Source organism: Vigna umbellata, chromosome 4 (assembly GCF_029865625.1).
Source record: "Vigna umbellata cultivar VRB3 chromosome 4, Vumbellata_1.0, whole genome shotgun sequence".
Classification (NCBI taxonomy): Eukaryota; Viridiplantae; Streptophyta; class Magnoliopsida; order Fabales; family Fabaceae; genus Vigna; species Vigna umbellata.
The window spans coordinates 40,184,941-40,329,119 of NC_142168.1; the positions used below are offsets into that span (position 1 = coordinate 40,184,941).

The 144,179-nt window shown below is 31.3% G+C and overlaps 9 protein-coding genes across 13 annotated transcripts in view; 6 read left to right on the forward strand and 3 right to left on the reverse strand.

Annotated features, from left to right (window-relative positions):
• The window catches only part of LOC124828790 (uncharacterized), a 12,845-nt gene extending 12,451 nt beyond the window's left edge, over positions 1-394 (reverse strand). The window contains exon 1 of the mRNA XM_088112496.1: positions 77-394. The gene's annotated coding sequence lies outside the window, so the exon portion shown is untranslated. The remainder of the gene's footprint in view (positions 1-76) is intronic.
• A 3,650-nt stretch (positions 395-4,044) lies between these two features.
• LOC124828794 (protein CHROMOSOME TRANSMISSION FIDELITY 7-like) lies at positions 4,045-8,987 on the reverse strand. 4 transcript variants are annotated; one of them, XM_088112499.1, is made up of 5 exons: positions 8,586-8,987; positions 6,598-6,652; positions 5,562-5,978; positions 4,939-5,441; positions 4,045-4,478 (listed from the first exon to the last, which is right to left on the reverse strand). In XM_088112499.1, exons 3-5 carry the CDS (start codon positions 5,901-5,903, stop codon positions 4,358-4,360), a joined length of 966 nt encoding a protein of 321 aa, XP_087968625.1. In that variant the 5' UTR covers positions 5,904-5,978; positions 6,598-6,652; positions 8,586-8,987; the 3' UTR covers positions 4,045-4,357. The 4 variants fall into 4 exon arrangements, with proteins under 4 accessions (XP_087968625.1, XP_047158129.2, XP_087968624.1 ...); XM_047302173.2 differs by having other exon boundaries at positions 5,562-6,006; XM_088112498.1 differs by lacking the exon at positions 8,586-8,987 and adding an exon at positions 6,773-7,424.
• A 16,561-nt stretch (positions 8,988-25,548) lies between these two features.
• Positions 25,549-29,902, forward strand: LOC124827360 (putative inactive ATP-dependent zinc metalloprotease FTSHI 3, chloroplastic). The gene is made up of 5 exons (XM_047300389.2): positions 25,549-25,699; positions 25,850-26,985; positions 28,536-28,859; positions 29,162-29,462; positions 29,536-29,902. The coding sequence occupies exons 2-5, from the start codon at positions 25,885-25,887 to the stop codon at positions 29,736-29,738; spliced, it is 1,929 nt and encodes a 642-aa protein (XP_047156345.2). The 5' UTR covers positions 25,549-25,699; positions 25,850-25,884; the 3' UTR covers positions 29,739-29,902.
• A 9,850-nt stretch (positions 29,903-39,752) lies between these two features.
• LOC148200173 (TMV resistance protein N-like) lies at positions 39,753-46,706 on the reverse strand. Of its 2 annotated transcripts, XM_088112494.1 has the most exons (6): positions 45,924-46,706; positions 45,522-45,815; positions 41,832-42,651; positions 41,418-41,708; positions 40,535-41,329; positions 39,753-40,434 (listed from the first exon to the last, which is right to left on the reverse strand). In XM_088112494.1, the coding sequence occupies exons 1-6, from the start codon at positions 46,391-46,393 to the stop codon at positions 39,829-39,831; spliced, it is 3,276 nt and encodes a 1,091-aa protein (XP_087968620.1). In that variant the 5' UTR covers positions 46,394-46,706; the 3' UTR covers positions 39,753-39,828. The 2 variants fall into 2 exon arrangements, with proteins under 2 accessions (XP_087968620.1, XP_087968619.1); XM_088112493.1 differs by lacking the exons at positions 45,522-45,815; positions 45,924-46,706 and having other exon boundaries at positions 39,753-40,437; positions 41,832-42,836.
• A 5,077-nt stretch (positions 46,707-51,783) lies between these two features.
• LOC148200174 (uncharacterized) lies at positions 51,784-52,240 on the forward strand. The gene is made up of 3 exons (XM_088112500.1): positions 51,784-51,837; positions 51,930-51,998; positions 52,166-52,240. Exons 1-3 carry the CDS (start codon positions 51,784-51,786, stop codon positions 52,238-52,240), a joined length of 198 nt encoding a protein of 65 aa, XP_087968626.1.
• A 3,936-nt stretch (positions 52,241-56,176) lies between these two features.
• LOC148200175 (uncharacterized) lies at positions 56,177-56,772 on the forward strand. Its single transcript, XM_088112501.1, has 3 exons — positions 56,177-56,230; positions 56,324-56,392; positions 56,559-56,772. Exons 1-3 carry the CDS (start codon positions 56,177-56,179, stop codon positions 56,631-56,633), a joined length of 198 nt encoding a protein of 65 aa, XP_087968627.1. The 3' UTR covers positions 56,634-56,772.
• Positions 56,773-85,574: 28,802 nt separating this feature from the next.
• Positions 85,575-90,156, forward strand: LOC124835357 (protein CLAVATA3 INSENSITIVE RECEPTOR KINASE 5-like). The gene is made up of 11 exons (XM_047310268.2): positions 85,575-85,951; positions 86,075-86,207; positions 86,364-86,435; positions 86,542-86,685; positions 86,785-86,856; positions 86,951-87,010; positions 87,123-87,220; positions 87,356-87,505; positions 87,658-87,999; positions 88,391-88,770; positions 89,559-90,156. The coding sequence occupies exons 1-11, from the start codon at positions 85,846-85,848 to the stop codon at positions 89,880-89,882; spliced, it is 1,881 nt and encodes a 626-aa protein (XP_047166224.1). The 5' UTR covers positions 85,575-85,845; the 3' UTR covers positions 89,883-90,156.
• A 2,410-nt stretch (positions 90,157-92,566) lies between these two features.
• LOC124835359 (large ribosomal subunit protein uL6) lies at positions 92,567-94,432 on the forward strand. The gene is made up of 3 exons (XM_047310270.2): positions 92,567-93,017; positions 93,937-94,059; positions 94,148-94,432. The coding sequence occupies exons 1-3, from the start codon at positions 92,646-92,648 to the stop codon at positions 94,232-94,234; spliced, it is 582 nt and encodes a 193-aa protein (XP_047166226.1). The 5' UTR covers positions 92,567-92,645; the 3' UTR covers positions 94,235-94,432.
• A 6,597-nt stretch (positions 94,433-101,029) lies between these two features.
• LOC124835358 (zinc finger protein CONSTANS-LIKE 2-like) lies at positions 101,030-103,401 on the forward strand. Its single transcript, XM_047310269.2, has 2 exons — positions 101,030-101,852; positions 102,845-103,401. The coding sequence occupies exons 1-2, from the start codon at positions 101,136-101,138 to the stop codon at positions 103,196-103,198; spliced, it is 1,071 nt and encodes a 356-aa protein (XP_047166225.2). The 5' UTR covers positions 101,030-101,135; the 3' UTR covers positions 103,199-103,401.
• The last annotated feature ends 40,778 nt before the right edge of the window (positions 103,402-144,179 follow it).

The following is a 144,179-nucleotide window of genomic DNA, read 5'->3' on the forward strand; positions in this document are numbered from 1 at the left end:
ATTTAAGAATTTAAACAACATTACTATGCCCAATACACACGACCAAATTACATTTTCCATATATCATTTTCCGTACCATCATTCCACTCGAACCCTATGCCCATTGCTTTCAATCTGAAGAAAACGCAGATTATTGGACCCAATGGTGAGATAAGAAACAGAAGGGGCACCCAAATTGAGAATCCCCCGATCAAACAAGAAAATGGGTGGAAATATCAAAGATCAAAGGTTGAATTGGTGAAAAGTGTTAAACGAAGGGAGGGTGTTATTGAAATTGTGGAATTTCGAAGGAACACAGAAACAAAAAATAGGAGGAATTGGGCTAGCCGGCAAAAGGGAATAACCTCGGAAGTGGGAAATGAGATTGAGATGGGCGTTTTCAACAAGAAGAAGAAATGGAAGAAAAATAGTCATTTTTATTTTTCAGTTTTCTTTTATTTTTCAGTTTTCTTTTATATTTCAGTTTCCAACAATTCTGTTATTTATTCATTCATTTATTTAGGAATTCGGGTAAGAAAAAAGTTTAAATAAAAGAGAAAACAAAAGCCAATCTCATGATAGCTACTGTTTAAAAGCAATTCTCTTTAATGTAAGGATAAGCATAGAAAAGAAATCATGACAAAAAAAAAATAATTAATGAAAATAAAATATCACATTGTCTATAATATATCGATTACACCGTCATACAAATTATTTATCCATTTATAATAAAAATGAATATGGGTGATATTGGTAAATGAAAAAGAAAATTATCATTATAAATAAAAGCAATAACATTGATCGAATAAGACAATATTTCTTGTCGTGTTGCAAAATTCAATATATAAATTAATCTATTATGTGGTTTTCATCAATTAATTTGAAGACAATTTAGAAAAAAATAATAATAATTTGAGGACAACTGAAAAAGAAATAATAATTTACTGAAATGTAAAAATAGTAATCACGTTCAAAAAATCTATACAGCCAAAAGTACAGAAATTATGGAATTAGTGGACTGAAGAAAGAAATTGATAATAAGTAAAGTGCTAAGAAAAAAAAGAAAATAAGTGAAAGAGATCCATAGACATAGATTATCATAGAAGGCAAACGTAGGGCCATGAAGACCATTAGGTCTTCATTAGCTTTACATACTCAATTATTTTAAGGTCTAATTTTTCATATCTTTAAAAAAAAATTATTAATCTACATTATTAAATTGTAATATTAATTAGTTGTTTAAACAAAATTTCATATTCAAATTTCGTAGATAAGAAAAATGTAATTACACGAAGAGAATCCGAAAAAGTTCATCGATAGAATATGAATGCTTTTTCATATTAAAGTTGGCTTTAATTAAAATTCGATTTAAATAACTGTTAAAATATGAAATTGAAAGGTCCGAAAAACTTCTAACTAACTGATTAAACGGGGAAAAGGAAAAAAAAATAAAGAATATAAATAATTTGCTATATACATAAATGTTAGTTGGAACCATATGTTAGTAAAAGCTATATAAAATGAATATTGGCATAATAATTAATAATTTTTCTAGTTTTGTTTCGTTTTTTATGTTCATATAGAATTTCATAGATTTGTATTAAGGAATATGTCAATAGTTTATATTATGTTATATATTATTATATATTAGAATAAATCAATTTAAAGATTATAATCTCAAAGCAATACAAGTTCGCATTTATATAAAAAATCCCATAAATCACCATTTGAATCAGGTACCAGTATTATTTCTCCAACTAGAGAACAAAAATGACAAACTATTATGAAATTACCTCTACCTAAGATATAGGATTATCAATTACATTCCAATGAATCAAAACTAATTTGTTATATTCCAATGTTTTTTTTTTCAAAGACTCAAGTATTTCTATTAAAAATTTATATATGTTTTTAGTGTATGAATTTTGATTCAGGAAATTTATTTTTGTCCAAAATTTTAATATATTTTAATTTTTAAATTTTAAAAATAAATTGATATAATTCATTTAATTTAATTATGTTAAAATTTATTTATTTATTTTACAATTTTCAATTGCCATTGAAGTTGAAATATATCAAACAGTATAAATAATTTAAATATTAATATGAAATGTATTTGACAATTTATTTAAAAGATTAAAAACCAAAAATATTAAAGTTTCATACATTAATGAATTCAAAATTTGTATCAAATTTAGTATATTAAAAACATATTTAATCTATATCAAAATTATCACATATAAAATCTAACATTGGAATCTTAAGTCAAAATAGATGTTTACATCAGATAAAAAAAAGTATTTATACAAAAGTCTCCTATAATTTTGCATCCCTGGTGTCTTATTTTTGTGATTAGATTTTCAATGAAATTAAGATATTTTCTTTTCATTAAGTTTCAAGTCTAATTCTACAAAATAGCATCCCAAAAATCATCCCATCATCACACACACAAATGGGCAACATATCCATAAAAGGCAACCAACATATCCATTAATAGCCATAATACCTTTCACACATACCATCACATATCACATAATAATTATACATTTATATTTATATATGTACACAACACCATCTTTACACTAATTTCAAAATATCATAGATTACATAATCATAATATACTTAGTCATTTAATAAAAACACAAACTCTTCGTACTCTTTGCCACATAAAATATATCATAGCTTATCGTCAATAAAACGCATCACATTTCACATTTTTTTCATCTATTACTTACATATATTTTTAGTGTGTATGAAATTAAAAACATGTCAATTTAATTATATAAAAGTCGTTTGACCAACAAAATCTCTTGTGAATAAAATCCAACAAAAGAAAAGAAAATTTGATTTTGTCAATATTTCTTACTTGGGCAAGAGTATTAGCTTGAGTAACATCGGTAAAAATGATTTTTTTCGTTTCAAGCCATTCTTGATGTCTACAAGTTTTCATGTTCTTAACTTCCCTTTCCTCTTTCTTAAGCTTCTCGAGAAAAATATTTCAAAAATAAGTTAAGGTAGGAACTGTCATGAAACTCGACACCAAAATATGATCAAATTAGATAATTTTAATATTTATTGTCTTCTACAAAATAACTTATGACTCGATAAAAGAAAAGAAATAAAGTAAAAAATTTAAAGGAAAAAAAGTGTGTGAGACCAGTCTCAAAATATTCCAATTGATGCATCGGTTCTAAATAATTATTGACAAAGTATATAACCGTTATAATGAAAATTTTTTTTGAACATTTCAATTATTCAAAACCAGTCTTAAATCACTTTATGTTAAAGATTAAATTAAATGAATTAATCATTTATTAAGAATGAAATATTAAGAGAATTTCCTTTGGTTTTGGCGACTACCTATCGCTTAATGATACATAATGGTTTAAATTAATGCATTAGTTAATCCACTACCAATATCCCATAGAAAGTTAGTTTTGAAATTAGAGTCCCCCTTCACTAGACATAACACAAACATAAATTTGAAAAATATATCTACATACCATACACTAACTAAAAAAAAGCATTGTAGTATTGAAAGATAACTATGATCTTTTGGCTTTACATAGATAGATAAGAAAAATATAGCATTACATATGCAAAACTTCGAAGCAAATAAAAATTATGGGTCAAAGTAATAAAGAAACATGTCCAATGTGTAATTTGACAGAAAATAAAAGATTATGAATCAATGAAATGAAAATAAGATACATATAATAAGATGTCCCTTTAGATGCAATTTTCTTATTTCAAATTAAAATTAAAAAATTTACCCAACAATTAAGACAAAAAAAAAGAACTATAGTTATCAAGGTGAAACGTTAGCTAAAAAAAATAAATAAATAAATATATATATATATATATATATATATATATATATATATTAAAAGGCTTATAAATTATTAAGAAAAGAGGCAAGCACACATAATGTAAGAAGCTTATTTTCCCATTAACTACGGGTTATGATAACTTAAGCTTGCTTGAACACAACCAAATAAGCTGTGTTTGGCTTGAAGTTACAAACCTGCAAACAGTCAAAAGAGAAAATAAAAAACAAAAAAAAGATACAATTTCTTGCTCCCTAATTTAGTACTTGGAAAGTGTGAACTTCAGTTTGCAGTTTCAAAATACATCTGTAAATATCAGTCACAGTTATAGTCTTCAAAAGGATGTTCTCCAATACATGCTAACTCTTGACTCTCAAGAACTAAATGGTAAAATCCACTCACAATGACAAATTTGTACCAACAAAAAACAATGAGATGACAGATTCATGGCTTATATGAGCTAAAAAAATGTTACACTTTACCAGAATAACTTACGCTTATACCTATTAACAGCCAAGATAAGTAAACACTAATAAACTGTTTTGTTGGCTCTAATATGCTAAGAATGAACCAGTGCCAGTATAACTAGCTGCTAATGCCTTTCCAGCAGAGGTAGGCTGGGAAAATGCTAACTGAGAACGTTCAAGCTCAAGACCGGGGCAGAAACTCTTCCTGCAACCAATTTAACACAGGAAATTCAAATCACTAGGCAAGCAAATGGTTGCAAAATAGTTAAGTGTACGTCTAGATGAGTGTTAAAAACAATAAATTTGACATAGGAAAAATATATTGAGATAAAATTATTTGTTTTATGTTTTTATTCTAAAAGTAACTTTGATATATCCTTTTTAATCCAACGCAGAACTATTTTGAATCACTTCTTGTTAAATTAGAAAATAACTGAGCGTGTATATATTTTCTAAAACCACATTTGAAATGAAGCAAAAACAATTATGATACTTCCTTTTGTAAAATCAAACACATTTTCCCAACCACTTAGCACCCATTCCATGTGGTTAGTATTAGGACTTGTAGATAAATAAGGTCTTCCATTACCTATGAACTTATTGATTTTATATAAAATACTTAAAGTTCCTCAGAGTCAATTAAAGCCAAATTTAATTTAAGCTACCTCATTGCTTCTAGCAACTGGGTGGCAATGCCTTTTCTTCTGTTGGAGGGAGTAACCCAAATGGCCCTAATGCCACCAGCAGCAGCGGTTGGTTCGCTGGCACAGAAGATTGCCCCTTCCATCTTTTCAGAATCACTCACATTAGCAACTTTTCTATGGACCTCCCTTTGGAAAATAACATTCCCAAATTGAAGAGTGGTAGAGCGTGTCGTTACTCCCCTTTTCTTCGCACTGTGAACAGATCCAGCAACAGAGCCAGACACAACTCTGAATGCCTTTTCAATTGGTTCCGCAACGAGACACCCAGCAACCCTGTTCAGAGAAACAAACAGATACACCTTACAGCGCTCGTGAAGTATCCACCCACTTCCAATCTCAATTTCCATCATCCTCACCACCTCTTCAACTTTCTTCCTGTGAGAAGACCGGTCGGTCTCCAAGAATAAAACGACTCGACCCGAATCCAAACTGGGTAGAGGAATAACATTTTCTTTGGTCCAACCCTGCAGAATACAGTAGGAAATAAGATAAAATTGGGAATAAAAAACCACAAAAGAGAGTGTAGGAAATAAGATTTAGGAATAAAAAACCGTAAAAGAAGAGAGTGTAGAATGAGAGCTAACTCTGAATAGGATTCCCTGCGTGTATGATTTGTGAAATTCATTGTGTGATTTCTCGTCCTGTGGATCACCGGGAGTGAACTTTATGCCGCATGTAGAACACGAGCGTAAGAGGAAATCGGATTGGCCAAAATCAAGATGAAACTGAGCGTAGCTTCTCTTCTTGTTTTTGGCGAGTGTTACCGGTTGGGGATCCGAAGTACCGGGCCTAGGATTTACGCGCCTTCGGGTGTAGGTGTTGATGATGTGATGTTGCTGATTCTCCCAGGTTGACAAATCATGGTCGTTGTTGGGAGAAGAGGAATCTTGGGTGGATGTGAAGAAAGCACTGATCTTGGACTGCATTTGTGATTCAGTAATGGACGTTTCTTTCTTCCTTATGTGACAGTGTTATTGATGGTCCTTTCATTTGCTGCCAAACTTTTCATTTTGTTCTTTAAATTTCCCGCTTAAACAAATCAATGTAAAAAGTATGAAAATTATTCAAAAATATAAATATTTACATAATATTTTAATGTAAAAATGATAAATACAATTTTTTATTGATAATTTTTTATAAAAGAAAAAGTATTATATGAAATTTTGTTTATAATAATTTATATTGCTAATAAATATGTATGGTTACAATTTAGTACTGATTTTATGTGGAGCTGAAGAAGCTCAAAACCCAATTATTCCATATATTACGATAGCTAATGATTTTATGAATTAGATTTAGCTGAAAATTAAAGATTATTGCTTCACTAATGAACCAAAATACCAAACTTACGTTTTTTTATATTTTGTATACAGAATTTTTCTTGTTCAAAAACTAGTACATAATGTTTGACATACATAAGAGATATATAAAGACCGGGACAACCGATGCTAAGTATAAAAATCATTTAAAGAGAGTGTGGGCTAACCAACGCTAATAACAACTACAAATAAACAGGACATCATATCTGGTTCTAATAACCCAAATTTCTCATAATCACCAGGTATTCTCGCTAAATATGCACCATATAAGCAAAGAATAGGGAGAAAGGTATTTATTTACCTGAACCAAAACAGAACAAACAATCCTGAAGTCACATCTATCTGAGTGCTCCTTCCTGAAATATTTCAAAAGGCATACTAAGCGATTGTTCCTTTCCCAACCAATGATATTATTCAAAATGATGAACATGACTAACACATATAGGAGCAAAGAAAGTTCATATGTCTATAATCACCTGACACAAAGCACTATGTGTTCATTCAAGTGTTCTAATAAATACTGCAACTGTTATAGGAATTAAGAACACACATTATATTTGAAGGAAAAAGTTACTAGAGATTTAGATGCACCTAATGCCTACACTACATGTATATAAATAGATTATGCTTTTCATCAAGTTGGTGCCCTGCAAATCAGAAGGATGTATATAAATTATATAAATTAATGATGTTTATTGTCAACTTTGCGAACTTCAAAATCAAAAGGAAATAACAAAATAACATACCATGTGGTGAATTTAATTGTTGCCATAAACATTACAATCTAATTATTTAAATTACAACTTGTTTGCTATATCATCATCAATAACCCAATCCCTTAAATGCAAATAAATTATATCAACGGCTTCCATAACAATAAATTTGTTCAAACTTCAAAATTAATATTGACAAAAATGTGTACATACAGAGCTGGAACTAAAATGACACAGACCATGTATATCGGACAAGTATATGCTTTGGCCAGTGCTCAGGGTCCCAGCATTGTTTACGAATTTCAGGGTGAATTTTAACAGATATAAAGAAAAAAACAGATTCAGTAAGTACAACCAAAAACTCAAGGCCATTCTAAATGAGTTATAACAGTAAAATTTAATTAATCATATTGCCCAATGTTTCTCTTCAATATACCAGACAAATGACATATAGGAATTCATCAAAGTGTAAGGTATATATTTACTATATTCTTTATGAAAGGCAATGTCTAAAGAATAAACAGGTTCCATAGAATCCATTCTCATCATCGATGATAAAAGTTTAACAACTCTAAGTCACAACCTTCAAGTTTCTCAACATTTTACAATAACAGATAATGATATGCCTTCAGACATTCGCAAGAAAAGAAGAGAAAAATGTGTTCACTAATAACGCTTGAATAATACCATCACTTGGAGTTAGAGCAGAATCTACAGAACAGAGACTGGAGCATCCATACATGAATATGGCAAATGTGATTGAAATTATACATGCTAGGTAAAATTTATATGTAGAATGGTCGCCTTATAAAAAGAAACGTTTTGATAAACATAAAATTAGAAGGAATTAAAGAATTAAATTCTGACACCATGCAAATCACTTCCTGAATACCTCTGCGTCACACTAAAATTCCAATCCAATGGATGTGCTAAAAACAAAAGTTGAATAAACTGAACAACATCAAATCGATGACCTATCTTGAGCACAGAAATACCAGATTGACTTCATTCATTGGAACCTCTGTACTTTTACTATTAACCACAAGAAGCCATGGGATTAAACACTTTTCCCTCCCAACTTGAAACGATCAGCAGATAAAATTTAAATAAGGAAAACTACAACCATATTTTCTCCAGAAATAATGCAAAGACACAAGGTCAACCATTTAGAAACTGATTACGACAATACACTCACCGCATATGGTACAGTAAATAAAGAAATAGCACATGATTTCATTTAATTGCGTTCAGAATATGATACAGTATTCCTTGAATTGCCTGTAACAAGCATTCCAAATTCACGTTTCTCACAAATGTACTACAAGAAAAATCGAAAATCAGCGTCTCTTGCCAGCGTATTGCTCATTTTAAATGTGGTTAAAATTCCATAGCCTTAAATTCAGCCAGACTCCCTTCTAATTTTCATTTTACCAATATTCCAGCATTATTATCCCTGAATAGAGAAACGAATCAGTCACGCACCATTCACTCTGCACAAAACAACTATCTTTCTAAAATCCTCATTTCATAAAGAGAGTCGCAGTACAAACAGCAAATCCTTCAGATTTCTTCTTACCAACGAAGAAGAACGAACCAGCGAACCAGCTGCCAGAAACAACGTCAGTGAGCCTAACAGTTGGAAGCTCAATCCAGCGGCCAAATCGCCTTCAAGAGTTTTGGCGCTCAACTGGGTTCGAATAGGGTTTTGGATTGAAGAAGAAAAAGAGAGATTTTGAAAAGATTGAAGAAGAAAAAGAGAGATTTTGAAAAGATTGAAGAAGAAGGGGTTGTGACTGAAGTGCAAGAGAGGGCAATGGCTCGAGCAATCGCAAATGAAGGGCGACAATGGTAAGAAGCGCGCGAAGAAAAGGAGCCCATTCGAAGTCCCTGTAGTTTTTTCCTTTTCAGCCATGCCCCATCACCTCGTCATATGTCACTGCTTCTAGTTTTGTCGCTTCCCATCAGTAGAGGTCTCACCTATAAGTGATGACAATTTAGTTCTTACAGACTCTATCATTAGTGACAACAATTTAGTCTTTGCAGGCTCTATTAGTCAATAATAGCAATTTAGTGAAGAAAGTATATTTTCAGCCACTATAGGCCCCTCAGTTACTGATGACAATTTAGTCCCTACAAACTTCATCAGTCAATGATGACAATTTAGTCCTTGCAGGCCCCATCAGTCAGTAATGACAATTTAGTCCCTATAATAAGGGGAGTATGTTTCCACAGGGACCTCATGACTACTTACAAGTTTGATCTTTGAGATGATCAAAATCGGGATGTAGGGCACGAAGAATCAACACCATGTAAAATTTGTCTAGTTTCTTTTTTATATCCTCTAATGGATCTACTTCCAAAAACATCCTAAGTTCTTCGACAGTAGATTGAGCTTCAACCATGAAGGACATCATATCATGGTCTGTCATTTTAAGAGATGCAAGCTTGTTCGTAGTGTCATAGAGACGTTGAATATAGTTGGCATAAATGCTTTGGGCTTTCTTCCAAAAGGAGTGACAAGTTTTGAAATCCCTCAAAGATACAAGAAGTTTGGGTTCCACTAATTGTCATAATAAGGCACACAACTGGAAATCTGTTTGTTTCCACTTATCAGCTTTTTTAGTAGGCACATGGCTTCCATCTCGCTTAAGGTGGTCATAATGCCCTTGACCAAGGAACCACATTTCAACGACAGTAGACCATGATAGATAATTTTTTCCATTTAGCTTCTCGATGACAAAAAGGAGACATCAAAATAATTATGGGAATTCGCATTCCTATTATTAAAGTATTTGTGTAATTTTAAAATAAAGGAAATTATATTTTGATTTGTTTTATAAGTTCTTTCTATAGTTGGTTCATTATCGTAAAGCCATTTATTTAAAAAAAATTTGTGTTGATTCAAGAAAAAGTTGTAGCTGGATTTTCAGAATATAAATCATATATAGAAAGATATCTATGTATATTTTTTTCATTAAAAATTGAAAAAAAGAATGTGATTTTTTAGTTAATCTAATATTTCTATTTTGGAATATTTGCAAATTTTTTTTTCCGAATTATGTCCTTTTATTATCATAAATGTTTTTCTTCGAATGAATATTTGTCTCTTGAAATTACAAGTCCTCTTTTCTTTTCTTTTTTTTTTCATTTTTTCTATTTTTTTTATAACTACTTTTTTTTTAGTATTCAGATCCTTTATAGATTTTTTTTAGTGAACAATTTGTCAACTTTATCGATTGAATTGAAAGAGTACTGTCAGATGCTATTTCTGAAGAAGACGAATAGTACTAGCGAGGAACAAAAAAATCCTAAGGGTTTAGACGAAGGAAATGTGACAGTGATGGACGACGGTGGCTGGCAACAGCGGGCGGTGGCCAAACGGTGGACGGTGGCCGACGGCGAGCGACGAAGAACTGTTGCGCCGGATAGATATATATTACGAGACAGAAACCAGAGCGGGATCGACCCATGCTAATACCAACTTAAGATTGAAATTGTAAAATAATTCTAGAATAACCCTATACACAATATAATCATGATAAATAAGGTAACCATTGACACAATATAATTATGATAAATAAAATAACTCTTGACACAATATAAACATGATAAAACAGAATAAATATGCTAATAAACAAAATAAAAAAGTAGAATTGACATACAACTAATGCATATAAATTATTTAATATATGATTTTACGTCGCGTTTAGGTCTTTTTATCCGTTTTAATAGCGTTACAGTGCAAGATGCTAATTTTAGGTTGCTAATTCTATGTATTATAAGGTATTATTCAATCTTATTATATATTTAACTTTGTAAATTTAATATTCAACATTTTTTAAATAATTTGTAAGTTAATTTAAAAAATTATTATTATGTGTATATGTAACTAAATTATATCAAAATATAAACCTTATATATAATAATAATAATAATATTTGGAATTTTAATACATTTATGATTTCTCGAATGGATCAAAAGATTTGTCATCAAATTTTGAAGTTGTTAATAAGGATGATGAGTTTTGTTTATGTAATTAACATAGTAAATGTTGAAAAATTATATCTTTTTAAGAAATTTAACAAAAACTATCAAATTACATCAATTTTTCACAACACTAAATTCCATAATTTTTATATGAAATTAGGATCAAATTGCAAAATTGTTCACAAATCAATACCAAATTGAGACTAAAAATACTAGATGACTAAATTGACATTTTTTGAAAAAAGCAAAGGCCAGATAATTAATTATAGATATTCTTTAATATTTAATATGTTCAAAATACATTAGAAAATTCTAATAATGGTTAAAATATATCTAAAGATACACATTAAAAGAAACAATTATCAAATCTTGATAATCATAATCGAATCCTTTTCCGTGATCAAAATGGAAACTGTATTTATCAAATTTCATACATCATCCAGTATTACAAACTCAATTATGAAAAAAAAAATTCTACAGTATGAACAGAATATGTGGAAAACTTCGAAGACGGTTCACCTAATTTGGGTTTCATCGTTGGCTTGACGATGGCTTTGAGTGGCTGTCGCAGTTGGACAATCCCGGAGTGTTTCTTTCAATATAATTAGAGAAGGTTTGCATCTCAACCATTCAATGTGCGCCTTCTCATACTTCCTCTGAATGAAAATTTTGCACAGTTCCAAGTGTTGTACTGCTACATTGGCATGTCGTTATGTATCTCGGGAAAGTTTATGGAATAATTCTGATGAGGAAGTTTATTAACAAATATTATAATGCTGCCCAAATTGTATATTGTTTCTTTTCTTATCATTTTCCTTTGAATCCGATTCCTTTTATTCAAGATTCATTCTACCTTCATAAATAAGCCTCAAGGCTATTCATTCACACCTTCAACCTTATCAGAACATAACACTAAATTAGGATCAAATTACATCAATTTACATCAATTTTTCACAACACTAAATTCCATAATTTTTATATGAAATTAGGATCTGTGAGACCTTGGAAAATTAAATCCTTAAGCCTTTTTGTCTAATCAAATTAATGCACTGCTGAGTCACCTGTCAGCTCTCATTAATGCACCGCGCCACACACTCAGTCTCATTAAAACGCACTCACACACTCTGACGCACGCCTGCCATGTGTCACGTTAGAATATTCTGAAAACAGTAGTGGAAGACAGGTGTCCGCGTATGAGAGAACGTCCGATTGACTTGGGGAAGAGAACTGAATTTTCTGAAAACACTTCTTCCCATTCTCTGCATGCACTCACCTTCTTCCTCAAAACTGATTTCTTCATTTTTCTCCACCTTCTCTCTAGAACCAGTTCACCTTCTCTCTACTATAACTCATCACCTTCTTCTCCGATCACGTTTCAGAACCGTAGAAACGTTCCCTGAGACGTGAGCGTCATTCTGGACCGAACAGAATTGGGATCTGAGCTGGTAAGTTCTCGTCTCTAACCGTTCGTCCATTTAGTTTCATGCGAACCCAAGTTCTGGTTGCATGCATGGGTTATAGGTCTGAGTTGTTTCTGATTTTTTGGTGTTTTAGATTAAGTGAAAGTTGTTGAGTGAATATGAGGATAGAACGCTGTAAGAGGACGAACTAAACCCTTGCATTTTGGGCGTACACTGCTATCCAGGTAAGGGAAGCTTAATAGTTTAATTTATACTTGGATGTTGTGTGCAAGCATGATAGGAATTGAATGTATGAGATGTATCCTGTTTGAGTATGCCTGAACGATCGCTGTTATGCATGAATGAATATGGTATGTGCTGGTTGATACGTATGAATTGGAAAATGGATGATTAGTGTATAGTATGAGTTGTTAATATGAATTCTATAAAGTATGTGAATTAAATGATGAATATGAAATTATAAGATTATGAATTCGTATGAGAAATGTTGAGTTAGAATAGATGAAAAATCTGAATATGATAATCCTTACTATGATAAAATACGTTCGTCATCGTACGGTCTTATACCGTTCGGTTTCTAGTCAATTACTTAAAAAGGAATTCTGTTATTTGAAAAGAGTTCCGATCAAGAACGAGCGTCCCGTGAAATACTATGTTGAGCGTTCGGCTCAGCCTAGTGGTAATCTTGTAATTTAGAATTGAGTTATAATGTATTATCCCTTGTACTTATAAATTTGTAGCGCTCGGTCTTACACTGAGCGTTCGTCCTAATTAGCACTCAGTCGTATACCTAGCGTTCGTCCTAATGAGCTCTCGGTCTTAGACTAAGCGTTTGTCCTAAGAAGTGTTCGGTCTTATACCGAACGCTCGTCCATACCTTTGATTTCGGAACATACATAAATAGCGTTCGTCCAAATTATTAATAAATGTATATCATCGCGTTTGGTCATTGACTGGCAGTCGATCCCTTTAAACGAATTGTTCTCAGTATAATTAAATAATTGTCTTGTTGAATCTTTATCCATTTGAATTTGGTCTAGAATCTTTGTACCTAAATTATTCTGAACAATTATGTTATATTTCTAAGAGTCGGTTCATTCAACTGATTCGAGTAGCAGTCACTTTCGTCATATAAGTATTTGTTGACTTATTCGGTTTGACAACGAGTCTGTTAAATCTAGCCTTTAGCGTTCGTCTTCGTTCTTCAGAAGTATGAACGTTCGTTATTTTACCCTTTTAAAACTAAAGATAGAGATGATGATAAATTATAAGATGTTGAAGTGTGAACACTATATTGAATGATTATACGATTATGGAATTTGAACGAGCGTTCTAGGGAGGAACGACTCTTATTTATATATTTGAATATTAAATTTGGTAAAGTATGACTGTGGATAAGTTAAGACTCGCTGTCCATCCTAATGTTCCGTGAGTACTATCTTCATGTAGAGGAAGTATGTCATGTGTGGGAACGGCAGGAGGTCCTTAGTCCACAAGTTAACATGGGCGACGTAAGAACGGACTGACCTCGAGTGGCAGCTGTTTGGTGTATCCCAGTTACTACATCACTCGGGTGCAAGGACGCTTGTAACTACACAGATTCATACAGTCCGGACGGTCGGTCTAGAATATTTATATATATATATATATATATTTCGGTTGATGTTATATGTGGAGTATGTGCTTGTGTGAATTGAAATGTTGGTGTATGTGTTGATGTATAAATTAAATTATTTAAGCTTACCCTTTCGTTTTTCCTTGTGTTGTCATTTGTCTATGTACATTCGTCCTGTCATTGCAATGATCATCCGTGTGGATGTGAGCAGATGGAGGTGCGTCACTTGAAGAGATGCTAGAAGAAGAAAATTTGGAAGACGCTAATCTGGTGGAAGTGGAAGTTAAAGCCGAGCCTTAGAGCGCTCGCGTGTTTTTCATTTATTAGTCTTTTAGTTTTATTTTGGACGTTCGGTCAAGGTTTTGTAAGACCGTTCGTCCCAGAACTCCTGTTTCTTTTGCGTTCGCTTATTTCTGTACTTTAAGCCGTTCGGTTTTTTTTTTACCCTCGTTTAGTAATGTAAAGACTGCACTGTTTTACTGTTAAATGTAATTAATTCTGATTATGGTAATTACTGTATTTTGGGATGTTACATGATCAAATTGCAAAAATTTTCACAAATCAATACCAAATTGAGACTAAAAATACTAGATGACTAAATTGACATTTTTTTGAAAAAAGCAAAGGCCAGATGAGTAATTATAGATATTCTTTAATATTTAATATGTTCAAAATACATTAGAAAATTTTAATGATGGTTAAAATATATCTAAAGATACATGTTATGTAGTAAGATATTATATTACATAAAATATCTTAAGATATTTATAAAGCCACTAACCACATTTTTTAGGTAAGGTGGTTATTTTTATTTTGCTTATAAATACAATGACAGGGCAAAAGTTCAGGTACGTTCTCTTTATGTCTAGAGACTCCAAATAATATTTCAGAGCAGTATCATAATCACTCTCTTGAGAGCTGAGGCTCCATAACTCACATCTGACTTGAGCGTCGGAGTATCTTTGCAGGTACCTCCCCCTCCTTTGGCGAGTATGAACAACAACAATTGGAAAAGAGCAAGCATCCCAGACAGCCAGGAGCAACAAAGACACACCGGACAAAGTTCACACCGAAACAATACACATTATCAAATCTTAGATAATCATACTCGAATTCTTTTCGGTGATGAAAATGGAAACTATATTTATCAGATTTCATACATTATCCAGTATTACAAACTTAATTATATAAAAAAAAAATTCTACAACAGAATACGTCAAAAACCTCGAAGACGCGGCCGCAGGTGGTTCACCTAATTTGGTTTCATCGGCTTGACGGTGGCTTTGAGCGGTTGTTTCTGTCGCAGTTTGTGGAGGACAATCCCAGGGTCCCCATCACTCTCACTGATGGCAATCTATGTAGTTTTTTCTTTTCAGCCACTACAAGCTCCCATCACCTCGTTAGTCAGTAATGTTAGTGCTTGTAATTTTGTCGCTTCCAACCACTATAGGTCCCATCAGTGAGTGATGACAATTTAGTCCTTACAGGCTCCATCAGTTAGTGATGACAATTTAGTCCCTGCAGGCCCCATCAGTCAATAATGGTAATTTAGTTCCTACAGTGAGGGGGAGTATGTTTCCGGCCACTACAGAACCACTCAGTCAGTGATGACAATTTAGTCTCTACAGGCTCCATCAGTCAATGATGGCAATTTAGTCCTTGCAGGCCCCATCAGTCAGTAATGCCAATTTAGTCCCTACAATAAGAGGGAGTATGTTTCCATAGAGGGGACCTCATGACTAGTTAGAAGTTGATCTCTGAGATGATCAAAATCGGGATGTAGGGCACGAAGGATCAACACCATGTAAAATTTGTCTAGTTTCTTTTTGATATCCTCTAATGAATCTACTTCCAAAAACATCCTAAGTTCTTCAACAATAGATTGGGCTTCAGCCACGAAGGACATTATATCATGGTCTGCCATTTTAAGAGATGCAAGCTTGTTCGTGGACGGTGGCCGGCGGTGGACAGTGGCTGGCGGCGGGCAGCGGCGGACGGTGGCGGGCGATGAAGAACTGTGACGCCGGACAGATATATTGAAAGAATCAAAATTTTTCAATTTATTTTGAGAAATCTTTGAAAAGGTTTTTAAGTCCAGTTGCGAGGTCTAAATATTTAGTATGAATCATAGTATTAAGATTTTTATAATCTATTTTCTATATTCCGTGTTCCAGATACTAGATTAAATATCTGACGGAATAAAACCATCTCTATCAAGATGACAGACCCATTTTATGTTCTGTACTTTCAATAGGACCAATTAAAACAAGTCACACACTCATATTCCGGAAATACAGAAACAAATAAATTCTACGATCAAACTACCACATCAAAATGGAATCTCTCATAATCTTCTATTTATAAGAATAAATTGATACAAAAGTACATGATAAATAGGGTAACCCTAGACACAATATGATCATGATAAATAGGGTAACCCTAAACACAATATAATCATGATAAATAAGGTAACCATTGACACAATATAATCATGATAAATAGAATAACCCTTCACACAATATAATCATGATAAAACAGGATAAGTATCCTAACAAACATAAAACAAATAAGTAGGATTGACATACTGTCGGAACAATCGGTGCCGTTATAGAGTCGCGCAGCGGAATAAAATATTTAAGCGGAAAGCGTGTTACGGTCACAAATCAAGTTTTGATTGTCCGTTTTAGAAAAACAATTTTCTTAGAGAAAATTTATCAAACAGTGCATAAAACAATAAAGAGAGTAGGGAGTAGAAAAATTGATACACTGGATTTTTATCCTGGTTCGATTCAAAAGAATCTACGTCCAGTTGTTAATCACTATAAAAAGTGATTAACATTTTCACTAAAATCAGTTTCACAAGTTACAATAAGAGTGAATAAAAAATAGAGAGATAAAACATTCCTTCGACGAACGAACCGAAAGATGATCACCTTGCCAACTCGAAGAGAACCGCTCCGACTATCGACACACAAAACACGAGCTTCTCCTATTCACGAGACTAGGCAAAGCACTTGAACTAGCTTTTTAGAACTTCCTCAGACAAACTGTATTCTCAAAAAGCTCAGACTTATCTTCTAAGAGTTTTGGAACTAACTTATATAGCCAACTGGTCTAAGTTCGTAGAGATGAATTATAACTGCCACAGATAATCGATTATTGTTAGTGATAATCGATTATTTGAGTCAGTTACAGGTTTATCAAAAATGATAATCGATTATCCTGAGGAATAATCGATTATTCCAGAGACTTTGGCAGTTCTCATCAGAACCAATGATAATCGATTATTTGGAGTAATAATCGATTATTCCAGAGCAACAAGGTTTTTCAGAAAAAAAACTCAGGATAATCGATTATAGCTTCTAATAATTGATTAACTGCGCAACAGTTCTGGAAGTACAAGTTTTTCTAAGTATTACATGTTCAAAGTCTTTCCTAATACATTTATAATCTACAAAGTGCTTTTAAAATAATTAAAACAGTCTATCTTCTTGCATCATCATCAAAATCATTTATCTTCAAATTTACCAATGCTCCTCGTTGGTAACACATACTAATGAATATAAATTATTTAATATATGATTTTACGTCACGTTTAGGTCTTTTTATCCGTTTTAATAGCGTCATAGTGAAATATGCTAATTTTAGGTTGCTAATTCTCTGTATTATAAGGTATTATTCAATCTTATTATATATTTAACTTTGTAAATTTCAATATTCAACATTTTTTAAATAATTTGTAAGTTAATTTAAAAAATAATTATTATGTGTATATGTAACTAAATTATATCAAAATATAAACCTTATATACAATAATAATAATAATAATAATAATAATAATAATAATAATAATAATAATAATAATAGTAATAATAATATTTGGAATTTTAATACATTTATGATTTTAATGTGAATATTAATTATATATTTTTACATAGTTAATTTTTAAACTTTAATTTTTTATTTTAGTATTCTTAAAGTCAAAAACTCTAATTAAAGTTAAAGAATTATAAAAAATAAATCCAACAAATATAAGAAAAACTACAACATTAAAAATGTTTTGTTTTATTATAAATATATGTTTTATATTTTCAAATGAGTTATAAATATTATTTTTTAATTTATTTTGTTATAAATATAATTATTTAAATTCTCATAACAAGTTTTATGCAATATATCATTTATGCTACTTTTTTATTTAATAATATCAGTTTAATTATTACATAATAAAAATATGAAAATTATTCAAAAATATAAATATTTACATAATATTTTAATGTAAAAATGTTAAATACAATTTTTTATTGATAATATTTTATAAGAGAAAAATTATTGTTTGAAATTTTGTTTATAATAATTTATATTACTAATAAACATGGATTGTTACAATTTAGTACTGATTTGTTAAGATTGATGTATTTTCTTCTTGTTAAAATTTTCTCAACTGGATCAAAAGATTTGTCATCAAATTTTGAAGTTGTTAATAAGAATGATGAGTTTTGTTTGTGTAATTAATATAGTCAATGTTGAAAAATTATATAAATTTAACAAAAACTATCAAATTACATCAATTTTTCACAACACTAAATTCCATAATCTTTTTATGAAATTAGGATCAAATTGCAAAATTTTTCACAAATCAATACCAAATTGAGACTAAAAATATTATATGACTAAATTGACATTTTTTGAAAAAAGCAAAGGCTAGATAAGTAATTATAGATATTCTTTAATATTTAATATGTTCAAAATACATTAGAAAATTTTAATGATGGTTAAAATATATTTATAACATCCCAAAATATAGTCCAAACTATATGTCTAAGAGTCATCACATCATAATATTGTAGAACAGTTTCTAGAAATAAAGTTAACTTACAGTTATCCATAAAATAACTATAAATTTAAACTTTACAAAAGTCTATCCTAGATGCAAAACTATATACATGACCAAGCGGTCTATACATACTATATTTATTTAACCGAACGGTCATATACTACACCATTGGGTCCTCGCCATCCTGTGCTTGCTCCAGCGAACACTCACCTTTCTCTGTTTACACCCACAAGGTGATCATTGTAAATAAAGAATACCGAACGGGAAACATGGACAAGATAGAAAAGAAAGGTAAGCTAGAGTAATTTAATTGATTACAATTTTCATGCAAATTAAACAAATACATAAGCATATGTCAACCAAACACTTTAAGGCATACAATGAACGACCATACATTACAAGAAATGACTGAACACTTGACTTGATAATCTGGATTGTATAAATATGTAGCTTGAGGTCGTTCGTGCACTCGGGGGTATAGTAACTGGAAAATCATCAACTGCCACCCGGGGTTAATCCATTATAACTTACCTAAGACCATATAGGCTAGGACCTCCTGACATTCTCACACAATGCATTACTCATCTCTACTTGAGAATTTGTAATCATCAAAATTTCAGGATGAACGTCGTGGATTTCACTGTCCATATTCATACTTTACCACCTTGATAACCAGTTCGAGATATCCCTCATTGGAATTCTCTTTCATACCAATTGGAACATAATACCTTAATAAATAACCACACCATCACTTATGCACAAAAGATTCATATAATTAAATTTATTAAGTTCTCAAACCACCATAGAAAATATCATGTAAGACCGAACCTCCTGTGAACGTTGGAGACCGAACACTTGTGGTTTAGGCCGAACACCTATAACTTAGGCCGAACACTTAAAGTTGATACCGAATAATAATATAAGATCAATTTCTAAAATATCACCGAACGGTCATTAACAGGTAAGGCCCACTAGAGACCAAACGCAGTTAAGATCGAATACAAGTACGAGACCGAGCACTCTGGACTTAGACAAAATACTCAAGTAGGACTGATCACTAAAGTGACCGAACACCTATACAAACCGAGTACTAGTGTAAGACCGAAAACCTAGACTATACCAGATACTTTATCTAGGCCGAATACTAGGTTAAGACCAAAGGCTATGACTAGATCGAACACTATATTCAATTAAATACTAGCACAAGACCGATCGGTCATTAACTGAAAGCTCTACAGAAATATAAATTAGTTAAGACCGAACAACAGAAGAAAGTCGAACGGTCAATGAATGACACTCGGTGATCTGCATAATTATGTAGAATAACTGCAGAATTATGATCAACAACTATCTTCACAAATTTACTACAACTTCTAATCCTCCAAACATGATTCATATACCAATTTACGCCTATCCAAAGGTACCTAAAATTGTTTTAACATCATCCCAAAGAGTCTCATACCAGATTTCACTCTCAACCCCAAACTCTCATTTTCGCATACCCACTTCCTTAAGATCAAAACAAACCGAACACTTATGCGAAGAAACTCCAACCAGTTCATAGGTTCCAGCATTCAAAAATTCAACACAATTCAACCAAACATTCAAGTTACACATATGCAATCATCCAAGGAATAATTTCATACATAGAAAATCACAATTAAATTAACTAGCTTCCTTTACCTCTAACTGAACCGGACAACTGCTACAACCTTCAGAGATTTGCTTACACCTCCAGAAATCCTAAGAACACCTATAACTCACCGATTGGTGAGAAGAGACCAACCAAAGGACCAAGAATAAAGTCAGAAATGGAAGAAGGAGAATGCGGAACACATGCAAACAAAGTTGTTCCTTGCATGCAGCAAAACCAGAAATTACTGAAAACCAGAGAACGAGACTTACCAGTTCTAAACGCTGAACCAAATAATGAAACAGGAAGCCCTTGACGCCAGGATCACTTAGGTGTCTCCTGATCGTCGAACAAATGAACCTCCTCAGTGAGAAAATCTAGAGAAAAGGGAGAGGAAGAGTAGATAATAATGTTTTTAGAGAGATAGAAAGTATTTAGATAATGAACCAAGTGTTATAAATTTCTATTTATACTGTTTACTTATTTTAACACAAATGTTCGGTCTCATTACTTTAATACATCTATCTACTCTTAACAGACTATTTTCTTGGTTCTTACAAGATACACATTAAAAGAACCAACATAACAAATCAGTCCACTGTACAACACAATCCAAACAGAATATCAACAACCAACCATAAAATTGGCCAACCACATACAACTCGACAATAATCACAAGCATATTGAAAATCTTCACAAATCATCATCAATCACTCGACCAAGGTAAAAAACCTACAAACCGACCTTTAAAACACACAAAACAACATTACCAACAACACATGCAACCCAACAACATATGAAACAAAAATTAGCATGACAACAATCCAAAACATCCTAACCAACATGGCAACCGTCTATAAACATACAAAAACATGACAAGCATTAAAGCAACATGGCAACACATTTAAATAGCATAGTAATAGTCCAAAAACACACTTAACATGACAATCAATAAAATTAAAATGACAACATAAAATGCACTTGATAAATCCCTAAACATCAATTCTCGAATCTCTACTCCTATAATATATTACAACATTATAAACCATTTATTTATTCTATAAAATCCTAATTCACTTGATTTTCTAATTAAATTATTTAAAACCTTCTAATTAAATTATAAAAATCATACATGTTAACATTTTACATCATGATAGAAAATATACATTAGAATGATATAAAAACTACAGTTAGGTATATATGAAAAAACTCACAATTAGCATAATTATTTTACAAAATGTATATTTAATGTGTATATCACTAATAACAACATGCTAATATATATATATATATATATATATATATATATATATATATATATATATATATATATATATATATATTCCATGAAACCTTTAAGAATCCTAGTGCAACTCTAATTCATTCACCAATTTAAGTGATTTCATTAACATATTAAAATAAAATAATAAAAAATTACTACACACATTTAATTTACACTGCCTATGAAGATCATGATAAGACATATAATTGAAAAAGTGCACCATGTAATAATTATGATCCATGGCATGGGGGAAACAAAATGTAACCAATGAATAGGCACAAAATGGCAAAAACTAGCTTAGAGAAAATTAATGGTTGCATTGCAAATCCTACCTAATGAGTGGTATAATATTTTAATGAAAACAAAGATGTATGGTGATGACATAGTAAATCGAAGAGAGACAAAAAAAAAATGTACCACAACTAAGAATAATTATTTTTTATAATTATTTTTTCTGGGTTTTACACTTTTCAAACGTGTTCTTCCTCAAACCAAATAGTGTTAAATTCAAGATTGATTACTACTACTTATATAAAGCGAGTCAATAATATAAAAACTACACTATAAGCTTCTAGATAAAATATTCTTACTATATTTGCAAGAATATGCTTACACAATTGTGCACTCATACATTTGCACATGTAATTATTTCTTTTTTAAATATGACTGTTAGAATGTGATAAGGAAATAAATATAAACATTCTATTACATTCAAATTTAAAGTCTTTAACTTTGAGAAGGTAAAAGTCTTTAACTTTGAGAAGGTAGCATAATTTTTCTTTTTCTTTTTATTTAAATAAAAAAAGTACCATGGTAAGTACACTAGATGTGAAATATGTGTCCAACATTTTCACTTTCTAAAACCATGCTACTTATGATTCACCTGTCTAAAAAATGTAGGGTGATAATTATGACTTAATTTACCACATTTCATTCCTACCTTTATACAGTCTTTAAATATATTCATCTAAGACATTATATGCTTGAATCTAAATAAATTCTATACAAACCACTTAGGTATGCATGATATATACTCCAATAATTAACACTTTTCATCTTTTTTTTTTCTTTAGCAATCATCGGAATATCTTTAACAGGTACACTCCGAGCGGACGAGCAAACAAGAGACATAGGAAACGAGACCGGACGATGAGAAAAGACAAATTATGGAGGTATTCAATGGCTCAACTCCATAACCGAAACAATTTACATCACACATTTACATTTTCCTTTGTTATCATAATTAGACAACCAATTCCAATCCCCAATAGTTATATTCTTTATCATTAGTTAACTACTAGATGATATTTAGAGATAAAATAAAGTAAATAGCTTATTATTCTACTCAATAAAATAATTTTTGTATGATAAATGACCACTATCATTGTCGATAGTCTAATTTCTAGACCAACACGGGACAACTTTAGGAGAAAAAGGTCTCTTTTCATTGTTCAAAATTTGTTTACCACCAAGATCATAATGAAAGAAACCAAAATCATGTACCTATAAATGTGAATATATTTAGTTGGTTGAATCAACAGACACACAGAGAAAAAGATTGTGGGTTCGTTCTAGAACAAAAGTATTTATTCAAATAATTATACATACACAAGCATACAAGATGTGATAATGAGGAAAACATGTAAGATAAAACTTAAATGAATCTACCTATAAACGACCTAATGTTAAACAAGGTAAGTTTCTCATAAAGTTAATTTGAGTATAGAAATTACACCATACTCAAGTACATTGCTAATGATGCAAACACTTCAAAATAAAATAACCAATATACTAATGATGCAAACACAACCAAGGCAATATGAATTGAACCTAAGAACAACTAATATGCTAATGATGCAAACACAATTACGGCAATGTGAATTGAACCTAAAAACATCTAATTAACACAGTTTAACAAAACAAAAAATATCAAATTAAGGTATGAAATTGAATCAGAACTGGATATTTATAAGTTTAATAAGCAAAAGCAGAAGGTAAACCTAAAAGATGAATGCAAAGCTGCCAACAAATCTAATTGATGCTTAAGCAAGTAAAGTGAATGCAAGGACAAAATTTGTATGCAAAATTAAAATTCATTATCTAAAGCTTCAATCAATGGAACTAAACTAATGCATATCAGAAAATGATATACCAATTAAAGGATGACTTACAACATGTAGTGAAAGAAAGATGTAAAGATCAAAATCATAATATCAAAGAGAAGATAAAAAAGAACCGAAAACATGGGGTCCTTGGATTCAACTTCAACTCTACTTAAAAAGACATCCTGTTTTTAGGGTCCTTGGATTCTAAAATAGAAGCATAATTATGCAAAGTTCACAAGTTCAATTCTTCCAATCAGATTAAAAAAATCAATTTTGAAATAACAATCCAAAATTGAAGAAATTAACACAAACAAAGTAAATGGTTAAAAAGCTAAAATAGTAAATAAAAAACAATTGAATCATGTACTCTTATAGTAAAGTGCAGCGCAAGAATTAAAAAGAAAATAGCAAACCTGAATTTTAATGGAGTAGAAACATTAGAATCAACAAAGAATAGTAAAAGGGTGCATATTGGGGAAATTAGGGAAAAAAGAGGAAGCCAAAATGAATTGTAATGATTAAAATTGAAAACCCAAATTGTGAGAGGGTAGATAAAGATATTACCTTACAGTCCAAGGGCCTTCGTTGGTGGTAGAGCCTTTGTCGACAATAGGACCTTCAACAGAAACTCTCGATCATTGTGAGGGTGGTGATTCAAAAAGAAATGGGATGAGTAGGACATGATTCACACAAAGATAAAATTAAAGATATAGTTCAAACATAATTACAAATATAAAAGGTTCACTTTATTTAAATTGAACTATGGTACAATTCGGTTTTTGGTAAAATTAGTTTAGTTTTTTTAGTATAATATATTATAGATAATCCATAGTTTACTGTACTAAGTTAATTATGTCCAATCCTTTGATATTATTATTTTTGGTAAGATATCACTTTTTTATTATTATTTATTTGAGATAGATATTATTTCAGTGATATTATTTAATATTATATGTTAATCCAATAAATGTACTTTTTTTTATGTTTTAATTCTCAAAAATACACATCAAATGCTACAAAGCCACTCACTAACCACGTTTAATATTATGGTAAAAACAACTTCCAACAATTTGAAACTAATAACTGCATTCTGAATTTTTTAATTTGAAAACAGTTTTGAAGTTTTGGATCACACAATCCGAAGGTTAAAATTGAATTTCACATTACATAATCTTGAATACAATTTCTAACGTCAAATCATTGATTTGAATTATATAATTTAGAATAATATTTTCAAATTGTAGATATAATCTAGAATAAACCACTTTTTTTCTTTCAAATTGTACAGTTCAGACGACTTCTAAATTATACAACTCTTAAAAAGATTTTGCCGTGCACAACGTGAAAGAACTTCGAATCAAAAATCAAAAATCCAAAACCCAAAACGCTAATACCGAATCAACTACCAACTTTCAAGCTTCAAAGTATAATAATCTTCAATTCTTTTGATTAATGTGTCAAAATCTTGCTGTCAGCACCTCATCGGTGAAGAAGACAGAAGCCAAATGAACAAAAGTGTTGCTAAGAAAAACTTTCACTTCCATTTAAAAGAAGGGTAAAAATGGAAGTTTAAAAATTAGTAGGGATGTAGAAAGAAATTATAAGGGTGAAAAAAACAATTGCAATGCAATATGAATCTTGGCGTCCCAAAGACCCAGGTACGAGATTGAATATGTAATAGGCTAATACTAGATATACCGAAAATAAATAATCTTCAAACAGATATATCAACATTGAAGAAGCACTCTCTTCATCTTCCACTTGATACAATTGCTGTCTGCGTTTTACATGACATATAATATGAGATTAGGTAATAAATGTTTTCTTGTTAATGTTCTTTTTCATGTTTATGCTACTCTATTCATGTTTCTGTGCAATTATGTATCTCCCCGTTCTCCTATGTTTTCAATTCTTGTTAATGTTCTTTTTCATGTTAACGCTGTTTATGTGGCACTGGCAGGTACTATGAGTGTGTAGTTTGATTGTGAAAGAGGTATGGCTTGTTTTTCTATACCCTGTAATACTGGGTCATTTGTTATTGTTACCCCTTCTATGCCCCAAAAAACATATCTTGGGGTGTGTGGAGGTTTGGGTACTAGGTCATTTGTTTTGTCTTCTTTAGGGTTTAACCAATGCTACAAGTTTCCATATGAGTTTGTTTGGGACAAGAAGCTAGGGTATTGTGGTGGTAGAAGTAGAGTTCCCTCATTAAGGGTTCCTTATTGTTGCAAGACTCCACACGGTGTTTCAAGAAGCAATAAAATTCAGCCATTTGTGAGTAGAAGCAAGGGTGAGAAGAAAACTCACTATGGTAAGGGTGAAGGTAATAGGTTGAAGAAGAGGTTTTCATTGAGATTGCGGCCAAGGTTACGGTTATTGGCTATGAGAATGAGAAGGGCTTCTATTAAGTCCATTTTGAATGACTTAGAGGTTCTTATTCGTAAGAACATTAGAGCAGTAGCATTTTCTGCCTCAGTTTCTGTTGTGTTCAGCCTTTGTTTCCTGTTTCTAAAATTGACTGCACTCCCCCCTCCGAAATCTGTTCCATATTCCGACTTGATCAGCAGCCTTCAGAATGGATATGTTGAAAAGGTTTTAGTTGAAGAGGGGTCGCGGCGTATATATTACAACATGAAGTCCCAAAATGTTGAAAATGATCATGTTTCCGGTGAAGAATCTCAAGCTGTAGATGTTTCCATTGATGTGGATGTTGATAAGATAGGGAGTGAGGGTGCTTCTAGGGCTGGCCAAACTCCAGTGGTGAATGTACAAAAGAAATTCTCTAAGACAAGGGCTTCAATTCCTGAATGGCAGTATTCCACTAGAAAAATAGATCATGATGAAAAATTCCTTGTTAGTTTGATGAGAGAAAAAGGGGTTACATATAGCTCTTCCCCTCAATCTGTGTTGATGTCAATGAGGAGTACTTTGATCACTGTGATAACACTGTGGATACCTTTAATTCCACTGATGTGGCTTCTATATCGGCAACTTTCTACTGCTAATAGTCCTGCAAGGAAGCAGAGGCCTAATAGTCAGACAGTTGGATTTGATGATGTGGAAGGTGTTGATTCTGCAAAAGTAGAGCTCATGGAGGTAATTATCTCATACTAGAATGTTTATAAATAATTATGTAATAAAAGTGATTTTCATGTTTTGCTACTTTTGGTTAACAAGTGACCGTTATCCTCCGGTAATTTCTTTGCACCAATAGAGAAATATCCTCTTTCGTTCACCAATAAATATGAGTTGGCTGTACAGTTACCAACCCTTGTGTACTTGTTTTTAGACAGATTCAGAATGTTGGGTGTACTGTGCTAATTTGTTATTTGTGCAAGTAGTATCAGAATCTGAACTATTGCTCTATTTTTCCCTTTTAATTCGTGTGAGCTGGAATATTATCATCTTCGGTTTATAAAATAGCAAGAAGAAATACGGGAACATGTTGTTGGAGAAGATCAGTAAGGCTAACTGGCAGGGTCGTGTAATAGACTAAATAATAGTGTTGTTACGTAGTTAGTAGTACTTTGCTAGAGATAATCAACATCTTTTGTTTTTTAATTACATTTTTTTATTTCTATTTATTTATCTCTTGGAAGTTAGAATTAGTGACCAGTGGTTCAGTTTTTAGCTTAATACATGAGAAGAGGTGTAAAAGCTTTAGTATTTATAGATAATACTCTAGCTTTCGTATAAACAAATTCTGAATTTATTTTATCAAAATTATTATGTTCAAATCCATTTGACTCTTTTCAGATAAAGAAAACTTTGATCAGGCAATTGTTTTGTGTCAAAAGCAAAACAATTTTTTCCTAAGGTTCTGTAATGCACTTATTTTAGATCTTTTCAATCATTAATGACTTGTAGTTCTGTGCATTGATATTCTCTGCTTTACTGTTTAAATATTATAGGATTAGCTCATACTCCTCGCTGTTGCTGTATGGGCATACTAATTCAGGGTTGGACAATTAAGACATTGAAACAACGTTTCCCTGCCAATTAGATATGCTTAACTTACAGGTTAAAGTTATGCCTCTTATAAGTTTAGCCTGTGGCAATTGGGTGCATTATCTTGAAAGTAGTCACGATTGCATCAAAATATTTTAGATTGAAAACTAACATTTGTATGAACTATGAGCTGAATATGACGGATATTAGACAGTTGGCCCTTTGGTTAGTTTATTTAGAAGAGTTAATTAGATAAATGAGGGAAATTGGATTAGAGGGATTCGTTCTGTAAAAGGAGAATCCTTACTGAAGTTGGAAAAGGAATAATTGGATAAGAGACCCCTCTCTTAGTCTAAAAAATTTAATGAAATTGTTATTTTTTTTTTTTCATTTGTTTCTATCTATTTTCCATTTCTTTTCTACATCTTCAATGATTAATATCCAATTTGAGATATGTAACCATTTTGTTAAAAAGATTTCTCAGAGATAGGACAAAACACATGAAAAGTTTATGATGAAGCATGAAAGAATATTACATCATATTCTGTGGATTGGTTGGTCCCTTCTAATCATTTAATATGGAGTATTATATTGTAACAACTGGAAAATGAATTCTAATCAATTTTAGTAGAACTTTTCTTGTCAGTAAGCAAGCAACTTGATTGTGTTATTGTTTTTGATACAGTCCTTTTTTGTAGATAGTTTCATGTCTTCAAGGGGATATAAATTACCGCAAGCTAGGGGCAAAGTTACCTAGAGGGGTGCTGCTGGTGGGTCCTCCTGGAACTGGGAAGACATTACTTGCACGAGCAGTGGCAGGGGAAGCAGGTGTACCCTTTTTCACTGTATCTGCTAGTGAGTTTGTGGAGTTGTTTGTTGGAAGAGGGGCGGCTAGAATCAGAGACCTTTTCAATGCGGCGAGAAAATTTGCACCATCAATCATATTCATTGATGAACTTGATGCCGTAGGAGGCAAGCGTGGAAGAAGTTTTAATGATGAGCGTGACCAGACACTAAACCAGGCAAGTTTTTACATATTATGTTGTATTTCGTTATCAGATACAAATTATCAATAATTGGTTTTATGTTTATGGCTCACTAGTCACTGCTGACTGTAATATAGTAATGTGGGGTGGGAAGATAATGTGCAAAAGTCCAGTTTCTTCAATTACTTCACAGTATTAGTATATACTTTCTATGTTAAAGAAAAATACTTCATATGCTAATTTGAATTTTAAGTATGAAACTGAGAAACAAATCATATTGTTTTAATAGGTGTCGTATGCTCTTAGCTGAATTTTTAAAGTATCTTCTGTGTGTGTAGTTGCTGACAGAAATGGATGGATTTGAATCTGAGATGAGAGTGGTAGTGATTGCAGCAACTAACCGGCCGGAAGCCTTGGATCCGGCTTTATGTCGGCCTGGTCGTTTCTCAAGAAAAGTATATGTAGGTGAACCTGATGAAGAAGGAAGGAGAAAAATATTGGCTGTGCATCTGAGAGGAGTTCCTTTGGAGGAGGACACTAACATCATTTGCCATTTAATTGCTTCTCTTACTACTGGTTTTGTAGGTGCTGATTTGGCAAATATTGTCAATGAATCCGCTTTGCTTGCTGCTCGTAGAGGTAAAACCAACTTACAACTTTTATATTTAATGTGTGATGAGTTTAAGAGTGACCTTATACTTGGATTCTGCAGGTACTGAAACTGTGGCAAGGGAAGACATAATGGAAGCTATTGAAAGAGCAAAATTCGGAATCAATGATAAGCAATTCAGGTCTAGTAAAATAAGCAAGGAGCTAACCAAGCTATTCCCTTGGATGCCATCACTTATGGGAAAAAATGAAAGAAGACAGGATGACCTGAAAGGACCATTAGGTTATCAATCACTGAGTTCATGATTTTTCCTGTTCAATTTTCTTATATGTCTTCCTCTATTTTTTTCATTTCATTGTTACCCTTTACGTAATGCCTGAGAATATACACTGTCAGCAGAAAGGGAAGACCTAATATAGCCGTCAAAAGGCCAAGTTTATGGTCACTGATTACTTGATTCTGCCTGCAATTTGAGGTTGCAAAATTTGACCCTAAATTTGAACTTCAATTCAGCAACACATGTGCATAACTTAGAAATCCTTTATGAAAATAGATCAGATGTTATACATGTAATAGGATATACACGAACACACAATATCTATCTATCTATCTATCTATCTATATATATATATATATATATATATATATATATATATATATATATATATATATATATATATATATATATAAATGAAATGCAAGAAATAATGAAAGATTTCCATAAAATTAATGATAAATACAAGTCGAGACTTTAGATTTTCAAGTTTTAAGAATTAAAATAAGAATTAAACATATGATTAATATCTTAAATTTGTAATCATGTTACTCTTAATCTTAACACAATATCTTCAATGTTATCCCATAGGGTATATTTTTCTTCCTCTGTTTTGCAGAAAATTTAATTAAAGTTAAATAGTTTTTTAATATTTTTAGAAGTTAAAATTTTCAAATCTGAATTCATTATCAACCTTAACTTGAATAGTCTTTTTGTTCTTCTTTTGTGGAGACCAAAGTTACATGGTTTTTTTTTTTAACTTGAGAAAATCTGATAGTAATACCATCATTTAATGGTTGTTTTTTTTTCTTCCCTTTATTGTTTGCTTTTCTCCTTGTATAAATCATTGACCCACCAACACCTAAAGCTTCATAAATAGTTTCGCAATTAAGAGTGCAATCTTCATAAAAACCCATCTTCATTATCATTATCATCTACTTGTCCTGCCAACCATTCATTGCACTTATCAATTTCATTAAGTACAACAAAATCAATTTCATCTCTAATATTATATCTTTGGGCAAATTGTTGGTTATGCTTGATGTAAATTAAATCATGCAAGCTTATTTCTTTCTTGTGAATGAATCTGCATTATAAATAAATAAAGTAATAATTAGCTTTGTCCTATTTTTGTGAGAATATACCTATGAAATGAGGCATGAATAACAAATATTACTTGTCCAAATACACTCCAATTATATTCATATCTTGATGAGCTAAATATCAAACTTAAAATCATGATTTCTAGCTTTTGTAGGTTTGAAGCTACGTAACTGTAATTTCTCCACCATTAATTTATAAAAACATATAAATTAACTTAAATTTTATAACTTATAACTTAAACTAATTTAAAATACTTGAAATTGTTTAAGTATCTCACCAGGAGTTGTGGTCATGATTATTTGACGAAATTACCCCCAAATAGTCCACTTTCACTTTTATAAAGAGACAACTCACTTAAATTTTTGTTGTTGTGCATCTTTACTTGGCACCCACCTCTTCATGCAAGCCTACAACTTATTATCAAAATTAGAGTCATAGAATTCTAGATTCAAATTCTCTGCCAAGATTAGAGTAATATAATTCTAGATTCAAAAGTGCATGAAGTTGGCAAGTCCATTCATTATCAATGATTGTAATTACATCCTTGCATTTACTTTCATTGGTATCTAAAGACTTCATTATGGTTTCTTTGGGCTTCTCCACTTTTTCATAGATATATCTCATTGTTGTTTTTCTTTCTTCACTTGCAAGACGAAGTAAACGAATAAGAGGAGTTATGACTTTCAAAGTAAAAACCACATGGTTCCTAGAAGTGAACATCTTTTTCAATTTTTCTTATAGCAAATCTTATCACAACATACCTTACTAATTCCTTCTTATTTCTAAATTGTCTCAACAAACTCAAGGTATTAGAATGGGCAATATATAAAACCAATGTCTTCAAGCATTAAGTCTATGCACTGGGCAATATAGGGAGTCCAATATAGATTGGATCCTTTCTCCTCCAACATCTTCCCAACTAATACATAATTACTTTCATTATTTGTGATGGCTTGAACAACATTTCTTTCTCTAATCTCCTCTCCAAAGGTATCAAGCATCTCACACGATTTCTCACATGTCTTTTCACATGTTGTTAATTATCAACGGACATCAAAAACAATATCCCTGCAAGAGAGTTCACCAAAAAAATTAATCATTATCCAAGCAAGAGAGTTCACAAAAAAAATTAATCAAACATCTTTATGATTTGTTCATGCATCTTACATAATAGAAAGATGACCATGTATAGTCCATTACACTTATGATCTTTCAACTACCATTAAGTGTATTCCATCTTCATATTAAGAAGTGCAACCATAATTTCATATAACATTTAAAGTTTTAAAATATAATACTTTTTACGATATAATACTTTCCATATATAATGTATTATGATTTTTTTTTTTTTGTGTGTGGCACAACTCACATAACTTACATATATGTATAACTTTTTATCTTCTTTTCACTTAATTCATAGTCATGACATTTACCAATATATCTAAAACAATGTTATAGGCATTAATGGTTTATATTTGAATCCTTAACTATTTTTGTACTTGATATTTTCATAATCATTCTCATCTCATGAATCCTCAAAGACATAATTGACATAGTCATAATGAAAGTAATAATGATTCACGATTCACGACTCTGTATTTTGGTGAGTAATAATTATTTCTTCTTCATATGGATTTTGATATTGAGGATTCATGTGATAAGAATGATAACGATAACATAAAATTGAGAAAATGGTTGAGGAGATATTGTTCACTATTATGCCTATAACATATGTTTGGACTTAAAAAATGTTATATGCAAAATCCATCTATACATACATATATACATACGTGTGTATATATATATGTATATATATATATATATATATATATATATATATGCGCATGTACATACATACACATATATATACATACATATTATATATATATATATATGGTAACGTACCACAAATCTTATTCTTTAAAATATGTAATATAAATTAAAAATATTAATATTAGTGTTAATTATTATTATTTCTTCGCCCATGATATCTTCTACATTACATAAAACTAAAAAAAATAGAATAATGAATGTATCTTTATTTTGATGATAAATATGGACTAAATGTGAATGAAAGAAAGAGTTATAAGTATTGAGCATATGTCACGTATTAAAGGGGAATCATGTCTTTTATTGTTTCCAAATTTATAACTACCAAAAGTAAAAGCTAAAGGGGATACAACTTTCCACATTAAATATATATAAAAAAAATATTGTACGTGTAAGAAGATTATTTTCTTGTAACCAAAAATCAATATTCATTTTATCTCCTTGTTGAAAATATAGCAAGTTGGTAGATGTATGTATTTGAGTCATCTCAATAATTACCTAAAACTCCATAAATCCACTTATTTTGATTTTATTTAGAAAATTGATTGGAGAAGAGGTGAACTCATAACTATGAATATAAACATAAGAAACATACACAATTAGAAACGAATGATCAAAATAACAAAAAAAAACATGATAATAAATAAAATATATACTTTTATTTCTTCTTTCACCACCACTCTATTTCTACCCGTCACCTACCAGATTTTTAACCATGGTCAATATTTAGTACAAAAATCTTACATATGAAAACTTTGTTCTTAAAAAATTAATGCGTTTGAAAATCGTAAAAAGTAAATGAAACTGTATTAAAACCAGAGTCAAACTTAAAGAAAATAAATAAAATCGATATGATTTATGAAACATCAATCACTATTACGATTTGACCTTAATCATCTCTAACGACGACTTATGAAAATAACAAACTCGTCTTCTTATTGTTTTTCTTTTCACACACTCTATTTGTGGCTTACAATTTTTCCACCAACACTAAATGAACAACTACTACACCACTCTCTGAAAACCTTTACAACTACATGAGATTGTTTTTGTATTGTTTTAGTATTCTCCATTTCTTGTGTATTTATAGCATTAGACTACTAATTGTTAATACAATAGAAGACGACCGCATCCAACAATTATGTGAATTAGGGTTTTGAATTAGGTTTTGTGTGGATATTTAACCTTAATGGGCTTAGCCTAATTTATGATGGACTCTTTTATTTTAATTCCTAGTGTCTGTTTTATATAAATTAGAACATTTATAAATCATTTTTTAAATAGATTCTAAATTTATAAAAGTTATATTTTTGTGAGCCTATACTTAATTACTACAATATTATCAAATAAATGTGTATGCCATAAAGAAAATTTACACCAAATTCAAGTCATGATGAATTCATGGTATAATAATTGGTCATGGTATAGTAAACACTCTATTTATAGTAGTAATATTTATATTGTAACTAAATAAAAAAAAACTAACTATTTATATTTAAGTAGTGAAATGCAAACAAAAATAATATTTTATTATTAATAATGACTTTTTATAAAATGTAAACTATTAACCAACTTGTATGCCTTAATTAAAGTTAACAATGAGTTTTGTTTGGTTAAAATTTCCTTTTTGTTATTAGATTAAAGTTTGTTCGTTTAAATCTCTTTAATTTTTATTATGTAGTTTCTTAGAAATGAGTTTATTTTGTATGTTTTTTTAATATGGATTTAGTTTGATCTTCCATGTTTTTTTTAATGGATTGTTTTATATGATGTCATATGTCAAAGTTGATAGTAATACTTAACATAAATTCTTAAAAAAATAAACAAGTTTCATGCCTTAATTAAAATTAATGATGAAATTTTTAAATAGAAAATGATTTCAAGTAATTACTTTTAAAATTATAAAATTTAATAATGCATGTTATTATAACTAGGTTTAAATACCTTTTGATTTCTATTTTTGTGGATTTGTTTAGTGTGAAACTCATTTTTTTTCGGATGTTCATTGTGATCCTAATTTTGGTAATTTATGTTCAATTTGGTCTTTTTTTTCATTATGTCTAAATTATTATGGAGAAACTATACACATTAATGACATGTTGAATTTTTGCTTTCAGGGTCTATCTAGTGTGAGATGAAACTAATTTAATTAATTAACCCTAATTACAGTGACACAATCTCGACTTCTTCTTTTCCAAAGCAAACACTCCATCTATTTCCCTCATTCCTTCCACTCCAATCACTTCATTAACACAAATAACTCATTGCTCAGCCCTAATTTCTTCTTCCCCAATCTCCTTTTCTTCACCAGACCCCATAACTTTGTTTATCCATCTCCATTCTCCACTTTCCAACGACAATGATAACGACGACACCACATATGAGGAAGCTTCTTCTACCAACAATGATGACGAAATTTGTTGCGCGACTCCCCTAGGTTGTTGTCGCTCCTATAGGCCTCTGTTCCCTGCCATTGACGAGGCTTCTATTTTTGGCGAGACTTTTGGAATCGTGATGAACTTCACCAATGTTATGCTATATTTTGATTCTGTGGTTGAATTAATGTTATTCACTCCGGCAAAATGACACCAATTTTAAGGTTTGTGAGAAGAAGAATGAAGAAAGAGGGCAAAGTAAAAGATGGTAGAGGGTCTCGAGCATTGATGTAGTGAAGGGGTGTTCTGGTTGTTTATGAAAAATGATAACGGAGGTCAAATGTGGGTGTTGAATACACACTCGACAGGGTACACCATATTTGTTGTTTGTTTGAACCAATGAGGTATATATTCTTCAATATTTAAATTTAAGAGAAATTTCATGTACCATGTCCAAAATCTACCACATGACACTGACTTGCACGCAATTTTCACGAACACTCAAATTAGGGTGGAGCGATGAGTTATGTGTGTTGACGAAGGTGATTGGAGTGGAAGGAACGAGGGAAATGGGTGTAGGAGAAGAGTGTGTTTGCTTTGGAAGAGAAGAAGTCGAGACCATGTGCCACTGTAATTAGGGTTAATTAATTAAATTAGTTCAACTCACACGAGCTACGTAATCAAAATTGAACATGCCATTCAAACACTGCAAACGTAATCTGCCATTAACAATTTAGATGACATCATAAAAAAAAACCAAATTAAACATAAATTACCAAAATTGAGATCAGATTGAACATTCAGAAAAAAATAATTCCTCCACTGAACAAAATCGACGAAAATAAGAACCATATTTAAGCCTAATAATTATTAAAGTCTTCCTCAAAACTTAAAATTTTAAAAATTAAAATAATAATAATAATAATAATAATAAAGTATTATGATATATTAATTTAGATATACATCTCTATCTATTTTCTTTTAGATGTGTGAACTACAATATTTTAAAAATATTAAAACTTAATAAAACAAAGATAACTTAAAATATTACCACATAAATATATTGCTAAAAAGCTTTCATCAAAATCAAATGTAATCACACCAATAACTTATAATATATATATATATATATATATATATATATATATATATATATATATATATATATATATATATAATATATATATTATGAGAATCTTTTGTATACAAATTATCAAAGATAGAACTTGATATTAACAAACTTCGGCCTTTACTAATGAAACAGTCCATCTGTTGTTATAGACAGATTCGTAAGTTTGCAAGATTAATTATGAACTTTTTTTTTTTTGCATATAATCTAAATAGTAATTACAAACACAAGACAATAAAAACACCACAAGATCAACTTTTGAACACACTCAACAACATAAGTCATATCATTGGAACACTCTAATAAGAGGATACAAACCCAATAAACTCTTGATTCCATATAAAGATATGCACTGAAACACTCCAACAACTAGGAAAAGAAAAGAATGTACCAAAATTCATAGTAAAAACATAAAGGTTAATGTCATTTATTTTGTTTTGGGATATAATTAAGTTTTGATTACATGTATTATTAACTAGTAATAAAGTTTGTTTGAATGTTGAAAGGGTGTTAAGAAGAAGGCACAAGCCATCTAGGCACGTAATGCTAATTTCATGTAAGTATCTAACTAAGATTAATGAGGTGGAGACACAATTAAGTGGTAAATATAAGATAAAAGATTAGGATCCTTCACGTAGAATTCTTGGCATGGAAATCATATAAGATTTGAAAGCTGGAAGATTACACATGTTTATCTCATAAGAGTTATATCGAGAAAGTTCTACAGAGATTTACAATGTTAATTTCAAAAGTATTTCATGCACCGTTTGTAGCTCATTTTAACTTATATGTAAAATTGTCACCACAAAAAGAGAGGAAGAGGAGGAGTTTATCTCAGCTTAAATCTGCATAATGTAGGAGAAATAAAGTTTTGTGAATTATAATAATATCATGTTATTTTGTAGTGAAAATAGAGAAAATAGCCAGCATGAAGTTGAGCCACGGTTATTGGCACTAAGCCATGGAAGAAGAAAAGATAGGACAATACATTTGAATTTTCTAGATGAGTACAGCAAGTGGAGCTGAGCCACATGAGAAAACCTTCTTCACTAAGAAAGCTGAAGCATCAAGACTTGAATCTAAAGCTACCAAGGAAACCCTCTTAAGAGGGAAAACTCAATTGTTAAGCACCAGGATAAGGGTTAAACTGATAAGGAAATCAACCCATGAAGGATCCTTATGGTTGAGCATAGAAAGTTAGGCTGAGTATTGACCAAATTGTTCTATAAAAATAAGGCTCTACCTTTGCTTTAGGAATTCAATTATGACAGCGTTAGGCATTTACTTCCTGTAATACTTATAATATATCTAGAAAGAAGCAGAAACTTGATGAAGTTCTTGTAGCAACCAATTCCAGCAATTGTATTGGTTTGGTTGTAGTATCACCAAGTGTCCTATTCACAAGGATTTGTTAAGATTTCCACTATTTACTTTTAGATTCAATGGAACAGTGTTTTTATGAAGAAATTTTGATTATATAAATAGGCAAGTTTTAATTTAGAAAATTGTAATACGGAAATGTGTGGAGAGGTTGGATTTCATTTCCTCTTCTTTAACTATACTGCTACCAATCTTTTCTACTGGTTTACTTGTTGTATGTTGTTTCAATATGTTTTGGAAGTGCTCTTTAAGGTAGCTCTAAGAGTTATTGATCTTCTCTCGTTCTTCTCTATATATATCCTAATTATTACAAGAAGAAAAGGCTTAACACTATCAGAATTGAATGTCTAAACCAAGGTATAGCCTTATTTTTATATAATAGTTTGGTTGATGCTCAACTTCACTTTTTGTGTTCAATAGGGTGTTAAAACAATATCGTCTAGGAACCCTTTATCTTGAGGTTTAACAAAAGTATCCAACGAAATAATGTCTATTAAAATAACCGTCTAGGATAACGAGCTAAACACTATATGTCATATCCTAAATGCAATATCTATCATAAAGACTAAAGAGAAGAGTCTAACATAAACACAATAGATTTGATAAACAAAATAGCATAAACGTTATAGTACACGGACCTTGCTAAACAATATAAATATAATGAACATCTAACATTATAAATCCAAATATACAAATAATACTCTTTTGTCTATTTTGTTATTTATCTTTATCTGTGCAGATACATAAAGAACAAATACTTTATTCAAATGTTCTACACTAATTCAGAAAAACATTAAGAGATATGAAGACAATCTAGAAATGTTTCTTCAATGCGTTATGAGCCTAATCCATACATGCAACATAGTTGCCTCTACAAAAACAAAGTAACATTTGTCGTAGTACAAAAGGCTACAATACCTACATCAAAGTCAATGTTTTTGAGTAACGAATCTTTTCGAAATTACTTATATAAAGAAGACCGCATGAATATAAAAATAAAAAAAAATTGCATAAATTCTTACGTTGTCATTCTCATGTCTTCTAGCTCTTTGAAAAAGAAAACTCTTTATAACACGTTTTCCAGATATAATTTATATTGATTTAAATCCTCTCTAAGAGAGCTTCTCAATTTGTACTTCCTTTTAAAAACACTTTTGTTGTGTTTAGATAATCATAAGTGATTTAAAACACTTGGTTGTTTAACTTAGAAGGAGTTAAACATTATAGTGTGTTGGACTATTTTATACCAAGAGTGGTTATACTCGTTGTAAACCAAGAGTAATAAAACTGGTTGTATCTTCTCCAAGATAGTGTAACCTTTAAGAGTGCTTAAAGGAAAACTGGATGTAGCTTTGTGTGTGTGTGAACCTTGGGGTTTTAGTATATTTAAGATGTGCATTATTAGGTAAGTATTTTTTTACTCGTAAGAATTTAATATAATATTATTATTATTATAATAAATTATTTAGAAATTAGAAAAATAACTTTAAATATAAAATCATGAAAGGTTGAAAATGCCTATGAACAACGTATCCCACGTCGTCATATCGATCTAATCATCCAATTCGAATGACTTATAACTTCTTCTAAATGCAAGAAACGAAGAGGCTTGAGTCCCAAAACCTCCCCAAAAACGACTATATTTTCAAAATAAGAACTGGGCAACAACCCTTAACTCTTGAGCGAACGATCGGGCCGACCAATCCTCTTAAACCCCTTCATTGGTTAGTACTGATTCGGGCTTGGAAGGTTTGTGTACCATATAAACTGCCCGGTCAACGCACCCACCACTTGATCGGTCGATCAATCCTCACCATAATGTTTTCTAGGACCTTAGAGACAAAGCTGACCAATCGATCCCATTTTCTCTGATGACATCTTGGTCACAATCTGATTAGAAGCTTCAGCACAAGCTCAATAGAATTAACAAAATAAAGAATATTTATGAGCTATTAGGCTCTAATTGGGTCAATCCTAACCAAAAGTTCATTCCAAAACTTATAAATACAGATGTAAGGTAAGAAGGTAGGTGATTACATATCTTATATATTTAAGACTTAATTGTGATAACAGATCGATATAATTAACTAATTTGAACATAAGAATGTTTTTAGTATGTACCCATCCATTCGGTTCAAACTTTTAATGGTTCGGACTTTGAAGAAGTAAGAAATAGAAAAACCTTATAAGAGAAACTCCGAATAAGACAAAGAAAATTCTTAACCCATTATTCCAAACATAATATATATATATATATATAATAAAAATGGAAATATCCCACTCATATCCTACTTGGGTTGGTGCTAAGGCCGGTAAATAAAGTAAAAAATAAAAGCACAACAAGAAAAAAGAAAAAGGCCTATGAAAAATTTGCACATGAAGAAACCTATGGTTCTTAACAAGTGGTTTTGTGATTGAGAAGCGTTGAGATCTTTGTCTAATTTGTTGTTGGTATAAGGATCATCAAACCGAATGTCTTCCATCATGCTGTTTTCCTTTTTGAATACATGAATTCCTGTTGCTTTAACAATTGAGGACTCTATCACACCTTCATATGTAACCTTCACATGCTTCCATTCCTTTTGTAAAGGTTGTTCAAACAAATTACTATAGGTAGGTAGCTTTTGTAGATCAAAAAGGTATGTTTGATCGAATTCAAACATCCTCTCTATCTCCTTGAAATAAAAGGCTCGTGATTCTTGAACTTTGCCATCAATGAACACCATAGGTCTAATGAAACCAAACTCATCTTTATCACCCACAGGTGCTATAAGAAGAGAAAGAACTTTGGCAGGAAACTTATTACGAAACCAGAAAGAACAAGAAGGTCCACTGCTCTGGAGATCAACCCACTCTGGAAAACTTGCTCCTGGAAACCAGAACTCAGTTTTTCTAGCTTCATGCAGTTGCTGCTAATCATACATAATTCATAAAGAACTCATTAGCTTACCAACATTAAGAGCACTACGTATTATCAATAAAAAATTTTAAGAGCAAGACAAAATTAACCTTATTTAGCAACATGCTTAAGCTGGAGGAAGTCAAGGATATACAGTTTATTGCCTTGAAAAGTTTTAATTTTGGTGGAAACCCTCTGATTTCCTGAAGATGCTTGCAATGACTCACATCAAGAGTGCAGAGGTTGTGAAATTCTTTGAGGCATTCGGGAAGCTGTGTGAAGTTATTGTTCCGTAGAAATAAACTACGCACTTGTGCCAACCGCATGAAACCTACTGAAAAGAAGTCATCATCCAGGTTGCAAGAAAAGGCCGAAAACCAATCTACCTTTGAAGGAACCATTGAGCCTACATTATCTTCAGCATCTTCTGATTTTACCCATTGCCACCCCTTGCAATTAGTAACAGTAAAGTCAAACAAGTTAGGCATCGTTGCAATGCTACTTGGTAAGTGAACAATTTCACATGACAAGAATAAGTCTTCGAGTCCAATAAGATTTTGAAACGACAGTGGCAATTCTTTAATGGGAAGCTCCTCCAATTGAAGTACCCTTATGTTTCCCATCTTTCCTAGTATTTCTGGAAATTTCTCAAGATTCGAACAAAATGAAAGTTCTAGTCTTTCAAGAGTGGGCAAGTTGAGAGGTGGAAAACTCATAAGCTTGATGCAACCTTCCGCATTCAATATTTTAAGTTTACTCATAAAACCAACTGAGTCGTGAACTTCAACTAAACTCTCACAATCTTTAAATGAAACTTCCTCTAAATTTCCGAGATCAGACATATCGGGTGTCTGTGTTAAAAATTTGCACCGGTCAAAATTCAAGACCGTTAGATTCTCGAACTTCTGCAAAGAAAATAAAAAGAAAAAAAGTTAAGATATTTATGTTGTTTTTAATGATTTACAAGATGAGGAAAACACTGTTTAAGCTTGCCTTTGATGAGCCAAGGAATCCAAATGACGTAAAATAACTGTGAGGTAACTTGCATGTCACAAGCTTGTTCGGATCAAAATTTGATGGTAAACAATTTGAAGGGTATCCATGCCATTCCAGTACTCTCAAACTTTCCGGAAAATAATTGGGACCTTTGAAAAATTTACCATTTCTAATGATAAGTATTTTAAGGTTTTTCATCCTTCTGAAGGCGTTGGCATTCCATTCTATCGTTTCTTCTTTTTCAGATATAGACAAATCCAGGCATATGATTTCAGTTTCGCTAGTTCCCTGTTAATGCAAAACTCACATTCACGAATCAAAAAATTCCCGTGTTAAAAGAACTTTGCAATTTGTTAAGAGAAAAAAAAATACTATGATAAAAATATTAAATCATCGATGAAACTTACTTACCTTGTTGTCTTTTAAAACATGAATGATATCTTTCCCTAACCATAATCTCCTGCGCTTCCCTACCTCTTTGGGTGACTTTTGCAGGTCAATTTGTCTACCCATGTCCTCAATCAAGTCGTGCATTTCAATTACATTAAACCTTTCACGCCCAACCTTTATGAGAGATTTTTTCACCAACACCCCAATGTGATGTTTCATGTTGTTATCATAAAGAACACCAAGTATTTGTTCAACTTCTTTCAAACTACTTCCTTTCAAGCAACAGGCGATGTCAAGAAAGACATTCTTTTCTTCTTCCCCCAAAGCATCAAAGCTTACTTTAAGTATCTCTATAATTTCACCGTTTGGAATTCTTTTGTAATGTTCAATCGCAGACTCCCATTCTTCTACACTTTTTCCAACCAAGTTGGAACCTATTACTTCTAAAGCCAATGGAAGACCAGAAGCATAAGTCACTACACGTTTCAACACGTCCTTGTAACTTGGATCGACCTTTTCCCTTTTGAAAGCATTCCATATAAGCAATTGAAGAGAATCATTCTTATTCAATTCCTTCACCTCATAAGTTCTTTCAATCTCATGACATTTTAGCAGCTGTTCGTCCCGAGTGGTAACGATAACTCTGCTGCCAGGAGCAAACCAATCAGATCTTCCAGCAAATGCCTGTAACTGCTTTCTGTTGTCAACATCGTCTAGAATCAAGAGAACTTTCTTTCTACCAAGCCTTTGTTGTATCACTGAAATTCCTCTTTGCACACTTGCTAAGTTGATGTCCTTCTCTCCAAGTAGTTCAGAAAGAAGGACGGTCTGGAGGTGTTTTTGTTGGGTAAACTTTAAAAGGGTCCACACGGTTTTATTTGTTTGTTTGTGATGATTGTAAATACCACTACACCGAAAGTAGCCATCCACTTCACTAACCACTATTTGGCTTTTTGTGTGCAACTCACTTATAAAAGTGATTGAAGAAGTGGTTGTAAAATACCCACCACCGAGAAGAAAGAACATAGAAGGGAAGGTGTGGTCGGGTGACACACTACAAGTGTGTGCACCGTGGAGAATGGGCAGTGAGAAAGGAGAGAGTCTCCATGTTTGTGTATTGTGTGAGAGAAAGAGTGAAAATGGGTTGTGTGTTGTGAGTTGTATGTTGTGAGTTTGAGAGATTAATGTGTTGTGTTTGTATTTGTATGTTCTGGATAGTTTGTCCAGAAAATTTATATATATACATAATGAAGAGTATATTTCCCGGATAATACAAATTGGTATTATACCTCCCAATTCGATTTCTACAAATTGGTATCAGAGCCACGGACGGAGGATGTCTTCAGACGGTGTCCAGCTACAGGTAGCAGCATGTCACGGGCTGGAGGTGTGCACGGGAACGTGAAAGCAGAGAGGAGAACTGTGACGTCCAGCGGGTTCACGTCCAACCTTGGGAAGCACACAACAGCTTTGGAGTTGCACACGGTCACAGCCCACGAAGAAGCGTTCCAGCAGAAGCTGGCAGCGCGTACGGAGAGAGACGGAGGAGAAGCTGGCGTGCGTGGTACCTGTGCCGGTGGCGGCAATGATGGAAGACTCTGGCGGAGCAGATGACGGCGCGTCCACAGGCGAGCCAGCTGGAGTGTCTCCCGCAGGTGCCGGGGGAGACGCTGGAAGTGGCGAAGGCGTTTCCGCAGGAGTTGGTGCCGAAGATGGAGAAGGCGAGCAAGCTGGTTCCGGGGCTGGAGCGGGCGACAGCGACGTTGGAGGCTAACGTGTTGATGGCGTCTTCCGCACATGAAGTCCAGCAGCCAAGAGAGTTGGTGTGTTGGTGTGCAAAGAGAGGGGGCTGGAACGTATTGGAGCAGCCACCAAACAGCAGGGAAAAGAAGAAGCAACAGCGTTTTAGAAGTGCACACGGCAGCAAGCAAAGAAGGAGAGCATAGCTCTCGGTCGTGGCCATTGAAGAAAAGAAGAAGGCATGGGTCCCATTGTTTAAGGGTGTATACCTTACTTGAAGTGGAAAGCCGTGTGGGAATAAAAGAGGGGGCCGTGAGGTGAAGAGGAAGCCCGTGAGAGAGGGTTTCACTTAGATTCATTTGAAAGGAGCAATAAGAAATGGAGGGCCTCTCCATGTGTTTTGGAAAATGTGGAAGAGAAGGACAAAAGAATAAAGATGTAGCTTTTGAGAAAAGTGGAGGGCCACCCCTTATTTTTAGCATGCGTCCAGGAGCACTACAAAAGATGGATTCAAGAAAGTTATATAAAAAAAAATCTTTAAAAAAAACATGCACATGAGAACGGCCAAAGAAAAAAGGATCCATCTTTCATTTTGAAAGGCAGTGTGCACAAGGGAAGGAGAGCCGAGAGGTGCTGAGAATTCATTCTTGTGGGTTAAAAAAAATGTAGCTGATTTAATTGGGAGAACTTTGAGTGTCCGAAAAAAAAGGATAGTGAAAAAGAGAGAGAGTTTGAGTATTCGAAAAAATAGAGAGATTAAGAGATGACTAATCTTGCTAACAGTGTCCTTAATTAAGTTGACAGAGTGTGTCGACTATGGTGATTGGAGTCTGCAGATGAAAGCTTTTGTTGGATCCCGGTGTTTGGGATGTTGTGGATTGTGGGAAACGAGTACCCACAGAGAAGGAAGAGCAAATCTGTGACCCATATTGTTGAGTTGAAAAGGACGCCTGTGAAGGAGGAGTCCAGCGGTGAGAAGATAGCAAAGGAGGCATCTTCAAGAGACGCGAGTGAAGGACAGAGAAGTCCAGCGGTGAGAAGATAGCAAAGGAGGCATCTTCAATAGACGCGTGCAGGGGACAACTGTGTTAGGCAAGACGAAGTTTGAAAATTTGAAGGAGAAAGTGGCAGATCAACTCGGCAGAAATGGAGAGTCGCTGCCTGTCAGCCGAGTTGTGGAGAAGAGTTTGAAATCATGAACGAATGATTTCGAAAGTTTTGTGTGCGTCATCGAGGAGTGGAAGGACCTATCAAAGCTCTTGGGTAAAGAGGTTGATCGGGTTCTAGAGACGCACCAGCAGCGGAGATTTGAGCCACTAGATCGAATGCTTCGGGAAAAGTTTGATTTGAAGAGGAGGAATTCAGAACACTCAAGACCTAGACGATCCAGGGAGAAGAGATCGAGAACAGGGAGCAGAAGATCTGGGAGAAAAGAAAAAAATCGAGATGATGGGATATAGTGTAAGAAGACCAATTTAAAGTTTACGGGGGAGTTTTGTTGGGTAAACTTTAAAAGGGTCCACACGGTTTTATTTGTTTGTTTGTGATGATTGTAACTACCACACTACACCGAAAGTAGCCATCCACTTCACTAACCACTATTTGGCTTTTTGTGTGCAACTCACTTATAAAAGTGATTGAAGAAGTGGTTGTAAAATACCCACCACCGAGAAGAAAGAACATACAAGGGAAGGTGTGGTCGGGTGACACACTACAAGTGTGTGCACCGTGGAGAATGGGCAGTGAGAAAGGAGAGAGTCTCCATGTTTGTGTATTGTGTGAGAGAAAGAGTGAAAATGGGTTGTGTGTTGTGAGTTGTATGTTGTGAGTTTGAGAGATTAATGTGTTGTGTTTGTATTTGTATGTTCTGGATAGTTTGTCCAGAAAATTTATATATATACATAATGAAGAGTATATTTCCCGGATAATACAAATTGGTATTATACCTCCCAATTCGATTTCTACAGTTTTAACCCATGTTTATTTGATTCTTCTCTTACATTTTGAAGAAAACATGAACTATCAAAATCATCAGCAATCAAATTATAAACTGCTAGAGAAAGTGTTGTTTTTCCTAACCCACCCATTCCATGGATCCCTATCATGTGGACAACATCATCCGATCCAACATCCAAAAGTTTCTTGACTTGCAGCACCTGTGACAGTAGGCCAACTGGGTAATCCGCAACATGTAAAGGAGCACGATTAATCTCCCTGGAAACCCGTTCAACAATTCTCTCAGTAAACTCGTACTGGTATTCATGCCTGTTCCAAAAATTGAAGTTTTAATCAAGTTAAACTAGAGGCATTGTATCCATGTCTTGATACGTATACTGATTTTCAATAAAATAAAAAGATCGGCAAGGTGGGTACCCATCTTTGAAGTGATAGCCAGAGAAGTCAGCAACTTGACGCAGAGCAATCTTCCATTTCTGTAACTTCTCCTTCTGCGCTTTGAACCTCTTTTGATGCTTAGCCAATGCTTCTTCGTAGGTACCTTTCTGGTGTCTGACATAAGAAGGATCCACCTTATAAAACACTGGTATAACCAACAGCCCTTCACTTTGGCAGTGAAGGATTGTTGTGAGTTCATCCAAGCAGAAGGAGGAAGAAGCATAGTTGTGAGAGAGTACAACGATGGCAATCCTAGACTCTTCAATTGCTTTCAGAAGTGCTGGTGTGATTTCGTCTCCGCTTTGAAGTTTGTCATCATCGATGAAAGTGTGAAGTCCCCTGTCACAGAGAGCTCTGTAGAGATTACCGGTGAAACCATAACGCGTGTCTTCCCCTCTAAAGCTGAGGAACACATCGTACGTGAATCTACGGGAACTTAGAGTTGCCATTAGAACAAATTGTTAGCGTGTTGGGACTGTAAATGGAATCAAACTTTGAATAAACATGAAATTCCAAGATTGAAATGTAAGGTAATGCAGAGTCAAGAGCCAAGCAGGAATTAGCGTACTGTCCTCTCGTACGTTAAAGCGCGTGAAACTTTTGGAAATATCTTTGTTTCGGTCTTTCTGAAACCTTTGGAAAATATCTTTGTTTCGGTCTTTCTGATTTGTCTCACTGTATTGGTCAATTGTGAATGCTTTTTAGTTTTTCTCAATTTCAATCTTTCTTCTCTTTGGTCATCTAAAAGTTGATTATATGTTTATTGTTATTTTTAATTAATTTTCTATCAATTTTAAACTTAATTTATTACATAATATTTTAAAAAATAAAAGTAGTTTCTCTTGATTTAAAATTTTGATTCTAGAATTTGATAATGATTCTATGGATAACTTCAATTTTATAGCAAAAATCCAACCTATTGGCCCCACCTAATCGTAATTCATATGGGACTTTTGCTTCCTGTACTCTAATATTGTATTGGGGTTTGTCTATATTTAAATTTAAATCTAGATACATTTTAATGACAAACAACATTAAGAAGAGGATCCCATGTTGTAGAAAAAGATATAAAACTTCAAGGAATTATTAAAGCACTGAAGTTTTACTTTCATCTAGTTTATAAAAAAATACTAAAAATACCTTATAAGTTAATCCAAAAAAATCTCTTTATTTTGATATTCTAAAAATTCTAAATTTTTTTCAGCGAAAATAAATACTATAGAATTGATAATGATTAATTGACAGAGGTCATGAATTGAATTGAGAAAATATTTTAAAAGTAATGTAAAATGGAATTAGTTAAAATTTTAAAGATTTGATAGGTCAGGTACTCGTATTAAAAGTTTGCAGTCGTCAAAATTCAAGGCGGTTAGATTCTCAAACTTCTGCAAATAAAAACAAGTAAAAGAAATAAGAAGGCAATGAAGAAACTTAGAGTGCATTATAAATTTAAAAGATGAGGAAAATGTACTCTTTTTAAACTTAAAAAGTAAAAAATATATAACTTTAAAATTGAGTTCATAAAATATATTCTTTATTTTATGCTTCTATTCTTTCTTGAATAAGAACTGAAAACCTATTTTTATATTATTTTTTAAGAAAATCTAATTTCTTTTTATTTTTATATATTTTAAGTTATAAAATATGTGTTACTATCAAGGGCAGACAACCGACCGGGAAGGTTTTAGAGAGGGCCGATCGGGTAGAAGCATAGCTAATCTATCCGATCGGGCGCCTCGGCCTGATACGTCCGATCGGTTCTCTTAGGGGTAATACGACCAAGCTGGGCGAACACCTAAAGTTATGGGCGGGCACTAGTACAAAAAGGAGAAATGGCATCGGTTAAATTTGCTTTTATGCATCGGTTCTACAACCGAGGTATATACGGACGAGGTAAAAAGAAGCAGGTTTATACCTCGGTTCTGAACCGGGGTAATACGAGAGAGGATTATGCCTCGGTTCTTGATAACCGAGGCAATTGCGTGTTTTTTTGTATGCAGGATTATATTGGTTTTTTGTATGCATTTGGATTATTTTGGTTGCACAGAAGCAAAAGGGTTATTTTTTCCTTTCCTTTCACAAAACCAAATCGCAGATTCACAAAACCAAATCGTAGAATATCAACAAGAAGCAATTACTTTCCCAGTCGTGGTTCAACAAGAAGCAATTATTTTGGTCCAACGTGATTCAATCACTTTCCCAGTCCAGCCTTAACAAAATCACTCCCAAAATAACAAAGAAAAAAAATAACACTTGTAAGAATCAATTGAGAACGATTTGGGTTTTGAAGCAATGAGAACGATTTGGGTTTAGTTGGCGGAGGTTGTCATCACCAACTCTGAGAACGATTTGGGGGAAGAACGGATGCTCCTGCAAGCCCAAACCAGAACAGAGAAAAGAAAAGATGAAGGTTGATGCCTCCCCTCTTCGTGACTTCGCCAACGCTGCAGAAACGCCACCGCTGCAATGCAGAAACGCCACTGCTGCAGGACCGCGACTTCGCCACCACCTCGCCGCCACCTCTTCGTGCCTCGCCAATGCCACCGCTGCCACCGCTGCAGGACGCCCTTGCCGCTACTCGCCACCACCTCACCGCGACCTCACTACGGTCTCGCTGCGGCCTCGTCACGTTCTCGCTACCTCCTCCGGCCCTCAATGACGCTGCCTCCGCCGTTTCTCCTCCTCCTCTGTCGCGCCGTTCGTCCCCGTCATTCGCTTCCTCCCCCGCCACCTCAATCGATGCTTCCTCCGCCGTTTCTCCTCCTCCTCTGTCGCGTCGTTCGTCCCCGCGCCGTTCGCTTCCTCCCCCGCCACCTCAATCGACGCTTCCTCCGCCGTTTCTCCTCGTCCTCTGTCGTGTCGTTCGTCCCCGCGTCGTTCGCTTCCTCCCCAGCCACCTCAATCGACGCTTCCTCCGCCGTTTCTCCTTGTCCTCTATCGCGTCGTCCCCCCTGTTCGTCATGCGCCGCTCTTCCTCTGCCACCGCCGACTGCAGGGTCTGCCTCTCCAAGTTCCGTCACCATATTTGGGGTTGGCAGTGGTGTGGTTTAGTTGTGGGAAAGGTAGGTGGCGAAGAAGTGAGCAGGGTTTGAGAGAAAGGTAGGGTTTGAGAGAAAGGTAGAGTTTTAGAGAAAGGTAGGTTTTGAGAGCAGCAGTAGTTCAGGTAAAAAAGCTGTGAAATTTTAGGCCTCGGTCCTATTTTAACCGAAGCATAAACCTATTTCAACACCACTTCTTTTTAGAACCGAAGCGTATCAGGACAAAACACATAGTATTAGGCCTCGGTCCTATTTAAACGAGGCATAAACTTATTTCAACACCAGTTTTTTCAGAACCGGAGTATATAAGTTCGTCTAAATTACAAGTTTGCCACCGCTTATGTATATGCTTCGGTTTTCCTTTAACCGAAGCCTATTAGGCGAGTTAAAAAGCCTATTTTTTACTAGTGGGGGGACAGCAGTTGAAGGTTCATGAATAATTAGTTAATGAGGTAACGGTCATTGTCGAGTATTTAAGGTACGCATTGAAAGTCATTAAAAGGTAAATTAATGGGGAATATTCTCTGAAATCATATAAATAGCAGTCAAAGGAGAAGGTAAACTCTCTGTTCTTTCTGTGATAATTACATAGACTTGCTAAAAGCCCATTCTGACTTGAGCGTCGGAGTGTTTCCTGCAGGTCAACCCCTTTGCGTGGAGGACGAGCATGGAGAGAGGAAGAGAGCGAGCGTTAGGAACGAAGGAAGAAGGAACCGATTGGAGGCGGATGAGTGTTTCCGGGCGGAGGCAGCAGGAGTTTCCCCAGTCCCATTCAGCAGAAACAACATGTTTTCTATTAAGAAATAGAGTCATCACTAACTTTTTCACTTCCACATTAAATAAAAGAGATTAGAAAAAGTATTTTCATTGGGAACAACAAATTATGAAATAGAAAATAAAATACAAGACAAAAGAACGAACTTTTAACCGTTTTCGAAATGGGAAGAAAAGGGATGCTTATAGTGTCAATGCGGCGACACACTTCGAGAAAGGGAAGGAAAGAGAGTGAAAGAATGATGACTAAAGTGACAATGTAGTTCGTGTTTGGCGATGAGGAAGGGAGCAAAGTAGATCTTATAGTGAAAAATTGATGTGACACAAATGAAAAAAAATTCGATGAAAATGTAATTTTAATCTTAGGAGATGAATAAGACTCGATTCTTTAAAGAACCAAGACATATAGTTGTGTAAATATTTATAAAAATGCCACAAGTAAAAATTTTAAAATTATTTGCAAAAATTATAAACATTGATTCTTTAAAAAATCAAATCATATACCAAAATATGATTGAATTATTTTATAGTGGAAGCTTATAGTTGTACAAAAATTTCAAAAATGTCACTATTGAATAGATTTTGTTTTTTTTTTAAATCGAAATATATTAAACAATATCAAAAGCTTTTTTTAGAATAATGAGATATAATATAATAAAATGCATTATGTAAAGATGTAACGTTCAATGTACACATTACTTTTTCAACGGGTAAGTATGTATAAAATGCACAAAAGATTGACTCATGAATTTCAATGAAGATTCTAACACAGCAAACTAAACTTCTTCTTTTTTGAAAAATGTATTTTCAGTTTGTTGTCATCAATACAAGAAAGGGATGTTCATAATACAAGGTATTTTATATATATAACATATGAGTGCCAAAAAAAAAGTTTTTACCTTAAAAGGCTACCACCAACTCATCAAAATCACTAATATAGCAAACACTTTGAAAATTAAAATGAACTTTTTGTGTTGATTTTAGAGTCAATATATAGATACAATAAACATATAAAATCGTTAATTTCTATGATAGTTGAAGAATCATTATAGAAAATTCATTTTCTATGTTGGTTTTAAGGATTTGTTATGTAAAAAGTATTGAAATGTTATTTACATGTCTTTCACCCTACATTTTGTGACAGTTAAAATTATACTCGCAGTAAAATGTATTTGTTTTCTGTAACAGTTATATATAATGACATAACAATTTCTTTTAAAAAAGATATTTTTTTATTCAATTTTCTACTTGCGTAACAAAAAATGTATTTTTTCTCTTAAAAAAATTTATTTATTTATTTATTCATTTCTCCACTTGCATGACAAAGACCTTATATAAAAAATTCACTTCTATGACAGATTTTCAAATAATATCTTTAATGATTTAAATACATAAACTATTCTAAACTTATATATTTAATAATACATAAACTATTTACTAAACTAAAAGTTAATGTGATCAAATACATATAAAATTGTTAACTATAAATATTTTCTAATTCGATTATGATAATTTACGACAAATACTTACAAGAATACGTTAACTATCTTGAACCCTTTGTAACACTTCATTCCTTAACAAAGATAAGTCACTTAATATCTACGTAATCAAATACTTATTCCACGAATAAAAGATAAAATTAATTAATTATTTAATATTCAAGAAATTTTAATAATTATATATTACTTCTCTCTAAACGTCACAAATATTTAAGATATGAAACACCCATATATATATATATATATATATATATATATATATATATATATATATATATTTGTTAATCATAAATATGAAAAATACTTTCCAAAATTGGCTTGACATGTGTCGTTGAAAACACAAATGAAGGAGAAAAAAGTGTGAACCACAATTTGTACTAGAAAACATGAGGAGGAATAAACACTTGTTGAAAGATGCAACATATTGAGAAACTATATAAACAATAATAAAGAGTAAGAAAATATGCATAAGAAAAATTAACACTGATTAACAATACTTGATTTTTCATTCACAGTTTAAAACACAAGATGGATTCCCAAAACGCAAGCTATAATGCTGGGCAAGCCAAGGGCCAAGCTCAGGTCTACCTTCAACCTCTTCTCTTTGTAGCATGTTGATATTCATGCATGATGGATATTTAGAAAACATTGACAAATTTTTTATGGTATTACAGGAAAAGGCTAGCAACATGATGGACAAGGCCAGTGATGCTGCTCATTCTGCTCAAGACTCCATGCAACAGGTTCTTCTATGCTTTATTTCTCAACTTTTATCAAAATCAAATTATCTCGTAACATTCATCTTCGATCCAATATTCATATTGATATACAAATGTAATAAAACTTTGCATGTTTGTTGAATTAGAAATTAAGATTCATGATAAAAGCGAGTGTATTTTGTTGTGTGCAGGGTGGACAACAAATGAAAGAAAAGGCACAAGGAGCTGCTGATTCTATCAAGAGTGCTTTGAATTCAAAAAATTAATGAAGCCAAATGGATAATTAATTATGTTCGACTTCCCTTCCCTTCCCTTCAATAAATCTTGTTTCTATTCATCTACATATGTTGTAGAAACATATTTTTTTATTTGAGATAAATTAATCTTATTTATAATTGATAATATATATACTAGTTCATGTTGAGTTCTTTCAAGAAACAAACAAGATGTTAAATTACTTCTCAATCCTACATTTCGTTTTAAATTCTATTAGGCAAACAATTTGGAATTTTGGTGCAAAGCATTTCTTTTTCTATTTGTTTTGTAATGAATTGAAACCTTTTTAACTTACTCAAATTACAATTGTAACTTGAAATATGAAAAAGCGGTCTTTTATTTATTTTATTCAGTTTTATTTATCTTTTATTAGAAAAACTTAATTTAGTTTCTCATATTTCATAACTCTAATGTATTTTCCGACTGACCGAAATGAGCGAGGTTACACATTTGTTTTATTATTTGAAAATTAAAAATTATAATATACTTAATATGAATTTCTTAAATTAATAATATAAAACTAAGAGCAATGTCAAGAGAAGTAAAAGTAGAACTCAATCTCAATAATTTTTTACTAATGGTCTACTTTCTTAAACAGTTTAACATTAATAACCTAATATAACATTTTTTATTGTCTTGTTTTAATGAGATACATTTATCTTTTTGTCATAATAAATAAACTAAAATTTTCATTTATGGATTTAAGCTTGACAAATGAAATTGAAAAATAATCATTAGAATATCAGTTTTACAATGTTTAACGTCACTAAAACTTCATGTAATATACGATAAGAAGTTTCATTAGTCAAAGATAACACTCAACACTTTATTATAGAAGAGACAAATTTCTTCTTTATTGTAAGACTTATAGAATATACAAAAGTTGACATAAGAATTTCAATGAAGATTTTAACACAATAAATCAAATATTTTTTAATAGTGTACTTTAAATTTGGTATTATCAATATAAATTAATCAAATACTTTCTAAAAGGGTATTTTAAATTTAGTATTATCAATATAAGAAAGGACCGTTAGAATATAAGATATTTTATATATAACAAAGTGAGTATGAAAAAGAAAGTTGTTACTTAGAAGCTACCACCAAATAATAAAGAAAGTTTTTATAATGATTAAAAAAAATATTATTAGACACACTTAAATTTTTTACATTCATTTGATACTATCCTTATTTACTTTTTATTTTCTTTTTTATTGAAAAAATACAAAAATTTACACTTTTATAATCATTTTACACTAATATTTTGTATCAAATGAAGATAAAAGTGTGTAATGATACATAACTAAAATAGACTTTTTTACATGAATTTTAAAGGTGACATAGCTACAACTAACATAGAAAAATGTTGCTTTTTTTTTTATGATAGTTGAATAACCCTTACAGATAATTCAATGTTAGTTTTAAAGATTTATAATAGAAAATGTGTTGAAATTTGCCATACTTTGCACCCTACTTTTTTTTATGACAATTAAAATTTCACTTATCTAGATTATATTTTCTATGATGATTTGGTTATTTATAATTATCATAAAAATAACATTTTCGATATATGTATAGTTTTAACCATCATACAATGGATCGTTTTTTCTATAATATATATATATATATATATATATATATATATATATATATATATATTATAAATAAAAGAAAATTGTTACACTAAAAGGCTACCACCCATTGCTAAAAATCACTAATATATCAACAACGTATGACAATTGAATTGGACTTTTTATGTCAATTGAGTCAACATGTAATGAACATAAAAAATCTTTAATTTCTATGATAGTTGAACAATCATTATAAAAAAAACCACTTTCTATATCAATTTTAATAAATTATCATATATAAAATATTGAAATATGTCATTTATGTGTAATTCACCCTAGTCGTAATAAAAAAATCATACTTTCTAGTATGGTTTTGGTTACAATTGTCATAGAAGTAGCACTTTTCATGATAGATATAGTTTTGACCATCATAAAATGTATTATATTTTCTGAAAATTAGATATAATATCATAAAAAGTCCATTTTTCTCTTAAAAATATTATGTATTTATTCAATTATCTACTTGCATAACAAAAAAAAAGCATTTTTCACTTGAAAAATTTAATTAATTTATTTATTGTAATAAAGACCTTGTATAAAAAATTCATGACAGATTTTCGAATAGTATCTTAATCATTTAATACATAAACTATTCTAAACTTTAATAAAAGTTAATGTGATCAAATACATATAAAATTGTTAACTATACAAATCTTCTAATTTAATTATGACAATTTACGTAAGCACATAAAAGAATATATTTACTATCTTGAACCTTTTGTACCACCAATAGTACAAAAATATCGTATAATGTCGTTGTTTTTTGGCCTTTCATGTCGAATTCGAGGTCAACGTCATATTAGGAGACGTTAAATTGACGTTGAATTTAAAAAATTCAAGGTTAATCAAATTGACATCGAATTTTGTTAATATTCGACGTTAAGCAATTTTTTTGTTTTTTTAAATTAATTGTGATCCTTCTTTACAACTCTACGAGACCCTGAAAAATAGAAAAACAACAAATTTTAGTTGTTGGTATTTTATAAAGCATGAACTATGAACGTGTAGTATAGTATCAACAACAAACAACAATAACAAACAACAAACAAGTTCAATCAAACCACAACAACAACAAACAAGTTCAACCAAATAACAAGAACAAACAAGTTCAACAACAAACAAGTTCAACAAATAAGTTCTTCAAAACAAAAACGAAAACTAACGTTCAAAAGGTGGGTTCGTCGGAATAAAGTGTTTCCATCAGTGAGAGAGAAAGCAGAATGCGCCTATGAAGACAAGAACACGAAAATAATCGGTTAAAAAAAACGAAAATTATACATAAAGTAGTTAATTAACATGCATTTGTATCAAATGAAAGAAAGATTACATGTGATGGTTGTCAAAATTCGTTCGAGAAAAGTTTGAGAAGAGAAGAGGGTCTCGCACGCTAAGATAAAGTGAATGAATTTTCAATCTCCCGCTTAAATTAAAAAGCGAAAACTTTTGGCTGAAAAATAATACGTCGAAGCTCCTACAAAATTCGACATATTATATGTGGTTTAAAAGAAAAAAGAAAAAAGAATTAAAAAGGATTACTTTTTGGCTTCTGGCTGACAAATAATACGTCGAAGCCCTTACAGAATTCAACGTATTATTTGTTGTTTAAAAGAAAAAAGAAAGAAGAAAGACAATGACGCGCTGGTTTAAATAATTACCATCATAGAACGTCGAATTGAATGGGGCTTTGACGTTCTACAATTGCATTTATTTATAAAAACCACCGGTTATTTTTAACGTTGGTTTTGGACGTTAAACGCATGACGTTATACGCTGTTTTTGCACTAGTGCCCCTCACTCCTTAAGAAGGACAAGTCACTTAATATCTAGATAATTAAATACTTATTCTCTCAATAAAAGAAAATTTATTAGTTTTTAAATATTCAATAAATTTTATTAGTTTTTAAATATTCAAGAAATTTTATTAATGGTATATTACCTCTCTCTAAAATCACTAATGTTTAAGGAATGAAACATTTCTACTTATATATATATATATATATATATATATATATATATATATATATATATATATATATATATATATATATATGCTGATAATAAGTGCCAAAAATACTTTCTAAAATTGGTTTGACATGTGTTTTTGGAAACACAAATGAAGGAGAAAAATGTGTGAATCACAATTTGTGCAAAAAAAATAGGAGAATAAACACTTGTTGAAAGATGCAATACATTGAGAAACTATATAAACAACAACAAAGAGTTGGAAAGTATGCATCAGAAAAATTAATACTCATTAACAACATTTGATTTTTCATTCACAATCTAAAACACAAGATGGACTCCCAAAACGCGAGCTACAATGCTGGGCAAGCCAAGGGCCAAGCTCAGGTCTACCTTCAACCTCTTATTTTTCTAGTGTGTTGATGTTCATGCGTTCTCGATATTCAAAAAAACATTGACAATTTTTTTATAATATTATAGGAAAAGGCTAGCAACATGATGGACAAGGCTAGTGATGTTGCTCATTCTGCTCAAGACTCTATGCAACAGGTTCTTCTATTCTTTATTTCTCAACTTTTATCCAAATCAAATCATATCATAACATTTAATCCATAGCAATATTCATATAGATATATGAATGTAATAGAGTTTTGTATGGTTGTTGGATTAGAAATTAAGATGCATGATAAAAGTGAGTATATTTTGTTGTGTACAGGGTGGACAACAAATGAAGGAAAAGGCACAAGGGGCTGCTGATTCTATCAAGAGTGCTTTGAATTCAAAGAATTAATAAAGCTAAAGGGATGGTTAATGGTTAATTATAATCGACTTCTCTTCCATCAATAAACATTGTTCCGGTTAATCTACATATTTTGTAGAAACATTATTCTTTTTTTTTATTTCATATGTATTCATCTTATTTCTATTTGTAGAAGCATCATTTCATTTTATTTTAAATGTGACCATTTTTCTTTGATATGGGAATCCAGATTCTTTAATGATCAAATACTCAAAGTTTTAAATTTGAATGGTTCTAAAACAAGGTTACAATAAGATCTAGCAATTGATTATATATATACTATTTCATGTTTCCTTTCAACGATCAAACAAGTTTATCCATCTGTTAACTTACTTCTCAATCCTACTATTTGTTTTAAATTCTATACAATTTGGAATTCTTAGGGCAAACCATTTGTTTCCTATTTGTTTTTGATGAATTGAAACATTTTTAACTTGATCATAATTCCAATTGTAACTTGAAATATAAAAAAAATGTATTTTATTTATTTTATTCAGTTTTGTTTATCTTTTGATAAAAAAAAACTCAATTTAGTTGCTTATATTTCATAACTCTATTATGTTTTCCGGCTTAGACTAAAATAAGTGAGGTTACACATTTGTTTTATTATTTTAAAATTAAAAACTATAATATATTTAATGAGTTTCTTATATTAATAAAATTAATAAAAAAAACTAAGAGCAATGTCAAGAGAAGTAAAAGTAGAACTTAATCACAAGAATAATTTTCTTATGTTAGACTAACTGTCTTTCTTAAACCGTTTAACATTAATAACCTAATATAACATTTTTTGTTGTCTAGTCTTAATGAGATACATTTATGTTTTTGTCATAATAAATAATATTAAATTTTGATAAATTAATATTTTAATTTATGGATTTAAGCTTGGCAAATGAAACAGTTCAGTTGAGAAATAATCATTAGAATATCAAGTTTTAGAATGTTTAACATCATCAAAGGGCATATAATATAAGATAAGAAGTTTCATTAGTTAAAAATAACACTCTAACACATGCTTCATTATAGAAGACACAAATTCTTTTTTGATTTTGTAAGACTATAAAATATACAACGAATTTCAAGGAAGATTTTAACATAATAGGAAGATTTTAACATAATAAATCAAATGTTTTCTAAAAGTGTACTTTAAATTTGGTATTATTATTTATTATAACTTAATCAAATATTTTCGAAAAATATATTTTAAATTAGTATTATCAATATAAGAAAAAGGATGTTAAGAATATAAGATATTTTATACATAACAAGATGAGTGCAAAAATGAAAGTTGTTAGTTTAAAGCTACCACAAATTGATAAAGATTATTTTTTATAATGATTAAAATGGACTTTTTATTCAATTTTAAAGTTGACATAGAAACAAGTAGCATAAAAAGATGTTATTTTTTTAACTATAGTTGATAACGTTATAAAAAATTCATTTTATATTTATATGTTAGTTTTAAAGATATGTAATAAAAAAGTATTGAAACTATATCAAATTACATGGAAACTCTAGAAATGAGAGAATTTGAATAGAGTTTAAAATTATTTTCACAATTTAGTGTTAGACACAATTTGTAGAGATTAGATAATATGCAGATAATGTTGAACACTCAAAGAAGAGAACTTGTTTTTATATTGATCCAATCCTGAGTTACATCCGGATTTTCTTTAAACACTCTTAAAGAATTTCATTGATCTTTGAAAAGATTACGATAAATATAATCATATCTAGTGTATAACAAGTGTAACATCCCATAAATACAGCAATAAACTATATATTAGAATAATCACATTAATAATAATTCAGTACAGTTTTTCACTAATGAACGAATGCACAAAGACGAACGTCCTTATAAAAATCGTTACAATTTAAGACCGTACCTCACTATCCAAACTATGCGACTGATTTACAAAAATAACAATACCAATCGTTCATACTTAAACAAAAGGAAAGGTGAGCGGACGTCCACCTTACTACAACTAGACTATTGCCCGAACGTCCTACTCTCCGGTCTTGACTTCGATTTCTTCCAAATTTTCTTCTTCCAGCGTCTCTTCCAGCCGCTCGTCTCCTTCTGCTCACATCCACACGGATGATCATTGCAATGACAAGGACGGACGTACAAAACCAGACACGACAGGAAACGCAAGGTAAGCTTATGTAATTTAATTCAAGTATAAACATGCATTTCAAACAATCCAACAAAACAAGGTATATTTCGTCAAACATATCATTCAAAGCCTATTACTAGATTGACTGTCCGGACTGTATGAAATCTGCGTAGCTACAGGCGTTCGTGCACCCGGGTGATGTAGTAACTGGGATACACTCAACAGCTGCCACCCGAGGTTAGCCCTATCCAAAGTACCCCTAAGGATTAGGACCTCCTGTCGTTCCCACACATGACCTACCCCCTCTACGTGAGGACGAGTACTCACGGAACATCAGGATGAACTGCCAGCATTAGCATAACCACAGTCATACTTCACCAATTTCCAATATTCAATACATGAGTCGTTCCTCCCTGGAACGCTCGTTCAAAAACCACAATCGTTTATTCATCTCATATACTGTTCATCCTTTATAATCTTCCACTTTATTATCAGTTTCATCACCAGTTACAGGGACATAAAATAACGAACGTTCAGCCCTCTTCATAACGAGAACGAACGATAAGAAAAAGATCGATGATTCTCCCGTTCAGAATAGAATAAAACAAAGAGAGTTACTGTTGGATTTACGAAATGAACCGAGTAAAATAGTACAATATGTGACGAACGATATCTACCACGTGAGTCAGTTGAATGAACTGACTCTCTTGAGTTCAAACCAATACTTAAGAAATAAATCAAGTATGGGGGCCTTAGGCCGGATCCAATGGAAGAAGAATATTCAAGATGTTAAGGACCATATTTAGAATAGTTCACATACGGAAATCCAATGCCAGTAAATGACCGAACATGGTAAAAGAAAGTATTACTACAGTTGGACGAACGCCATTTTATCAAGATTGATTATACAATAGTACGAGCACTTAGTATGAGACCGCGCACTACTCAATACGAGCGCTAGGTATGAGACCGAGCACTACTTAGGACGAACGCTAGGTATAAGACCGAGCGCTACTTATTACGAACGCTAGGTGTAAAACCGAGCGCTACTAATCTTAAAATAAGAGGGTTTATATATAGGTATTACTCTATTTCAGCTATCAGGGTATTACTATGCTGAGCCGAACGCTCAAACATAGTATTTCCACATGAGGACGCTCGTTCTTGACTAGAATTCTCTCCAAATGAAAGAGTTTCATTTTAAAACAATTTACTAGAACAAACCGAACGGTAGAGGACCGTTCGATTACGAACATACATTATCATAATGAGAATTTCATATTCAGAATTTCATCTATTTTCAACTCAAGTTTTCAACATATCAGTTCATACCTTATAACTTCATATCAAATATCAATTTACAGACTTTATAGAATTCCACATTTATAATTCATACTCAAAATGATTACTCATATTCACGTTCATACATATCAACCATCATCATATACATCAAGCAGCATGCATCATATTCATTCCTTCAATCAACGGACGTTCATGCAGTAAGGCAACATACAAATGTCAATTAAATTAAATAAGCTTCCCTTACCTCTAGTGTGAACGTCCGTCCTTCAAAATCACTTCACGGACTTAAGATTTCTTCTACTCTCAACGCTCAACCAAACTCTTCCAAACAGCTCAAACTGGAAACCCAATCGGTTCAAGATGAAGCTTGAGACGCCGGGAATGCTTCCATGGTGCCTGAACGGTGATCAGAGTAGACGAAACGGGTGTTTTCTTAGAGAGAAGGTTAAGAAAACGCAGAGAGAAGGAGGAGAGAAAGGTTCTCTTCAGAAATCGGAAAAAGGGGTTGCGTGTAGAGAGTGGAGCGTTTTTCTGAGAAATTTCAGTTTTTCTTCCAGCGCCGAACGAACGTCCTCTCTTCGGCGGACACGTGCTTTCCACTACCGATTCCCGACTCCCCTCGGCATGACACATGGCGTTCGTTAATGAAATGTCACGTTCTCCGAGTGACACGCGGACTGCACTGCGCTCGTCACTCCAGACTCCATGCAGCGTGACACCTAGCGTCCGTTGGTGAAGTGTCTCACTCTGTGGACGCCACATGCGTTGCTGAGGTGTTTTGCTCTCCGGCTGCCATGCGTACTTGTACGTTATTTTCCAGGATCTGACAACAAGTATAACCACTTTTGATATCAAATTCACTATATCGTTTAATTCCTCTAAGTAAAATAAACAAATATTTTAAATCATAATGAACATCTTGCCAGGATTACATCTTTGTTACATTACAAAAATAATTTTATTGAATAAAAATGATTTTAATTAATAAAATTAAACAATTATTTATTTCAAAATCATGAAAATGTGAATTTTTGAAAGATGTGTTGATATTCGTCTTAAAATTCAAATTAGTTTTAATTAAATGAGACTTAAATATATAATTTATTTAATAGGCATTAGATGATATAGAAAGTTGGGCTTGCTGTACTACCCACATACAAGACTGTATCGTAATGGGCTGAAAGAAACTTCGTCCAGCACTTTCCTAAATTTCTCCCTTACCTCCACACAAATAAAATTTTAATTTACTTTTTCTTTTTTAAATTTTGTAATCTGAACATAAAAAATGTTCTGAAATAAAAAAATACTTATAAAAGTGGAAAAGGATTAACAAAAAATAATTTTTAAATTATATAATTTGTAAATCATTTCAGATTACCTAATTTAGAAATACTTTTAACTTCGGAATTGTATAATATAATTTTTTTAAAAAATTGGTTTGAAATTATATAATTTAGAAGTTATTTTTACTTTCAAATAGGACAATCCAAAAACTATTTCTAATTTTTACACTATACTGTTTGAAAGTCATTTTAAGCTCCTGAAAATATTTTTTGGATTGTAGAATAAAAAAATAAAATGAAAATTTTCTATATGAGATATAGAGAAAAATTTATGAACATGCATGAAGAAGCTAGCCTTACAGTAAATCTTTAATTAATTTTTCTTTTTTTTTGTGTTACAAATAAATTGCATACATTGTGGTTATGATTTTGGATTCAAATGCATCAAATAAAAGTATATGGCACACATACTTAGAAGATAAGCTTTTCTAGTTAAAAATAACAGTAATAAATAATAACGGAATTAGTTTATGTAACTATTTCTTTAATACATATTTTTATTTTATCTCTTTTTATTTCTTGTGTTCATTAACAATTCATTTTTAATATTCTTTATCTAGAAGAAATAACATAATTATCAAATACAGAGAAAAGAAAATATTGTGTGAGTATACCAATTAATAAAATGTAATTTATTTTAATCATTAGTTTTATATATTTTAATATAATTATAATTTTTCATTTTTGAGTAATTAGTTTTTATTGTAATATTAAATATATTATATTTTTAATTACATTCATTTTTTTTATTATATAAAAAATGTGCACATGAAAATTATAATAATATATTGGTTAAATATGTCACATTAAAAATCAGGTTCTACTTTTGTAGTGTTAACAAAGTCAAATTTGGATAAATAAAAATTAATTGAGAAATTATAATTTTAAGTATTTTCTATAAAATTCAATCAAAATTTTAAAACGATTATAATATTTTCAACAAAATATATAGTTATTAAATAAAAATTCACAATTTAACAAAATATATTTACTTTTATATCAAGAATATTTTTTCCAAATTATATATATTGTCAGTGAATTTTCCAAGAAAAAGTAAAACTAAGCTTTGTGAATAGTGCGTGCCTTCAGACAATCGATGAGCTTGCAGAACTGCAGAAAATAGGCAAAGAAACAAAGGACAAGTTATATAATATGACAAAATCTCCATAATCTCGTGATGATTAATAGCTACAGCATATACCCCTACTTCATTTCACATTAATTGAAAAAGGAGATGGGCGCCAAAATACAGCAAAAAAGAACGTTCATATCATAAATTGAACTCAGATATATAATGATCTTTCCTCACAGTTTTTTATTTTTTTTAATTTTATATATTATAGTATATTTTTTATTAGAAAAAAATATATTACAAACTAAAATTTTTATACCAAAAACTAATTTATTGAAATTTTTTAGATTAGTTTCACTACATTATAATTTGTAAAGAGAGATAGCACATACATAAATCTCTATATTGATAAAAGTAAACGTTGTTTACTTTGAATCTAATATTTATAGATTTATTTTTAAAGTCTTTTTTATATATATATATATATATATATATATATATAAATTCATATTATCTTTTATTTTATTTGATATAAAATTTTGTTTGTACTGAATTTAATTTATTCATAATCTTGTTAATTAAGTTTTAGGTTTAGCTGAAGCTATATCATCTTGTGTTTAGCCTTTGACAATGGACATGACAGGTGATGGTGTTTGTGATTTCATAGTAACTAGGAAATTAGTATCTAATGTCATAAAAAAAGTGCTTTTGAATAACAATAATGGGGAGAAGTAGGTGTAATCATGTTTATACCTAAGACTATAAAAAGCTATATCTATACATGTACCCACAAAACAAAACTTAAACCTATAATATTTCTCTAGTGGTGTGATTGGAATTTTAATCATGATATGAAATGTATCATAATTTGTGGGTTAATATAAATTATCTTGCTTAAGACCAACGTTTTCTAGTTTGTTTAGTGGATGGAAAGCACCTAAATGCCCTGGAGCAGTAGAACTGGTTGGCCACTATATAATGAACATATGTGAGTTCAATCTACTGCACATAATTGTATAGCAACAATGCTACAAGGTACTTATAAAGTACCTGGTTTAAATAGTTTGAAATTTAAATTAAGAAGTATTTAAAATAAAAAAGTCAATTTAACATTAGACATAAAAGTTAAAAAAACTTATGTAAAAAAAATTAGAAAAATTGACATATTCTCTTAATAAGTAAATTTTAACTTTTTAAATCAATCTTATCAAACTAAAAAAAACTTTGAACTAATTTATATATAATAAATATGTTTTGTTAGTTAACGTGAAACTTTCATTTATTTTCATCAAATATAAACTTAGATATTAATAAATAGTATGATAATGATTAGCATAATATACTTAATAAAATAACAAATTTTATTATAATAATTTTGATATCATTTTAAAAAAATAGAATATTTTAAGTTTTATTTAACTTCACAAAAGTAACTTATAATTATATAATATAAATTTTTATTACTTTTAGTCAAATATCTTTAACATATTTTAAAATAATATAAATTTATTATAAAACAAATTTAGGTTAGTAGCTAATGAATATTGAAAAACAAAATAAATGAACTAAATAAAATTAAAATTAAAAGTAATCACTCGAAAAAGGTCGCGCAAGATATAGATTATAATAAAATTGATATTTTGGTTATTAAACTAAAGATACTTTATATTTTATTATTATTATTTTTCTTAAAATGAAACTTCATCCGAATGAATGATGCAAAAAATATATATTTTAAAAGTTTAGTGAATTTATTATTTGTGAGATATTATGATGAAATGCATGTTATATATATATATAGGAAAGAAGGGTATATGAAAGTTGAAAAAAAAGAGAAAAGAAAAGGTGAAGTTGGGTGAAAATGATTAGTTGTAGAGGTAGGTGAGGCCATGCATGTCAGTTTTTGGACCAAAGTGAATTATAATGTGGGAAATGCACAGCTAGCACAGTTATAAATTGATTGGATCATTCTTTCCAATCTTTCCAACATCTTCAAAACCTCTCACAAAGTAACAAGAAAATGGGACAACATGTTCCCTCGCTTAACATTTTCCTTAATATATCTTTCTTCCATAACACTGTCTTTCACCTTCTCCACATATCATTAATACATACCTTTAATTTAGTTTCTCAACTACTAAAAATATTAATTATTTTGATACAATTTTTTCTGTTGTCTGACAAACTTATACATATGACATTTTAGGACAGAAAAAATATTAACAGTAAATTAAAATTACTTTATAATTAAATTAATTTATGAAAACTCTTTCCTGTAATTTTCCTTAATATATCATTAGGAAGAAGTTTATTCAGAAGGAACCCAAATCTTTGTCAAATATAATCTAGTCAAAGGTAACTGTTGGTCAAATATAATAATCTCTATTGAAGGAAGAGTTCTCTTAATTTAAGTTATTGTTTTACTAAGTAAATGTAGAAACAAAACACTAATTCTTAGAGGAATCTTGTTTTTCAATCTCATAATACTTGAAAGATTATTGTAAAATAGAAATCTTAAAAAAAAATACAAGAATTTATATTAATTTACACTTAATTAGTTCTTGTGTTATATCTAATTTTATTCTAAAAATCTTATCGAATTTAATTACTACATAAGTCACTCTGACTACCTTTTTCTTGAGACAATTAACTCCAAATATTTATTTTCTCCATATTCTTTTTACTCAGACTTATTTTTTTCTTCACAATCTTTTCCATCTCATGTCCTATTTATTTTGTTGGCTAGTTTCATATAACAAAATTGTAATCAAAATTTTCTAAAAAAATAAATATTAAAAAATAAATTTTAATTCTAATTTAACCTCATAAAATCTACTTATAAAATTAAGTTGACACTCATCCCTTTAAATTGAATTTATCACAATTTTATATGTCCTTTTCACATTCCACCTTTCTGACTCTAACCAATTTGGTCAACCTTATTCCTCTTTTTAAAGAAAAACTTCCATACTTTTCTTCACCTACAAAATATTTTCATAAAAATGTATTCATATTTTTTTATTGATATTTGTTTTAAAATAATCAACACTCTACCACGTCATATATTCTGCATTTCTTGACATAGGATATTCATACAACATTTCTCAAAATGAAAATGGATGCCTTTAATATATATATATATATATATATATATATATATATATATATATATATATATATATATATATATATATATATATATATATATATATATATATATATATATATATATATATATATATATTATAAAAGTAATTCCTTCATGTTTTTCACATTACCATTCAATATAATACATATTCAAACACTAAAGTGTAGGTCCTCTGTGATGGTGGCCAAGAGAAACTTATGCACATGTTAGCATAAAGCTTCTCTCCTTACTGATTTTGTTGTTTGTTCAATTGGGACCTAATCATTTTCATTCATAATGTGTAACAAAACAACCATATTCAAAATTATCATGGCCTTGTCAATGTAGTCAAACAATTACATTGTGTCCATGTTTCTAACATCATTAGTATATGACCATTTATGATACATTTCATAGGAAAAACATCAACCCAATAATATAATCTAAGTATCAATAGGAAATGTACTTTAAAATTTTTGAAGAAAATTGAAAATAATAATAGATGAAAAGAAAAAGGACGATTTGTACCTTCCAATCTCAACCACATGTAACCAATATTAAGAACTTGCATTTAAGAAGGAAAAGATGGTTAGAAAATTTAAATGTGATATAAACCAAATATTAAATAAAAATGACAAAATTAAATATTATATGAAAAATAAAACTTCATAAATTTATTATTCTAAAAATTTATATTAAAACTAATGTTTATCTCTAACTTAAATTAAAAATAATGTTATATTTTTTTTCATAATTCGCACAAAAACGCATACTTATATATATATATATATATATATATATATATATATATATATATATATATATATATATATATATATATATATATATATATATATATATATATATATATATATATATATATATATATATATATATATATATATAAAGGATTGATAGATACGTACATAAACTGACATTTGAGAATATGGAAAAAAAAAAGTTTAATTGTGTAAAGTTTATGAAATGTGGAAGATGGGGTCCAATGTATCTGAATTTATGCTGAGATGTTTTGTACTGTCCTCTCTCACAAGAAACATAGTCAAATTGGTTTCACGTGGTTCAGTACTTGAAAATTTTCAGAAACAAGAAAATATATGCTACTAGCTTTTCGCTAAAATCCAATCAATTGAAGTATTCCGTGAAAAAAGTATTATTTTTTATTCACATGCATTAATTCAAGAGATACACTTTTGAATCCCTTTAGTACGTGGTTTTGTATCCAAAGGATATAAAAGATTATCAACTTATTTTTCTTTTATATATGATTAACTTTCTTCTATTATTTGCAATAATTTATTATAATAATTTCAATTTCAATTGACTACGATTTCAAAATTTTAAATTATTATAATCACAATTAATAATATTATTTTACAATTAATAAAGTTAATATAATTAATATTTATTTATTGTATTAAGATAAAGTAAATTTTATTTTGAAGTTTAATATAATTGTTTAACCGCGTCTATCAAATAAACCGATTAAGATAAACACGTTAAATCTTAAATTTTATAAATGTTTAATCAGACTTTGTTTAAACATTAGTACAAGTAATATGTTTAAAATATTTAAGAACGTCTAATATTTTTAATGTATATATGACTCGACTGAATGGTTTCAACCTATTTCGACATTTTGCTCGATTTGGCCTATTTTAACCTATGATGTAACCTAACTCATCTCGAACTTTTTAATTTTTTTGTTTATAAGAGAACCTATGTTAGTGAAAGACAAATCTTTCCTATCTACTTAGTTAATTTTTCTTCTTTTTCAAGATTTTCAATAACAGTTTAGTTTAGTTTGGTAGAATGAAAAGTAATTTAGTTCAGTTGAAACTAACTATTTTTTAATTCAGTGCAATTTTTAATAGTTTAGTGTAGTTCAATTAATTTGTTCACCCCTAAAGATTTGTGTGTTTAATTATTTATGATTATTTTTTTTATTAAAGACCTGATTAAAATTAGTCACTGAAACAATTATGAAAACATTTAAAAGAACTAAATTTTAAATTGTATAACTTGATTAGGATAAAGATTCAATTAAATCGAATTTTGTGAACTCATTTTTTAGTTAATGCATTTCTAATATGATTATGATATTTACAACAAGTAGTCTTAAAGATAAGTTCTAAACTTTAATATAAAAAAAGAAGTCATTTTTTTAATTTTTATTAACAAAGTTTTGTAGGATGATAAATTATTATAAAGTTATTAAGAGATTTGTTTGAGAGAACCTATGTTCTTGATAAAAGACAATTTTTTTCTATCTACTTAGTTTTATATATATTTTTTTGTTTATGAGAAACTTATATTATGAATGAAGTGGATAAATACTACCATTTTTTGTTTTTTAATTCAAAAATATTGCAATTCGATTCAAAATTAGTGTAATTTGGTTCTAAAATGATGCAGTTCAATCCAAAATTAGTGTAGTTTAAAAACATATTAAGGCAAGTAACAGTTTAATATAAAAAAAGAAGTCATTTTCTTAATTTTTATTAACAAAGTTTTGTATGAAGATAAATTATTATAAAGTTATTAAGATATTTGTTTATGAGAGAACCTATGTTATTGAGAAAAGACAAATCTTTTCTATCTACTTAGTTTTATGTTTCTTTTTTTGTTTACAAGAAACTTGTATTATGAATGAAGTGGGTAAATATTACCATTTTTAGTTTTTTAATTTAAAAATATTACAATTCGATTCAAAATTAGTGCAATTTGGTTCTAAAATGATGTAATTCACTTCAATATTAGTGTAGTTTAAAAACATGTTAAGATACGTAACAGTTCAATTTGTTCATATTACAGTTTTGTTTAGTTTAATACAATACAGTTTGATATAACAAAAAATAATTTAGTGTAGTTTGTCTGAACTAATTTTCAATTTAATCCAGTTCAAACAAATTAATTTTTGATTAACTACAGTTTTTAATCGTACAATTGATTTTAGCCACGTTGAAAATATGCATATAAATTTTCATTTTAGTGAAAGGTAAATTACATGATAGTAAAGTTGTTACAACACCTTCAAATAAAACACCTTCAAATAAAAAAGCTTTGAATAAAACACTTTTAAATAAATCCCCTATTAGGGATCATAAACTAGAAGACAAAAAGAAGTTCTAACTTCTAAAATTCTTCTCAAAGTGAGCCTAGATCATAATAAAATCGATCTTATTACAAAACTTTAATTAAATTTTAAAAATAATATTTTTATTCAGGTCAAATATTTTTTTATTAGCTCTTCTTCAATTATTTTAATCTAATAATGTGATGATTAGAAATAATTATTTTAATCTAATCATGTGATGATTATAAATGATTTCAATTTCAATATTATTGCAATAGAAATGTTGAATACCTATTTCAATGAGCCTACAAAAATTTCAATATAATATAAGAAAAATGTTCACAATCATAAAATATCCACAACTATGGATTCAGACAACAAAAATGGCCTCCAAAATATCTACCAAAAGAAAGAGAAATCGTGTCGACATTATGAGAAAAAAAAGAGAGTTAAGAATCTTAATATAAACTCTTTTAAACAGAACTATTTAAGATCCGATATAATAACTCTATTTTTATTAAATACTTACGTACCATTATGTAAACGTCAAATTTTACGTCAAATCTGAAAATGTACACCTAAACAAATTTCACTAATTTATAAAATTATATAAAATTATCATCATATATATTTTTGTTGTTGTCATTTGCGACGTAAATTGCATGAGTGTAAGATTAGTTTTGCAACAATAATGAAAGAAATTTTTTAAAACAAAAGTACAAAATACAAATTCAATAGGGTTTAAATTAAAGATATTATATATTTTATATCTTGACCATATTTTTCATTTAATATATATCTAATTACGGCTCATTTTTATAGTCCAAATTAAACCACATTATAATTAATCATCAATAACTAACAATTCATAAACATATAATTATTTACTATAAACTTGACTATCTAGATACACATATTGATATCAAACTCTAGGGGCCTTGCATCTAGAGATGGTGAAACAAATCACCCACACCAGTTACCACACTTTGAGTCTGTCAAATATCTATGACCAATAAATGACCACTAGACTAAGGACCTCCTATTACTCTCCACCACATAATCATTCTTCTCTACTTAAGATTGAAAGTTATTAAGAGTTTCATAATAGCCCCTAATATAGAGTGTCTATATCAATACATACACTATACGTAACTATCTTAAGGACTTCTCCTTGAAATCTCTATAATATCATATACAATTCACACTCACAATCCCATCACATACCACTTGAAATCAATATCCATATGTATCATCCATTAAACATAAACAAAATCTTCAATATAAAACAAGGGTAAAATTCTATACAACATATTTTAAACAAGCATCAATCAAAGATTAAAGAAAACAATCACAATGTTGTCATAACAGGAGTCACTTAACGAGCAAGATCCCTCGCTTAGCGAATTAAAAAACAAGATCCAGATTGCAATGAGAAGTGACGCTCAGTGCATAGAAGTCAGAGAGCTCACTGACTTCGTAGCTTTCACTGCCCAAAATGACCGCCCAACGTTCTGGAGCCCAGTAACTCGGGTTTGGAAATGCTTAGCGCCACACAAGGCCACTCAACATACCAGAAGACAACAACTTAGAAACTTGATTTGGATGCACTCAAAATCTATCCAAATGACTAAATTGATATTCTTGGCACATAAATTTATTTGAAAACATGTTTATAACTCATACTGAATACAAATTTGCTCAATTAGCTAGGAATTCAGTCTATCAAATCAAACCAACTATACTCATAAACATAGACAACAAATTTCATATAACAAAATAAATATACTAGTACATGCGTCATATCTCTTAAAAGAAAATATTTAACTAAATATTCTTACTTAACTAGATTATAAAAAAAGATTGATATTAGTTGTTATATATAATTGGTGATATATATATATATATATATATATATATATATATATATATATATATATAACCTCTATTCAAAGAAAGCATAATATTTAAGTTGTTTGCATAAACATTTCCAAAGAGAAAAATATAAACAGTATACAAAAATTTAAACTAATTTACATATATATTTTAAAGATTATAAAAAAAGTTCCATATATTTATTTTAACTTATAAGTATATTGATTTTTTTTTAAATTTTTCTCTTTTAAAAAGTTTTATGAAGAATAAATACACCTCAACCAAAATTCTCCAAGTTAGCTCTACCTTATAAAAAAGAAAAAAAAAAGTCATTTAGCTAAACAACATTGTACAAATTACTTTTCAAGTTTCCATCATGAGCCTTTGGATTAATTGAAGGGTGTCATGCTAGAGATGTGGATTTTTCATAAGGTAATTTTCATACAACAAAGCACATTCCTTGTTGAGTCCCATGTTGATAATTAACATAGCAACCTATGCAAGAGGGCATGTCTCACTCTCTCTCTCTTCTGATGTTACTTCTTCTAATAACAAGTACACTGACCTAAAGCAACTTAATTTCAAGAAGCTATATGTATCCAATGAAAGAAGGGCACGTGTAAAGTTGAAGTACATTCTCACACGTGGCAGCTTCTGAATGCTTGCCCTGTGTGGTATCCATCAATGCTGTATGTCACCATAAGGTGACCCATGTAGCCAAAGAAAAGAGAAGAAGAGACAGAGAAAATAAAGACAGATGAGGGTTTAACTTAGAAGTTCATCAAAGGCTATGGTCCTTTATTTTGTGGTCGAGTTGGTGCAAGGAAGGGACATTATCATCTAGCTGTTATCTCATATATTCCTCCACAAAGACAGAAGAGTTTGTCATCAATGGAGATTCGCAATTGAGGGAAATTATGACAAAATTCAACTGTAGAATGAGAAGTGAGATCACTCACATGAAAATTATATAAGGAGAAAGATAAACATAAAATAATTTAAATATCTTATATTTACTCAATATTTTATAAATCCACATATCTTAAATTAGATTCAGACTCTTCTTTTAATCAGGAGAAAAAAAATTAATATCATCGCAATAAAATATGTATTTAGCATAAGTCAAAAGTTGATACTGATAAAAAAGAGTTGATGCTAAATAATTATTCGAGTCAGATTTGCATCACGCATATGTGATTCTAATTAATATCGACTTTAATTGTTTTTATTTTTTATTAAAGTAATTTAAAGTAGGTCAAACTCACACTATTTTTTTTATTTAATTTAATGTCAGTTTGAGCAATCCAAATGACACTAAATTAAAAAGAAAAAAAGAAAAAATATTGTGCAATATCTTCATATTTAACAAATGTAAATAAAAAAAATAGAAACAAAATATAGTGAAAAAAAATGTATATAAGAAAGATGAACGTGGATGAAAGAAATAAATAGAGCTCTCAAAATGGGTCACAACTCGCGGGCCAATTCGGCCCACCACGGATTTGAGTCGAGTTGAGTTTGAAAAAATTATATTTTTTTTATGCGGGTCAGATTTCAACCCGACTCATTTAAACCTGGCTCATGCGGTTGAACCTGTGTAACCCACCTACATAATTTTATTTTATTAAAATTTAATTTTAATTTTATAAAAAAATATTTATTATTTTGTTTTTGCTTGAAAAAATTATTTAAGTTCCTTATTTTCAAAATTAATTAAACATCCATGTTGGGAGTCAAAATTTGGGAGTGAAATTTGTTTAGATTTGAATTATAGAAAGTTTGTAATTTTTTTTATTTAAAAAAATTGTAATTAAGTGAACTAGTGAACCAACCCGTTTACTCACCAACCCGTGGTGGTTCGTGTAACATCCCGATTATATAATGATTAATATTATATAATAAGGACATTAACATTCAAATATAGAGAACAGTCGGAGTATGACGTATAATTAAATGTGAAAAATTACAGTCATCCAAATAAAAGGAGTAAAAATTTAAACTTAAACAGTTGAAAGGATTAAACACTACAAGTGTTCAATCAGGAAATCCTAAGAAGACTATTCTATATCATCAGCAACCTCCAGCTCTTGCTCCAAGGGAAACTCTTCGACAACGTCTGCTCCCATCCAAGTGGATGGTCATCGCCAAAGAAACATACCCAAACAGCACATAACAAAAACAAAGCAAGGGTGAGCTAGATATAAAAAGCATGTTATACAATTCAACGTGATATATAAAAGTCAATCATACATGGTAAATCAATATCACAAGACTTATTACATTAGAACCCGACTCGTTACTTTATATCCCGACTCGTTACTTTATATCCCGACTCGTTACTTTATATCCCGACTCGTCCGGACCAGAATGATTACCGAGCTATGGCGGGTCTTGCACTCGTGGTGGCTTTATGGAACTTGAGCACTCCCGCTCTGGCACTCCCGCCTGGTGAAACTTTGGGCACTCCCGCCCGGCCACAATCACGAGGTTAATCCGTTATCACTCACCTTGGATCATATGGAAGCATCCAAGACTAGGACCTCCTGCTACTCCTCACCACATGTTCAATCCTCTCTACATGAGAAGAAAGACCATTGGAGTTTCAGGATGACCCCCAAAACTGAGCTACCATGTAATCATTCTATACAACCCCAAAACACCACCATGTATCCTCTCCTTGAGGATCATGGAATTACGTCCATGAATTATACTGTTACAGACCAATACCAGATATCCCCATATATTACAGTAAATCCAACATACCTCATAAATCATTTCATAGTGTATATATTTTTCCAAACATTGCATGTAATTCAATCCAAGAAGGAAAACAAAAGGATTTTAAAAAAAATAAACAAAACATTATTGGACGAGCACTGTTCACCGAACGCTCTACGGACGAACGTTCTAAGGACGAACGCTCATTACTTAGAAGTTTGGACGAACGCTCGATGCTGATCATTTTGGACGACTGCTCGGTTTGGGCGAATGGACGAACGCTCACAGGTGAAATCAAGGACGAACGCTAAAAATTGATCAAAGGACGAACGCTCGCTCACACTCGCTCAAAGGCCAAACGCTCAACACTGAATTTAAGGCCGAACGCTAACGGGCACATTCTGGACGAACGCTCACTGCTGAGCAGTCTGGACGAATGCTCGTAGTCTGGACGAACGCTGATGAACGCGGACGAGCGCACAGTTGGACGGACGCGCAAAGTAAGGACGAACGCTCGCTCACTGAAATTTAAGGCCGAACGCTCAAGCTGAAGTTAAGGACGAACGCTCGAATTCAGAATTTAAGGCCGAACGCTTAGTCGAGCGAATTGGACGAACGTCTAATTTGGCTCGGACGAACGCGCTCCGCAGCCTCTCGCGCTCGAGCGCGACATGCTGGGCGCGGCAATTCCAGTGCCACTTGCGCCTGGGCGCGACAGTGGGGCGCCCGGGCGCGATCTGATGCAGAATGCAGAATTCTGCAGAATGCAGAATTCTGCAGAATGCAGAATTCTGCAGATTTGAGGTCAGAACCTCTCTTACCATTTTCAACCCTTTTTAATTAACTTCTAACACCCTTAATTCATGTTTTATACTAGATTGGACTTACCTAATTGATTATAACCATTCTTTATTCAATTCTTAAGGGATTCATACTCAAATTCAACCATAAAACACCAATTTTCATAACTTTGATACTAAAAATCCAATTCTACCACTTTACACCTATTTTGATCAATTTGATGGTTCTAACAAGTCATAATACAGTGGGTGAAACTGTTCCAAAGGCTCAATAACACTCTAGACCCCAAATGCTCAAAATCACTACCTCACTTCCTCTCCAAATGACTAAAAAGCTATGAAATTCCAATTTCCTTCAATTCCAAAGCATACAAGATTACATACATGAATCAACACATCAATTTCAATCCAACCATACATACAACCACAATTTTTCCAGCATCCTACTCATGCAACCACTATCAACATCCAGAAAATCCAACTCCCCTTACCTCTTGAAGACTTCCTTTGTATGCTCCTTGAACGTTTGAAAATGGAAGAAAGGGTTCCCTTCCTCTGGACTGCTCTCCCAGGAGTGTATCACGCAAGTTTTGGTCTAAGCCCAAACTTTTTCAGATCATGGTGGGGTTTCTTCTTCATCTAATCGAAAACAGGAAAACTGGGAGTTGCTTCTTCATCATCCGTGGCAGCCAACAACCCTCAACCAGACCAGCCCGTCGTGCGTCCCCGTGACCAGCCGAGAGAGTCGCCGGCGTCTTCACCTATGCTGGAAGTAAAGTCGCACACCGCACCGTTTCTCCACCATCACTATGTCTACCACCCGCAACCCCATATCCCGGACTAGCACCTTCACCTCCTCCAGCTTCTCCCATCACCATAACCACCCCCTTTTTGCTCCATCTTCGCCAAACCGGCCACCGCGCCACTGAACCAGCCACCGTGACCCAGCCTTCGATCCTGTCTGCCCTCTCCAGCGTCTCTGCGCCGTGTCTGACTAACTGGCTGCTGCTCACCACCGCGATCTGGCTTCCGCGTCACTGCTCCTTCGATCTAGCCACAGCAGCCCAGGGAGGGGTTTCACCTCCGCCGCACCAGCACGGGCCACCGCCTACCTTGAAGTATTTATAGGATGCTAATTTGGGCTGTGCGTGAATGATGATGGTCGAGGGGTGAGAGGAGTCGAGACTGGATTATGGTTGAAGGTGGAGATGTTAGAGATGAAGAAGAGAAAGGATGAAGATGGGGTGATGAGCAGAGAGGAGTCAGTTATCCCCATTTTGATGGAAGGGTGCGTCCAGTAATAAAATACTTCCAATAATGCACTCCAATTATTGCATTCCAATAATGCAATGGGTGATTGATTGCCGTGTCCCCACCTCCAAAATTTACGGTCCTCACAGTTCGGGTCGGATTCGAATTTTTCTGGCTCGCTAACAAATGAGCCGAATTGGGTTGGCTCACAAAGTGACCAACCCGTGGTGGGTCGAACCGGGTCGGGCTGGGTGGCCCGTTTTGACAGCTCTAGAAATAAGTATGATGGAACGAGAAAAAGAATATGAATGAAAGAAAAAAAAGGAGAATAATGTGGATGAAGAAGATGAGGAAAAGATGTAGATGAATGTTTGTGGAAGAAAAAGATGAGTTTGGATAAAAGAGGTAAATCTGACTGAATAAGAAAAGCATGGCCGAAATATATGCGTGTGAGAAAATATATGACGGTGAATGAAGAATATGAGTGTGATAAGATTTATATAAAAAGTTAGGGAAGAAAGTGTGTGAGAAAATATATGACTGAAGTGATAAGATTTATATAAAAAAGTTAAGGAAAAAGTATGAGTGAGGAAATTTGTCATCTTTAAATAACTACGGTCTTTATTATATATATATATATATATATATATATATATATATATATATATATATAACACATTGATTTAGTATATATAACTCAGTGTTCCCTAACTTAAATAATATAAATATTAAAAATGAATAAAGTTAATGTTCGTTGAGCATACACTAATATTATTTATTTTAATTTCTCTATAGTTGGTGTTCGCTTAATTAATACTTACTTAAATAAATATAAATATTAAAAATAAATAAGGTTTGCATTTTCTAAGCGGATATTAACCTTATTTAATTTTAGTATTTATTTTAGTTAGTATCTGTTAAGTTGACACTAACAAAAATATTTATCTAAAAAAATTAAAGTAATTTTATGTATTTTTTTTAAGTAATTTTTTTGTGTCATATTAGAGTCACTTAAGTTAACGTTAATTTAGTCAATATTAATATTTGGAAGCTAAATTTATGTTTTGTTTTTTGTAGTGTATAATTTTTTCACAATGATATACATGACATAATTTTATCTCTCTTATTTATATACGTAAGACATTATAATATAATTTGTTTCATCTTGCACAATGAAGATTGTTCATTGTTCTCCCATATGTTGGATGCTATATTGTGACGATAAAGATTCATCGTTGAAGACCTAAGACATTTCACTTTACATTACTCAAAAAAGTAAAATACACTTCAATCTATGTTAATTGTTGCCTTTGTCCACGTGTTATTAATACCCACCCAAATGATGGCTCTCATTCAGCACATGATGTATTAGCCAGATTTGAATGGATAAATTTGTTTATTACACTAAAATGAGAAAGAAGTGAAGCAAATTAATTTGATAATACTTGTACATAAAATAATTATTCTATGTTTTAAAGATGTTTAATATTTGGATATATGATTATAAGGACCCTATTGTGTCCCTTCCACTTAAAACATTTGTGTGAGTCACAACTCTAGTAAAATTTAAGACATATGTTAATCATAATTGTCTTATATTTGTCCAAATGTAATGAAAAATATAAAATTTAACCTTGTAATAAGCTTTTCATTTTCCAATCGAGTTTTCTATGAAGCAAACAAAATCACACTACAATATAATCAGTAGGTATAATTACAATCAATTGTCATTGAGACTTATAATTATGGACAAATAGTTAGTTAAATAATTATCATAATTTAAAAAAACATACATAATCATTAAAACTGACCCTTCAATGTCTGAATATGTCTCTTAAAGTCACTCATCTATGTTTGCAAATATTGTTGAATCTAGACCTTTTTGTTTTTAGATTTTTGCACGGATTGAAGCTTAGAAAATCGATATATTTCATGTAGCAAACACAATGACATTCAAGTTAAATGAAATAAACTATATATGGCAAATATACAATATATAGTATGACTCACATGACCCATAGCTAAATGAATAAAATGTTTAACATGAACATTTTCCTTAATAACCTCCAAAGCATTAGGTAAGGATGGTACTCACTCAAACAACCTCAAGAGCAATATAAGTTGTTCCTTTAGTATATTGTTGAGAATGAGTAGGGGACTCTAACTTCTCATCAAAGTGTTGGTGTAGAGATTGTCAAATTTGATTCACTTTTTCTTGAAATTACATCTTCATTTTATCCAAGTCATCCTCACCGCAAGAATGAACATTTCTTGGTGGTGGTGGAGTGAAGTAATCTTGGAGTCCCCATGTTCCAATAGTACCGCACATACATCTTAGGTGCTCTAAGCATCTTATGGTCATCATTAAAATATTGTCTAGATCACGGGGATTAATGAATCTTTTGTGACCTGCTCAACTAATTAAGAATCATGTAACATATGATAAATAATTGAACTTAAAGCTAACTATGAGTCCTATGAATGTTGGGAAATCACTTGCCTAATTGACCTAGTGTTGTTAGGTTTCCAAAACGAATCTAATATTTTCAGCAAGTGCACTAAATTCAATTGTAACACAACAAAGTCATATCCATAAAGATTTTGTTAAATCAAATAGTGACTTATGATCTATTTGAATTTGAAATGAAACAATGGTAAAGTTTGATAGATTTGAAAACAAAAGTTGCTTCATAATTGATGAAGTTGATAATAAAAATGTTGGGATTAAATCACCAACACTTAAAGAAAACATGTAACATATATATTTAATAAATAGTAGTGTAGAGAATTAGAGAAGTTACATTCAATCATAGAGAGTTTAACTACTTATGATAATAATTTTAGATACAAACATTTGGAGTTGTTGTCCTCCTCCAATGGTTCTCTTAAATTCTATTACAAAGAGTGTCTAAAATTGTTTGGACTAAAACTAAAAATCAATATATAAATAACAAAGCAAGGCTTTGTTTTTATATAAATTAAAGTGCAACTCCAGTTGTAACAATGGTGATTAGCCTTTGATGTTTCCTTCTTATAAGGGTTTTTCTCCAAGCTTGAGCTTCTAGTCTCGTGGTCAACAATGGAGTGTTCCTTCTTTGGAGGATTTTCTGTTAAGCTTAGCTACCAAATCTACTCCTTGAACTTTATTTGTAGTGAATGTTTCTTCTTTGAGACTTAATGCAAATATCGTTCCTCAATAATGGTAGGGATTATATTTGAATCTTTGCTAAATCGCCTTTTAGTGCTCAACATCAATTTTGGGGCTTAACACAATTTAAGAAAAAAATGTAAAATATCATTTTCAACAAACGACAGATAAATGTTATATTATAGTATACTATAAAACTTTATTTTTCAAATAAATAACATTTCACATGTCGTTTATTAGAAAAAATATTTTATATTACTTTTATAAAAATGTAAAGATAAAATAAATACTATTTAGTTGTAAGAAGTGTCTGTTGTATTTTAATATTGTTCCTAACATATAAAAAAAACTGACATTATTTATATTCTAATGTGATATTATCAACTATTTGAAGATAAAACTATGCATTTAACGTGAGAAACACAACAAAAATTACCTCAAACAGTAAACACACTAGTAAAAAAAGGAGATATTAAAACGCCCTTTATGCTTCGGTTTATCAAAACCGAAGCATAAAATGGCGCAGTGAAATTTTTGCAAAAGTATATGCCTCATTTCCCAGCTCAATCGAAGTCGTAGAGGCTTTGTGGCCTCGGTTCCCAAATCAACCGATGCCAAACACCTTTGCACCCACTGACATTCCCCCTTTGGAATCTGACCAAAATCTATGTGCAAGGCATATGGCCTCGTTTGTTTTCAGAACTGAGGCCATAGACCCTACGCCCACTGACATTCCCCATCTGGAACCTAACAAAATTCTGTGCAGGGTTTATGGCCTCGGTTGTTCAACATTTACTGTAATAGGGAGAAGCGGAAAAGGAAGTTGTTTAGCCCCAACCGTCCCAAGGGACAACATGGACGACGCTTCTCCATGTTTGTTATACGTTTTAGATGGTACCAGGATAGTGCTAGTAGCTCGTGGAACAGTGTTTCAGGCAGCAACTGTTGTTCATGGTATGGAGCTATCAAAGGATGAGGTCAAGGTCTCAGTAGACGACATTATCATGTCATATGTCTCAGTTCCTCTACCCACATATGAGATTTTCACTATGGCACAGACATTCCAGTCTTTTATTGCTTGGCTTAAACACTTTGTTGGTTCTATTTCTGACCCTCCGGTATGGACTCCTACTTTACATTTCTCAATTTTAAATTTTACATGTTATTGATGTCGAAACTTATCCTATTTTTCCATATAACAACAAACACATGGACAGGAGAAGATTCGTTTATCTGAGGACAAATCCTCTTGGTGCATTGCAACAACTTTGTTCCATCATTGCAAATGAGCCTATGAAGGTTGAATATGATCCTAATGTATTTGGGAGAGGCTCTGAGGTCCTAATATACATGCATAGTCAAGATGTCGAGGAGCTTGTGTCAAGAAGAGAAGAGTTGAATATTACATTAATTCAACTATGGATAATGTAAGTCTATGAACAATTATTTATATAAAATTGATTTTTATACTAAGTATACTTATATCAAATGTAAATTTTGATTTCAGGTATATGTTTGGTGTAAGTAACAACTTGGGGTACAATGATGTCTATGGGTTCATTGATCCTCAAGTCACTCACGAAACAAATAAATTTGATGATATCCAAACATACCTCACCAGCAGATTTGCAAGTGGAAAGGAGATATATTTTATCCCTTATATATTTGGGTAAGTGAAGTTTGTTAACTTCAAAGTTTCATATGTGATTTTAATATATAACAATTAAGTTATTATCAATTTCAAACACCATTGGCAGCTACTTATTGTTTCCATACCGGAGAGCTTTGCTGTGTGGTTCTGCTCATTGCACAAGTCTCATCCCAAACATCTCAGACAAGTAGTTGACTGGTAAGAACCTCATTGTTTGGACTTTTTTTGTTATATAAATGAATGTCAAAGCCTTTTTTTAATAGTTCCATTGCAGCACGTATGATCTTGTCTAGGAGATCAAATGCTAACAGTAAAAAGCTTGCATGATTGGCTCTCAAGGTTTGACATATGCTAAAGTCATACTTTCTTATAGTTGTTTTCTTTTAATGATTTTCACTAACCATTTACAACTATGATGATTATTGCATTGTCAGAGACAAAGTGAGTCATATAAGTGTGGATACTACTTAATGTATTGTATGACACACATTATTTGTGCCCATATTACAAGAAGCTGGGAAACGATAATATTTAGATTTAATGAATTTTGTTTTTGTCCATCATTTAAAATTCATATACACTAATTAATATCATGTATCTTGTGTAGGGATTTAGGACTCCTACTCCACTTCCGGAGAAGCTACTTACATTCCTAAGAAAGACACTTGCAAAGTATTTAATTAGATTATACAATAGTGCGTAGTTATTAGTTGATTTATAGTTATTAGTTATTAGACTTTTTACATTATGCTTTAAACATTATGTGATGTAAATATGCATAACATTTTTTTTCTTCCTTACTACTTCGGGTGTAAAGGAACCAAAACAGAAACCTTGGACATATTACATCGGTTGGAACCGAGACCAATAGTCTCTACCTTTTTACCTCGTCAGTACATGTCTCGGTTCAAAAATCGAAACGTATTGTCAAAAGTAACCGCTATCATTTTTCTTCACTGCACTAGTAACATTTCAGACAATACCTCATTTTACATTACATTTTTATCATAAGATAGAATTTTATATAGTACCACTCAAATTTGTCTATAAAAAATAAGTGATAAACTCTTATCCATGAATATCCATTTACTATAGAAAATTGGTTGCAATTAATTGATGTGAAAAAGGTTTGTACGAGATGGGTATATATCATATGACAATATGATAGTGGAGTACATGTGGGGTTTGTCTATCTTAAAAACAACTTAGTTTAATTATTGTCCAAAGCAAATGTTCCTTTGACGGTGTGACTACCAATTCATAGCAACACCATTATTAGTGTTGTAGGAGCAAATCATTGTTTTCAAAGGAATCGCCATTTATTACACATCTTCACCCATCTTCTAAAATACATATATTTATTACTTATTCTCCAAAAGTTGGACATAAATCTTACTTTAACTCTTTTTTTATAAATATTTGACTTTCTAAAATTCAAATAATACCATTTTATAGTTTCTCAATGACTTACTTACCTTTATATACTACTATTCCTATATTTGGTTTAATTTAGTATCATTATTAATAATCAAGGGCTTGATTGAGTTATTTGAATATCTAATAATAAAATTTTTTACCTGTTGAAATTTACATTGTTAGTTTTATAAATTATTATTAACTATATTAATTATGTGTAAACTAAACCATTAAAATGATTACATTATTATGTTTTTAAAAGCATAGAAACTAAAATGAATGTTTTATTAATGAGAAAGGGATTGAATATGACAGATATATACTTTTTTGGAAAAATAAATTAAACCTTACTCTATAATATTTAAAAAGTATAAATATTTTTGCTTGAAAATTCATTACTTTGATTTACAAATGTGTATTTTTTTTAAAATTTGAGTAATTAAAATACTTTTTAAAATTTGAAAGATAAAATTGAAGTTCACCAGTATAATTTTAAGATTTTATAACATAATTTGAAAAAATGAGATTGAAAGAAATTGCAGAGGATAAAACGGATTGATATCCGACAAACTAGCCCATTAACTATTCAAAGTGGATGAATTGTATTAAGAATTTTAATCTCTCAATCCATTTTGGTTCGGTCTATCTTTTTTATTAATTTGATGAATCAAAATGTGAACTAATTTAGCTTGATCTGTTAACTTTTTTTTAAATTAAAAACTAAAGTAAAAATTAATTTAAAAGACTAAAATTTTATATTATATTTTTCAAAAACTAAATATATAATAGTATTATAATTTAAGTATTTAACAGTTATCAATTAAATTTCAATTATTAATTTAAATTTCAATTATTAGTTGTAATTTTAACTAATAAATTAAAAATTTATAAAATATTCTATATGATTAAATATATTTTTAATATTTATTTATATATAAATTTTAAAAATAAAAAGTTTAAAAAATTGAAAAAAATAATAATAATAATAAACCAATCCCATGACCTGCTAATAGGAAACAGATTATGATTAGTGACTTATTTTATTTTTTTTCACGGATCAACCTAATCTAATCAGTTTTTATAGATCAATGTCCATTTTCTAACCTAATTTCACCAACCCAATACTCTCATTTTTTTTTTTCCTTTTTCTTTTGTCGTTTGTGAAAATTGTACATCAATCATTTAGATTTGAGAGTATTGTTGAAATTGATTATTAAATTTTTATAATAAATTATTGTACCAAAATAGACATGACATGTAATTATATAAACTTGTACAATTTCCATTTGTTGTAATTGTTGGAGTACAATTTCAATTTGATAAGTGATAAATATGTACTTGGAGTTACAAATAAGGTAAAAGTAAACCATATAGGTCCTTATCTAGAAGTAGTAACCTTATTTTAATAAATTTATTTGATTTATAGTTTGTTTTTTTTTATTTATTAATGGGTTAAAAATTTGAAATTGGTTTGAGACACAACAAAATTAGACTTGGATTAAAATTTTGCAAGTCATTTAGTAAAATTCAATATTCAATAATAATGAATTCTAATGCATCATTAGATGAAAACAATAGTTTTTCTTAGAATAAAAATACCTTTTAATTTTGAAATTTTAGTTAAAACATACATTTAAAAAAGTCAGAAGAATTTAAGAGAGTTGAAAATTGACAGTAAAAATAAGTAAAATTAATAATATTCAATAATGAATTATAATGCATCACTACATGAAAACTATAGTTTTTTTTAAGAAAGAAATTACCTTTTAATTTTTGAAATTTTAGTTAAAACATACCTTTAAAAGTGATAAGAATTTAAGGGGAGTTGAGAATTGACAGTTAAAAATTGACCATAAAAATAAGTAAAATCAATAATATTCAATAATGAATTATAATGCATCACTAGATGAAAACCATAGTCTTTTTAGAATAAAAATACCTTTTAACTTTTGAAATTTTAGTTAAAACATACATTTAAAAATGATAAAAATTTAAGCGAAATTGAAAATTGACCGTAAAAATAAGTAAAATTAATAATATATAAGTAAAAGTATTTATAAAATTATTATTTTAAAGTTTTAAGTTGAGAATATTTTTATGATATTTTATATAAACTTGTTTAAGATACACTAGTTCGAATCTTTTTAATATATTTTTAAAAAAAAATTGGAAGAATTAAAATAAATATATAAAATTTTTGATAATATAAAATATATAAAATATATTAAAATTAAAAACAAACTTTTATGTATTTATTAATTTTCATATAGAAAAAAATTGGCTGCCAAAATCTCTTGTAAGCCTTTTAAGCTCCGTCACTAACATTTAACTTAATAATTTCTAATTTTATATACCAACTTGTTAACAATTCAAATTACCAAATTTTCTTGGGTCTTCCCCAGAAATAAATAGCAGAACATTCTTTAGTAAAACTATTTTACACATCTCTCTTTTATATATATAAACATAATAGACACTAAGGTTTCAAATTCCCAATAAATAAATAGAATTCAAATAAGTTAAAATGAGATGAAAAGTAAAAAAGAATTGATAAAAAACAACTAATATTATCTTAACCAAAAACATAAACATATATTTTAATTCAAAAATTAAAACATAGACAGAATGAACATTTTTGCATCTTAGTAAAAAAACAACATCAGAATAAGATAAATCATACTTAAACAAATGGACCACGAAAGTTTAAATCTGTTAGAGTTATTAATATAATTTACACAGCAATTGAATTTAAAGATATTGGTTTTATATGATAATGATTTTTGGATTCAGATATGAACAGAAAATCTTGCATAAAATACAAATAAGTCAAAATCTAGATATATAAAAAAAAAACTCACAAAACTTATTTTCTAAAAGTATTTCAGCATGATGGTAACAATATTTAATATTAAAAGGATGTAAGAAGTTATAGATGGAAGATTTGTTTTTCTTGATGCAAGAATAAAGGCAAAAGAACTTTGTCCCACTATAATTGAGCATGCTTCTTGGATGAGGATGAGGATGAAGTGGACTTGACTTGATATCAAAAAGAAAGAAACATGATTAATGGAAAATTATGTGTGGTTCTTTGAAAGGAGTGAGAAGGGTGGCAGCTTTTACTGTTCAAAAATTTACCACTTTTGAACAAATCTAAGAGAATGGTTCTTTTTCTGATGGAATATATCAATTTGAGGTAATCTGAAATTTGCTAAGCTTATCTTATTGTTCTACAATTTGATATTTTGTGGTAAATATCTTAAACTACACTTTATCATTAACCTCTGTAAACATATCAGAAACCATGTCATTATACTTGGAATTGTTGATGATGTTGTGTGAATCCAACTTAGCAGAAATATAAGAAAAGCAACTTAGCAGAAAGCCAACAAAGAGATATTCATGGGGTCATGGTAGAGTGGGTGGCCAAATCCATCATCAATTTCGAGTCCCCCATAAACCCCACTTCCTCGAGATTCTCACATTCTCAATACTTTTGATTTATAAATTTTGGGGTTTTGGAACTTTACTCAATGGCCAAACCCAGAGAATGTTGGATTCTTCATAGCCCCAAGCACATATATTACCATCTAATACATAAGTTAATCAATTTATAGGTTAAGTTTTCTGAGCAATTCAGCACACCACAAAGCTTGTAGCTTGCAGGTGCCCATATCTAGGCAAATGCATACTGTAACAGGTGAATAAAATAAGCAATGATTTTGATTTTTGACCCCTTTTACACCAAAACAAGAGGAAAAAAATGCCATGGTTTGATGTGAATCTGTATGATGTTCACTCATACGATTAAAATATAATTGTCTCTCTCATTGTCCAGTGTGCTTCTTTGGCTTTTCTTACTCTGGTGTGAATAAATAATTGTTAAAGCTCTTTTTGTTTCCTTGGCAAGTGCATGATTAAGAAGGCTCAAGTGAATTGCCAACTATGTCCTTGCCATATTCTCTCCCTGCCATGTGTCATTTGAATTTACCTTCAATTGGTTCATTTTTAAGGGCATAACAACACATTATCTTCGTTTAAAGAACCTGCCTCTGTGACAGGCATGCTATGCTAGTTCCCTTTATATTATCAAAAGCCTGTTTTATTTTCTTGGGTCTGACACAAGATTTTTGGTGAATGGGATTCTGCACTTGTTTTGAAAATCACTGCGAAGAAAGAACACTCACTCATTTGAGAAAACTGTTGTTATAGCCTCATTATCTTTATCCTTTAGTACTACTACTACCATCAGGTGTTTTCCCCGTAGTGTTTGGTTCTTGGGATATTTCAATTGAATGGGAAAGCCAAGAGGAGGAGAAGCTGCTCTTTGTTTTGTGGTTTTCTTCTGGTTTTGGAGCTCTTCCCATGCTTTGCTCTCTCCAAAGGGAGTAAACTTTGAAGGTAAAGTTGAACTTTTGTCTTTTCTAGTTCCGTAGATTTGTGCAAAAGTTTAGCATTCTATGTCTTCAAATCAGTTCATTGAGGAGGATTTAGAACTGAGTCTTTGTGTGTCTCTTGATGTAGTGCAAGCTTTAATCGGGATAAAAGCTTTTCTTGTGGATCCCCATGGTATTCTAGATAATTGGGATGCGGATGCAGTTGATCCATGCAGCTGGAATATGGTCACGTGTTCCCCTGACAATCTTGTTGTTAGCCTGTGAGTCTCTCTTCAATCTTCTTCTTCTACATTTTCAAGTTGGAATAGTTTCTTCAAAACAAAGGATAAAATGTTAAACATTCCACAGCAACAAGTTTCAAGCTTGTATTGGAAAATGTTTTAACAGTTTGATGAACCTGGTTCTGCATTGTATAGGGGCATTCCCAGCCAAAATTTATCTGGTATTCTATCTCCAAGCATAGGAAACCTGACATATCTTCAGACTGTGTAAGAATCAGAAAGCACTATGAATTCTATAACTCTCTAAGATGGTTGTTTCTTAATTTTATCAGTCTCATCAGTACTAAGATAGGTGTTTTTGACTACTTTTCAGGGTGCTACAAAATAACAACATAACTGGTTCAATCCCTTCAGAGATAGGAAAACTTTCCAAGCTTCAAACTCTTGATCTCTCTGACAACTTCTTCAATGGGGAGATTCCTCCCTCTCTGGGTCACCTGAGAAGCCTCCAGTACTTGTAAGCATTTATGAGCTATGAATGAAGCTTAGAATATATAATATTGTCAGTGTTTCCTACCAGGTTTCTTGAGATAAATGGTTATTGGAATGGTTTCAGGAGGCTCAATAATAACAGTTTTGATGGAGAATGCCCAGTGTCACTAGCTAACATGGCGCAGCTTGCTTTTCTGTAATCTTCATGACCATTTTCTTTTTCTCTCTCTGCATTAATTTTGTTCTTTGTATTTCCAAAGATGAGTTCTTGTTTGTGATTATCTATTCAGTGACTTGTCCTACAATAATCTGAGTGGCCCTATACCTAGAATTTTGGCCAAATCCTTCAGGTAAAACTTTCTTTCTCTTTGATAACATCAATCAATGTATTTCTGTGTCTTCAAAATGCATTAAAATTTTGTACTTACTTCAAATTCTTCTTATTCCCTTGTGTTGTTTCAGTATTGTAGGAAACCCCTTAGTCTGCACCACAGGAAAAGAAAAAAATTGCCATGGGATGACACTTATGCCCATGTCGATGAACTTGAACAGTTCTGAGAGTAAGATCCCTTCACAGTTGCTAATAAATTTCTTAAATTGAATGATTTTTCCAAACAACACTCTGTGATTTGTATTTTGATAAATTTTTACAGTAATTGTACTAATGTTGATAGCAAATCTCTTTGCTTCCATAGATGCTTTACCATATGGTAGAACAAAGGCTCACAAAATGGCCATTGCCTTTGGTCTGAGTCTTGGATTCCTCTGCTTGGTAGCTTTTGGTCTTGGACTTATTCTATTGAGGAGGTACAAGCGTAAACAAAAGTCATTCTTTGATGTTAAAGGTATACTTCCCATAAAAAACCTTTAGTAGAAGCTTACAATTATGCATCTTTATTATACTTAAGGTTGTATAGTACATATCTCAAATTTTGAATAAATTTGGTCCAACTATAATAGTTCCTCCAATATCTGTCTTAATTCTGAATCACTATAGACCATCATCATGAAGAAGTCTACCTTGGAAACTTGAAGAGGTTCCAACTACGTGAACTCCAGATTGCTACTAACAACTTCAGCAACAAAAACATCCTCGGCAAGGGTGGTTTTGGACATGTCTACAAGGGAATTCTCCCAGATGGCACTCTTGTAGCAGTGAAGAGGCTTAAAGATGGCAATGCAACTGGAGGAGATATACAATTTCAGACTGAAGTTGAAATGATAAGCTTGGCGGTGCACCGGAACCTCCTCAAACTGTATGGATTTTGCATGACACCAACAGAAAGGCTTTTGGTTTATCCTTACATGTCCAATGGCAGTGTTGCTTCTAGGCTCAAGGGTGAGTTCAATTGTAGACAAAATCACTTTCTTTTATACGAATTTGGATTCTCTACTAGATTTTTCTGTATTGGTCCTCTGCCGTGCTTTCAAAATACACTGATGGATATTGATTTTTATGTTTTAAAATATATTAAAAAGATTTTTAAAGTACCAACATCAGTGTATTGTTAATGCTCGACAAAGGACAGCACCAAAAAACCCAATAGAGACTCATCTCTGACAAAGCTTTTGAATAAAAATTGGTTAGTGTATTATTAGACTTGGGCTTTATTTGAACATATTAAATGAGAGTAAAATGAATGAAGCTTGTAAGTTAAAATCAATTTGTGCTCTAAAGAATTTGAGTTACGGTTAATTAATTTTAACCTATGAGGCATGGATATTTCCAGGTAAGCCAGTGTTGGATTGGGGCACAAGGAAGCAGATTGCCATAGGAGCAGCAAGGGGACTGCTATACCTTCATGAGCAGTGTGATCCAAAGATAATCCACAGAGATGTGAAGGCTGCAAACATATTGCTTGATGACTATTGTGAGGCAGTGGTAGGGGATTTTGGGTTGGCTAAGCTTTTAGATCATCAAGATTCACATGTCACAACTGCAGTGAGGGGAACAGTGGGGCATATAGCACCAGAGTATCTTTCCACAGGGCAATCTTCTGAGAAGACCGACGTCTTTGGATTTGGCATTCTGCTTCTTGAATTGATTACTGGCCAGAGGGCACTGGAATTTGGAAAAGCAGCCAACCAAAAAGGAGCCATGCTTGATTGGGTAAGTCTCTTTCCCTTTGTTGTTCATTTAAGTTCTTTTTTCCCACTTTTGTTGGCACAAAGAGTTATTGTGTGTGTGCTTTTAAGGAGGTGAGGTAGTTGTGTTTAGATGAACATGGTTGCAATTTACTAAGAATAGAGCTTAACTCATTCATTCTTCTTTTTCCTCAAAAAGATTTTGTTTGATTTTTTTCTCAAAACAATTTGGTTTTTCCAAAAGTTAAAATAAGTACTTGTTCTTACTTTTGGATAACTGCAAAAGGAAACACTAAAGAGATTTGACACGAATGAGCCATAAGGTTAAGACACCATATCTAACCTAAAACCTTAAGAGAATAAGTTTGTGGGTTTTCTTTCTTATAATATACTATTTATCATGTTCATTCCTACTCAATGTAGGATGAAAATTTACACTTGGAATCCTAACACTTGCATTGAAAATGCCAGTCTATGTGAGTTCAGAACATGTATCTAAACATACTGTTCGTCCAACGTGAGTTTGGAAGCACAATCACCAACTGTCAAAAGTAACCAACATGTTCTTTTCATAGAAAATCCATCAAATAGAACACCTACTACATTTGAGTAAATTATTTTCTTTCCTCGAACATCCTTTAATCAGAGTCAAGAACAACTACATTACAGTAAATTATGTTGTTTTCAAAGTAGTAAGGATGTGTTTGGACTAAATTTCAGTCGAACATATCCTACATGTTTTCAATATTTTTGCTTCTATATTGTGTATTGGAACAAGAATCAAACAAACAGTATTGACATATTGACTCTCAGGTACGGAAAATCCATCAAGAGAAGAAGCTTGAGTTGCTTGTGGACAAGGATCTGATGAGCAACTATGACAGGATTGAGCTTGAGGAAATTGTTCAAGTGGCACTCTTGTGCACACAATATCTTCCCGGCCACAGGCCTAGAATGTCAGAAGTTGTACGCATGCTTGAAGGTGATGGTCTTGCAGAGAAATGGGAAGCTTCTCAAAGTGCTGACAACAGCAAATGCAACAAACCACATGAACTCTCTTCATCAGATAGGTATTCTGACCTCACTGATGACTCTTCTTTGTTGGTCCAAGCAATGGAACTCTCAGGCCCCAGGTGAATTTTTCATACTCATTTTTAGCTCTTTTACATTCACGTTGCTTTTTCTTTCTCATTTGGGTTTCTAGCTTCCTAAAGAAAGTATATGAAATTCAACAACTTGTGATCACTGAGTCCATTTATATGTTGTATGATAGAAGAAGCCTTCAAAGCTGAAAAGGGCTTTTCTTTTTGTTTTGCTTTTTCAAATGTATATATGCTTATTTGTTAAAGATGAATTTGTAGTGCAAAGTTTTGTAAAGTTAAGAGAAATTAAATGCCAGGTTTTCAGTGAAGAGGGTACTAAAAATTATCTTACTTGCCTTCTATTTTCTTATGTTCCATGCTTAATATAGATTTATTAGAGATATTCATCATTTTACCATTTTTGTTTATTCTTCATTTCGATTCCAATTTGTAATTTTAATTTGTTTATTGCTTTAGATTTAATTTCCTATGCGAATAGTTAGAGTCCCGTAAATCATTAAAAAAAGCGATTAAACTTTTGCGTCCTTGAGATTTTGAGAGATTGTCTATTTGTTCTTTCATTTATTTAAACAAGTTCTAGATAAAATTTTTTTTATGGGATAATCTTTGTGATACTCATTTCGTTCTTACCCTAAATATTATATATTTTTGTTGTCCTTTTATATAATGCGTTTTACATTTAAAATTAAAAAAGTTGAAAATGGAAGAATATATTTTATAACTTAAATATGGTTCGATTCTCTATTGGGTTCTTGTGTGTTGTGTCTTTAAAATAAAGTTGTTAATATGCTTTAATATTTAATGTATTAAAATGAGTGTATTTAAAGACGTCTAAGAAAAATAACACCAAAATCAACAAAATATCTGAACTCGCGAGTAAGATCACGAACCACTTTGTCATTAATACATGTTTAAACTACTTAATGTTTTCCAATATTTTTAAATAGTTTAACTAATATTTTATTTAATCTTAATATTATTTGTATATTAACAAGAAATTAAAAAAAAAACTTTAATAGTACATTTATTTAACACATCTTTTTATCATTGGATAAAACTATAAAAGGAAAATAAAAGGTGTCATCGTATATTAGATTTTAGTACGGGACTTTTAAAGCATTACTTTTAATATATTTTGCTATATGATATCACATAGTAAATAAAATACTCTGACAACTTTATAAAATTTTAGAATTAAAAAGATTTTCTCTTATTTGCTCTCCTTATAGGAATCATGTTATCTATAGCCTAATTCGGCCGACCGATGAAGCTTTGAGACCATTCCTATTTCGGTCTCTCAAAATTCTCGTCTCAGGTGTTTTTCTCTTGTCATGATATATAAAATCAACAGACAAGTGAGAGCATACTACAACTTCTCAATAAGAGATGAATAATATCACTTATGGAGGCGTTTTGAAGAGAGAAAAGTTATTTAAAAATACTTAGTTATAGAAAAGTTTCTTATTCATAAAATTTTGTTCTTATTCCATACAAGTACTACAGAGATATCTTAAACAAATTGTTGCAACCAATGGTTGCAATCAAAATTATGATGAACCAGAAATCAAAGTTAAAATTTTGAAATCGTTATCACAATTTATTCTAAAAAATTATGAAATATCACAAAAATAAGAATATAGTATTTGAAATTGAATTTTGGATTCAGATGCCACTTACACATAAAGAAAGCACTAACACCTTATAAAGTAGACATGAGTTTGATCAGCTACGTAAAAAAGCTATTAAGAAATTTATCAAGAAATCAACTCTGTGACCAACAGTCATTTCGCAAGAATTCGCAAGAAGGCTATATAAAGAATATTCAAAATTTTCATTTATTTTTCCCAATAAATAAGAATAATATGAAAGAAAGAAAAAGTTAATTTTTGGACGGGAGAATAATTGATCCCGCTCTTACATGTTCTTTATTAAATGAAATTCCTCGTGTTGCAGTTTGCTTAACCTGTAACATAAATCTTATTCACTGATTCAATATTCAACCCACCTTCAAAATTTGGCTTTTGTAATCTGGTTAACTTTCCCAAATCGGATAATTAACACTGAAATACCTAATTAAAAAACTTTTTAAAACATTGTGATGTGTTATGACGAGATGTAATGTCAAGAAAAACAATATTTTTTTTACTTATATAGACAAATTTACTGTAGCAATTACAAAAATAGGAAAATTTTAAAAAAATTATGCGAGCAAGTTGTGCAGCTCACACAAGTTTAAATAGTGAAGTCGTGCACTTTCCACACGACTTTGCACTACTTTTGTTTTGATTCTATTGATATTGAAAGTCGTCAACCTCCTAAGATTTTAAGATGATGTAATCGATTATAATAAATATGTAATTCATAACATTACGTTGAAGGTTCAATCTCAATATAAAGTCATTTTGGAGCAAGAAGACTTCTAATTTTAACAACTTTATAATTTTTATTTATGTAATCATATTTTTTTAAAATATTTTTATTTATGTAGTTACTGTACCAAATTTTCCTACACACATAAAAACCAAAAAAAGAGAAAGGATAAGAACTTAATTCATTTTTATTTTAATAACTTTTAGTAAGGGCAAATACGGGATTTTAAAATTTAGGGGATGCAGGAAGAAAAAAAATGCAGGAATAAATGGCCGAAAGTTCATAATGTGCGGCCTTGTAAGTTGTGGGCCTAGCCCAATGGCTACCAATTTAAGATCAAAACAGTGAAGCGGTAAAGTGCGGATTAGGGTTTTGTTTTGTATTTGTGAGACCGGTGAAGGTTTGTGTGTGAGAGAGAGGAGGAAACATGAAGACGATTCTATCTTCCGAAACGATGAACATTCCCGACGGCGTGAGCATCAAAGTTCACGCGAAAGTGATCGAGGTGGAAGGACCTCGTGGAAAATTGGTGCGAGATTTTAAACATCTCAACCTCGATTTTCAGCTCATCACCGACGAGAATGGCAAGAAGAAGCTGAAGATCGATGCCTGGTTCGGATCTCGCAAAACCTCCGCCGCCATTCGCACCGCCCTAAGCCACGTTGACAACCTCATCACCGGTGTCACCAAGGGCTACCGCTACAAGATGAGGTTTGTCTACGCCCACTTTCCCATTAACGCCAGCATCGCCAACGACAACAAATCCATTGAAATCCGAAACTTCCTTGGCGAGAAGAAGGTTTATTTTCAATTTCTTAGTTATTTATTTTTTATTTAAATATGCTTTTAGTCGTGTGTAGTTTGATAGTTTTTATTTTTTAATTTTGTTCTGTATTTACCTATTTATTTATTTATTTTAGTCTCTATACCTTTTTCTTGTATCCATTCTTTCAAGCTTTAAATAAGTAGTCCTTAACATTCACATACAAAATAGCATTTATTGTACAGAGCTTTAAAAATGTTTAGTAGTGTTATACACCAGTATAGTTTCTTAGTAAATAATCTGAAAGCTTCTCTGCCAATGTTGCAGAATGAAACGCGTGAGTTTAATTAATAAATTTCTTTTGACTAGAAAAAATTGCATTTTTAATCTTTCGGCGTTTCACAATGTATGATTTTGACCTCTCAAGTTAAAATTAAGCAAATTAGGCTTCCAAGCGTTGTATTTGTATGCTTTCTTTTTCTTTTAAATTCCGATTGTATAGTTGAGATCTTCAGGTATCATTACTGTGCGATTTTTATTTACACTCGTAGTTTTGTTAGCATTTACTTTAATGAATTTTAATGTTTTGGATATCAAAATGTGTGATTTGGTCTTTGAAGCTAAAATCACGTAAATTAGGTTTCCAGTATTGTATATGCATGATTTTAGTCTTCCGATTGTTTAAATTTGTTCTGAAGGTATATCACTGCTGAGCGATTTTGGTTTACTCTCCAACTTCTGGTTTAATATTTGATATAGAAATTTGCAATCTTAATCTTCTACGCAAGCAGGTTTCTAAGTGTTGTATGCTATTAATATGATTTTTATTTCCTAAATTTCAGTCGTGTAATCATAACGGTTTTGACTTCTTTGCCATATTTTTTAAATATTTAATGAATTTTATTGGTGTGACAATGGTTGATGACGAACTATCTTAATAAAATTTTGGTTACAGGTGAGGAAAGTGGATATGCTTGAGGGTGTGTCTGTTGTTCGATCAGAAAAAGTGAAGGACGAGTTGGTTTTGGATGGAAATGACATAGAGCTTGTTTCCAGGTCTTGTGCTCTCATTAACCAGGTATGTTTATCTTATTTCTCCCAAAGCCTTCTCTAATTTACCTTGTTTAGACTTTAATTGTGTTTTTCGTTTGTTTGCTTTGCTACAGAAATGTCATGTTAAAAACAAGGATATTCGGAAGTTCCTTGATGGTATTTACGTCAGTGAGAAGGGAACAATACTAGTAGACGAGTAGAGTAGATTATGCTGCTGTTCTTTTGGATTGGACATCTTTTTTGTGCTATCATTTTGAGTTTGGATTCAGAATTTTGTGTTGTTTGACTTTTTTATGGAAATGTTTTCTTTGAAATTTACTAATCCAACATGCTTGGAATGAAACATTTGCTGAATTTTACTTATTTCTATAGTGAGAGATGAATGTGGTTGATATGAAGTCATAATGAAAAGTTGCATTATTAGGGTAGGTTGATACAATTCTAAAAACTGATTTTTATAGAGTATTAAGATTACTCATACAGCTGATGGAGGGTGTTGTAAGACAGAGTAGTGAATTGAAGCAGAGTATCTTCAAATGATGAAAACGAAAGCTTTATGTTTTTGGATCTTAAAATCATTTGTTTCCGACACGATTTAACTTAAGTTTTTGATGAGGAATTGGTTTTCGAGTGTATGGAGGAGTTATTTTATAAAATAGTTTGTAAAGTGAAAACCAGAGGGGAATCAAACATGAGCAAGTGTGTGGTGTTATAGCATTTTCACCATTTGCATTAGCAGGCCAACTTTCTCATTCTGCTGCTGGAATTATATGTTAACTTTCTTATCTTCTATATATACTTTCTTTGCCTAATTTTTATTTTAGATTTCACTTTTCTTTGATTTACCCGTCAACTGCTTCAGGACATGATGAAGGTGCAAAAAGCAAGTCCCCAACTAAATATCAAAGGACATTGCTAGCAGCACCCTCTATGTTTTCAACCCCAACCTTTTGTTCTTTTTTCTTTTTACAGAACATTCCTGAGCGAATTAAAATTCTGTCATGCTAGTTTGTTATAAAAATTTACACAACCAAATATTAGTTGAACACAGGTAAATTAATTAATGTCTAAAGTAAACTTTTTTTTATTGTTAACACAAAATTATAAAGTAACCTTATTCTTATAAGGTTCAAAAGCCGTGTTTTTCTCTCTCCCTCGCCGTATATTTAACCTTGATTACGTGAATTTAGAGTGAATATTTAATAAGATTAAACCTATGCAAGATTAAACACGGTATAAAAGTTAATATTTAAGTATAACAACATGATAGAATTATTCTAATTAATGCGAAGTTTAGAGAGTACCGTAAGCACTTAACTTGATTGTTTAATCTGGTCAGCAATGTCAATCACCATGTTTTTAGGGTACGTAACATGATTTGGGTCGACATGGTTTATCTTAAGTACTTGAATGTCAATCTTAAATAAAAGAAAAAAGAAAAGAAAAAAAACAAACCATGAATATAACACTCACAAGAAAAAGTGAGTTCCGTTAGGGGGGAATCGAACTTTCAATAAAGAAAATTGTTTCGCCATCTTTCTAAATGGATATACGATTTATATTGTATGATTGAATGTGCGAATGCAAAGTTTGCATGCACTTTTTTATCTTCGTGGACATGAATATTTGACCTAAGATATAAAAACAAAACACTAAAATTATACTATCTTTCAATTCCATGGTAGATTCGGCCACGTGATTGCTTTATACCCATTATGAGAGATGGAATTGGTAATTTGAAATCTTAAAGTGAGGAAGAAAAGAGAAGTTTAGTTGCACTTTTTCTCTTTAAATTTTAGGTTGTCATGGTCTAGGAATATTAGAATAATCAAAATCTGCAATGTTATTTGTTACATGTTGTTGGCCTTCACTTTTCTTCCACACTCACCAAGATTCACATTTCATGGTTGCAATTGCAAAGCAATGAAGAAACCAAACCAGAGTTCACAGTTGTGTTCAGACTTAGAATATTCTTAGTTTAACTCATACACCAGAAATTCCACAAATACACTCATGTGAATTGGATCCTTTCTAGATTAACTTTCAAAAATTAAATAATTGCTAAAATTAAAAGGGTCATCATTCTCCTTTAATTTCATATAATACTTTCACTGATAAGGTATACTAACTTTAGTTCAACATGTTAACCTTTTCTTCTCTGTATAAATTTTCTAGTCCAAACACAGAGACTTAAGACTGTAGCTAGGTGGTCCTCAAAAGTGGCTGCACTTTTTTACTTTTGAAAAGCTTTGAAGTACACATGGAATGAAGTTAGAGAAAGAATGTGGATGCTGTTGTTACACATTTGTACGGATTTATACTCTTCTTTGTGCTGATCTACTGGATATCTCACTAATATTCACCAACTATCAGATGAGCTTCAGATAGTTACTTCCACCCTTCAAATTGATTCTCAAGACAAAAAAAAAAAACTCCCTTTAGTTAGGTCCAATTTTTCTTTTCTTTACTATTCTGGTTTCAGGTTCATAGAATTTTAAGATTTTTCTATTAAATTACTAAATCTTGTGTGCCTTTGTGTCTCGATTAACTTATTCTTTCCCAACTGGAAAGAAGAAAAAGTTATTTGTATTCATATAACGTTTGAGTTATCATAATTCAATTTGGAATATTAAAACTAAGTGTGATATATTTAGAGTTGTGAATGTAATAATAACATATGAGTAAATTTTAATGTTCTTTTTCATTGGTTCACAAGATAAGTAATTTGAAAGCTTTCACATAAATGAATTAAGGTTAATTTTGAAATAAGACTTCAATTAACTCTTAATTATTGTTCAAAATTTAAATATTCTAAATTTTAAATTGATCTTTAAATTGACCTTTAATTATTTTTTATTATTTTTAACTTAATTGCAAGAAGTCTAATCTAATTTATCTAAGTCTAACTTGACTTGGTTTGAATTGACATTACATGACTTACACATTTTTTTAGTTATACTAACACGACTCAATTTGATATTACCTTGACTTCAATTAAGTTCGACCTAACTTGATCAAGCTTTGACTTTATATTGAACTGGGTTAGACCCAACAACCTAAATTAAGTTCATTCTAACCTAATCAAAAATAACTTTGGATTAAACCCTGACCAATTCAACTTGACTTGGGTTAACCTAACCCAATTTTCTTGTGTTTAAAACAACTTAACTTGACTTTGACTCGACCAGATCCAATCTTGCATTATTTAAACACTCAACCAAACTTTTGTTGACTAAGACCCAACTTGACCTGATTCAATTGAACCTCACTTAAACAAACATGGATTCAACCTCGACTTAGTTTAGATCTCATCTTAACTTGATCTAACATGATCCAATTTGGTTGTGGTTTGACCTAAACTTAACTCAACCTAACCTAGACTAAGATCAACATGAGTTAGATTTAAATATGGCTTTCATACATGCAATTTTTTTTCTCAATAAATGTTTTTCTATTTTAATTTTTAATATTTTATTTAATAATCCTTGGATTGGTTTTGATGTATGAGACTTTTAAGCCTTTGATCTGATTTTTTTTTAATCCAGTGCACTTTTTATGTAGTGGTTTGGGTCAAGTTAACAAGCTCGATGTATATGTACTATGGAAATGTTTGTGTCTCATTGATTGCAGTTGGCTACATACAAATTATTTAACAAACTTTAAAACTTCATATTTACAGTATTCATAGTCCTAATTAAGTTTTGTGGTGGACTTACATTTGGATTTGGAGAAAATATATAAATATGAACATGATACTAAATCTTTAAATCCCATATTTCTAGGCTGAAAAGGAATTAATAATACTAACATTTTGCTTCATCATGGTGTGAGCCCCAGGGGCATCAATAAGACCCTCCCAAGCATAAATGGTTAATCTTTTGCACTCTTTCTAAATGGCATATTGCCACATGTGTGAATGAAAGTGTAAAAGAACAGTTGAGCTGCACTTTTAGCCATCGTGGAAATGAATATTTCACAAAAAGAACAACACACGTGAAAGAGTTAAATCAAGGTTTGACAAACTCTACCATGAATGAAAGACAATGCTTAATTTTCATCCATTGTGTGATGAGAATGTTAGTAATCTCAGATTTAAAAAATGGTAAGAAAGAGAAGCTCACATTGCACTGAACTTAGTGACTTTAAATAAGGGGCTGTCATGGTCTTCGAATATCAGAATAATCTGTATCTGCAATGCCATTGGTTACATGTTACCTTTATCACTCGCCATTCTCCTCCACAAAGAGGAAGATTCACGTTTCATGGCTGCAAAACAGTGACACCAGAGAGCTGCAGCTGCACACTGCAAAGGGTTGAGTGGTTGGAATATTCCAAGACCCTCTTTGTACACTAAAGTGCACATATGTCACTTCCATGTTCTTCCATCTATTGCTTTCCCTTTTCTCTTCCCATCTTTCTTTTCCTCAAACAGTGTATATTGGACTGTCAAATGCTATTTAAAAGAAGAAAAAACATTATTACCAGCTTGTGTTTGTGTTTATTGTTTAGTTTACTTAAATATAGCTTTTGTGAGTGTTCTAAAGATTAATTTATCAGTGAAAATGATAAGAAAACGACTTTTTATGCTCTAGAAACGCTCTAGAAAAAGTCTGTGGAACTGATCCATGAAGAAAGTTAAATAACAGTGACTGGCTAATGTAATTCCTCTAACTTGTTAATCATTTTAACGGTACAAAAGAAAAAAATGAATAAGGTTGTTGGTAAGAACAGTAATACTATTTTTGCAGTTGAGAGTAGAAATAAGGTTGTCGAAATATTGGTAAAGTAGTCCTTAGTTCAAAGTCATTGAGTGAAGTAAGTGGTCCGAAAAAGTGTGTGCACTTTTAATCTTTAGTAGAGAAGGAACGAGATACATGCAGAACAAACACCCAAGAGATTGCTTTATTCCCATTGTGTGATAAAGACATTGCACATTTTCACTCGCCCTATTTCGCTTTAGATTTAAGGCTATAATGGTTTGGAACATTGCAATGATCTATATCTGCAACGGCATTTGTTAAATTTTTAGTGCTTCAGGTTACTTGCTTCCCCACTGAGAGGAAGATTCATATGTCACAGTCATATACACTCCACACTCCATATATAACTAATTACTTATCTTCACAGTGATTAAATCCTTACACAACCACTGAATTTACGAGAAGAGCATATATTAAGGAGTAACTTGAGATTTTGACTGTTGCATTGCATGCCTAGAGAATCTACTCTGGACCCAAATGTACACGTGTCTCCAAGTTGTGCCACCAACAGTATGAATAAAGGCCTCAACATCTCTTTAATGATTCCAAAAGGCAAAGAAGCAATATAAGACATCTCTTTAATGATTCCAAAACAAAACCCCATCTCCTATTATTTTAGTAAGGAAATCGTTAGCACTTTTTCTAAGTGTTTGGTACAGTAGTTGTATAGGGAAAGATTTATACTTGAAACTAGGGCTTTCTTACCAAAATAGGCAAAAATGGATCATATATTACGAGAATAGGTAAATTCAATTCAAATTACCAAAATGGAAAAGTCGTGGGGGGCCAAAACAACTTCAAATGAAGAAGTCGTGCCCCCTGCATGACTTTATACTGTTCATTTGACCAGCGGTGAAGTTGTGCACCCCAAAAACGACTTTTGGGTCCTGTAATCGATTACAAGATCCTGTAATCGATTACACAATGTTGAAATCGTGACCCCCTTACACGACTTCAGTGTAGTAAGCAAAAATGATACTGGTAATCGATTACGACACTTAATCGATTACCAATGTTTTGAGTGTGCAAGAACCACCCTGGTAAGCGATTACAAGTTTGTTGTAATTGATTACCAGTGTGTTTTGGTTGGTTTACGAAAATTTCTATTGTGTTATAAAACATTATTTGAAGTTAATTATGTGTAATGATTTGAATATTTGTAAGTACACATTGTTGTTGATGACATTGTGATCTATTGTTATGTATAGGAAGAGTAATTAATTTAATGTAAATAGAACAAAGAAAGTAAAATCATAAGACAAAATCATAAATGAAATTTGTAGTCTTTTATTGAATTCAAAATGCATTACAAAAGCAAGAAGCTTAAATAAAAAAAACGAATATCTTCCTAGATATTGCTTTTGTAATGCATTTTGAATTCAATAAAAGACTACAAATTTCATTTATGATTTTGTCTTATGATTTTACTTTCTTTGTTCAATTTACATTAAATTAATTACTCTTCCTATACATAGATCACAGTGTCATCAACAACAATGTGCTTACAAATATTCAAATCATTACACATAATTAACTTCAAATAATGCTTTACAACACAATAGAAATTTTCATAAACCAACCAAAATACATTGGTAATCGATTACAACAAGCTTGTAATCGCTTACCAGGGTGGTTCTTGCACACTTAAAACACTGATAATCGATTACAAAAGTGTCGTAATCGATTACCAGTATCATTTTTGCCTACTACACTGAAGTCGTGCAGGGGGGTCACGATTTCAACATTGTGTAATCGATTACAGGATCTTGTAATCGATTACACGACCCAGAAGTCGTTTTTGGGGTGCACGACTTCACCACTAGTCAAATGAACAGTGTGAAGTCGTGTAGGGGAGCACGACTTCTTCATTTGAAGTCGTTTTGGCCCCCACGATTTTATATTTGGTAAAAATTTGCCCATTTAAGTAATATGCTAAGCAAATATGCCTAGTTTAGTGCAAAAGCCTGAAACAACTAGTAATTATTAAACTGAAAAAACTGGATTTTTCCATTATGTGTATATATCTAAAGTTGATACTTTGGTAACACTGATTACACTGAAAACAATCAAAACCTATTGTCCTTGCTTTTGGTAACCCTGAAACACAAGAAACCACTAGATAAGCAAGAACTTTTGCAGGCCACTAACTTTCTGCCACGATGGCACTCTTGATTCTCCTCCAACACTACTTGGTTCAGCTCACTGAACTCAAACCTTCACACTCACTCACTTCACTTCACTTCACTTCCCTTCTTTCTCCAAAACACACAAATAAACATACACAGAAACCAACCAAGTACAAACACTACTCCACCCCTCATACAATATTTCCACAGACAACATGTTGAAGGAAGGCACCAACAACGTTGGTGGCAGCTCCAGCACCTGGTCACGTGTCTGCGACACGTGCCGGTCAGCTCCATGCATAGTCTACTGCCATGCAGACTCAGCATACCTGTGTTCATCCTGTGATGCTCGTGTCCATGCAGCCAACCGTGTGGCCTCAAGGCACGAGCGTGTGTGGGTGTGTGAAGCGTGTGAACGTGCTCCCGCAGCGTTTCTTTGCAAAGCTGACGCAGCTTCTCTTTGTACTTCGTGTGATGCTGACATTCACTCAGCAAACCCTCTTGCCAGCCGCCACCACCGTGTCCCCATTCTCCCCATCTTGGGTCCCCTCTTGGTGGAACCAGATCACGAACCGGAACATGGTTTCGTGAACGAGGTGGAAGAGGAAGAGGAAGAAGTTTTCGATGAGTACGATGATGAGATTGAAGCTGCTTCGTGGTTGTTGCCACATCCTGTGAAGGGTAACCAAGAGGAGGAGAATGGTTTTTTGTACGGTGATGAGTATTTGGACAACCTTGTGGATTGTAACTCGTGTGGTCACCATAACCAGTTTAGCAACGTTTTTCAGCAGCAGCAGAACTACAACACTGTCCCTCAGAACTATGCAGTGGTTCCAGTTCAGGTGCTGCAACAATTGCAGCACTTTCAACCGGGTTTGGAATTTGACTCGTCAAAAGCTGGGTTCAGTTACGATGGTTCTATTAGCCAAAGCGTAAGGATCTTCCTCTTACTTCTTCTAACAACGGCTTTTTGAATTCTACTTTTTCTTCTTCCAAACTCTTTATTCATCAATTGAATTGTACTCTATCAGATTTTTGCTTAACCTGTGTTCACTCTTCCTTCCCAACTACCAATTTCTTTACTTTTTCCTTTCGTTTCAGAAAAGGTCTTAAATTGCAGTAGCACTCTTTATGGTAGTTTTCTCCCAATTTATGAGGATCAAACATTGTTGATACGATTTTAGGTTCAGTCAAGAAAAGTCTGAAAGATGTTGTAGTCGAAATTTCACTCACAAAGTGATTTTTAAATTTAAAACCTTTGGAACCAAAGTGGGATTTAGAAGCAGTAACTACAGTAGTTCCTTTCCCGTGTTACTCTTATTCATTTCAAAATGTTTCTTATTTCTTTGACTACCCTTTTTCGTTCACTTTTCTGTCTCTGAATGATATCTTTTTGTCGTAAACATAAGTTTTACCCTTTTTAATGTTTCTTGTATTAGCTAGCTAGTTCTAGCTGCGATTCCTTATAAACACATACTTTAAAGGGTAACTTTTTTCACCAATTTTCATCCCTAAACTTTGTTTTCCATCTCATTTTAACACAATTTCATCAATTGTGTGTTAAATTCCCTTAATTCTGAAGCTTCAACACAAAATAAGAGCCTGAGAGCCTGTTTTCTCAAAGCAAAAAAATTGGTGGGGGCATTAATCTGTTGACACCTTTCTTTTATACTTTTTCTCTTTTGCATTTCTTTTCTTTTGTATTTTCTCCTTTCTTTCTGTCATATATCCATTACATCTCTCAATTTTTCTTTCATACCTTTCGTTTTTGTCGTATTTTTTTTTCTTCTGAGATGTGAAACCAACAACAGTTTCACAAAAATGGTTAGCCATGAGCAATCAGTTTACAAAATTTGTGACTAACATCCCTTTTGTTATTGTTACACTTTGTGCTTTATAATAACCTTTGTTGTTGTTAATCCAGGTATCAGTTTCATCAATGGAAGTTGGTGTAGTCCCAGAATCAACAATAAGTGACATCTCAGTGTCCTATTCAAAGTCACCAATAGGGACAAGTGACCTATTTCCTCCCCTTCCCATGCCTTCACATCTTACACCAATGGACAGAGAGGCCAGAGTCCTAAGATATAGGGAGAAAAAGAAGACAAGAAAGTTTGAAAAGAAGATAAGGTATGCCTCAAGGAAGGCTTATGCAGAAACCAGACCACGCATCAAGGGTAGATTTGCAAAGAGAACTGATGTGGAAGCTGAAGTGGACCAAATGCTCTCCACAGCACTCTTCAATGAAGTTGGAGGAACCATTTTCCCATCTTTCTAGGAATGGAAAGAGAATAAATTATCATTAGCCAAGACATAGAAGACAAGGCACCACCACTTTTAATGTAACTTTTATGCTGTCTAATTAGTTTGGACTATTTTTCTGTACTTATGCTTTATAAATATAGTACTTATATATATTAAGTCAGCTAATTCTGAAAATTTTGCCTTATAATTTAATTTCTTAATTTTGTTGTCTGTTTATATTTTTCTTCAAATTTGTATTTGTCCATCGGATTAACATTAACTGGGAAAGTAATATTTACCTAATAAATGAAAGTTAACAGCAAACAAACGGTTTCTCTTCTACCTCAAAATGAAGCCTAAGTTCAGTTGATGTGTGTGGAGTTGAAGAATCAAAAGGCACTAGAAAAAATGTTAATTTAACAGGGGTTTATAGATGGATGTTAAAATGGATGCACATAATAGAAATTTCTCAAACTCCTGATAAGTTTCGGAGGTTTTATATAAAAACTCAGAAAGAAGATTTTTTAAAAATACATGTTAGAAATTTCATATACATAGAATCAATCACTATAATTTCCAGATATTGTTTTAAAAATGAGAAAAAGAAAGAAATATTTAAAGTGTTTTAGATGTACTAAAATGATGTGACGAAAATCATATCTCCTTTCTCCTTCCTGAAGCCACTTGCAGAGATGCTCTTTCTCTCCTCCGTCGTCGATGGGGCTCTGAATCTGAACCCCACCGGACTGGCTAGACTGCTCATGAGGTTTGAGAAGCTTCTCAAGAGTAGGATTTTCAGGACCCCTTTGGGAACGTTTTTGGCTTTCTATAATGCTGTTCTAATAGCTTACTGAATCTTTATTAATGTAGCTTCTTTTCTTGTTTGATTCATTGTTTTCAAAACAAACTGCAGAATGACTAGAATTCATTGGAAGGAGGATGAGGTGCTCAAGTTCTTGGTGAAGCACCTCATAAGTTGGGACTTTTGCTTGCCGGTAAATTGTCTCTGTTCAAATCATTACTAGGGTTTTTCATAAGTTTATAAATTAATCATACCACAATATTTTACGAGATAATCTATTTACTTTATAATTGATAAAAAAAATTGTTTGCTCAAGAAATAAAAATAATGTCTTAGGTTTTTATTCTTTTGGTAAAATTATCGAATAACATCCAAGTTGATAGAGCGATAACCTGCGCATAACCTTATAAGTTTGGAACAGAGATGTTAGTTTATTTATTGGATTAGAAGTATATGAACTATCTGATAAGTTTGGCAAATGTAGAAAAATGTAAAAGGATTTAACGACAATTTTTATTATATAAATAACATTTGTGTTTTTTTAAGACAAAAAGAATTATAATTTCAGATTTTTAAAAATAATTAGATTTTTATTAAATTTATTGGTACTTTTATTTTCTTTTAAATCTAGAAGGGATTTTTTATTTAGACCAGTAATTTGTTCATATTAGTTTATATAATGAGTTTAATCAAATTTAATTTTTATTTATTTTCGGAAATTTATTTATTTTTATTTCTCAATTTCATATACTGTTATATTGAGTTTATATATTTTATAATTTTTTTATTTGTGTAATTTTACACAGAATCATGTAATAAAACATTAGCTGCTTTAAAGTATAATGTTATTTTTTTTAATTCAAATTACATAAAAAGTTTAAAACGTAAGCCAACAAATACTAAACGTAGAAAAATAGTTAATTGTATTTATAAAATTAAAATAAGTAATTATTGAGAAAAAGAAATTAAGGATAATAATTAAATAAGCTACAATTAGTTAGAAGTTAGCTTAAGTAAATTATAGTTTGCAATTCATAAGCTAAAACTCCTAAAATAAACTATTTTGCAATACCTATTATTCTGGTTTAAACTTTAGGTAGCTTCAAAATAGAGCATTAAAGTCCATGCTCTTATATTGTTTTTGCATTTATAACTAATATGGTTAGCAACAATTTACATATCCTGGTACATGTTCCAATATAAAGTATTGGAAACTATATTTATATTTATCGATTTTTAGAACAAATTTATCTTATAAACACTTTCAAGATTATAGGAAAATATATTTTAAGTTACCTGATTTTATCGAAATTCCCATTGATTTTATATTTCGTTATGATCATATGATGTAATGTATATGTGTTCTCCAATCTTTTTATTCGGTATATGGGTGTTGGCCTATTATGAAAGTACACAATTTCTCGGTATCAAGTTGATAGGATAAAGAGTTAAGCAATTTTAGAAGCTTATCCATGTAGTGAGAATAGGAACCTCAATTTTGGCTCAATATATGGATATTGTCTTATTATGACTATACACAATCTTAAACAGATTTAGGTGCAAAGGCTTAGATGATTTTAGAAGCTTATCTATATTATGTCCGATCTCAACTTGGTATATGGATTTTGTTTTGTTATGACATACAACCACCAACTCTCAGCTGATTTAGATATAAAAGCTTAGACAATTTTAAAAGGTCGTCCACATCATGATGGTACATTAAGTAAGATTGCTTTTATGTTTTGAGTATGTTGATCTTAGTTGTTTCAAGATCAACCTACAATCAAGTTAGGAGTTGCTTAGTTGTGCTAAGATCATCCTCTAGCTACCTTGGGATTGATTTATATAGATGACCTTAGTTGTGTTAAGATCAATCTTCAATTGTGTTGAGAATGATTTATGTAGTTGACCTTACCTGTGTTAAAATTATCCTATAGTCATGGTAGGAGTAATTTATATAGTTAACCTTAACTGTGTTATGATTAGTCTATACTTAATTTGGGATTGATTTATGTAGCCGACCTTAGCTGTGCTAAAATGAGCTTTTGGTCATGATAGGATGGATTATTTAGTTGACCTTAGTTGTATTATTATCATCCTCCGATTGTGTTGGGATTGATTTATGCAGCTAATCTTAGTTGTGCTAAGATTGGTCTCTATGCTAGACTTTATTTACGTAGTTAACCTTAGTTGAGTCTCTTATGTATCTTAATACTTATTTTGCAATATGATAATGATCCTTGACTAGAACAATACATAAATTTTAACAACAAAATTATAGCAAACTTATGTTTTAGTCTAATGGTTGTAAGATACAGTAGACTATCAATTAAGCTTTTATAGGTAAAAGTTTCTACTTTTCTGTTGACATCATTAAGTGACAACTTATCATTTACAACAAAGAGTTTTTTCATTGGTTTTCAATCATTTAAAAAAAGTTTATTTCACATTAAAACGGTATCCAATCAATTTTTGTTGTCAATGCAACTAGCAACCTAATTGTATGATGTCTTGGCACCAAAACAAATGTATTTGAAAAATCAATTCCATCATAGCCTTTAGCAATCAATCTAGACTTTAGTTTGTTTCCAAAACCCTTAAATTTTTCATTACTTAGCTTGTTTTACAACTTGCTAGGTTTTATTTCTTTTCATTACTTAGCTTGTTTTACAAGTTGCTAGGTTTTATTTCTCTCAAGCGTATTCATCTCCTCCTACATAACACATTTCCACCCATTTATTTTAGCAGCTTCATTGTATTCTTTAGGTTCTATGAATAATTGTTATACCTTCCATAAATTTTAGCAAGAGTTCTAATGCCTCTGGAAAATCATCATCATCATCATCTAAATCTTCTTCAACTTCTGAATATTGTTCTTAGAGATTGTCCATTCCAAGTTAGGTTTTTTCTTGAGGCTTATACTTTGCAATTCTCCCAATTCCATATAGAAAACTTATCAAACTTCACATTTCTACAAATGATAGTCTTCTTCATCAAAGGATTGTATATCATATAACCTTTGGAGTTATTACTATATCCCAAAAAAATATCAACTTCTAATTTGTGATCTAGCTTGTTGCTCTTAACATATAGAACAAGAGTATAACGTATACAACCAAAGGCTTCCTTCTATACTATTCTTTAAAAGGTGTTTTTCTTTTCTAGGCTTTGGTAGGCAACACACTCAATAAGTATGTAGAGGTATTAGTTGCTTTTGCACAAAATTACTTTTAAAAATCTTTTTTAATGAGTAAACACCTTGTCATCTCTATAATTGACCTATTTTTCCTTTCACTTATCCCATTTTGTTGAGGAGTGTAAGCAATAATTAACTAATGTTGAATTATAGCCTTTCCATTATTAGTAATGAGCTTTTTAATTCTTCATTCAGCCTTATTTTCAATTACAAGCTTGAACTTTTGAAAAACATCAAACACCTTTGACTTTTATTTTAGAAAAAAAACACCCAACTTATCCTTGTAAAATTATCTACAAACAACAGAAAGTATTGACTACCATTTTAAGATGGTGAGATCATTAGGCCACACACATCAGTGTGTATAAGCTGCAATTTTTCAATCCAGCTTACTTCAATAAAAAAAATGGAAATTTTCTTTGGTTTTATATTGAAATACATCACACACATCATCATGTTCTTGAATAGAAGGCATATTTTGAACTAGTTATTATTTCATTACCTTTAAGGTTGAGTACTAAAATGGCAAAGCCTTTTATGCCATAAGGAAGAATAACCTACTTAATTTGGAAAAGCTTGCACAATAGTTTGTTTCCATTCTAAAGGAAAACTTTTCTCTCTCGTTTTAATAGACAATATCTCACATCCAAAGATATATGCACATCCAAATATATGGCATACCATAAAATGCAAAGCAGAAGTCCTTTCAAGCATTTGTTCCACAATTAAAAGACTTTGAGTTCAATGAGGCACAAATAAAACATTTGAAATGTATTAGATACTTGATGGGGTTTCAACAAAAACCACTCGCTTGCTTTTAACATCAATACTTTCATCATTATCAATAGTGACTTTGGAGAAGTAGGACCAATCAAGTTTCTCTAGAAAACTTGCATCACGAGTCATATGATTAATATACCTATGAGACAAACTTCGTTACTACTACTTTTAAAATAACAATAAGTAACAAATAACTGCTTCTTAATTTGTTCTTGATGGTCAACAACTTAAGCGTGCTGACCTTACTGCTTTACCTTGATTTGCAAATTTTTTCTATATTACCAAGTTAGTTGGAAACCCTACATTTGACTTCAAATATGAACAAACAATAATATTGTATATGGTTTGCCTTTTTACAATAAGGAAAGGTGGAAACTTATCTTTCCAACCTTCACTTTTGTTGTTGTCTTGTTCTCTTTTTCCTTTCCATTTCTTCCTACCAAAGGGTCCTTTTTCATAGCTACTGACCTTGAGGTTTGTTTTTAGATTTAGCCACAAAAGAACCTTCCACATTATCTTCCATTGTAAGTGATCTTTACTTAGTGGATTGAAAAGCATTGACAAGTTCTGCAAATGAAGTCAGAAAAACCTTTATTTTCTCTAAGAGATGAGATTTTTTACTCAAACATATCTTTGGAAGACACACCGATATTTTCTCCACAACATTTTTATCTTTAAGCTCTTCACCTAGCAATCTAATTTGAGTAACCAGTTTGAAAATTTATTAAAAAACTTCATTATTTTAGACTCCTTCAGTTTATTGCTTGAATTTCTCTTCTCCGATTCATTGCCTTCATTCTTCTTATTCTTTAACTACCTTGGAACTCCTCCTCGAGCTTGTCTCAAGTTTTTTTTGTTGCCTCAAGAGTCAATATCTTTATAAAAAGAGTCAATATGATGTATTGTTGCATGTATAATGACAAGTGCTCTACCTTCCTTTGCTATTCTTCATTATGAAATCTTATTTGAGGCAATGTTGGGTTGTTTGATAAAGGAACTAGATTACTTCCATTTACCGTCACTTCCCACAAAGTTTGATCTCCTCAAAGAAGTTCTCATTTTTGTAGCCCACATAATTCTTTTATACATTGTTAGTAAATAATGGTTGCTTAATGTCATTCTTCTTTTGAGTATTTTTTTTATTTGCATACGATTTTTCAACTGATTTCACTCCCTCACAAACCCTTAAAAATAAGAAACTCTTTGATACCATGTAATGAAATAAGAGAAACATTGGAAAATCAGAGAAAAGGTAGATACTCTACTTTAATTTTTTGAGTGTAAAATTACAAAAGATTTGTCTTTGTTCAATAAATGCAAGAGAGATGTAAACTTGTATAAAATAATTTTACCTAATCAATGACTATGCAATCAACTTTATCACAAAAATAAGATTTATAATTAAATTTAACCACCGATCAAATAGAAAATAAAATCTTAAATTATCTTTGAAAAATCTCAAATTTTGACAGCCATATATATTTGTAGGTTGAAAAACATATATCAATATAATTGAACATGAAGTTGAACATGATGTAAGCACTAGGGCATCAATGAGAGGCTTCGTGGCAAAGAATGGTTAATTTTTTCACCCTTTCTGAATGGCATATGCTAGAGTGTGAATCCGAAAGTGATAAAGAAAAGCTTAGCTGCACTTTTAGCTATCGTGGAGCTGAATATTTCTCAAAAAGAACAACAGACGTGGAAGATGAAGGTATGGCATGGCAAGGCTTTATGTGCTATGATGAGAATGTTAGTAATCTGAGATTGGAAATTGGGAAGATAAAGAAACATGCTGCACTTGCACTTAGTGACTTAACTTTCGTGTTGTCATCGTCTTATAGAATATTAGAATAATCTATATCTGCATAATCATTGGTTACATATTACCTTTACCACTCATAATTCTCCTCCACAAGAGCAAGATTCATGTTGCATGGCTGCAAAGTAGTCACACCATTGCAAAGGGTTCAGTGCTTGGAATATTCTAACATACTTTTTGTATACTAAACTGCAAAATGTCCCCTTTATTCCACATATTTCTCTTTAAATTTCTACATTTGGTTCTGATTTTGATAATTGTTGATCATCTTATTTTGAAGTCTCAATTATGATACGGTGAATTAATTGCTATTTTAGAATCAATTACTTTTATAAGTGTAACTTGTTTAATCTACATGACAGCTATCGTATTTAAAAGATCATAAGGTTGATTCAATTTACATAAAATATAAATTTCAAATACCGGTTGTTATTATATTATAAAATGATGTAAAACATTATAACTTTTTAATATTAGTTATATGCAACTAATAAAAACAATATATTTTTTATTATAGTGATTACTTGTAGAAAGTTATTTCCTTGGTTAAAGACAAAAGTGACAAAGGTTAATATATTTTTATAATTTGATTCCATCAATTAATGTATCTCTTTCTTTTTGGTGTCACTCTTCTCCTCAAGGTTGTATACATTGTATTTGATAGTCAAAAGGTCTTTTACAAAAAAAGAAGAAGAAAGTTTTTCACAAGTTTCTTAGGTATATATTTACTTAAATATATGTTGATTTTCTCATAATTTGAGTGTGTGTCTATTTAAACTTATTCATTTTTTTTATTTTTCAAAAATTACAAAAAAAATGTCTTTAAAGACAATAAAGTATTATTTTCTTAAATTTCGAGTATTGAATAAAAAGTTCCATTACAGTGAAATAGAAAGAGTTCTTCTTATCTGACTTGTATACATCCGAATTTCCTATATTAATCGATGGTCCAACTTCTAACTATTTTGTTGAAAATCAATTCATGTGTCCAAAAGTACCAACGGATGTAGAAGAAAAAGAGGTAAACGAAAAGATTGTACCTTTAATACATGGGAGAACACTTTTCTTTGTAGGTTTATGTCCATTTTAAAGCTAGGTTGGAGTTAAATGATAATTTTCTTTAATATACAATTAAGTGGTATGAGTATATAGCATTCTCCTAAAACTCAAGACCATTAAAGGTTCACATATGAAACTAGTTCACAGTCCATTACTTTTATAAATCTTTAAATTAATTTTAAATGTACAATTTTCACTATTACAAAAGAGAAGTTTTTTTCTTCATGTATGGTATCTTGCTTGTTTTTGTCTCAAGTTTTAAAGTTATTTAGGCATTTTGATGAGCTAACAAAGTTATTTGGTATAACGTCGATTTGTGTTAGAATTCTAGTACGAAATATTTGTTGTTGGACAAATACAAAAATGGATAAATTGGTTTGATATTAAATATTGAAACTTTAAATATTTTTCTCTTAAAAATCAGGGATTTGTAAAAGTCTTTACTTTATTTTAACTTACAAATCACAACTCTAAAATAAAGAGATAGGAATAAGAGAAATTTATACAATAATTTTTATATTGATTGATATCAAAAGATCATAGGTTCAATTATTAATCAATTCAATTATAGATTGATTAATTAAACACTAAATCAAACTCAAAATTACAACCACCACTACACAAATATATAATTTACTAGGAGTTAATTTTTGGCAGTTATACACCTAACCACAGTTAAGTTTTTTTTTTTTAAATATCTGTCGGTTTTAGAAGTAAACTATTGGTAAGGTTAAGGGTAGTAGTTCTTTTTTAAAACATTTATGGCAGGTTTATGAAGTAAATCGCTAGTAAGGGATGTGAAATTATTGAAATCCGTAATATCTTTATATCCACGTTCGTCATCTCTTCTTTTTCACTTGCTTCAGTTTTTGGCCGCATATGCTTCACTTTCCAAATTCTCCTATCCTCGTGCATTAGATTATTCTTCATGCCTGTGCATCAGAGTCGTCCTTGGCCTTGCCCTTGTGTCGTTGTTCGGTTTGCCATTGTTTGTCAAACGCAATCCCTAAAATCCCTAAGTTTAGGTTTTCTTCTTCCTCTATTAATAAGTCTTCTTCCTTCATCCTGTTAGTTTGTCGCTATTGTCGTCTAACCCTCTCTTTTGTTCTCTGTTTATTGTGTTTTTCGTTCGCAATCCCTAAGTTCATGCTTTCTTTCTCTTCCATTACAGATTGGTCTTTGGCCCCATCATTGTGTCGCCCTTAACGAACCACTCTTCTCTTCTTTGTTCATTATCTTCTCCATTGTTGGGAATTGTCGCAATCCCTAAATTGGATTCAATTTTCAGTTCATCATTATGGTGTCTTCTTCCACAATTCATAATTCCATCGTGGCCTAAATCTCAAATCTATTTTCCATATCCCCCTACATTATTCTCACCACCCCTGATTCATCTCTAATCTGTAGAAATTTTAAACGCTCTCTTAAACCACTTTGTATAAATCTGGGAAATGTACTCTTATTATTATAAATTTTCTGGACAACTATCCAGAACATACACAAACAAACACAATACTTTAATCTCTTAAACTCACAACAAAAAACTCACAAAATAACAACCCAACACAAAGTGCAACCCCTCTTTTCTTCTCTGGTACTCCACGGCACACACACCACACTCCTCTATTTTTCTCTCTTTCCACACACTCACAATATTCCTTTCTTTCTTCTCACACACAAGAATACCCACTTCTTTCTTTCTTCTTCTCGGTGGTGTGCCACTCCCTCTCTCTGTACTTTTCTCTATTCATGGGTTGCATACCCTTCTACCTTTCTCACAAAACACCATGACTTTGGTGGTTTCTCCCTTTCTGGTTTTCTCTCACAAAACCGTGAGGCTTCTCTCTGCCCATTCCCACGGTGCACACACTTTAGTGTGCCACACTCCTTTCACACCTATCAAGCATACATTTATAATAAAACCAAACAACCAAAGCTTACCTAACATCTCCACTCACTACATGGATAATGATGCCAACACAATACCTAACTCCTTTTGACTAAGAGATGCACTTACGGTGGAAATATGCTGACACTTTCCACACTTCTTTTCATATCATTAAAAACATGTGGGTCCATTTAAAATTTATCCAACAAAACTCCCCCATAAATTTTAAACGGGTTTTATCGATTCTTCGTCTTTACATCTCGACCTCTTTTCCCAGATCTCTTTTCTCTGTTCTCTCTACTCCCTGGATCGTCTTGGTCTTGAGTGTTCCGAATTCATCTCCTTCAAATTTTCAAACTCCCCTTCTCAGAGTTTGAAGCCGGTCTTGCCTAACACAGTTGTCCCGTGCATGCGTCTTTTGAAGATGCCTCCTTTGCTATCTTCTCACCGCAGCTGGACTTCTCTGTCCTTCACTCGTGTCTTTTTCACCGCAACAAACTGGGCCGCAAATTTTCTCTTCGTTCTTTGTGGGTTCTCATTTCCCACACTCCACAACATCCCAAACGCCGGGATCCAAGAAGAACATTCATCTGCAGACTCCAATCACTATAGTTGACTCACTTGGTCAACTGAACCAGGGACACTGTTTGCAAGATCAACCATCTCTTACTCTCTCTCTTTTCACTCTCTCTTTTTTTTTCACTCTTTTTTTTCGGACACTCAAACTCTCACAGCTCTGATACCAATTTGTAGAAATTTTAAACGCTCTCTTAAACCACTTTGTATAAATCTGGGAAATGTACTCTTATTATTATAAATTTTCTGGACAACTATCCAGAACATACACAAACAAACACAATACTTTAATCTCTTAAACTCACAACAAACAACTCACAAAATAACAACCCAACACAAAGTGCAACCCCTCTTTTCTTCTCTGGTACTCCACGGCACACACACCACACTCCTCTATTTTTCTCTCTTTCCACACACTCACAATATTCCTTTCTTTCTTCTCACACACAAGAATACCCACTTCTTTCTTTCTTCTTCTCGGTGGTGTGCCACTCCCTCTCTCTGTACTTTTCTCTATTCATGGGTTGCATACCCTTCTACCTTTCTCACAAAACACCATGACTTTGGTGGTTTCTCCCTTTCTGGTTTTCTCTCACAAAACCGTGAGGCTTCTCTCTGCCCATTCCCACGGTGCACACACTTTAGTGTGCCACACTCCTTTCACACCTATCAAGCATACATTTATAATAAAACCAAACAACCAAAGCTTACCTAACATCTCCACTCACTACATGGATAATGATGCCAACACAATACCTAACTCCTTTTGACTAAGAGATGCACTTACGGTGGAAATATGCTGACACTTTCCACACTTCTTTTCATATCATTAAAAACATGTGGGTCCATTTAAAATTTATCCAACATAATCTACCCTTTAATCTCATAGAGAGGTTTCATTCGCATAATCGTTGTTTTCTCCTTGATGATTGAAGGTCCAAAGTGGTAAGGAGAGCACGAAGGTCGAGGGGTTAAGAGCTCAAAGGCTTTCGGTGTCAAAGGTTTTGATCTTGAGAAGAATTAGAATCAGGTATGAGAGAGCTAACCTGTGTGTGTCCTTGATTCTTTTGCTTGAACGAATGTGATAAAATGATATGTTCTAATGTTGCCATGAATTTTTATGTTGGCTAGTTAATGTTATAATATGCTAGGTTGCTAGAGTATAATTTGATGAAGAATCTGACATTTTGATTGGACTACCATGTTCTTGACTTGGGTTGTTAATGAACTGTAGTATGGATACCTAAAACTAGGACTAGTTGATACATGTGTCATTGTTTTGTTTGCTTAATGGTTTAATTATATCAATAAGCTATGAATGGTCTATATGTTGGCTTGTTGGTGCATATATGAGTCGATGACTTTTTTAGTTGTGTCATAATATGTTGTGTCTAAAAGGGAAGTCTAATCGTGATTCCATACTTAGTGTTTTATTCATTCATTGTTTAAAAGCAGTTGAATTTGATAATTAAGTGAGTGTCTTGCTTAGTGTTTTATTTAGTGTTTTATTTAGTCATTGTTTACTTTTAACACTAAGTAGGTGTTTAACTTAGTATTAAATTATTCCAGGTAATAATTTCATAACTAAGTAGGAGAACTACTTAGTTTTGAATTTTTCAATTCCATAAGTAAGTGAGACTATTTCAGTCTTCAAATTTATAACTGTTAGATATATTATCTTTATTTAATATTTATCTTTTATCTTTTAGTTTGTTATTATTTCTTATTTGTATTTTGGGCTTAGCCCATATTTCTTCTATTATAAATAAAAGACCTTGTGTGTATATTCAACGCAAGGGAGATTAATCTCATACATAGTTTTTACTATATTCAACATGGTATCTAGAGCCTAAGGTTCTTTTGAGGAAAAAAAAACTTATGTTGCATTTGACATTACACCCACCGCTGCCTGCGGCGTCATCATCTACTACAACCACTATGGAGTTCTAGTTTCGACCGACGATCACATGGTTTTGATCGTCTTAGCCAGGCGACCACCATGCCATCAACGACTCCTTTATTGGAGCTCCTATGCACTCTCAACACCTTTTGAAGTTGTAGATTTGCTCCCTTTTTCGTTGTGCAAGGTGGCATGTCTAGTAAAAATTTAGAGTGTCGAGGTCGCTCGTTTTCCTCTTTCAGGTTCATCGTGCATTGTTGCATGTCCCGTCTCCTCTCAAACAACTATTTAGAGCATCAAGGTTGCTTTTTTTTCCTTTTTCAGATGCCTTGATTGGAGAATCTTCGATTTTTATGGTTTCTCTCTCCTGTTCATCCATGGCTTCTTCCACTATCGTCTCTTTTGACCTCCCTTTTGCTACCATTGCGTTTGTTGCATCCATATATGCTTTTTCTTCCATGGAAAATATGGTTTTTGTTAGTTTATTTATAGTTGTGGGTTCTCTCTAACAATGACCTTTTTATCCACTAGATGTCAACAATGCATTCTTCAATGATGATTTGCAAGAAGAGATTTACGTGGAGCAATCTCCCAAATTTTTTGCTTAGGGGGGAGTCTTTTGGATTGGTATTTGATCTGCTATGTCGTCTTGCAAATCATTAGAAATTTGGTGTCACTCGAGTGCAGAAGCATATATTGTCATTAAGTCTTTATGAATTATATTAGTAACAAGCTTGATACATACGATTTGTATGCATTAGCTTGAGGGGAAGTGTTAGATATATTATCTTTATTTTATATTTATCTTTTATCTTTAGTTAGTTTGTTATTATTTGTCATTTTTATTTTGGGCTTAGCCCGTATTTCTTCTTTTATAAATAGAAGACCTTATTTGTATATTCAACACAAGAGACATTAATCCCATACATAGTTTTTACTATATTTAACGATAACAAACTTGGTATAAGACTTAGTTTTGTAACCAGTTTAGTAAATTCTTCTTATGTAGTGTACTTCATTGAATATGGTTACTTATTCTAACCTTTCAATCTTCTTGGCATGAACAAAGTTCGTTTTAATGAACAAATCATAGATAGACATGCCTCGAAATACAAGCAAATATATGGGAGGATTGAATACCTTCTTTGACTTCGCATTCACTAATAGTGGTGTTAGGGGATAGATAATATGTACATGTCAGAAGAAAGAATAAATAGAAATCATTGGGCTTCTTTTGTTGAGTATTGAATTAATGAAAGAACAAAGGTAAAACCTATATTCCTTCCCTTAAAATTGTGTTATAATTTAATGACTTTTTTTGACAAATGTTATGAGATTGCCTTAAAAAATAAGCAAAATAGGACAATGCAAACTCTTGCTCACACAAGGGGTTCAAAGAGCATTGCAAGGAAGGGGAAAGAAATGGTGAAGTGTTATTATTCTTTATTTTTCTATTTTTCATAAGATCTATGATATAATTAATATGCATAATGGTCATTTTCACAAGAAAAAGAGTGTGGGCACAAAGTAAGTAGAGGAAAAGCCTGGATAGCTACATGTTAGAAAAGTGATGCCTTGTATCTCAAGCTAAGAGGGAGGGTGAATTGGATTTTGCCTTAAAAAATTGTTATTTTTAAAAGCTTAACAAAATATTTGGTTTTCTTGAAATCAATAAAATAAGTATGATGAATCAACAATAAAAGAGAAAGGATAAAGAAAGATCAACACAACAATATATATTGGTTTGGCCAAACATACATCCAATATTCTTTTAACAACCTTAATTGAAGGGATTCTACTATAATGATTGAGTTACAAGAATACAGAGATATTCCATCTCAATGTACTTCTCACCCCACTCAAAATCACCATAGTAAAGAGATGTGAATACCCTCACAATCTTACCAAAGTAGAGAACAATCCCAGCTCTCTAAACACCTTGAGAACAATCTCATCTCCCAATAAGAACAATCCCATCTCCCAATAAGAACACCACGATTCTCTCCCCCTGGCAAACCTGCACAGAGACACAATTCACAGATTGTAAATGATGAAATTGATCTTCATAGCAACACTTCACTAGTGCATATACGATCAGAACACTTCAGCCCAATTTTCTTGAAAGATTTTTTATGTTTAAACCCAAATTTGATCTTTGATTCTTCAAGATTGTTCTTGAACGCTTCTGCAATCAATATTCAATCAACATGTTAGTTATGAAATTGATAGCTCAAAAGATTGGTTTGAACCAGCGCGCAGGACAATTATTTATAGGATTTTTGAATCTTGACGTGGTTTAATCGATTACAAAATGTATGTAATATGTTATGTTTTTCTTTCTAGTTTAATAGATTTTCTTAAGTCTTCCAGATTCGACTTTTAACGAATTATGTAGCGCATGCAATCAATTAAACAATTCATACAAGCCAACAATAAATTCATATGACCGTTAGAAACAATTAAGGCTTTAAATGAAATTGATTTTCACAAGAGAAGCATATTTAACCGATTAGAAAACTTATGTAATCGATTATGTTCAACACTTAAGCAAATTTTTAAATCAATTTTTGTCCCAAATATATCAATGCACTTATCAAACATATATTGGCATAACAACTTGTTTTAATCGATTATACAATTCATGTAATTGATTACTACATAGTTGTTTGCCCCTATTAAGCATATAAAGATATATGGAGAAATCTAATAGATTATATACATTGCTTAACCGATTATTTCTACAAAAAATGTAATGTTCAATCTTTTTAAACTCATGATTCATTTGCAAACAGTGAATGCATACATCAAGCATCTCAAGTACAAACACAATAAAGATAAATAAATTGTTATGCAATTTGTTGTGCAAGAAACCATAAAACATTCTTTTGTTCATCATAAAAAACATAGGTATATGAGGTGGATATAGCTAGGTATAGCTCCCTCTATCAACACTACCCATAAGAAGACAAATGGAGCTTAAGTTAGGGATGTGGGAAGGAAAATTGGTGTAAGTTTGGGTATGATTTTTCCATTTCTATTTGGAGTCTGTAATTTGAATCTGCATTTTCCAAATACTCAACTCTGCATTCCTCTTTGTCTGTTAAAATATGCTTTTTGTATACCTCTTCTTTTTCATTACTTGGATCACCACAAAGTTTGGACTCTGGTTAAGTTTTAAATAATATTACAAAGTGTTTTGTTATCAACTACCTATTCTAGTTTCTACTTAACAGCCTGTCCAATTATTATGTCTGAGTTACTAGTTTATTTTACAATTTTTTCCAAACAAAGTGCACAAACAACTAGGTTGTTAACTAGAAACAAACTACAACAAAATAATGTTGCACATTGTATCGAATATTGATTATCAACAAAGGAGATAATTATCTTCCAAAGTTCTCCTTTTTACAAGAGAGAAAATGCTCAATTTAATAATGCTAAGTAACAAGTCTGAGTGAATTTTATCCCCTTCAACTATTCTATTTTCATATCCATGCTCCTCCCCTATCTATGTAACTATTTCCCAAGTCTCATTAACCTCTTTCCTTATGTACTAACAGTTATTCTGATTATGAGAAGTCAAATATGTATAATTATCATATTTATAAGCAAAACAAATTTAGGAAAAGAGACTAACAAGTTGTTTGAAAGAATAATCTGATAACATTTATTGTGAAGTGAATCAATAATCTCTCTTTGGTTCTCTTTATCATTTAGATAATCAAGTGCCTGTATAGTATATTCCTCACAAAGTTCACAGGCATCTTTGTCAAAGGAAACAATGCTAAAGTAATTTAAAATAATAATTAGGAAATCTTTATCAATCAGGAAGCCTTGTCAACTAGGAAAGACCCTTACTAGGACTATTAATAGAACATGATGATACAAAGAAAAAAATAAAACAAAGACATGATCTTAGGAAAAATAATATTGAGAGGGGCAATACAAGTTTAATCACCATCTTGAGTTGTCAGTGTCAGTGGTGTTGGATTGAAGTCGAACCACTGAAATTTGGGCAATGAATTTTGACCTTCTTCACATGCTTTTATTGAACAAAAATTATTATAGCAATGACAACTATATACCATTATTACAACATAGGGACTAAAAGCCCAATAACACAAGATTAAAATTTTGAAACAAAAGGGTAGTTTTCATGTTAGTATGAAACTTAATAAAAATCGGATTCTTCATTTCTTAATTGTATTCAAGTGTTGTTATGCAGAAAAGATAGGATGATAACACATGGAGCATAAATCTAAAACAATGTTATAGACATTAATGGTTTAAAATTAAATCCTTAACTATTTTTGCACTTGATATTTTCGTAATCATTCTCATCTCATGAACCTTCAAGGACAAAATTCACATTGTCATAGTCAGAGTAATAATTATTAACAACCACATTTTGGTAAGTAATAATTATTTCTCCTTCATGTGAATTTTGATATTGAAGATTCATGTGACGAAGATGATAACGACAACATGAAGTTGATGAAGTGGTTGAGGAAATCTTGTTCACCATTATGCTATAAGATATGTTAGGAATTAAATAGCAATATATGCAAATTCTATGTGTTATATATATATATATATATATATATATATATATATATATAAATCCATTTGAAATATATAATATGAATTAAAATTAAAAAAAATTCTTAATACTAGTGTGAATCATTTCTTAGTTGAGATCTTCTATCTATTAAGATTAAAAAAAAAATAGAATAAGAATATATCTTTATTTCATATTTGATATTTGATGCTTTAATATGAGAATAAAAATAACAATATAATTGTAATAAATATGGGTTAAATGTTGATAAATATTGAACAAATGCCACATATTATCTCAAGAATAACATCATATATAATATAAAGGAGAATAATGTGTTTTATTGTTTTAAAATTTATAAAGATCATCAATAGTAGAAGTTAAAGGAGATGCAACTTTAGACATTAAATATATCAATAAAGAAACCGTGTGCAAAGAAAGAATGTGTTTTTGTAACCAAAACCAATATCCATTTTAACTCTTCACCAAAAATATATTAGTCAGCTATACACATGTATTTAAGGTTTAGGTTTCCAATCACCAAAAACTTCATAAGAATGATCAAAATAATAAGAGAAAAAAGTATGATAATAAATAAAATACATATTTTTATTGTGTCTTTTCCACCACCCAATTTCTACCAACCACTTAAAAAAAATTTAACCATCTTCAATAATAAATAAATATATTTAAAAAAATCTTACATGAAAATTTTGTTATTCAAAAATGAATATGTTTCAAAATTGTAAAAAATAAATGAAAGTGTATTAAAATCAGAGTCAAAGTTAAAAAAAAAAAATAAAATCGATATGATTTGTGAAACACCAATCACTATTACCATTTGCCCCTAATCGTCTCTGAGGACTATCTCGGAAGATAACCTCATTTTCCTATTCTTTTTCTTTTCATGCACTCTATTTGTTCGCTACAAGTTCTCCATCGATATAAAATTGGCAACTACTACACCACTCTTTGAAAACCTTTAGTATGTGATATTGTTGGTGTACTCTCTTAGTGTTCTCCATTTCTTGTTTATTTATAGCATTAGATTACTAGTTGTTGATACGCTAGAAGGCGGCCGCCTCCAATAATTATGTGAACTAGGGTTTTGAATCATGATTTATGTACAAGTTCGACCTTAATGGACCTAGCCCAATTTAAAATGGGCTCAACCCAATTTAAAATGTGTTATTTTGTCTTAGTTTTTTTTTCCTAGAATAAAATTGTGGTGACATTTATAAATAATTTTTTAAATAGATTATAAATTTATAATAGTCATATTTCTGGAAGCCTATTTAGTGACTACAAGCTATTATCAAATAAATATGTATTTTGTAAATAAAATTTACACCAAATTCAATTCATGATGAATTTATTGTATAAGAATTTGTCATGCTTTCTATAATAAATGAAACACTCTATTTAATTAATATAATAATAATAATATTTATATTATAACTAAATAAAAAAACTAATTATTTATATTTAAGTAGTGAATACAAACAAAGATAATTGGTATTTTATTATTAATAATGACTTTTATAGAATATAAATTATTAACCAAGTTTTATGCCTTAATTAAAATTAACAATGAGATTTTTAGGTAGAAATTCTTTTTTCTTATTTGTTTAAAATTTGTTCATAATAGGATTCAAATCCTTTTACTTCTCATTATGTAGTTACTTAGAAAGAAAGTTTGTTTTGAATGTTTTTTAATATGGATGTGATTTCAGAAATAATTGATTATGATCATAATCAATTATCTGAGATGTAATCGATTATCCCTTCCTGCATTCGATTATCCCTTTCTGCATGATGTTGTTCAAGAGTAGGAAGTGATACAGTATTGTGGCGATGATATCTTTAAAGTTAGGGTCTCTCTTTCACCTATGTGAGACATGGGAAGAGGATGAGTTATGAGAAAAACGATAATGGTTTTTCGTGATCATTGGTTAACTTAGTGAGAGAGTCACAATGTTGAACCAGTTATGTGGTGTAATGGTGGGTATGTTTTAAGTATTATTTTCTGGCTATACTTAGTTAATAAAGGTGGATCTCTCTGTCTTTAAAAGGCAGTGGAAGAGATGAGTCTCTTCTTCCATGATGGGTGATGGAAGGGATAGGGATTCGAGTGCTTCTCTTTCCTCTTTCGAGGGGGTAGAAAGGTAGTCATATTTCCCCTTGCGGGAATGTAGAAAGGTTGATTTATTTTTCTTTAAGTGGTGGTGGAAGAGATGGGTCTCTTCGTCTTGGAGGGGCGGTGTAAGGGACTGAGATTCAAGTGTAACTCTTTCCTCTTTCGAGGAGGTAGAAAGGGATGGAGGTCTTGTCCGAAGGATTCCGACTCGTGTTAAGTTTAGTGTTGGGTTGAATAGTTGAGAACATGGGTGATAGGTGGAGGACCACTAGAATCATCTTGTTTTGATAAGCAAGAATGATACGGTGAAGTATGGAAGTTGACATACATTTATAATGATATATGTATAGAAGAAAAACAAATAAAAGATATATGTTATTGGATTTTGTGATACAAATTATGTTATTCATCTTGATCATATAGGGTTACTAACTAGTTATATTTTCACACTTATACAGGTGGTGCTACTAGTTGACATGAAACTTTATAGTTCATTGTTGCCTTGTCAACTGTAAATATAAAGTATATATAAAAGTATATAATATCTATATAAGTGGTGAAAGAAGCCTCATTACTTAAATGTCTTGTTAGTTAGTGATCTTGTTGTAAGTGAAAAGTTCAATACAGTGTTTTATGTTTGTTAAATTGCAACCAAGAAAATGTATCATGAAACATGAAAGGAGAGAACATACTGATTATTTCAACACATTATGATTTTTTGGTAGAGAAGTTTGTTACTTCTAATATTCTAGTAGATGTGATGACAAAAATTCTTATTAACACAAAGGATGAATGAAAATTCCTTTCCAGTGAAATTAATTAATATGAACCCTTCATAACAAGAATTCATTAAGAAAATTTCTTTATAGTTTTATTCTTTTCATAATAAAAAATTCTTTAAAACTAATTATCTTTCTTATATTTATATTTATATGTCAAATACAATTTTAACATAACATTTATCAATAATAATTTCTAAAGGTATACGATTTTTTACAATATATTTTTATCACACTATTTAAAAAAAACACGTTTTCTTTTAATTTTTTTATTAGGAAATACTTATAAATTTTGTTATGAATAATAATTTGTAAGAAAATGTTACCAATTTTTTTGTAAAATATTCTGAACAAAACATATTTCACAATAGAAAATACTTACAAATGTTATAATTTTGTAGAAAATAATTATCCAGAAAATAATTATCTGTCAATTAAAATTCTTTAAAGAATAGAAAAAAGAGTATTTTCTTATGATGTCATTTGATCTTATTTTTCTATTTTTTGAATAAAAATAAGTTCATTTTACTATTTGTCTACAATATGATGTCATTTGATCTTATTTTTCTATTTTTTGAATAAAAATAAGTTCATTTTACTATTTGTTTACAATATGATGTCATTTGATCTTATTTTTCTATTTTTTTTTTCATGACACATCTTCCTTTGTTAGAAATATATTGAATCGATAATTGATGTGAAAATTTAAAAAAAAAAACATTGATGCTTAATGTACAGAAAAAGACTTAATAATTCGATTTTTGAAATAATAATCATATAGAGTAATTAAATGCATAATTAACTTTTTTTTCTATTTTTCACAAATTATGATCATGAAAGTTCGTATGAGGGTAGCTTTTATTTATAAAATGCAGAATCTTATTCGGATAAGTTGAGACTTAAATAAGATGATTTGGTATTTCTAAATTGAAGAAAATAATCAGCACAATAATCTTAAGTATATAAATACACGTATGGAATTAATAGCTGGTATAGTGGTGTAGTATACTCTTTTATAAGTAGCTTTTGAGAAAGAATATATAAATTTGAAATTATTGGCCCATTTAAGACTTTGCTTATACAATATTATATAATAGGCCCCAGAAAACGTGTCCTTGCAGCTCAAGGATTTCCCACTTTTCTTTTTTTTCTCATAACTTTACATTATATATGAGATTCCTTTCCTTCTTTGTAAAAGGGAGAATAGTGATGATGGTTTCATGCATACGCCATTCTTTAAAAAATTAACAGATTAAGGCACACAAAAAGAAAACTTCCCTTGGATATAAATGTTTTTTACTATATATGAAAAATACAAAACAAAAATGTTTGAATTGTATAGGTGGATTCATCATTTTTCACGAGTGCTTTTCTTTGGGTTACAACCGTAATCTTTTAATCTTATATAATGTATGCCAATTCATGACAAACCATATAACAATTTATTCTAAATTAAGTAATGCGCAAATGATAAAATTACTATATATTATATTTATTTTATAACTTATATATATATATATATATATATATATATATATATATAATGATTAAAAATTTATATATGATAATTACTGTAATTTTATTTGGTACTCAATTTTAAGATTTATTCAAATTTAGTTTCTTTTATGATATTTGAAATTGAAGAAAAGAAAATATTTATTTATTTAACATTGAATTTTTAATAATATCATGTTTTTTATTTTATTTCTGTCAAAAAGTATTTAATTAATATTTTGGACAATATTACATTATACCTACTATTTGACAGGGACGGAGATGAGATACAAACTTTATACCAGATAGAGATAATATTATGTATAATTTTCACTTTAAGAATAACAACTAGTCAATAATGTAAAAATCGTTTTTTTTTTGTATTACAAGTTTTTTATACTGGTTGAAACTCACAGTATAAGTAGTATTGTAAATAAATTAACAATTTCTATATTAATTATAGTTGTTATAGAGAATTGTCTGATAGATATTTTATAATTAGAAGAAAACTTTTTATATTGGTTCCAATTTTAAATATAATAACATTTTTGTAATAAATGATAAATAATTCTCAATAAATTCTTTATCTCTCATTCTCATTGTCACATCAGTCTTTGTTTTTTTTCATGTTTAATCAAAATACCTTCAATTATAAACTTAAGAGTTTATTTGGTAAATAAAATTAAACAAGATTGTATAAATTCTCTCATGCACAGCTCAATCCAAATTATATTGTCTAAAAATGTGATCAACAGAACAACAGGTCAAACCATTAAATTTCCGACTTCAATACTAACAAATTTTTTGGTCTGATATTTTATTTTTATTTTATAATTAGTATTTTTTTTAAATGATGGACCAATATAACATAACCAAAAAATTTACAACTGGTAAGTTCAAATCAAGCTTTAATAGAAAACTTCATCTATAAATACAATTAGTTTCTGCTTTTCTACACCTATATCTATCAATAAGGTTATTACATATAGTTTAAGTGAAACTAATCATCATAACAATTTCATCGATGAAAAAGATAATTAAAACAAACTATTTAGCAACAACAAATTTAGGCACAAATATCATAATTAAAAAAAATCTGTTTAGACGTATTAGGGGGGCCCTGGTTTGATTAATATTGATAGAAAGGAATTAATCCATAGCCCGAAGAGTGAAAGAACGTCTTCAAAAGACAATGAAGGATATGATGCTTCAAAACACACCAAAGAATCAACAAACACATCATAGAAAAATTCCAACTTGAACCAAATTTTCAAGAAAAGAATATAATGAAATTTCATGCACAATTCAAACATGTGGGGCCACTCATGAGTAACTTCACAATCCCTTCCCTTTGATCACCATCCAAACAAACATTATGTGTCTACTTTAACTTGCACTATATAAATTCCCAAATACCTCTTTCTAATGCATATATATCAGTGCCTTATTAGCAAACCCAAACCCTAGCTGAAACACAAGGTAGAAATCAACAACAAAAAAAGAAGGGATTTTTGTATATTTTGTTTTGTTGGGAAAAACATTATATGAATGGGGCATGCAAGTGGAAGCAACTACTCCTACTCCATGGCTGAGGCACCAAGTGGTAGTTTAAAAAACTCTATTTCTCCCATTCCCTACCTCTTTGGTGGCCTTGCTCTCATGCTTGCACTCGTAGGGTTGGCATTGCTTATCCTTGCTTGTTCTTACAGTAAAAGTTATTCATCAAATGGTGATGCAGAAAGAGCAAAGAGAATGGCAATGGAGGTGAATTCCGAGCCCAAGATTGTTGTTATAATGGCTGGAGAAACCAACCCTACTTACATGGCCAAGCCAGCACCATCCATTCACCATATTCAAGAACAAAACTGATTCATTAGAGCCATCCAACTCATGCAGACAAACACAAAGAATAAAGAGAAAAACAAAGGACAAAAGGAAAATTATTCTTCATGTTTCTAATCTCTTTCTCAGTTTCATTCTTCATTGCCATTTATGTATATACCATTTTGTAAAATTCTTTAAACATAAGGTAGAGCCAGTTGTTGTATTTTCTCTCTCTCTCTCTCTCTCTCTCTCTCTCTCTCTCTCTCTCTCTTTCTTTTGTCAAATCGTTTTTGCATTTTTATGTTCTTATTTGTTAGTCTGAAGATTTTGATTGTTTCCATTAGTTAAATATCGTTTTTAGATATGAAAAATATTAGAAATGTATGAATAAAGACACTCTTTATTAGGAGTTGAAATTTATTAAAAGGACACATAAATTTGTGAGTTTTTTCTGTTTAATGTTTCATCTCGAGTTTTTAGCTTTTAATAAATTTTATTAATGATATAAAGGAGGTTAAAGTGTGTGCTATACACGCTTTAAAATAATTATCATAAAATCAATAATCTTAATATATATATATATATATATATATATATATATATATATATATATATATATATATATAAAGTTTTCCCTGAAAATGTAAAATTGACACTTATGAAACCCGGAGAATATTATTTATAATTCGATGACATTATAAAAATAAAATAAACAATCTTATTAATTAGAATATCAAATTAAAAAGATATTTTCCGAACGTATTCAGATTTTGACGAAATTTTTTTGTATTAAATATTAGTCATATTTGATTTTTTAAGATAAGTAGGAACACAAATGAGAACTCTGTGTATATTTGTCTCATCCCACCCTCATCTAATATTTATTCCCATTTTGATTATTATAACATTTTTAATTTAATTTATTTTGTAATATATCAAATTTATATTAACTTTTCTTTAGTAGTAATTTATTTTTAAAATACATATCTTATTATATGTTTATGGTTCTTTGACATTTATCTAATTTTTATTTGATACTGTTATTTGATATTTGTATAATTATAATTTTTTTTTATATTTAACACTAGAGAAGAGAAAAAGAAAAAAATAAATTATCATTTTGGTATTAAATACTTAATAATATCATGTTTTATTTAAAAAAATTAATGTTTGAAGAAGTATTAATTTAATATTTTAAAAAATAAATCGACAGATATAAGCAGATATAAAAATATATTGATTCTTCAATGAAAATGAGAAAAAAAGTTTATACTGAAATTTCATCACCCGATGGAAATATGAATGAAAATCTACATAAACTTTTACTACAGAAATAAAAATGAATAATCATATTCAGACCGGTCTTACCTATCACTCAAAATTCAATTTTCAAGTGTTTCAATAAATATTTCAATGTAATTGCCAGGACTATTTATCATATAGTTTTACTTTAAATTATTGTTCCAAAAATAAGTAAAAGCAAAGTTGAATTAAACAAGTGCTTCATATGTGTTGAATTTTTTTTCACTAGGAAAACAAGTTGGATTCTTCGTTCTCGATCGCTACGTTCATGCCAAATTACGAAGAGATTTTTGTTTTTGATTCCCAATCCAACAACTATAAATAAAAACTCTGTCCTATACTAAAAATATTCTATTAGAATAAATTATAAATATAATTATATAAAAAATGAAAATATTACCTTAAACTCAATATATCAAAATAATAGATATATAAATATTATCTTTTTGTATATTATTTATTTTATCCAGTTGTATTTAATTTAAGATTCCAATTCATACTTGAATGCTTCGTAAGGTAAAACAAACTTAATTAATACCAAATTGATGTTGACTATTTTGTGTCATTTTCATCTCACATCTGATGATGCCTTCACCATAAGAAGCCAATCAATATACCATAAATATTAAATATCACTCTAAATGGATTCAAATTTAGAAAATTCATATTCATTCTATACACTTTACGAATTTAGCATGTTTGCATGTATTACACGAATAACCATTTCAAAATTTTAATTATGAATTGTTTGTTAGAAAAAATATTTTTTTCAAAATAACATTATTTACCCCCAAAGTTTTCTATAAAAATAACTTTCTTATATCATGTTTGTATTTAACTTATAATTTTATATTAGATCAAAGTTGTTTACCATTATTCAATCATAAAAAATATATAAAAGTTATATATATATATATATATATATATATATATATATATATATATATATATATATATATTATCCACAAAAAATAACTTTCTTTTATCATGCTTGTACTTATGATTTTATATTAAATCAAAGTTTTTTACCACTATTCAATCATAAAAAAAATATATAAAGGTTGTATATAACCCAATAATTAATGAAATTGGATTAAAAAAGCTATGGTTTCGAAAACAGAGTCAAAAATTCAAGACCCATTATTTCTTCCTACACCCAAAATTTTCTTCCTACCCTAATTTTCATAATCTCGTTTTTGCACTTAAGAAATGTTTCATATCTCTAACTAGATATATAAAGAGGATACACATCTTTATTTTTATTTTTTATTTTTTCAATTTTACCCTAGTTATTAACTTTTAAAACTTAAATAATTAGTACCAACTAACGGATCATGTTCGTGTATCACACTATTTGTACTGGCATGAATTCGCTACCCATTTAGAAAATGAAATTACATTTTTATTCTTATTAGGTTTAAGTGTTTGCTGGATTTTTTTTCGTTTTCTACCGTTGTTGTGCTCGTATTAAGGATTTTCATTTTCGTTTTCTGTCGTGGGTGCTAATTGGTGACTCTGTTCAGATCTGGGACATTATCGACGAAGAACGGTACTATCTTTTTTCCTTTTCTCTACGTTTTTTATTCTTAGTTTCTTTTTCAAACCTAACCCCCAGTGTCATTAATGTCAAGAATAGTCATGTATACAACACTTTTGAAATTGAATATCATTGCATGCAAGCTCGTTTGTGGAAACGAGGCCACTTTTATCTCCTGTCAAAATGATCCATACTATGTTGCTCATCCATGATGATTTGCCCTGCATGGACAATGACAACCTTCACTACGGCAAGCCAACCAACCACAAGGTCTTTGGTAAGGATGTGGAAATTCTTTTCAGCAAATCGAGCACTTGGTGATGGTGACCAAGTCGTGTCCTCGGCGCGGGTGGTTCTCAACAATAGGACCAAGAAGATCAACTAAACTAATTGCTCTTTCTTTTATTCTTTTTGTATTTTTCACTCAACAAACATACTTTTCTTTCACTGCACCATTGTAAGCACTAATGAAAACATAGGCCCAAAGTCTGAAAGACTGAGGCCCAAAATCTGTGACCCAACAGCGTGAGACAAAAATCTCACTTGAACCTTCTGCAAGTCAGAAGTTAGGTGAGTTGCAACATCGAGAGTCTTCGTGCGAGAGAGCAGAGAAGAAGGCGATCTCCATGGTGCTCCGACGAGGCTTACAGCGACGGTGCAAAAAACGGAAAACGCAAAGCAGAGATTAAAGATGAAGGAGCGTGTAACAGAGGTAAGAAAGAATCAAAGTATTCTATTTTACTAAATGAGAAAATGATGATTATTTTGTGCTTTTTTTTGTATAGAATAGAAACGCTAGAATCCCTATTATATAGGGTTCCGATGAGTGTTGATTATATAAAAGGAATTCGTTAGAATCCCTAACAGAAAAATAAAAACCCCTAAATCAAATAACCCTAAAACAAGATTACTGTTCTTATGAACAGTAATTACAAAACAGAAAACATTAATGATAAAATAGAAAATTTAATAGCCTTCCTTTAAGCTGGATGGTGGATATTCACCAATCCAAGCTTGGGAATGATTGATCTGAAATGAGTGCAGTGAAGAAACTTGGTGAAGACATCTGCGAGTTGCTCTTCTGACCGAATGGGAAGTAGATGTAGAAACTTGGCTTGTATCTTCTCACTACAACGTGACAATCCAACTCTATGTGCTTGGTTCGCTCATGAAAACTTTGGTTATGAGCAATGTGTCTGGCAGAGTTGTTGTCACAGTAGAGGAAAATAGTGGCAATGGGTTGAATTTGGAGATCTTGAAGGAGGTAGTGTAGCCATTGCATCTCACAAACAGCGGTTGCAAGAGCTCAATACTTTGCTTCTGTAGAGGATCTCGAGACTGTGTTTTGTTTCTTTGACCTCCATGAAACAAGAGAAGCACCTAAGAAAATGCAGTAACCAGTAGTAGACCTTCTTGTATTAGGACATATGGCCCAATCCGAATCACTAAACCCCTTTATTTGTATATCAGAATCTGCAACAAAGAAGAGTCCTTCAGAAGGACTAGATTTGACATATCTAAGGACATGTTGTAAGGCTTGATAATGATAGTTGGTAGGTTCCTGCATAAATTGACTTAAAAGGTTAACTGTAAAACACAAATCAGGTCTAGTATTAGTAAGATAGAAGAGCTTCCCTATCAATCTTCGATAATCACTAGGATTGTCCATATAATTCTCTGTCTTGTATAAGGAGTTGGTGCTACTCAGAAAAGGAGTAGAGCAGGGTTTGCTCCCTAACATTCCTATTTCTTCAAGAATATCAAGGGCATACTTCCTTTGACAAAGATGTATCTCTTTCTTAGATCCAATGACTTCAAAACCTAGAAAATACTTGAGTTCTCCTAAATCCTTAATTTGGAATTGGTTGTGCAAAAGAGTCTTTATGTGACTGATCTCATTCATGAAATTCCCTTCTAAAACAATGTCATCAACATACACAAGTAAAGCTGTGAAATCTGTAGGAGTTTTCTTAACAAAAAGGGAATGGTCAGATTTTGATTGAACATAATCAGAAGAAATAAGAAAGGTGGAGAGTTTGTCAAACCATTTTCTGTAAGATCCTATATACTTATATGTTTTTAAAAGATGGGGTTCTTTAATTATTGAATTTTTAAGAAGCACAATTATTGCTTGGAAGCATCAGCCGCCCATAGGAAGAAGTTGATTATTGTATTTGGCAAATGGAGAGCAGCAATTGTCATTTTTGGCTTCTTTTGAAATAATTGTGCATTCATTCTACGAAAGGAGAAAGTGGAAGTGAAACTGGGGGTGGGTGTCATTTTTCTCCAAAACCATTTCCTCTCTCTAAAACTTCAACAAATACTTCCTGACTTCTCTCTAGATTTCCAGCACCTAGAACCATAGGAATTCAATTCTGATGCTACCAATGCCTCCGCGGAGTAGAGGGCTTCATTTCAACCGAACGTTTTCGTCGTTCTGATCAGGGCAGAGTTCTTGGCTGTAGGATGGTTGTGCTTGGAGAAAACCAGGTAAGGGGAGCTAGATCTTTCTATGGGTTGTATGAGCAATACATGTGTTGATTTTTTAAATGAACTGTATGCTGGAAATTTGTGACTGTGGATGTGGTTGGACAGAGATGATATTTGAGATTGGTATGTTGATGTATGTATTTTGTTTGAGGGGTGATCAAGTGAAAGGTAAGGAAAATATACACTGTTTTGAACAAGCTGATAGAGTTTTGGGTCACTTTGAGAGGAAGTGAGGTAGTGATTTTGGAAAGTAAGGATTTTGAGTACATTTGGGCTATTGGGATATCTTAGGTAAGTCATTTGTGACTTGTTAGAGTCATCAAAGTGATCAAAACAGGTGCAAAATGGTTGCTGTCAATTGGTATGGGGTTGGACGACTTCTGGTTCGCGCCCGGCGCCCCCAGTGGCGCCCAGGCGCGAGACTCTCGGCAAAAATCGCGCCCAGCGCCCCTCATCTCGCGCCCGGGCGCGAGTTGTTCGTAGAAAGTGGCTTTGTCTTTGTTTTTGATAGTTTTTGGGGTTCCGGGTGTCCGTTTTGGACGTTTCTTAAGTCGTTTTGGAGGTTTTGGAACCTTCCGGGACTGTTGGTGATGGTTTCAAAGCCATTTTCTTTGTCTAAGTATGAGTTACGGGAATTTGTGTTGTTTAGTGGTTCTCTTGAGACGGTTACGGTTTAGTAATGTGTATTGGATTGATTAATGTTGTTTGCTTAACAGATTTTTATGCATGTGGAATATATATACTGTGATGTGATTTATGTGAATGGAAGAGATATGTTGGATTTACTGTGGTAATATGGTAGTTTCTGATTATTTATAATTGTAATGATCGTATTTTATTATATTGCAATTGAATTTATGTATCTGATCATGATATGAGTATTATGGGGAGATTTTGTAATGTTATAATGTGAGTTGAAGAATATGAGTATGGTATGAATCTCCTGGAGAGATTCTGTAATGTTATGGTATTAGTGTATATGTTGATGTTGAGGGTCTTGTAGTCGGAGGTTATCCTGATACTCTAATAATCATCCAGTCTCTAGTAGAGAAGGATGAATTATGTGGTGAGAGGAGCAGGAAGTCCTGGTCTATGTGCCAGTTTTGGACATAGTGAGGGGACTAACCTTGTGAATGGTATGAAGTATTTTGGAAGTGTAATTGTAAGAAAAGTAGAAGTCATTACAAGTGCATAACCTCCCGTGACCGCTCATCAACGTATCATCCGGATGAGTGTCTATTGGGTACTGTGGGACGAGTGTCCAATAGGAATTGTGGTACGATGGTATGAGGGTGTCTGACTTAATTATTATATGAATTTTGTACTGAAGTAATTATGCATGTTTTATAAATGATTTATTGCATGTTAGCTCACCCTTGCATTGTCTGTTTTGTGTGCTGTTTGGGTATGTTTCTTTGGCGATGATCATCCACTTGGATGGGAGCAGATGTTGTCGCGGAGATTCCCTTGGAGCAAGAGCTGGAGGTTACTAATGTTGCGGAGTAGTATTCTTAGAACTTCCTGATTGAACACTTGTAGTGTTTAATCCTTTCAACTGTTCAAGTTTAAATTTTCTGTTTCTTTTATTTCTGGATGACTATAATTTCACATTTAATTACACGTCATACTCCGACTGTTCTCTATATTTGGATGTTAACGTCTTTATTATATAATATTGGTCATTATATAATCGGGATGTTACATTGTCTACTGGCTTATTTCAAGCCATATAGGGATTTAGTGAGCTTACAAACTTGTCCCTTGATGCTAGTATTTAAACCAGGAGGAGGATCCATGTACACATCCTCATTTAAGTCTCCATGTAAGAAAGCATTGTCTACATCAAGTTGATGTAGGAACCAATTCTTCGAGGCAGAAGGAGCAAGTAATAACCTAACAGAAGTAAGCTTAGCAACAGGGGAAAAGGTATCTAAAAAATCTATTCCCTCTTGTTGGGTGTAACCTTTTGCAACCAACCGAGCCTTATATCTTTCAATAGTGCCATCAACCTTGTGTTTTACCTTGTAGACCCACCTACACCCAATGGATCTCTTTCCAGGAGAAAGTTGAGTCAAAAACCAGGTCTAATTGTCTTGCAGAGCCCGAATTTCCTTTTGCATAGCATCGGCCCATTCAGGGTTGTTTTTAGCCTCATCATAGGAGTTGGGTTCCTTGTTAGCAGTTATGGCAAGAGTGTACCTTAAATGTTTATCAGACAGAGATTTATAAGACAAAGTATTTGTTATAGGGTAAGGAGTACTTAAACCATTCTTGGCACACAAATAGGCATATGGGGATTGATCACTTTGTTGTATGTAGTCCTTCAAGTATTCAGTAGTTCTTTTAACTCTGTTACATCTCCTTTGATTGTTTCCCTGTTCCTGTTCTATGATATTAGTGTCTTTAGTACCAGTATTGGTGCTCTTAGTAGGGCTCGGACTTCCTCTTCTATCCTCAACAGAGTCCTTCTCATAACTGTAGGTAACATCATCAAGAAAAAATATGTTGTCTTTATTGTTATTACAATTTTCTCTACCTCCTTAATTGTTCTTGTATGGAAAAATGTCCTCATAAAAAATGACGTTTCTACTAATGAATATTTCTCTACTGTTAATGTCGAGAACAATATACCCTTTTACTCCATTTTTGTATCCTAGAAATATACCCTTTCTAGCTCTAGGATCAAGCTTATTTCTGTTGCTTTCCAAAGTAGAAGCAACCAAAAACTTTTAGATAAAGATAGGTGGGTGGATTATTATGCAGAACATCAAAAGGGGTTTTATCTTTAATGACAGGGGAAGGCAGCCTATTAATCAAATATATAGAATGGGATAGAGCAAAAGACCAATAGGCATGAGGAATATTAGATTGAAAGATTAAACTACGAGTAACATTCAATATGTGTTGGTGTTTGTGCTCCACAACAGAATTTTGTTGTGGAGTTTCAACACAGCTCCTTTGATGTTCAATTCCATAAGAATCATAAGTGTTGGAACAATTAAACTCAGGACCATTATCTCTCCTAATGACTTTGATAGTCTTATTAAATTGAGTCCTAATTCTCATGATAAAAGCTTGTAAGAGTTCCCTAGTCTGACCCTTATTATGCATGAGAAAAGCCCAAGTATGCCTACTACAATCATCAACAATAGTGAGAAAGTATTTATGCCCATGTATAGATGGAATGGAGATAGGACCCCAGATATCACAATGAATCATATAAAAACAGTTAGCAGATAAAGAATTACTCTTAGGAAAAGGTAATTTGTGCTGCTTAGCATAATGGCAAATGTCACAATCATTATCAAAAGTAGTTTGAACATAAGGGAAAATTTTACATATTTTTTCAACAATTTTATGTCCAGGATGGCCTAGCATACAGTGCCACAGATTTACATTGTCATGTTCATAAGAGAAAACAAAACTAGGAGCCAGATTCCTTCCAAAAGATTACAAGTAGTAAAGTCATTTGCACACACTAGCATATCCAATCATCTTCAATGTAGAGTTGTCATGAATTTCACACATCTTAGAGGAAAAAGTTAGAGTACAATTTATATCTCTAGTTAAACTTTGAACATATATGAGATTAAATATAAATTCAGGTATGTATAAAACATTGAAAATTATAAAATCTTTAGAAAATTATATGGTCCCTGCGTAGTAACAGTAGAATAATTGGGCAGTTTAACAGATATAGGCTTGATTTTACTGAAAGTTGTGAATTGATTTTTGTCATGGGTCACATGATCAGTGGCCCCTGTATCTATAATCCATGAGAACATACCTTGTGTGTCCTCTGCATTGTCTTTTTGTATTTGACTGATTCTATGAGAAGAACTATCAGCCTTTTCCAGCATTTGTAATATCTTTTGCATCTGTTCATGAGTGAAAGAGTTTTGAACAACACTCTGTTGGCTGGTCTGTGATGCAGTAGAGGTAGAACAAACCCCATTCATTCTGTCCCATATTACTTTGACCATTATTGTCGTTCTTCTTATACCACGGTGGATATCCATGTTTATAATAACACTCATCAACTGTGTGGTTCATTTTATGGCAGTGGGAACATTGTTTCCCATAATTGGGATTTCTTCCTCTCCCTCTTCCTTGACTTCTAGAGGGATTTCCACGTCCATGAGTCCTTCAGCACTGTCACTCTTCCACTGATTCTATTTTTCAATGGTGTTAACAAGAATTTTGATGTCATTTTGATTGGTGAGGCCAGAGTCATGTTTCTCCTGTCTTTCTTGCTGTATAATGAGATAAAATACACAGTTAATGCTGGGTAAAGGTTCCATAAGCAATATTTGTGTCTTAACAGTATTATAACATTCGTTCAAGCCCTTTAGAAAGCAAATAACATGCTCCATCTCCCTGTATTTATGAGAAACTCTGGATAAATCATATCTGCAAGGAATTTTGCAGCTACAGCATGGAATGGGTCTGAGAAACTCCAATTCCTCCCATAAGATCTTCAGATCAGTAAAATACTGGTTTACACTTCTTTCTCCTTATTTAATAGAATGAATTTCTTGGAGTAAGTCTAAAAATTTAAAGTAATCTCCTTTGGAAAACCTTTCTTTCAATTCTTCCTATAGTTCTTGAGCATCCTCCACATATATCACACTTTCTGCTATTTAGGGTGAAAGAGTCTTGATGATCCAAGACAACACCATCATATTGCTTCTTTCCCAAGAATAAAAAAGGAGATAATCTCTTTGAGGCTTCTTGATCCCTCCATCTATGAATTTTAATTTGTTCTTGGAAAGAAAGGCCCTTCTCATATTTCTGCTCCAAGAAGTGTAGTTAGATTCGTTGAGAACCTGAGAAATAAGAGAGGTGTCTGGGTTCTCTCTTGGGTGAAGATAAAAGGGACTATAAGGATTGTTGAATTGATCCATATTCTCCATGACAACAAGAAAGGCTTAAAGAAAAGATTAATACCAAGATAAGAGCAAGAAGAAGAAGTATGTGCAGCGAAAACAGTGGCAGAACAAGTACATGACCTGCTCTGGTACCATAATGAAAACACAGGCCCAAAGTCTGAAAGACTGAGGCCCAAAATCTGTGGCCCAATAGTGTGAGACAAAAATCTCACTTGAACCTTCTGCAAGTCAGAAGTTAGGTGAGCTATAGCATCGAGAGTTTTCGTGCGAGAGAGAAGAGAAGAAGGCAATCTCCATGGTGCTCCGACGAGGCTTACAACGGCGACGCTCGAACGGAAAACGCAAAGCACAGATTAAAGATGAAGGAGCATGTAACATAGGTAAGAAAGAATCAGAGTATTATATTTTACTGAATGAGAAAATGATGATTATTTTATGCTTTTTTTCTGTATAGAATAGAAACGCTGGAATCCCTATTATATAGGGTTTTGGTGAGTGTTGATTATACAAAAGAAATTCGTTAGAATCCCTAACAGAAAAATAAAAACCCATAAATAAAATAATCCTAAAACAATATTAATGTTCTTATGAACAGTAATTACAAAATAGAAAACATTAATGATATAACAGAAACATTTAATAAGCACAATTGTGATTTAAGAATAGATTTCCAAATTTACTTTTTAAAAGACAAAGATTCATTGTTAAAGTGGGAAAGAAATTTTTATCAGTACATCTTCAGTATTTTTTTTTCCAGTTCTTTCTAATTTGGGAAGGATTTTGAATGCTTGTTTCTCTTTTTTTCTATCTATGTTCGATGTTTTAATATTTTTCCTCTTCTTTTCTATCTGTGTTCGATTTTACATCATATTTTTAGATATTTGTATTATGACATAAGTTATTAATATTTGTACGTTGATAGTGTGAGTACTAGTATGTGCGTGTATAAGTTCTTGTAAGTAGTGTGTGCGTGTATGTATTTAGTATAAATATTTTAAAGATACATACACAAAGACTCAACAACATCTCTGTTTCCACTAGTATTAATAAAAAGAGTCGTTATTGTAAAGGAATAATAAGGCATATATAAAAATATGAGGCGACCATAACTTTTATAATAAAACCCTTTTGTAGTGTCCACATTTTATTTTCAATTATACCCTTTAAATGATTTTTTTTTAATTAAAATAATTATTTTATTAATTTTATCCTTTAAATAACTGTTTATCAATATTACTTTTTTAATAAAACCCAAGTACAATTAATAACGGACGATAATGATAAACTAAAATATAATTTTTGAACTATTTTTATAATCTTAAATAAATTTTATTTTTAATAATTAAGTATATTTCGTTTATAAAAATTAAAGCAATTAATATAATTAATATTTTTTTGTGAGTCATAATGGATTATGCAAACAAGAATACAAAATATAGAAACTAAAATAATCTATAATAATTTATTAAATTAATTGATTACATTGTATCAAACATGTTTTTATATTATATCTCTTTACTTGAAATATTTTAAATATAACACAGGTATAATTAACGATTACATAATATATATATATATATATATATATATATATATATATATATATATATAAAAGGTTACATAAACAACATACTAAGAATTTAATAAATCTTAAATTCTTATGAGAGATAAAAGAGAAAAGTTCATCCTTTTATTCTTGTTGATAACATTCAAGATTTAGGTTTAATAAATTTTATAATAATGTACAATTTAAATCGTGTTATTTAAAAGTTATATTATTTTTACTTAATCACAAAAGAGAGACATATTGATTTCTGTATTATAAGTTGTACATTTATTTTTATTATATTTGTTAACTTTATGCTGTAGTGAATATTGTCTTCTTCTTTTTTACTTTGTTTTATTATTTGCATTCTCTTCGTATATGTCAATTGAATATGGAATTCATATTCTTCCTCTTATTTAAGACACTCATATTATCAAATTTTATTATATTTGAACAAATAAATGTAATTTATTTGTGTGTTTATTTTTGTCAAATATTTATTGTTTATTGAAAACATGCATAAACACACAAATTATTATACTATTTCCTGGTTTTAAATATTATTGTACATTATTCTCTCTTAAAAAATGATAATTAAATTCATTTATTTTTTTATTACTTTAATTTATTTATTTTAGATATTATATGATTACAATAATATTCAAGATAATTATACTTCTATCATGTTATGTTCTATTAAATATATTATAGTACACTAGGGAATCGCACCTATACATCTGTATTTATTACATATTTAAATTATAACGTAAGTCATTAATATTTATAAATTGATAAGTCATTAATATCTATAAATTGATAATGTAAATATGAATGTACGTGCATATGTGAAGTGGATGTCTGTGTGAGTGTGTAGAAATGGATATATGCATTTTTGGGTGTGCATGCGTGTTGTTAACATAGATTTACATCATCAACTTTTTAAAATTTGTTGTATTATAGCATAAGTTATTAATATTTATAAATTGATAATTTAAGTATGAGTATTGGTGCATGGATATTTGTGCAAGTGTGAGTATTGTAGGAAGGTTCAACACATACATAAATCTATATATTAGTAAGATATTGTTTGTTTTAGATTAACGGATTTATTTTTGGTATTATTTAAAAAAATTTCTTATTAATATAAAAATCTTATATGTATATAAACTCAGGTTGATCTCTTATTTCTATTATTTCTATCTAATGGAAAATTTTGTTTGTATTTATATGTATCTAATTCAAATATTTAAAAAATGTGAATCGAAATATGTTTTCACTGGTATTAATAAAGAGAGTTGTTCTTTTAAAGAAATATTGAGGATTATTTTTTTATATAAAAATATGAGGCAAGAATAACTTTTATATACAAAGGAGATTCTCTTTTTGTGTCCAGGTTTACTTTTCAATTATACACTTCAAATAATTTTTTAATTAAAATAATTATCTTATTAATTTTACCTTTTAATAATTATTTTTTTAATTTAATCATTTTTTCATTTTGACAGTTTTTTAAATTTAATTTTTTGAATTATACAAATTTCTTACAAAATAAATAAAAATTATTTTCAATAAAATTATAAAAATTATTCATATTTAGTTTTATAATTGTAATAATAATAATTGAAAGTATGTTCTGGATTATAGTATTAAACATAACATGGTGCATTAACGGCTGAAGAAAGAGAAAGATGGGAGAGAGAAAGTGATTAGGATTTTTAAATGACCTAATATTGGTTGCATTGCAGTTTTGGATTACTGACCAAATTTAACTGTCCACCTCCTTTTATCAGTTTAATTTTAATAATAAATGTAGATTTTACTTAATAATAACCATTAATTAAGAAATTAAAGATTGGTGTTATACTTAATCTTATAATTTAATATGTAGACGTTTTTGTTTTATAAAAAGTATAACAATTAATATTTTAATTAATGATTTTTAGAACAGTTTGCTGTAGAAAATGAAGTTTCAAGTTATATCATGTTTCATCTTGTTTTCATTTATTTTTTACTTTCCTTTAAAGTTTGCTTTAAAAATTAATAAACACAATAAGTTTTTGTTATTTTTAATAAAATTAAGGTTATACAAGTTGATTTAATACTATATATAGAGGTGACAAAAAGGACTTGTCCAGTCCGTTTTAGTTTGGTCATTTTTAAACCGAATTCAGTCAGTTTAAACGAAGAGGGTTACTCCCTACACCACCCTACATTGCTCTCTACACTATCATATTTTTTTGAAATTTTAAAATTATTCTTTATATTTTAAAATATCCTACACCTCCACCTCTTTTCTTTAGTTTCTAGGTTTTTAATTTATTGTATTTTAAATTATTATATAAATATTATTTAATTTTTTTAAAATTATTACTTAATTATTTATAAATAAATTTTATTTTATTTAATAAACTAATTATTATTAATTTAATTTATATATTATTATTTAAATAATAATTAAAATATTTTAAAAAAAATTATTAAAACGGATGTGGCAACATCCGTGAAGTTTTTTTTAGTTTTTTAATTTATTATATTTTAAATTAATATATTTGTAAGGACCGAGCGTCCTTTTTAATTTTAAAGAAGGAAGTGGTGGGGATGGGAGGCACGTTCTAAGTGGTGGGGAAGTGGGCGGCTGCACGTGCAGCTATAATGGGCAGCAGCAGATGGTGGTAGGTCTCTCCACCTGGAAGTGCTCCAGCCACCAGGAGTCTTCATCAGCTCTTCAAGTGGGCACAACACTAAGGAAGGAAGGGAGAAGCTGGGGAGTGCACGGGTTTACTTCTTAAAGGGAAGAGTGGGAAGATTCAAGGAGTTGGGAGGGGCTTTACCGATTGGAAGAGTTGCTGCAAATCTGTGAGAGGGTGAAGATCGGAGCTGCTGAAGTGCAAGGAGGCCTTGGATTGCAAGTCTTGGGAGAGATTGATTCAAGGAAGGTGTTCGGTGCTGCATCTGGAGGAGTGAAAGGCTTACTGTGAAATCTAGGAGGGGAGAAGTGGAGAGTTGTTGGAGCTGGAAGGAGATCAAATCTTTTGAAGAAAGATCCAAGGAAGTCTTCAAGAGGTAAGGGGAGTTAGATCTTTTTGTTTGATTGTTGGTATATATTGTATTTGATGCAAATCTGGGAATTTTGGGGATGAAAATTGGGGTTTCTGGGTTTCTGGAAATCTGGTACGATTCTGCAGAATTCTGCAGAAACGCGCGTTCGTCCGCACAGTGCTCGACCAATTAGTGGTCGGCCAAAATATGTGAACGTTCGGTCTTCAGTTTGACGAGCGTTCGCGTTCGTACTTCAATGTGAGTGTAGCGTTCGGTCTTAGTGAACGAGGGATTGTGAGCGTTCGTTCCTAAATTGGTATTTACAGGAAGTGATCTTGAGTGTTCGTTTTGATGAATTAGTAATTGTAGTCGTTCGTTTAAGTTGGATTCTTAAGTTTGGATCATAGGCGTTCAGTCTTGGGTATTAGCGATTGTGAGCGTTCGGCTTAAAGTTGGTATTCCTAGATTTGGATCTTGAGCGTTCGGTTTTAGTGAACTAAGGGATTGTAAGCGTTCGTCCTAAATTGTTATTTTCAGGAAATAATCTTACGTTCGTTTTGATGAATTAGTGATTGTAATCGTTCGGCTTAAAGTTGGTATTTCTGGGTTTGGATCTTGAGCGTTCGGTCTTAGTTTAATTCTGACTGTAGCGTTCGGTCGTTAGTGTTACCATTGGGTTAAGCCTTGAAATTGGTACCGTTCGGTTAGGTGTCGATTTCTGTCGTTCAGTCAAGGTTTATTTTATACCGTTCGGTTGATATTTGATTGGTTAGTTTTCTGTTAAGTATTGATCTGTTACAGTTCGCTCTTGAATGTTAGTACCGTTCGGTTAGATTGGATTTATTACCGATTGGTAAGGCTCTGATTTAATATTGTTCGTCCTAATGATGTTCGGTTTAATAGTGTTTGATCTTGAGTGTTCGGTCTCGGTGTAATATTGCTGGTATGCGTTCGGTGTTAATTTGGATTCTTAGGTTTGAACCTTATACGTTCGATTTTGGTGAATAATTATTGTAAGCGTTCGTTCTAATTGGTATTCTAGGATAGTGATCGTAGGCGTTCGTCTTTCAATTGGTATCATCAGGAAGTGATAAATAGTGTTCGGCCTGGTGTTTGGAAAATAACGTTCGTCCTAGTAGTTTCAATCTTGTACAGCGTGCGGTCTCGAAGAGGTTTTATCTTTGAAGCGCTCGTCCAAACAGTGGGGAATTCGATATGGCGTTCAATGGTTAGCGTTCGGCCTAAGTTCTTGATATTAGCGTTCGGCATGATTTCACGACGTTCGTCCAAATAAGGTTCGGCCTGGTGTTTGGAAAATGACGTTCGTCCAGTAGCGTTCGTTCTATGGTGTTCCATGAATTGCGCTCGTTCAAATAGTATTCTACAAATGTGGTCTAAGTGTATTATGTGTGTGGATTTACCTTGCATAGTGTTGGGGAGTGCCAACTGTACTATGCGAGTGTAAAGATGAGTCGTGTGTGCGGATTTACCTTGCATAGTGTTGGGGAGTGCCAACTGTACTATGCGGGTGTAAAGATGAGTCGTGTGTGCGGATTTACCTTGCATAGTGTTGGGGAGTGCCAACTGTACTATGCGGGTGTAAAGATGAGTCGTGGGTGCGGATTTACCTTGCATAGTGTTGGGGAGTGCCAACTGTACTATGCGAGTGTAAAAATGAGTCGTGTGTGCGGATTTAGCTTGCATAGTGTTGGGGAGTGCCAACTGTACTATGCGAGTGTAAATATGAATCGTGTGTGCGGATTTACCTTGCATAGTGTTGGAGAGTGCCAGCTGTACTATGTGAGTGTAAAGATGAATCGTGTGTGCGGATTTACCTTGCATAGTGTTGGGGAGTGCCAGCTGAACTATGCGAGCATAAAGATGAGTCGTGTGTGTGGATTTACCTTGCATAGTGTTGGGGAGTGCCAGCTGAACTATGCGAGCGTAAAGATGTGTGGGTTGAGGTTTAACGAGCATGTTTTAATTGTTCCTTTATATGTATCTATGTATGATGACATGAATCAACTGTGATATATGTATAACATGCTTTTTATATCTAGCTCACCCTTGCATTGTTTATGTTGTGTGCCGTTTGGGTATGTTTCGTTGGCGATGATCATCCACTTGGATGGGAGCAGACGTTGTCGAGAAGATCCCCTTGGAGCAAGAGCTGGAGGTTGCTGATGTTGCAGAGTAGCCTTCTTAGAAATTTCCTGATTGAACACTTGTAGTTTTCAATCCTTTCAACCGTTAAAGTTTAAATTTTCACTCCTTTTATTTGGATGACTGTAATTTCGCACTTTAATTACATGTCAAACTCCGACTGTTCTCTTTATTGGTATGTTGACGTCTATATTATATAATATTGGTTATTATATAATCGGGATGTTACAATATTAATATTATTTAATTTTTTTAAAATTATTACTTAATTATTTATAAATTTATTTTGTTTTATTTAATAAAATAATTATTATTAATTTAATTTGTGTATTATTATTTAAATAATAATTAAAATATTTTAAAAAAAATTATTAAAACGGATGTGCCACATTCGTGAAGTTTTTTTTTTAAGTTTTCAGTTTTTTAATTTATTATATTTTAAATTAATATATAAATATTATTTAAGTATTTTAAAATTATTACTTAATTATTTATAAATTAATTTTATTTTATTTAATAAAATAATTATTGTTAATTTAATTTATGTATTATTTAAATAATAAATAAAATATTTTTTAAAAATTTATTAAAACGGATGTGTCACCACCGTTAATAGATGTGGCGACATTCGGAAAGTTTTCTTTTCTTTTTTTAGTTTTTATTTTTTTAATTTATTATATTTTAAATTAATATATAAATATTATTTAGTTTTTTTAAAATTATTATTTAATTATTTATAAATTAATTTTATTTTATTTAATAAAATTATTATTATTAATTAATTTATGTATTATTATTTAAATAATAATTAAAATATTTTTTAAAAATCTATTAAATGGATGTGCCACATCTGTTAACGAATGTGGCCACATCCGTTGAAGATTTGTTTTTTTTTTTAAATAAAAACAATAAACTAAAATATAAAATAAGTAAATAGATGTCAACATCCGTTCCGTTGAAGGTGAAACAGATGATAATATCCGTTTTATAATATGGATAAAATAGGTAGAAGGTGGTGTAGGGAGCATGTAGTGGTGATGGAGGGAGCAACACTCTTTAAACGAAACAAACTAAAAAACATAATTCGTTTTGTCCATGATGGGCTGATGGACTAATGGATAAAATTCGGCCTGTTCTTTTCTTAAAAAAGGTTATGTTTTTTTTTTCACTTGTACAAAATATAATTCTCAAACAATAGTTGCAAGACTCCATTATTTCTTCCTACACCCCCAAT

Bases quoted from the DNA above. Each gene is read 5' to 3' on its own strand.
- LOC124828794 (XM_088112499.1), bottom strand. From the start codon at position 5,903: ATGCAGTCCAAGATCAGTGCTTTCTTCACATCCACCCAAGATTCCTCT. The intron at 5,442-5,561 runs GTTAGCTCTCAT...TGTATTCTGCAG, and splicing joins CGCAGGGAATCCTATTCAGA to GGTTGGACCAAAGAAAATGT. The intron at 4,479-4,938 runs GTAGCTTAAATT...AATTGGTTGCAG, and splicing joins CAGTTGCTAGAAGCAATGAG to GAAGAGTTTCTGCCCCGGTC.
- LOC124827360 (XM_047300389.2), top strand. From the start codon at position 25,885: ATGGCTTGTTTTTCTATACCCTGTAATACTGGGTCATTTGTTATTGTT. The intron at 26,986-28,535 runs GTAATTATCTCA...CCTTTTTTGTAG, and splicing joins CAAAAGTAGAGCTCATGGAG to ATAGTTTCATGTCTTCAAGG. The intron at 28,860-29,161 runs GCAAGTTTTTAC...CTGTGTGTGTAG, and splicing joins GTGACCAGACACTAAACCAG to TTGCTGACAGAAATGGATGG.
- LOC148200173 (XM_088112494.1), bottom strand. From the start codon at position 46,393: ATGGCAACTCTAAGTTCCCGTAGATTCACGTACGATGTGTTCCTCAGC. The intron at 45,816-45,923 runs GTACCCACCTTG...TTTTTGGAACAG, and splicing joins GGCTATCACTTCAAAGATGG to GCATGAATACCAGTACGAGT. The intron at 40,435-40,534 runs GTTAATTTTGTC...TATGATTAGCAG, and splicing joins TAAGCATGTTGCTAAATAAG to CAACTGCATGAAGCTAGAAA.
- LOC148200174 (XM_088112500.1), top strand. From the start codon at position 51,784: ATGGATTCCCAAAACGCAAGCTATAATGCTGGGCAAGCCAAGGGCCAA. The intron at 51,838-51,929 runs GTCTACCTTCAA...ATGGTATTACAG, and splicing joins AAGCCAAGGGCCAAGCTCAG to GAAAAGGCTAGCAACATGAT. The intron at 51,999-52,165 runs GTTCTTCTATGC...TGTTGTGTGCAG, and splicing joins CTCAAGACTCCATGCAACAG to GGTGGACAACAAATGAAAGA.
- LOC148200175 (XM_088112501.1), top strand. From the start codon at position 56,177: ATGGACTCCCAAAACGCGAGCTACAATGCTGGGCAAGCCAAGGGCCAA. The intron at 56,231-56,323 runs GTCTACCTTCAA...ATAATATTATAG, and splicing joins AAGCCAAGGGCCAAGCTCAG to GAAAAGGCTAGCAACATGAT. The intron at 56,393-56,558 runs GTTCTTCTATTC...TGTTGTGTACAG, and splicing joins CTCAAGACTCTATGCAACAG to GGTGGACAACAAATGAAGGA.
- LOC124835357 (XM_047310268.2), top strand. From the start codon at position 85,846: ATGGGAAAGCCAAGAGGAGGAGAAGCTGCTCTTTGTTTTGTGGTTTTC. The intron at 85,952-86,074 runs GTAAAGTTGAAC...CTCTTGATGTAG, and splicing joins AAAGGGAGTAAACTTTGAAG to TGCAAGCTTTAATCGGGATA. The intron at 86,686-86,784 runs GTAAGCATTTAT...GAATGGTTTCAG, and splicing joins CTGAGAAGCCTCCAGTACTT to GAGGCTCAATAATAACAGTT.
- LOC124835359 (XM_047310270.2), top strand. From the start codon at position 92,646: ATGAAGACGATTCTATCTTCCGAAACGATGAACATTCCCGACGGCGTG. The intron at 93,018-93,936 runs GTTTATTTTCAA...TTTTGGTTACAG, and splicing joins ACTTCCTTGGCGAGAAGAAG to GTGAGGAAAGTGGATATGCT. The intron at 94,060-94,147 runs GTATGTTTATCT...GCTTTGCTACAG, and splicing joins CTTGTGCTCTCATTAACCAG to AAATGTCATGTTAAAAACAA.
- LOC124835358 (XM_047310269.2), top strand. From the start codon at position 101,136: ATGTTGAAGGAAGGCACCAACAACGTTGGTGGCAGCTCCAGCACCTGG. The intron at 101,853-102,844 runs GTAAGGATCTTC...TTGTTAATCCAG, and splicing joins ATGGTTCTATTAGCCAAAGC to GTATCAGTTTCATCAATGGA.